This window comes from Columba livia, chromosome 12 (assembly GCF_036013475.1).
Source record: "Columba livia isolate bColLiv1 breed racing homer chromosome 12, bColLiv1.pat.W.v2, whole genome shotgun sequence".
Taxonomy (NCBI): Eukaryota; Metazoa; Chordata; class Aves; order Columbiformes; family Columbidae; genus Columba; species Columba livia.
The window spans coordinates 13,194,661-13,306,954 of NC_088613.1; the positions used below are offsets into that span (position 1 = coordinate 13,194,661).

The window sequence follows — 112,294 nt, forward strand, 5'->3', positions numbered from 1 at the left end:
GACCCAAAATACAGTATCTTTAAATGAAATCAGTAACCAGAATTTAATAATTATTAGTAGTTTTCATTTTCTGCATTCTACAGTATGATTTACACTTTTAAAAAGAAGTATCAGTGCACACTGTTGGTGGGTGTGCTTAAAAGGACCACGTAAAACTCTCTGTGTCCTCCCTTGTGTTTGCTAGAAGGAAGACAATAGGGAGGCCATGGGTAATGGGAACACACATTGCTATGTGCCCTTCTTCAAACTTACCTTAGGTTGAACTACATGTACCATTTTGTCACAATTGAAGATAAGGAATAACATCATTTTTATAGAAATTGAAAAAATAAAATAAATTAAAATTGTTATATTTTAACAAGATCACCACGGCGATTTAACTACCAGTGAACTGGATGTGCCACTTCAGAGTAATATTAATCGCCTCAATACACTGATCTTCCAACTGTCCTAACCTGTAAGGTCATCTGACACTAATCAGTCTTCACATGTGACTATTCCTTCTTTCCACCTCTTCTGGATGCTACTTAGCTATCAGTAATTGTCCTTTATTCTTCAAATGTTGACTTTAAAAGTAATCTGTTCCTCTTGGCATTTGCTCATTATTTGGTCGCTTTTTAATAGATTATTCTTTACACTTTTAAAATGTTTTGCATTGTGACTGATTTCTTTATCTAGGAAATTTGAAAACAAGACAAACTTTCAAAAAAATCATCCATGGTGGGTAATTTTCCAATAACAAGCAGTAACTCCTCCCACCTGCAACTGGATATAACTATTCAACATTATTAAGTACTTCTAGTTTCCCACAGCTAGACAAATCCCAGAGTACTTTCTTTATTGCATTTTTTTATTGATGAGGTTTGTCATTTTATGGTATGTGGTATAATAGAGGGCAATTTAGTCACTGATGCACACAAATGTTACCTTTTTGCAATGCGTCAGCAGCAATAATCTTCTTCCAAATATGCTGAGAAGCAGCTATAAACCTTCTCCTGCCAGAGGCGAGCTCTATTGAGTCAAACTCGGCTGTGCTAAGAGATCTTCACAGACTGTGTCTTTTAAGGTCTACATTCATCAAATATAGCAATAATTAAGGTGCGAAAGTAGTTCCATTCTTGCACGTCCCAAAGAAAAAAGCCACTGAATTATCCCTTAAGTTTTCAAACCAGTTTATCTGATCTCTTTGTAGTGGCCCAGTGTAAAAACCTGGAGGAAGACACGAGACACATATTATTTGCATGTCTCAATCATCAGGGATAATTAGATGGATCACAGGAATCTATGAAGCCCAGGAAAACCTGTTAACATTCCAGCTGATAATAGAACTCCTGTGAAACAGAAGGTGTCAGTAGACCCTTGATTTCTACAGATCAAAACCTTTTTCCCTTAACCTTCACTTTTAACTTCACCAGAAGCAGAAAGAAATGGAAGCCTAATTCTTTCTTGAACCTTTACAACTCAGCCAAATAAAAGGAATTACAGCATGCAATTGCATGAGGCAGTAATATTCATTGAAACGAAGATTTTTTTTCCCCAAGTACTACAAAACACTTGATAGTTGCCAACAGAGATGGAAATATTTCATGGAACAAGTTATAGAAGTGGCATTTTCACTAGAAACAATCTGAACTAAATCATTCAATCACAATTTATATCTAGAAGAGAAAAGTTGGACAGATTAAAAAGCAGGAACTTATACACCAAACTTGTTTCTGAATAAGCTGAAGCTGTAAACTATGATCGTCGTTCATGGAGAAATAGCTCCCAGGGCCAGTAATTCCAGGAGTGACAGACAGGCACAGGAGACCCTGTAAGTATTGTTACAGCCCAGGTATGGGGCTGGAATCACAAACTACTCAGTAATAATTTTGATTTCAACCGCAGCTTATGGCCCTGAGGAAATCATTTCTATCTCAGTTTTTTTCATTTATATAAGGAACAGGATGTACATTTTCCTACAAACTTATTTCAGAGAGTTAGTGGGCAATTGCTTATGACTTGTAAAGCTTTCTGAGGTAATAAATCTCTCTTTTGCTCAAGTCTTGTGTTTTAAAAAGCCTCAAATTTTCATAAATCTAGCTCTAAACACTTAATGGCACTAGAAAAACTAACTTAAGTTCTGATTATACTTCCAGATGGAAATAAAAGTGACCTAAGAAAGTATAAATGAAGTGTACGAATATCAAACATTCACCCCCAATGTGCCTGGGGAGAATTTTCTCAGCAATAATGATGGTGATGTATTGCATGACCATTGCAATTAGCACCACTGAAATCTCCTTACCCAGCAAGTTTTCCCACACCAGGCGAGTTTGTCAATGATCGTTTGGTTTATTTTTGGGACACATATATTTCCATTTCATGTTTTACGTTATATAAACACATAGATGGAAACTTAGCCATGTCAAAAGAGATTCCAAGCCAACAAGTCTGAGATACTGTTTTACATTTTATACTACCCTTTATTTTCATATTTTCTCCTAAAGCAATTAATGTAACACTTGTTTCATAAGCTGGCAGTAAGTAGGAATAATAGCGAAACACTGTTATCCATCAAACTTCAGGCATTTAACCGTGGAGTTAAAAGGAACTGCAGATTCTGTGCATAGCCATTGTCCTCTAAAAATACATTAATCTTGTGATTATTTCTTCACTGACTAAAAAGCAAAATGGAAACAAAGCTTATAATTTTTTCAGTATATTAGGCATATTTTAATATTTTTGGTCTTTCTGTTAGCATCTATCTATAGAAGGCTACTTCAGTCAACAGTGAATGACTTGAGAAACTGAAAAGCACTTACTTTGTCCCTTGAGACCAAAAGCTTCAGATCCTTACTTTTAACGTGCACTAGGCTTGAGACATGATTCCATTCTGCTAAATGGCAGCACTATACACTGCTGCAATTCCACTGGGTCATTCTTTATTTAAATTCTCATTAAGAGAGGCTTGGGTAACATTACATTTGCAATATACTTCTCCAGATTCTTGATTTTGAAATCCAGCTATAAAGCTACAGCAGCTCTTTCATTAACTCATAAATGCGAAGCAGAAACTTGGCTTGGCAACCACATACAAGGTTTTTTTTTGAACGTTTACAGACAAAAATCCTCTCACTTGACCAAAACAATAAAAAGAATTATACCCACAACTTTGGTTTGGAGATTTAAACACAATAGAGCTGGAACAAAAAGTTAATGATGAGTCAATGTTGTCTGATACAGTTTCATGCAACATTGCCATCCTATTGACCTTTTGAGGATAATTTGGAACGATTATTCATTCAAATTGTGGACATTTCAAGAGAGAAAAATGCAATGGTTATTTTTTTTAATGTTATTTTTTGTTCATTGTGATGCAAAACAAGGGACAGGAAGAGAATGCTTGTAGAAATGATGATAATAAATGGATTTAAAAAAAAAATCCAACAACAAACAAAAAAGCCTCCCACCACAGCCAGCCCAATACAAACAAACAAAACAAAAAACCAACACAGCTAGAAAACCATTAATAAATGCACTTTCTGCAGACTTTGAGGTAAATATTGAGCAGACTAGTTTCCACCAAATGATCTACTACTAGATTGCATAGTTCAGCTGTTTGTAAAACTGAGAACGAAATATACTATTCAAAAAGAACAAAACATAAATTTTCATTATTTTTTTTTATAATATGTATGTTTTAATTCTGATTACATAAGAGATCCTGTCATCTCCCTCTGTCGTTACATTTTCCAAAAGGAATAAGCATTAAAGAATGGACGTGAAGAAATTCAGCTGATCTGATACAGTATATTTTTTTGTTAAAAATTGCTTTGCACGTAAGTGTTTTCAAAAACTCCATTAGAGAGATTATGGGACCATCTGTAAATCAATACCCTCCATTGCAGTGCTGTTGGTTAACTGATAACCATGTTGTCTTTTGAGCTTCGCGGTACGGAGTCACATAGAGGAAACTGAGAATTCCTGAGAAAAAGGCTTATCCAAGTTCCCATCAGTCCCCCTGCCCTATTTCAGGTGAATGTGCCAAGTCCTGGATGCTCTCTCTTTCAAGGGAAGCTTTCAGTTTCTTCTTTCAGATTTGCTCTGCTTTGCAAGAGGTTGAAGCCAGGCCTCACACTCTAGGTAAATTAAGCTAATTAGCTCCGTATATCAGATTTCTTCCCATGAAGTGATGAATATTAGATTATTTAGAATATGGTTGACTGCCAGGAGGCAATAAGATGATCTGTTCCCAGAATGACCAGTACATGTCCAGTGGAAGAGCAGTTTCACCTCACATTCTGTTGTAAAGACATAACTATGTTATACTACAATGCTATGTTCAGTCTTTAAAATATAGCTTTTTGTAGTTAACCCATAAATACGTGTCCTACAAATTACACAGTGTATTTTCAGTTACAAGAGAGATCTAAATAGGAAAGTAAAAGTATATCTATAACATCCTAAATCACACTAACATATAAACCAGTCTGTTAAACTGAATCAAGATAAAAACAGTAAAGCCAGCTGTCACAAAAAGACACAAAACATGGTGCAGAATTAAAATCTGCAAACACAACTGAAATGATACTCATCTTACATTATACTTGAATTTTACTTATTACTTTGATATGTATGCATGCATTATGTGTGATTTTGGAAATTTATTATTTGGTCTAATTAGTATTAACCAAAATAATTTAAATTCCAAATAAAATGAAATTCCATTTTACAGTTTGCAACTTTATTTTCACATTGGACTAGCGATATTTATAATTTCAACCTCTCCTGTAAGGAAAAGGAAAATTCCTGCTCATTTACACAGTTAATTCATACCTGCTACAGTGTAGCTAGTGATTACCCCAAGCACAAAAAAGACAGATCTCCCATGATGAAATGTTCGTATTTACGTCATACTCACACACAACAGAACTGACTAATGGAAGCAGTTCAAGGTTTTGAGGTGTCTAGACAAATGAACTTCACATATGGTATTAAGACTGTTTTTTCCTAAAAAGGATATGCCATAATGCGATTAGAGCGATTATTTTAATACAAATACACTTTTCAGAAGGAAGGCAGTGTTTATGTTTTTAATATGGTGAAGATTCATTTCCTTTGTAAAGGAATAGTTGCAGATTTCATGTTTTTCAGTTTCCCGTCTTTGATTTAACTTACCAGCTAAAGTACAGACATTTTATGGTAAAGGGTGAGTTATTATTTTGAGTTCGCTAAGGAAGGATCCCAAGGTTAGAATGGAAAATCTATTTAGATTAAGAGTAAGAATACAGAATAACCATAGAAAAGGGATAATGGATATAAAATGTACATTGAACGCTATTCCTTGGAAAAAATTGCAAAGTAGTATCAGACTCAATCCTGTGGTATGTCTCTTTCCACAGTCAGCCTCTGTCTTTTGATAAGTCATTAGAAAAGATGACATGTGTATCCTGGCACAACTAGGTCCTAGGGAAAACTTGACAGATGTTACAGTATAAATCAGTTCTGATGCACATTGTGTTGCCTCCAGAGGAATCTTCTGGTCTTCTACAAAAGGTTACTGAACCATACATAATACAAAAATGCAGATACAATTGTAAAGAATAAATGTAAGGTTCTGCTCAACCCCACTTAGAAAGTCTAATGCATGAATAATGTTCCATCTGCACAATGGTCAAATGTGACTGAAATTGATTTTAGATGTACCGCATGGAGCAGCACAGACCTTAACAAGCTTAGTGACATAGGGGAACTTGTCAGGAATCTGTACAAAATTCATGATACAAGAAATTTGTATAAATGAGAATCTGGGACAATGAAGAAGGGGGGTTATATTACAGGAAAGTTTGTACCAAGTAATCAAAATGAATCACATACTGAAGACATTCCCAAGTACAATATAACAAAGTTTAGTCACATTAAATTCATAATAAACATGTGAAACATGTCAAATGTGCAGCTACATATCCCAGACATTAACTTTTCTGGATGAAAGAATGAAATGTGATGGGAACAAAACAGTCTTCTTCTAATGTGTTTAGCTGAAGTGATTTTTTATTTTTTTTGCCTGCAGCCTCAGTCTTTCCACAACCTACCTTTATGAACATCAGCGTAGTATATTCCACCTGCATCTGTGACAGTCTCGAGTTGCTATTGGTTTCCTCATATCACTCCTAAAATGCTAGATAATGAGCCAATGACATCTGTAAGCTCTGCAGAGGAAAGAAAGAAGATTCATAATAACAATATTTCACAATTTCTTTTCTCTTTTAATAGCAAATGCTCTGTGACACTGCAGTGCTGGAGGGAGCTGATGTATAGAGTATTGCTCTAGCCTCTTGGTTCTCCATCACGTTTTTGCTTGTGCAATTCTGTAATCATTCTGATTACAAAGCAACAGGAAGAACTTGTGTTTGATTCGTACTCAACACGAGAGGAATTACGTTAAAGCAGCGCTTTACTTCAGTAATTTTTTCCACACTGAAAAATGCCATTTTATTCTGCCTGTTCTGTGTGACTCACACTTGTTTACATATTGAGGGTCAGTTTAATTCTCATTACTGAGTTCATCTGGGTTCAGCATAACATGAAAAAACTGGTGAAAACTCTCTACAAGTATATCTGGGTAAAAAATTCAAAACTCATTTACAGTCTGTTATTTCTCAAAATACACAGTATGTTCTGTTCAGGAAGGCATTCAGGCACCAAAAATTCATGAAATAAAAAGGTCTGTCAGTCACCAATTTAGTACAGTGATTTATTCTTACATGTTGCAACAGCATTATGAGCCACATACTACTTTGCTTTGAAAGAAAACAAGAGCAGCATTTTTCAAATCAGGTTTAAATTTATACATTGATTAGATAATGTCTCAGGCTGCTTTCTCTAACTCACTTCAGGATTTTGGTTACGGAACTGTAGAATTTAAAGACAAGCAACTGAAATAAAAGTTAATACAATAAAACCAGTTAAGTGTTTCTTTCTGCTGCCAGTCAATTCAATTTTCACAGATAGGAAACAGAAATAATTCCAATAGTCATTCACCCAGTCTTTTTTGGATTTTGATGTACTTTGTTTTGCATTCTTTTAAATGCATCACACTTTAAAGTGTTTAGGGATCATATTCCCTGGCATGTAAAGATTCTTCAGTATAGATTTATACAGAGGAGACTGCAGCAGCTTGAATGATGGAAGCTAATAACATCAACACAGCATGCATATGATTTTGTGCAGAGAAACTTGGCAAGAGTAAGTGTTTTTAGTGGAATGTGGCTATGCTAATACTCCCTCCTGTGAATAGCTCCTTTTCACTGTATAATCAAGATCTCCATGCAGTGATCTGAGATGCCTTTTCACAGAGCTGCTTTCAAAAATGAAATTATCTTCATTATTATTAACTTTATGAAAATAAATTGCCTTGGAGTTTAGTGCTAATTACTGTCCCTGTCATATAGACCAATAAGGGGAGAGGTAGAATTTTGTGCAAGAGAATCTCAAAGATACAGGCTACAACCTTGCAAAGTAATAAAATGACTTCTAATAAGCATAATAGAAACATTGAGATAGAATGTATCTAGTCGCAATTACCTCACAACAGAACACAATATAGAGCATATTTCCCCTTGTATTTAAACTCTAACAATAAAAACTTCAGGATAAATAGTATTCTTTCTCTGCCATATTTTACAAGTTGTCAACAAGCATACATGCTTGGCAAGGAATCCACATACGAATTTTGGCATGTCTGGGGTTTTATTTCCTTGTTTTGCAAATATGGAGATTTTATTGAAACACTATTGAAATAAGTATTAAAAAGCACGTATGAAAACCCATTAAGACTCGGAAGCTTCTGCCCTGACTTCACCTATAGATGAAGGGTTCAGAAACACAGAAAAACTCACTAACCTTGATTCCTGTTATCACTTAAGAGCAGGTCAGATAAGCTCTTGGATCAAATTTTAGATACTTCAGTCTAAAATCACCTGCCAAGTGCTCAACCACAGGCTTAGGTTGAGCTTACGCTTTAAGAAAATATTGTCTTACAAGTCACAACTTGATGGCAGCAATATATGAAACAGGAGCTCTGACACAGCCTCATGCATCCACTCTTCAGAATGGCCTTTTCAGGATTCAGATATAAAATTGAGTCCCAAGACACTCTAAACTGTAACCTGAAGAGATCTGCTTGATGTGACAAGAAACCACACAACCTCTTAAGGAAAACTGCAATACTAATAACGGTTAATCTCCTTAAAAACTAGCAGTTTTGAAAATGGTTAGTTTTGTTCCTTGACCTTAAAATTAATGAGAAATGAAAAGTTAGAAACATCTGAAAAACACACCAGACCCCAGAAAATACTAATTCATGCTGTTTCATTCAAAGAGAAGTACCAAAAGGCTGTCTGAATGAGAAGTCAATGTGGAAACTCCTGCTGCTTTTAGTGCCTTTCTATAAAATACAGTCAGCAGAACTAAATAATATAATGCAATGTTTCCTACATAAAAATAGTTTAATAACTGCTGTGTAAGAGAAATATAAGTTAAAAAGCAAGAAATAGTTTTCTCCATTCTCTCTTCCTCTCTCCCCGATTCAATTAGAGATGTATTAGATGGAGCTGTTCAGGCAAAAAAATTACGAAGAAAGAAAGAAGCTAGGAAGAAATCACTGTTTGAGTACTGATGTAAACCTTACTTTATTTTAAAACCAAGACAAATGCAGCACAAATCACCAACTATAATAGCGTGGAAATTTAAAACATGGATTTTATATCAAAGATTACAAAAAAAATCCAACTTAGGTGAAATCTGGGGTAAAAAAGAAACAACCAACCATATAAATGCGGTGTTACTCTTTGATTAAAATTACTCTGTACTGTAGATTCTGTGCCACATACAGGCTAGTCTAGGAGTAAGTAATAAAATTTTAAAAATTATGTATTTTCCCATCTACACTGCTTAAATATATATATATATATATATATATATATATATATATATATAATTGAAAATTAAAAACTGCAAGGAACAGTTCGAGTAATAATTTCTAGAAAACAAGAAAGGAAAGGTTAACTGTGAATTGACCTACCAGAGTAGCCTGGTAGCCCAGCATTTCACATGCAAAAACTTGTATCTAGAGGACGTAGTTATAAGATAAAATTATTTCCTCCACATTATTCAGAATACACAGGTGACGAGGGATTTGCACTGTCAAACGAGAGTACATTTAGTGTTGCCACTTAGAGTAAACAGTACTGGAAGCAGACATGTTACACCATACACCCCTGAGACTTCTTGGATTGAAATCAAAGAACACATGGATCTGCAGTAACACCACCTTCCTCATTCTTTGTGTTTTTAAACCTAAAGGATTTATTTAAGGCACTGTATGCAGTGAATACTTCAGTTTTATGAAAAAACCCACCCTGTTTATTTGAAGTGCTTTTTGAGATATTTGATTAAATAAATAATTGAACACTTATTTTTCTCACGAGTTGAGAAAACAAATGTGAAGTTTCATTAGATATGAAATATCAGGCAAAATAATGTAAACATCACATCCATCACAACCTCACTCGGTTAATTAAATTCAGATGCTCAGTTGAGGAATTTTAATTAGTAGTACTGGACATATTTTCAAGTTGTTTGGAAGCAGGAGTTTTCAATAATTTATCCTCCTTTCTTGGAACTCATGTATTTTACTATTTGATTTTAAATGGCTATGCCCATACGTGTTTCCTATGAACCATGAATTATTCTCACAGTTTGTTCTCAATTAACAGGTGACTAAATACAAATGGAATGGGACCAGCCTTGTGCTAACTGCAGCTCATAATTGGAAGATGTTAGCTCGAGTTTTTTTTTTTTTTTTACTCAAATCTCAAATGCAGATCTCCCATAAAAGCACTTTTTATTTTCAGATGAGTTAAGGTTTCATTTCAACTCACAGTATTCCCAAGTGACTTTGTGAAATCCTGAAGTTGTTTTTTCACCTAGAGTGGTAGCTGTACTTTTGACCTCAGCAATTAAAAAAAAAAAATACTGACTGACTTTTTCTTTTTCTTAGAAGGAAGAACTGATAATGGATATTTCTCAACACTGTTAATTGAGAATTTGTCATACATACACACACATGTCCTATTCAGAATAATGGTGAACTAAGGGAATCCTTTCATACCTCCTGCCTTGAGCAGACTTTGTCTTCAATTATAAAGGTACCTACCCATGTTTTGATCTGGAAACTTCTCATTTTCAACAGTAAATTGTAATGACTTATCACAGGTATCTTAAATGACATATATCCTTTGTTCTTAGCTAGATTATTCCTAGCTCATAACCGCTTAATACATACCAATTCTTTTTCACAGCTGATAGTGTTGCTAAAATTGCTAATTCAAGTACTGAAGGCAAGGAAATATCCCCAAAGTTTCCTTTTCAACCTTGGTTTACCTTCTAGGCACCATTAAATACTTTAAATTTCTAATAGCATGCTAATATCCCTTTTTTTTGACAGACTACATTACTGGGGAGTCATTCACCCCCTGAAGGAGCAACACTCTGCAATCTGACTGCTCCATTTTGGGAGCAAGTGAATGATAGAGAGGATTGAAAAAAAACAGTGTACAGACTTTTGCTTAAGGCAGCAGAATACCTGCCTCAACCATAGTTTCCTAGTTGGTTTACCATTATTCTTATATTAGTCAAGCCTAAAACACAAAACATTTGCCAGAAATGTGTCAGCATGTGCAAAATTTTCCAGTCTAATACAGCTGATAAAACACTGTATTTATTGTTTACATGATCTGAAATGCTGGGCACTTGCTGTTGCTAAGATTTTCACACATAATTTTGTTTTAGCAGTCACTGTTGTTAATTTTTTTAATAGGATGAAAGTAAAGTGCCACTGCATTAGAATGCTTGCATGAGAGCTCAACCCGAAATCACAATGTTCCACTTTTTCCTGTAGAACATCTGTGAAGTATAACGATAATTAAGCACATCTTGAATATTAATTGTTCTAATGTCACTGATGTAATGTCCTAGGATACACTGAATCAGTTCTGTTGCAAAGTACTGTTTTATTTAAGAGCTTTGCCAGATGTTCTAATCATTTCACTTAGATTTTTCCACCAGGAAAACAGTTGCTGAGATTTGTGAATCTCGTGCCTTTGCCAACTGTCAAGGAAATAATTTCATCCCCAAAGAGGAGGTGAAATCTCCAAGTATCCTATTTTATTTAAAAAGGAAAATAAAAGAGAAGTAATGTTTCAGAAACATTTGTATTGCTGCCAGCCTACAGAAGATTTCGCTTAGAACAATGCAATTACTGTAATCTTGGGCAACAATAAGACCTTTTATTCATTCAAGTAGTCGACTTAGTTTTTTATTTGCATCTCATTTTCCCGTCAGGTCATGCAGCAGAAATTTAGTCCAGTCCGTTTGAGTGTTATAGAAATGACCATTTTAGAGGACCATATACTTAACTGACACATCACTGTATCTTTACTTACTTGAGGAGTCATATGCCAGAATAGAGCATCTGAGGATCTAATCTCTTCCTAAACAACTTTTGTAATAGTGGGGAGAGACTCTCAAGAACTGCTTAAACTGAAACGTATTTTGCAATGACTGATTCTGACAGTCCTAGACCACTTGATGTAAATTCACTTGGATTACTTCATAGGGGCACCACCTCAAATGTAATATTGTAGCTTGCTCATTGTAGCTTATTCAGAACAATGAAAGAAAGGCCTTTGCATCAAGGTCCAACAGAGACAAGGAAGGACTGAAACATCAGACTATGGCCGCAGGAAGAATCCTATTTGCTTGACATATTTGTTCAGAAATAGTTCTTTCAAAGTAACTATTTATAATAACATTGCTGAATACTACAGTAGTTAAGGAGATGATCCCATAATGTGTCGAGTAACTTTCAAGAAACAATGAGTTTCTTACTACAACTTTAAATCCACATGAGCTTAACATGCACTAGGCAGATTTTGGAATCTTGAGCAGGGGGTTGACTAAGACATCCCTTCCAACCTCAGCCATCTCAAGACTCTGTAAGTACTTCATTTATGTGAAGAGAGAGGTAGCAGCACATATTGCCAGGATTGTTTTCATGATTGTGACAAATCCAAGATGCAGTCCAGCATGAGCTCTTGGGTAAGCATGCTTAAAATTCATGCATAGCTAAGAACATTTTTGATTACGAAAGACAACAATGTGCATCTTTTTTTCATGTTCACTTTACACAATATTCAAGTGCACAGAAATAATTTTAATCAGCATGCAGTAACCAGGGTTAGTTTGGCTAGCTTCGTAAAAATCTGGATCACATTATCCTGCTAGTACTGTGCTGACTGTAAATAGAAAATTAATTGTGTCAACGTTTCTCTGTGCCAACCACGTACTCACCCGACAAACAAGTCATACAGGAATCCTGAAGTATCACACAACACAAATATTTTCATGCCCATATTCTGTTCTTAAGGGTAAGTTCTGTTTGGGGAGATGACCTCACTCAGAGTACAAGTTAAACAGTTACATTTTGCTGTAAGGAATTATTCTAAATTTAAGTTTTATATTTATTCAGAGTACAATAACACATTTTAAGTATGTTATACCTTATTCAAAATATTTTTCTTTCTTTTTACATACCTTGATCAAAATTTCATAACAAATTGGCCTGATACTGATAATATTTATCAAGGAATAAGTTCCTTAAAGCATCTTCAAAGGAAACCAAGATAGGAAGAGTAGAAGATGTAGCTTATCACCATACTCATTAACAGATGGTATTAGCATGTGTCTCATAAGTAATAAGGAAAAAATAGATGAAAAAAGTATTTTTTCAAAGGTGGCCAGAATTTCTAATATTAATTTACGTGATAAGAAAAAAGTGAAAAACGATATGCAGTAACAAATGTCACCGCAGTGAAAGCCTAAGAAAAAAGAAAGTTTAACCCATTTTTTTTCCCAAATGGTAACAATTATCCCTCTTTCACTTTCCTGTAACATATAGAAAAAAAATATCAAGATTTAAAAGTTTTAACTTTGCATGTAACTACAGCCTTTCATTATTTTAATCAAAATACAACTGAGAGTAAAGAAAGAAAAATAAAAGCTTGATATTCAGAGAAAAAATACCCACTGTGCTAGAAAGACTTATTTTTGTGTCAGAAAGGATAAGAGAATAAATTTCCTGTTCCAATACACTTTGAACTACTTAGACAAAGCAGAATTATTTTATTGGAAAACAGAGAAAAATGCCCTAGTTAATAGTCATCCATTCATTTTGAGTCAAATGGTAATCAGAAAATACTGTGGTACTATGACTTTTTCAATTGTCTTTGAAAGTTCCTGTGGTAACTACATATACTTTAAGTAAATGGACATGAGATTTTGAAAAAAAGGCAGTTTTAAAAATAAATGGTCAATACACTTTAGAAAGTATACAAGCAGCAAATAGCTAGTTCCAGCAAGAATAAGCACTGATTCCTCAATTTTAAATACATAGCTAAGAATGTGGCACTTTCCTAAAATATGCTATGGATCGTGTCTGCAAAAGTATGCTAAAGTAAAAAAAAATAAAGAAAACCTGAACTGAACCCATAGGTATTTTTAAAACTTCCATGTGAAAACCAGGCTATTTAGAAGTGCTAATTCTCCTGTCAGAACATGTTTTTGTTATAAAATTTCAAACAAAAATTATTTTTGCATTTCTGTAATAACTGGAACTAAAACTAAGTACCTTACTATGTGAAATACCTAATGTAAATGATACATATTTATTCATAGTGTGGTAATAGAACATTAAAATATTAACCAAACTTTCCCTAACAAAATACAAACTAGTCTTCTGACATATCTGTATCCCAGATTTTAATCACAAGAACTCGGCAGAATAAATCCTTTTCTAGGCCAATGAAGCATCAACTAAAATTAATGCAGAAATATCTGATCAAAGCTTTGAAAAGGCTACTGATCTAGCAAAACTGGTAATATTACTGAAGAAGAACAACATATGTTATGTGGCTTTTTTCACACTATGACTGATTAATTTTGACTTGGCTGGTTCTTTAACAAATACTGGTTTTGTTTCTGGAAGCTTTCATTTAACAATAGAATACTAGGTAGTGTTTCTCAACTCTTAACAGACCTCATTGTCTTCTTGCCAGTTGATGAAGAAAGAGAATTAATTCAATTTCCTCTACTAACAGAACATGTGTGCCAACTGGTAACTCCAAATGAATGTGAAGAAAGAAAAATAGGATTTATAGAGTTGTTATTTACAAAGTAGGCTTGTGTTCTATATCATTACCATAAATTTCGAGGGAGTCTGTGATCTTACAGTCTTACAAGGTGTATTATCAAAATCTGTTTTCCAATGGCAAATTTGCAGAAGTTCACAGAATTGCCAGCAAGGCTGGGCACCAAACCTGCAGATCCATGACTTAAGTTTGCTGTAACTGTTCTTTGGGGAACTTTACAGCTGTTCTCACATCAGCAAAACAGATGGGAATGTTTCTATTTTCAACAAAGAAAGTGAGTATATAGTGCACTCGCTTCCACAGAGAGCAAAGGTTCCCTTTAATTGGCTCACTATATTCTCATTTCCATAATTAATTCTGTTAATTGAGAGGCTGAAGTTTAATCTTACAAACCCTTTTTTTTTTTTGTCTAAACCAAAGAATGATGGCTTCAACAATTCATCAAGACAGGCATGGACACTGCTGAGCAAGCCAGAAGTTTCTACAAATGGTATAAGGTCTCCTTTCATCCAAGGCCTGGAATATAATGAATTAACTCTAATCCTCCACAAACTCCCTTATTTTAAACATTACCTTGCCATGAAATAGATTCATCATCAAACTTTATCATTCTAGTCGCCAACACCCGTGATTTGAAATGGGTCCTGCTCTTAAGTTGAACATCAAAGAGAGAATATCAAGTAATTTCTAACTATAAACAAATAGAAGGAGCAAACCTGCTTCTTTAAAATATATTTAATTTGAAAAGATCTTTTCCTTTTCAGGAGAATTCATATCCTGAAATTCTTCCCCTCACTCTCTAAGAAAGCTCCTTTGAAAGTGGCACTGTCCTTAAATGAGGTCACCGTGTAGTAGCAGAAAGAGGTCCTTGAGTAGCAGAAAAGAGGTCCTTGAGTAGCAGAAAAGCACAAAGATCAAAAAAATTACAAATAATTGCTCTAGGAATCCTAAAAAAATATCTATTTTTGTACATAAAGTGCTATTAATTTTTCTTTCCCTGTCAGGAATATATGCAAATTGAATATATTTTTTAAAAATTATGTAAATGTTAAATAACCATAAATAACACTGCATCCATCCTGTCTTGGGTGACACTTTATTCTCAGAAAGTGGCAATGTGTGTAATTTTTTTTAATCTCATGCTCTGTTAAGGGCTTCTGAGCCATAAAACACTCAAAGGGATTCCACTGACAAAATATGCCCCTGACCGAGAAAATACCTAGGTACATAACATAGCCATCAAAAATATAATTTAACATATGGATCAACACACTGTTCCTTACATGTATTGCTACCTATTTTATCTCTAAAGCTGTAGAATTTTATAACTTCTCTTTGTTTTATCCAAATTTCCCAAAGCATTGGTGCACTTCTTAACCACTAAAGTTGATAAATGACATCTATTTACTAAATAGTACTACTGACCTACTTTTACTTTAAAAAGCAATCCCTTACTTAATTTTATAACTCACATGAGGCAGGCTCCACTGAGAAATGTAAAGGAATCTAGCTTTGCCAGGCTGCCAATAAAGTATACTTGGTTTTGAACAATGAAAGCTGTAAACAAGATAATTTGTTTCTCATTACTTTTGTCCCACTCAATACACTATTTTTTGTTTGTTTTACCAATACACCCAGTGTTGAATATATCTTTTTTCAACTGAGAAGTAAAAAAACCAATATTGGGTAAAGCAGTAGGGCTGGGGAAAATTCAGCGAGGAAATTAACCTTGAGTACAGTTCAACGTTATCAAATTCTTATTGATTTCAAATTGTCAGAGGTTGACAAACACACAAAATCTCTTTCTCTTGCCTTCTGATTTCATTACTTAATGTACTAGGCTGAATGACAGTTTTCTAATGTACTTACCTGCTGCCATGATGCTGCTGGACACAAGTACGTTCTAGACTTTTTAAAAATGGAGCCATAGTGGAAAATGGCATGTGTGAATGATAATACTTGTTTATTAAATGAGATTTGTTATAATTATTTGAAAGAAGATATCTTAATCTGTGAGTCAACAAAAAATATGTTTTAAGTTTTGATGTGATCTTGCAACCACATTCTCTCTAATTCGAGACTAAAAGTGGTATTTTTCTTAGCGAAGGCAAAATATATCAGCTTCCACAAGCAGTTTGGTCACACTTTATGCAACATATTTCAGTGATGACTGCATCGAAGAAGTAGACATAGTTCCATGTGGCTTTGGTCCCCTATTGACAGTTTCATTGAGACTGCTTATCATTACAAGCAAAGAACTAAGTGCCATATATTTTTGTGTGCTAACATTAACTCAACACACACATCCAACATTCATTAGCAAACTTCATTGGATTTCAATGTATTTTCTATTAAAATCCACAGATGACATACTTTTATCATTCTTAGTTCAATACTGCAGAGCTTACTTTTTCATGCATGAATAGAAAAGTAACTATTACTTTAGTGATCCAGTTATGTTCTTTAAAGAATGATTGCTTCAGCAAATAGAAGTTTATATTGTGATACCAAGTGAAAAGATAAGCAAAACATAAGTACTAAGGATGACAAATTTAAAATGCTGATATGTTGGGCTGAATAAGCAACTGAACTGCACAGAGTAACAGCGTGGTGCACGCATGCGGTTTTCAGTTTCTGTAAACGAGACAGCTATTTTTGCTGAGCACATTCTTAACATTGTTAATATTCATACCTCAATGTGAAAATTCATAGGACTATAACCATGCTGAATTTTTGCTCATTATTTTTCTAAATGGAAAGAACATTCATAACAATTTATTACAGTTCACCAAAAAAGAAAAAGAAAAAAAATATTAGTCAATAGATGACCAATTTTAAGGAATGGAGTAACAGAGTAAAATACTTAGGAGTTTTTTTGTCTGTCTAGCATTGAAGAGGACAAATAAAAGAGATTGTTAATTTTTAATTTAATAAAAATAATAATAATTTAATAAAAAAGCAAAATAAAACACGTGGATTCTTTAAAGACAACATTAAACTAGAGTTTTCATCATGGTGAAAATAATCTAGAAAGTTCTTCATATTTAGTAAACACAGACCAGCATATTTCATGAAAATAAGGAAAACTGTTTCATGGAAAAATCAGCATAAATGAAGATACAAATGTCTCAGAAGTTTAAAAACATTGACAAATAACTGACATCTTAACATATAATCTGTGTCATGTGAGAACAAAGACCTTATGATACAACTTTAAAGAACAAATCTTAGACAAAAAGTGATAAATTCCCGAGATGGTAGGTTTGACAGTCTCTGCTGTCGAGTCTGACACTACATAAATTACTGTAATCCAAAATGAAAAGGGTATCATTCAATCTTCTATTACCTAAAAGACCTTGAGGTATTATTAGTTTCTTAACCATCTCTACAAGTTACTCCTACTGTCTCCTATAGGAAGCGATAACTGATCTCCCCTCTCTTGACTTTAAAAAAAACCAAACCCAACACGCCAGCTACTTCTGCTTGTATTTTATATTGGTAGTCTCAAAACTTCACCTGAAGTTTGCAGAACATTAAAGTCAAGGGCAAAGCAGCATGTTGCTTTCTCCAGCGACATCTAGGCAGGAGGCTCAGCCTTCTGTTTCTTGCCAAGAATTGAGAGGATTTGGCATTTATGAACCCTGCAGTGTAGAGTGAAAAAAATCTACACTCAGCTCTGTGGTATTGCTCACACATCTATCTGCTACACAGAGATAGGGATGTACACAAAGTATGCACTCCTCATTCAAATTATGATTTTTCTGTACAATGAGGTTTTCTGCGAATGAAGTGGAGAGCAGTGGCACCTACGTCCCGTAGCAACTAGTTTTCTCCCCTCTGCCCCTTAAAAGATCAATGCAAGCAGTACTGAAATCAGAGAGTTCAAGACCATTGATTCCTCTCTGGGAACATATTTTAAATGAATGAAGCCCTACTGCTGCTTAGCGGTAGTGGGCTTTAACTAGGGGATAATCCAGCCCTGTGGGTTCACCAGTGGGCAGTACAAACTAAGTACCTTACTCCAAACACATTCCACAGAGGCTAGTGATTTGTGTTCATTTTGTAGCACACCTCATAATAACTATCTCTCAGTACATAAATCTGTTACATGCGATCACGTGCAAGTCCCTTCAGTCCTAGATGATCCTTTGGGACTCTTCCATATGTTTCAACCAGTAAACCCTGAGCCTTCCTGGCCTAGGGATTGCTAGATGATTAAACTCAGCCTGAAATGGCTCTTAGATAAACAAAATTCTACTTAGACATTGAAGACTAGATCCTATACTTTTCTCAAGGTTTATTATTATATGCTTTTGTACAGATTCACTACCCTTTGAAGGTATTATTTCTTCACATTGCAGTCCACTTTTAAAAAGCAAAAAAAAAAGCAAAAAAATGTTATGCTTTCTTATATATCATCTATGGTTATATGGGACATCTGATCAGGGGAAAAAAGAAAAAAAAAATATATATATATATATATATATATATATGACTAGAGACCACAAGCAACTTTGGAAAAAACAGAGATCTTCAGCTAAAATTAAACAAAGAAAATTGTTAATTCACCACAACTAAAATTGTAACAAAAATGGAACAAGTAGACTACAGTAACTTTGACATAAATAATCTAAACACCTATCAGACAGACATAGAAGGGAGGAATATCTTGCTGAGATTAGCAACCTGGAAGTATTACTGGGCAAGGACCTCTAACAGAGGCAGTATGAGACACCTAGTAAAAATTTAAAGAAATTGCTCATTTTAAAATGAAAACACCATGTTAAAAAGAAAAGAAAGTTATACTTGACTATTTTCAAGTAGTTCTTAGCTCTTCTGTCTTTTGCAACAGTAGGAGCAAAGCCAGCAACAAAGAGTTTACACAGCATGGAAACTACCAGAAATGGGACAGGGTTATGTTCACAAGACAGATCATTTCTGAGTGAAATTTCATGTTACTACCCATTAACCTTTATCATTATTGCCAAGGGGAAGCTAGAAAATATTCCCCTAGGATTTTCCCTCGCTTAAAAAAAAAAAAAAAAATTAAAAACCCCAAGGTCTGTATGATTTGCAAACTGAATTTAAACCAGGCAGCTGCTGGTAGTTACAGACTTATTCTTAAAAGCATTTGACAGAAGTTCACTGAAGCACGTTGTAGAGAATTCACAAAGCCTTTGGAGTTACCCCAACGACTGTGTCCTCCTAGCAGAAAAGGACAGATAATTGGCGATTTGTTTAGAGGCATCTGGCTGGTAATCCCTAATGTGTCAAAGAAACAGGTGTTAAATGGTACGTGTAAGTAAATTAGACATTGGAAATACTATTAGAGCACTAAAAATATTTCTTACCAGCAAAAAAAGTGTTAAAATGATCACAATTTTTCCTCACAAATTGTCTTTAGTTCATTGCTATCTCGACAATATAGAATAATGCAATCAAAATGTCAATTATAAAGAAGTTCAGTACAGATTTTTTTAACAAATCTGAATCTTAACAAAACATTTAAAAACTATCCACCAACACCAAAACCACAGATTTTCCACAAAATCTTTTGTCATTTTCTGTTTTCTTGTGTTATATCAGACAGTATTATCCCACACTTTTCTCAAGCATTGTTGACCAAACCACAATTAACCATTAGGGAAACAAGAGGAAGGTCTTATTTTTAGCCTTTTTTTTTTCTATTCTTCTGGAGAAATTTGCTTTGAATTATTTTTGTTCTCCTTGTGCTCCTAACATCTGAGCTGCCTTCTTCAACCCCTTTCCCTTTGCTATGGAGTTGCTGTATTTTTGTGCTCCCTGCTACGGTCAGTGTTCTCTGCTCCACTCCTAGTGACTCCCCAGCACCTGATTTTCCCTAATCACCAGAACATCATCCATAAAAGCTCATTCTCTCCCAAAATAATTTCATAGACCATCTTGCAGAAAGGCACACTGAAGGGTCCTACAGCCACAGGTACATTGAAGCAAGAAACCTGACTGCAAGACAGAATTATTCATCTCCCATCTTTCTGCAACCTAGCATGACAGTTAATTCGCTTAAAGAAAAACAAAAAGACTATGTATGCAGTGTATTTTAGGTGAATAGACTGCAGTTAATATGACATAATATCTTTTGTAAAGTTCTAAGAAATAAAATCCTGATCCTGCTCTTAATCATGCAAGTAGCAGCATCAGAGCTAACCATATACTGAGCTAACCACTTGTATTAATGTCAATGAGAACACAATTAGTGCTCCGCAGAATGCGTCTAAAAATGTCAACTTACATTTCTAGAAGAAAAGCATTTAAACGATGGAGCATGTACATGTATAATACACATAAACAGAGCAAGCAGTCCAGAAATTAGGAACAAGCGAGTGAATATTTGTAACTGCCATGTAAGTTCTTTTAGAGATTCTTATGTTTATATTTAGATTTGTATATAGTTTTTAAAAAATCTTCATATCCAAGTCATAAGAGGCAAACAAGGATTAAATCTGATTCCCACTTACAGGACATCAGAAAAAGCACAAGGGTAGTTTCCAAATTCTGTTATTACTGGGGATGTTAAGAGGAAAAAAAAACACCTTCAATTTGTATTCACAGTACTGAGACTTGTCCATAGCGAGTAAAATTGAATGCAAATATGAAAGTGAATTTAAAGCATAAGATTGACTGTCAGGACTTAAACCCTTACTCTGACTGTGATTTTGGGTTGCAAAGGATGCATTTACTGGATCTAGACATAACTAAATCTACTGCCTAATTCAGTCTCAGCTTATATGAAAAACAACCTACATGTGCTACAGCACTTCATTTATGCAGAGCCTTGCAAGGGTACTAACAATACAAAAACGGTTTCTATGTTTTTCCTTTGAGGTATTTTTTTTTTTCCTTTCTTGAGTTGTTCTTTTTATTCTTTACTTGACTTAACATGAAGATGCCTGGAAGCAGTAAAATATTTTCTCTTCCTTATTCTACTGTCAGCAGCATTACTCTGACCTTATCAGACAAATTTATGTTGACAATTTTCTCAAACTGTATTCTCTCGTGAGCTACTATCATGTGCATCTTTATATTATCTAATGTAATTCAGACGTGTGAGGAATTTTTTAATTATTAATTTTGTCCTGTTTTAAAAGTATATATTAAAAATGGAAAGGAATCCCTGGACATATAAATCTGTGTTGCACTTTATGAATAATACCAATAAATAAATATTAATGCTCCTACTTCATTTATATTTCAAGATTAAAATTATGAAGCTTGGGATTCCAAATAATTAAGGCTACAATTGCCTAGTGCTTCACATTAAAATGTTATAGTACTTTTTCAGGTTGATAATATGATGATCTGCTGCTTACATCACCATAGCACAGTAAGAATGAAATAAAGACACAGCTGACTTCGTGAATCAATGAAAAAGGAATTATGTAATGACATTTCAGTCCTGTTCAAAGGGAGCTTCTGGTGGCACCAGAGATCCACAAAGCTTTCAGATGACGAACATTCACCAATTAGTTCAATAATATTTTATTATGCAACAAAAGGAGAAAAATATGAATGTGGTTAAAAATGTTCAATAAATTATAAAGCTGCACAAATTCAAGAAAATCCCATTTGCAAAAAAAGCTTAAAAGCTCTTCCTTAAAACAGCATTAACATAATTTAACTGATATTAGATAATTCATTTGAACCAACTTAATCTTGTTGCAAAGTCCAGTGGAAACTTGGAACAGTTAATTTCACACTTGCTGGCAGGCTGCACTTAGAAATAAAACCTTTGTTCTCACACAAAATATCTGCAATATATAACTGGCAATCTCCACTTCACAATGGTCTCTACCCAGCGATGCACTTCAGTTCAGACACGTCTGAGCACAGAAATAATCCACCTGTTGATAATAGATTGATTTAAATTCCAATTTAAATGAATACACACTCCATGGAAAAGAATCTAACTGAAAATTATCCAAGGAGATAAATGTGACCAATTCGGTATCCTCACTTCAGAGAGGTCTCTCAGGAGGAGCAGATGGCCAGGATCAGGAAACCCAGACTCTGAGGAAGCACTTGAAACATGACAGTTTCCAGACAACTCTGACATTACCCCCAGCCACACCCATGAGCACTATCCAAGTGCAATGCTCAATGGCAAGGTCATGTAGCAACTCCTTGGAAGACTATGAACAGATAATGACCCGTGGATTAGGGAAACACCACCATCCCTCAATACCTCCCCAGAAAAAAAGCCTTCTGCTAAAGAAACCTGATATAGATTTTACTTATGTCAAGTTTCAAGCACCCTCAGAGTGATATCTGAGTTGCTTATGGGGAAGTATGAGAAACAATTCAAGCCTTATTCTCAGGAAACAGACTGAAACATCCAGTTTCTGTCTTAGTGAACATCCTTTCTTGCCAACAGCCTACCAGTTCCCTGTTTCCTCATGGCAGGCTGCTGTAAACCAGGAGCACCAAAGAACTCACTTTCTAGCTCATAACTTGCCATGTTAGCTTAACTCTACTCATATGTATCAGTTCAGGAAGAGTGAGAATTCTGAAATTCAACTTTCTAAGGCTTTTTCTGGTGTTTCAGTTCAGAATACAAACATTTCCCTTTGGTGTTAGTTTTAGGAAAGTTGGTTGAGAATCTGGGATATGCCATGGCGAGTTCCCACTCCAGAGACAATTCTCTCGTGAGTATCTTTGTTTCAACTTTTTTTTTGTCATGTATTTTAAGTGTTTGTAAGGATAATCCCTAAAGAGAGCTTAAAGGGATGTTGTGAAGGGGAAACCAAAAGATAAAAATCAAGCTTCATAGTCCATAGCGTCTGTACTGTTTTTCATATGGAAATCTATGGCCAAAGGACAACCTTCTTTGTGACCCTTGAAAGAGCAATATGAGTGTAGGACTTCACAAGGAGGACCTGAATTGCTCTGTGCAGTTGGGTTTAGCTGACACAGTTACCTGTTTAGAAAGAGAGAGTCAGAACCGCTAGAGTAAAGTGACCTTTATGATAGATATTTTACTTTGCACATAAAACCTCTTGAGTGAAGGAAAACTCCTTTGCTGTGTCTCAGCATAGGTCTTGTCCCCTTGCTCTCTAGGTACTACTGGTAGAAAAGGACTTTGAGATTAAGGAGACAATAAAATTTCCTTCTCACTTTGAAAGCTAAGGGAATAGGTTTCTATGGCCAGGAAGCAATAGAGAGAATTCGGAAAAAAAAAAAATCCAGCCACATGGCATTTCTTGCAACTCCCTCAGCTGCTGTGGCGTGGACTCACCCATCTGTTATCAGATGACACTTCCACTACAGCTCCAAATTATTTAAGGTGGTTATGCATATGTCAGTGGGGACTTGGTTTCAGTGTAGCCTGCTCAGCCATCCTGGTAAAACATTTTTCATGAAACACTCAGGAGATGAGTTTCTATGGTCTGTCAATCATGATAAAAGAATAGGAAAGGGACTTGTTCTTCAAAATATTATTTTGCGGAGACTTTTCTTCCCCCCCCCTTTTTTTTTTTAATCTAATTCTGTGTAGTTTTGAAGATAAAAAAGCCAATGGAAAAATGAAAGTTATTTTACTTCTATAGAGCTTTTAAAAGTCCTGCATGAATTCTTCAAGACCATTTCCTGAATGTAACACTGAGGAAGGAATGCCAAGTGCTCTGCTGCAGAACTGGGGCCACCTAATGTTGGCAAAAAGACCATACCTGCCTCTCCCACTGTTACTGTGCTGCAGTAGCGTACACTGTGCTGCAGCAGCGGGTGTGGTAGCTTGTGCAGCAGGGTGCAGAGAGCACTTGTTGCTTGTCAGTCCCTCTAACTTATTGCCAGTGTCCCAGACTGCTGATGACCATGGTCGCCTCCAGGAGAGCTTGTCTCAAAAAGATCGTGGCAACACAGCCTGAGGTTCTGTCCTGAACGGTGGCTGTTCGGGTCTCCGGCTGCAGGGAGTGCCAGAGCCTGCTGCTGCTGAGGAAGGGAGGCCAGCACTCCACCTGTGTGAGGTGTGAGCAGGTGCAAGACCTGCTCGACATGGTTGTGAAACTTAAGGAGGAGGTTGAGATGCTGAGGCCCATCAGGGAGTGCGAAAGGGAGATTAACTGGTGGAGTAACACCCTGACGTGCCAGTTGGAAAGACCCCAGGAAGGTACCCCCCAAAAGAAGATGGGCCTCCTGCCCTCTCGGACAGAGGCGGAAGTCCTGAGACAGCCCCACCCTTGTTGCTGTCAGCCAGAGGTAGGGGACCTAAAAGACGACGAGGGTTGGAAGCATATTCCAGTTCGGCGTCACGGGCAGCCCCCCTCCCTGCTTGCTTTGCCTCCCCAGGTACCCCTCCCTAATAGGTTTGAGGCCCTGGATCTTGAAGAAGAAGTAGGTGAGGAGGTGGTACCAAGCCTGCCTACAAGATCACACAGGAATAGGTGGTTGACTTCACAACTTAAGACTGCCTCTGATAAGAAAGAAAGAAAGGTGATTGTAATAGGAAATTCCCTTCTGAAAGGAACAGAGGGCCCAATATGCAGGGTTGACCCTCATCTTAAGGAAGTTTGTAGTCTACCTGGAGCCCGGATCAAGGATATTGCTAGAGAGCTCCCCAAACTGGTGCACCCGACAGATTACTACCTGCTGCTGGTCTTCCAGACAAATGGGGAGGAAGCTGCTTCCCGTAGTCTGAGGGGAATGAAGAACGATTTCAAGGTCTTGGGAAGGATGGTGAAAGACTCAGGGGCTCAAGTGATCTTCTCTTCACTCCTTCCATCTTCAAGTGATGACGTGGGACGGAATAGGAAAATTCAATCTCTAAATGGTTGGCTCCAAGACTGGTGCTACAGGCAGGGCTTTGGATTTTTTGATAATGGCTGGTTTTATAAGACAGCAGTCCGGACAGTGTTATGAGGGAAAGGTTTATCTCTCAGGGGCAAAAGGATGCTGGGGCAGGAATTAGCTGGGCTCATTTGGAGAGCTTTAAACTAAGCTCGAAGGGGGATAGGGTTGTAGCTGGGCTTGTCCCAGTGGGGCAGCGTTCTAAAACTGATGAGGACTGGGTGGCCTCCTATGCCCCTAGGGAGAAATTGGTGTGCTCTGCTCGCTCCCTGAAATGCCTGTACACCAATGCACGCAGCATGGGGAATAAGCAGGAGGAGTTAGAATCCTGTGTTCGGTTGGGAGATTATGATGTGGTGGCAATTACAGAAACATGGTGGGACAGCTCACATGACTGGAATGTGGTCATGGGTGGCTACGCCCTTTTCAGGAAAGACAGGCCAGCCAGGCGTGGTGGTGGAGTTGCTCTCTATGTGAGAGAGCAACTACAATGTACTAAATTCTGCCCAGGAGTGGATGAGGAGCGAGTTGAGAGTGTATGGGTCAGAATTAAGGGTCAGGCTGGCAGGGGTGATACTGTTGTAGGTGTCTATTACAGGCCACCGGATCAGGCTGAGGAAGTTGATGAGGCCTTCTATGGGCAGCTGAGAGTGGCCTCACAGTCACAGGCCCTGGTTGTTCTGGGTGATTTTAACTTCCCTGATGTTTGCTGGAAGGACCATTCAGCCAGCCAGCCACAGTCCAGGAGGTTCCTCCAGTGCATTGATGATAACTTCCTCATGCAGATGGTGGAGGAGCAGACTAGGAGAGGTGCACTGCTGGATCTCATCCTCACTAACAAGGAGGGTCTGGTCGAAGCAGTAAAGGTTGAGGGCTGCCTGGGTTGCAGTGACCATGAGATGGTGGAGTTCAGCACCTTGTGTGGCAGGAACAGAATAGCAAGTTGAATTTCAACCCTGGACTTTAGCAGGGCTAACTTTGGCCTTTTCAAGCAATTGCTGGGGGAAATCCCATGGGCAAGACTGCTTGAAGAAAAAGGGGCCCAAGACAGCTGGATTGCATTCAGAGATTGCTTCTTCCACGCTCAGGATCAGAGCATCCCCACATGTAGGAAGTCAAGGAAGGGAGCCAGGAGGCCTGTGTGGTTGAATAGGGATCTGTTGGGTATGCTTAAACAGAAGAGGAGAGTTTACAGGTCATGGAAGCAGGGGCTGGCCACTTGGGAGGAATATAAGGCTGCTGTTAGAGGATGTAGGAAGGCAGCTAGGATAGCCAAGGCCTCCTTAGAATTACAGCTGGCGAGAGGGGTCAAGGACAGCAAAAAGAACTTTTTCAAATACATAGCAGATAAAACTAATACCAGAGGCAATGTAGGCCCACTGATGAATGGGGTGGGTGCCCTGGTGACAGAAGATACAGAGAAGGCAGAATTACTGAATGCCTTCTTTGTCTCTCTCTACTCTGCTGGAGGCTGTCCTGGGGAGCCCTGTACCCCTGAGACTCCGGATGAAGCCAGGTCAATGGAGGAGTTTGCTTTAGTTGATGAGGACTGGGTTAGGGAGCAATTAAATAGTCTGGACATCCATAAATCCATGGGTCCAGATGGGATGCATCCGCGGGTGCTGACGGAGCTGGCTGAAGTCATTGCTAGACCGCTCTCCATCATCTTTGCCAAGTCTTGGGAAACGGGAGAGGTGCCCGAGGATTGGAGGAAAGCAAATGTCACTCCAGTCTTCAAAAAAGGCAAGAAGGAGGACCTGGGTAATTATAGACCGGTCAGCCTCACCTCTGTCCCTGGGAAAGTAATGGAACAGCTTATCTTGGTGCCATCTCAAGGCATATCAAGGATAAGATGGTTATTAGGGGCAGTCAGCATGGCTTTACCAAGTGTAAGTCATGCTTGACCAACCTCATAGCCTTTTATGAGAATGTAAGAAGGTGGATGGATGATGGCAGAGTGGTGGATGTGGTCTACCTTGACTTCAGTAAAGCCTTTGACACAGTCTCCCACAGCATCCTCACAGCTAAGTTGAGGAGGTGTGGTCTAGACAATAGAGTAGTGAGGTGGGTTGCAAACTGGCTTAAGGAGAGAAGCCAGAGAGTGGTAGTCAATGGTGCAGAGTCTAGTCGGAGGCCAGTATCTAGTGGATTGCAGGAACAATCACAGGTTTCAGTATAGGTTGGGAAATTACGTATTAGAGAGCAGTGTAGAGTGGTAGTCAATGGTGCAGAGTCTAGTCGGAGGCCAGTATCTAGTGGATTGCAGGAACAATCACAGGTTTCAGTATAGGTTGGGAAATTACGTATTAGAGAGCAGTGTAGGGGAAAGGGACCTGGGGGTCCTGGTGGACAACAGGATGACCATGAGCCAGCACTGTGCCCTTGTGGCCAGGAAGGCCAATGGCATCCTGGGGTGTATTACAAGGGGGGGTGGTTAGTAGATCGAGAGAGGTCCTCCTTCCCCTCTATTCCGCCCTGGTGAGACCCCATCTAGAATATTGTGTCCAGTTCTGGGTCCCTCAGTACAAGAAGGACAGGGAACTGCTGGAGAGGGTCCAGTGCAGGGCAACAAAGATGATTAAGGGACTGGAGCATCTCCCTTATGAAAAAAGGCTGAGGGAGCTGGGTCTCTTTAGTTTGAGGAGACTGAGGGGTGACCTTATTAATGTTTATAAATATATAACGGGTGAGTGCCACGAGGATGGAGCCAGGCTCTTCTCGGTGGCCAACAATGATAGGACAAGGGGTAATGGGATCAAGCTGGAACACAAGCAGTTCCACTTAAATTTGAGAAGAAACTTCTTCTCAGTTAGGGTGACAGACACTGGAACAGGCTGCCCAGGGAGGCTGTGGAGTCTCTTTCGCTGGAGACATTCAAACCCGCCTGGACATGTTCCTGTGCAACCTCACCTAGGTGTTCCTGCTCCAGCAGGGGGATTGGACTAGATGATCTTTTGAGGTCCCTTCCAATCCCAAACATACTGTGATACTGGGTTATGCCCCACGAGCAAAAGGCAATTCGTGTTATGGACCAAATTGAACTTGATCATTTCTGTACTGGTAAATGAAGACGACATATGACTCCCACAAAAGATTTATTACTGTTATATCATTTTTTCTTTTACAAGCATTAGTCTTGCCAGTGTCCATTATTGATTTATATACAAAAGATGGTTAAATTAATCAGTTTCTTCAAATTATGCCCATAAGCAATGACTATGGGAAGAAAAGTCATTTAAATTTTAATGTAGAAACATGCAGAAAATATTTTAACAAGACAGCATCAAACTAAAGCAAGCAGAATTCTGAGATATTAAAGAAAAAAGTCTTTCTTGAAAGCAAAACCTCCCATTTGATCTGCTGAATGAATCTGAGTGCCCACAGTACTACATTTCTGCTTCCCAATTAATATTTTGGTTTTGCTGCTGGGCAAGCTGCCAGTGCATGTAGTCCACAGTGCATGTTTGTGTTGTTCTTCTGTGAAAGTGACCTAAAATGATTCTATGATTCTAAAATGACATTGAATAATACTTTCTCCGTAGCAGGAGATGTCAGAATAACCTATAGCAAGCACTAGAAGCAGCCATAAGAACGCAGGTAAATGCTGGACAGAGCAAATTTATAAGAGATTGTGCAACATTTGACCTCTGTAAAACAAAGTCTCTTCATAAATACATATATATGTATATTAGTCACTGTTCAGTACTCCAGTACTTCTTTTCAGGGGTGTACAACTGAAGACAAGGGATGTGCTTTGTACTCTGGAGCTTACTGCCTGCCCTTGGAGACCTTTGGATAATGGTGAGACAGGTTTATCACTGTTGTAGAGGTAGAGAGGAAAAAGTAAATGATACAGTAAGTCATTGTATATAAGCACACACAGATTACATATGGGGCCAGCAGCATTTACAATGTCAAACCTAAACGGTAGACATATATACAGTAGTAACTACTCAAGATGCTCCAGCTGGGCACAGTGGCCAAACAACTCGTTTATGCCTTTATAACACAATATGAATCCATAGAACAAACTTGCAATCCTACAGAAGTAAATGGCTTTTGATATTGCATCTTTCAAGGACTGAACACATTACTGATAGCAGGCCATTCCCCTGCAGTAATAGAAGATTATAAAGTCTGTGATAATGTCAGAGGGCTAGATGTGCAGCATTAACCAACACAGCAGCCAACAGTAATGTATGATGCTGTTCAACTCATTTTCAAGGCTTACTCACTTCACAACCGCCTCCGATAAACTGCAAATCCAGTTTAACAGCCGAGCCAAGCAATCAATCATTCAGAAACAAGATTCAGAGTAGTCCTGGTGAACACACAGAAGGCAATTAGATGCCACCGTTTGTGAAATAATATTGGTGGGAATTCTTCTCCCTCATCTGATTTATTTCTGTCAATCTGTGGTTTAGATTCTGTGTCATGATTAACTCCTTTGTCCTGAGATACCATATAAATGTAACACTGGCATTATTAAATGCTTCTGAAAGTAATTCTGAACCTCACAACTGCTAAGGAAATTGATTAAAGAGAGGCAGCTAGCACTGCTAATTTGCAACTGGCTATTTTTAATGACAGACTGATAAAATTAAATGCTAAGCTTGAGAATAAAACTCAGTATATATAATATGTTAACTTGTACAGAACACATCTGCATAAACATTTGTAGGATAAAATGAGTCCTTGGGCAGTTCAGAATATGCAAGCTGGCTGGTTTGGAAGAGAGGCTAGACAAAAATATAGCGACTGCACTACCAAATTGTAATGTCAAAAGAATCCATCAAAAGTCATAATCTGTTTAACTTGTTTGTCAGGTTTTACAGAGCAAGTTTTTAGCTTGTGCTCTGCATCAATACTGCATTTAAACTCATTGGAGAGAGTTTAAAGATGATATTCAAGGACAAAAGAAATGAACAAGTTTAGAGACATGTAATTCAAACAACTATAAAGAAAGAAGGTATGTGGCAGTTTCCAAACAATATTTGAAAGATGGAAAATCCAAGGTGAAGGATAATTGCCTTAAGAAAAACAGATGTATTTCAGGAATACCAGAATCATATTAAACAGAAAACTTATATAAACCAGGTTTGACTAAAGAGAGAGACAGCAATCAAAAGATAAAAATCTGCATGGATTGCTCTCCAGAAAGAAGGGTAAAACTGAATGCTTGTCCTTACAAATACATTAGACAGATTTCTAAAACCCTCTGAAAAGCAGGTTTAAGGCAGAGTGAGAGAAAAATACCCCTTATTTCTGTAGAGAATTGTATATACTCATTCCATTGTAGCTGTGTTAAGAGAAAGTTTAAGTGATCATTGTTTTAAAATAATTTAGAATACTATAATAACAGCGACATCTTTCATACAAACACTGCAAATATACTAGGTTTGCAAACAAACAATGTGTTAGAAGCGCATTTTCAGGTCCCTGAAAACTGATTATTTGCATTTTGAAACCTATGTAAATCAATTGACTACAGCTAAGCAAAAAGTGAAATTCAATTTTAGAACAATTTAGGAGTTTTCAAAACATGCTTACTTAACAGACTTTTGAGTGTTCACACAGGGACAAAACCAGATCTCTTGACCACTAGTTTGTGAGAATAGGAAACAGCATGGATACATCTGTATTCAGACCAGAGTTCAGGTTTTGAAAAGGATGTCTGAGCTGACAGTATATGCAATTCAAGTGGTATTTCTTTCCTGTTGCCAGACTTGACACTTGAATGCTTAATGAACTTCACACAAGGATCTATTCCCAGATAGCAGGGTATAGGTACTATAGTCCTAAAGAAAGAAAAAACTTTGGAGATTATGAGCTTCAGCATCTACTACAATTCTACAAAAAGTTGAGGTCTATCAGCTGAAAAATTCTAGTTTTCCAGTAAAAAATATAGAGATACCCATATCAGATATATGAACATTTTTTTTTGTCTCAGCAAGTTCTTACCCTGTGATAAGAAATTATATGAACCTCCTAAAATGAACATATTTACACAGAATAATTTGTTGTAAATCCAAACTTGATTTTACACAAAAAGTTATCTACATTTAAAAATAGTCTTTTAAAACATCTCAATTAGGATTGCAATGTCTCTATTATACTGTTTCATACATAAATATTTTGAGGCATTGTGTAAATGCATTTGTCAGTATTGGGGGGGGTCATGTTTTTTTTAGTTGGCTGATAAGAACTTAAAAAAGAATTCTATGTCAAGCAATTTTCAAATTATACATAGTTTAAGTCACTGCAAGATGGGATAACAGATAAATTACAGTCTATATTACATTGCATTGGGCTTCCATTACATTCCTTGTAGGGCCTTCACTGTTGCGAGATAAAATAATTTTCAACACAAATCTTACAGTCAAATAAATTCCTAATGTATCTTAAGGTACAGACATCTCCTGATGAAGTACAGTGTTTAAAGTCTAGTTAGAAAATGCCTTCCAAGTATTATTAGCTGCACTTTTTAAAGACTGATAACAGAGTTTTCTCCAGAATCCATCAACCTCATTAAGTGCCAGTAAAATCTGGGCTACAATTCAAGATCACGGTGTTTCATGCACTCCAAAAAAAAGTCAACTAAGCTATTTCATTATATAACTGCAGTAAATATAGTTCAACAAACCAACAATCACAGGGTAAAAGAAAAAAAAAAAAAAACAACAAAAAAACCCCCACCAAAACAACAAAACCAAACCAAACCAAACAAAACAAAATACACTAAAAAAAATACACAAAAAACACCCCACCAAAAACCCACACCTCCATGACTTAATGAAACAGGGAAATTAGTGGCTCTTTCCAAAGCATAATTAAGGTACATTGTCATTTTTATCCTACTGTCTAAATATGGTGCTTATTAGTTTTAGATACATATATGCTTCAGAACTGAAATAATAAAATACCTACTTGGCTGTAGTAACACAATAATAAAAAAAACACATAAGTACATATATATCAAACGTTGAACACTCCATCTGAAAATCTAACCATTATGAATAACAAGAGAGTCAGGGTACATCTCATCTATTATGATAATTCATTCTTCTTGGCCTCTTGATGCAATCCCTTACTTTTTTTTTTTTAATCCATTAGCCATTAGGGATTCACTCATGAATTGGCAAACTGAAAATACTTTGCAGAGTTATTGTCAACTAACTATAAATGGTGTGGCTAAAATTATATGCGCCATACATACCTGGTTATACAAAAACATAGAAAATTATTCTGGTTGATATCAAAGTAGGGGAACACATGTCACTGCCTTTGCCCATATATTTTTTTAACAGTACTATAAATACATCATTTATGAATAGGACAGAGGCTTTGTGGCCAGGGCTGGGAGTGCTGAACACAGAGCAGCTCCATACTCAGTAGAGCCGAACCAACATGGACTCATTATTCTCTTTCCATTCAGGTCCCTTACTTTGTCATGTGCCATAAAAAAAAGAGAACACCTGTATTAAGGAACACTGTGGCAGCCTCAGAAACAAAAATAAAATTAGTAAGTTATAAGACAAAGAGAGGGCTTAGCTGGTTTTGAATGGCCACACTAAAGATAGGGATAGTTCAACTTCTGGAAGTAAATTAAATAATGCTGTCAGTGCTATGTATGTGAACAGAGACTATTCCCACAAATAGTGTTGAAAAGTACCAGTGGCAGTTTTCAACGTACCTGGAATTTGAAATATATTTTTTCATAACAAAATTGGATTTTGTAGGGGGATAAACAATACCATAAAGAAAAAAAGAAGTTGGATTCAAAAAAGAAAGGAGTGCTGCTCAGGGTAATTTTCAAATTGAGTGGGGTAAAATTTATTAAAAACTCTTTAAAAATGAAGAGGTGTGCAATTAGGAAAACAAAAAAGGTAGCAAAGATGCTAGAATATCAGTATATGTATGGAAAATGAGCACTGCTTCCCAGAAACACACCTTGGGGAAAAGGCAAAGCCTTTCACAGTACCTGTATACAATAAAAAGGAGAACAAAAGACATGAATTCATTTGCAGAAAACAAAAAACTGCATAAGATTACATTTTTATTCATTAGTTCTGTTTGTCTTTTTTATTGTCACTGCATGACAGAGAAATTCTTTCTCCCATAAATGAGAGAGGGCGGCATCCACTCCCTTTTGTTTTGGGGAACAAAAGCCACCCTTTCTGTCTATAGATCAGTCTCTGTTCAATTGCTTCAAAAGACATTTACTAGCACAAAATCATCATCAGGTTTTGACAACAATATTTCTAATAGTTGTCACTGAAACACTCCCTATATAATCTTTGATCTTCCTTGTGGTTATACGTATTCTCACACAGAGTATTGACATGGACTAATCACTTTGTAATATACAAATCCTTTTTTTCCTTGCCATAGCAGACCACAGGCATTCTTCTCAGCACATTTCTGAGTATATTCTTAATGTATTTTCTGGTTCAGATAAAAGACATGAGCTTTGTGAGAATTTAATTTTGAAAATTTTACCCCTACTAATCAATCTACTACAACAAACATTTTCATGCAGTTCTGAGTCACGATGTATGACTTTTGTTTAGTTGATAGAAGTCCAAAAACTCATACCCACTAATCAGCATTTCTTTAGGGGGAAAAAAACCCTGAATACAGATTCTTTTAATACGGACAATTACATTAATAAGGCAGCAGCACTGAGAAACACATGGATGCATTGAAGTTCACGCACACACATGAGATTTGCAGGCCTTGTCAAATAGCTTGCTTCTGGCTATCTTTGGTCTTGTAACATTTTCACATTAATTTTGGGCAGCATGAGTTATCCCACTTTTCAACAAGAAATCCTTGGGGCGTTTTAAACATGCTTGAAAATAAATAATTAATGCATTGGACACTATTAATTAGCAAAACTCAGAAACAGCTACTGTTACAGATTCTGAAAAGTTTTTCTAAACTTGTCAAGCTGTTAATAATAAATAGGGTAGAAATGGCCAATTAACATACTTAAATAACAACCTTTATAAACAGTGAAAAATGCTACTTTCTGTTCTTTTGATACTAGAAAAAACATAACAGCTCTGCTACTTCACTAACAGAAATGTGGTTTTACATTTTAAGGGGCTCTCCAAGTGAAGTAGACCTATAAAACCAAACATAGTACCTAACTGTGACAATTTGTTTCAGATATTGAAAAGAATATATTTACACTTTTTTGTGTGGCAATAAAGTTTGTTGAAAATAAGATTTATGACCATGCTTACTTACACCTGCAATTTTTAAAATCACAGACCTATAGTCATACAGGTTATATTACAGCAAAGTATGACTTCCCTAAGGCATTAAGACAAAAAGTAACTGATTTGTTTTCTAGTCTCAACTTTTTCTAGCAACTTTTTCATTTCATTACTGGAAATAATGAAATAAAAACATTATGATGATTGGGAGTATCTGGCATGGATTTATAAAGGGGAAGTCATGCTTAATGAATCCTATAGCCCTCTCCTATGAGAAGATGGGCTCAGTGAAGAATGGCAGAACAGTGACAATGCATATTGTGACTTCAGCAAGGCTTTCAATGCTGTCTCCCATAATATCCTCATAGACAAACTGACAAGGCATCAACCAGAGATGTAGACAGTGAAGCAAACTGAAAATTTGCTGAATTGCTGGGCTCAAAGGTTTGTGATGAGCAGCACTCATTCCAGCTGGAGGCCCTACTATTATATTAATGGAAAATAACCCACAGTAGTGTGATGTCAACAGGAGGAAAATGTAAAATCAGGCAAGCAGTACTATTCCTTTTATTTTCTATCTTCTAAAAATTAATAGATCTGGTAAAAAAGAAAATTATTCAAAGCTGACTGCTATAGCATTTGAGGCTTATCAATATTCATCTTCAGGTGACCGGAACATTGATAGAGCTTATACACCACACTGGTATTGCATAAACCATCAGCTTGACAGTCTACAAAAACTGCAGTACACTGAGCTATAATATTGTTATTGCACTAACAGTTCATTTATTCATGAACTGCAGAGGAAAACAAGCACGTGGAAAGTATATAAATTTTCAGTTCAAAAGTTACTGCCATCAAGGGACAGCCTTAAGTTATGCACCACCTTTAAAAATTGGTGGTGGTTTGTGTGTGGTGTGTTGGTTTTTGGTCTTTTTTTTTTTCCTCCCCAGGAATGCATGCATTGCATCTAATGAGCACACCCCTTAGACTCTTTCTTTTGAAAGAAAATGTTCTTTTGTTGCTTGGGGCGCACACTCAGCCTGATATGTGCACCAGAAACAAAACTGGTCTAAAAGTTTTGAAAAAAGTATGTTCGATTTTCTTTTTTTGTTCCCCCAAGTAGCAAAACTCCAGCTCCTTATTTAATCTGCATTTGAGATATAGCTGTGCTGAACAACGTAGAGCAAACTATATTCTCTCCCTGAGGTGGCCAGTGCTCAGAGCAGCCTGGATCCTGATGCTGTCCTGAGATACAGCTGCCACACTGCCTCCTAAATGCAAATATCTGTGAGCTTTTGTTCACAAAAGCTTCAATATATAGTATGGAAACAGAGTATATTTTGGCCTTTTTTAAAGAGGCTAACCAAGGTTCAATGCCTTAATTTAACTCCGAGTTTTGACAAAAAATATTTTTAAGACTTTGTGATACTATCAATATTTTGTGCTTACTAATGAATAGTGCTGTATATCAACAAAAGCATACATCTCTGTTTTTATGACTGAGTTATTATTCAAAGGAACAACAAATACATATAGTTGGTGTATAAAACATTGGTTAACGAATAAACTTAATTGATAACTAAGAATTACAAGGCGAGATGTTTCTACCAAAGACCTAGTGAAACAAAAAAATCTATGACCTGTTAAACCACCAAATATTCCCAATCAAGGCACACTCATAGATTTTTAATAACTAGAAAGACTTGACACATATGAAATCTTCATGTTTAGTTATGATGAAATTAAAACTTATGTATTCCAAAAAGTAATGGTAGCTTCAGAAAAAAAACAAGGGTAAAGTAAATAACTATATACTTGTAACGAACAAGTATTATCAGTGATGGAAAAAGAGAGAGAAAATATACAATTTGCTGCTTCTCTATACAATTCAGAACAAGTTAATTTCATTTAAAATATTTTATACCTGCACCTTACTATTTTTCTAATTTTTCACTTTAGATTTCACAAGGTATTACTTATTAAAACAGGTTATTGAGTTGGTGCTTCAAACTAAGAAAATTCAAGTAAACTGATAAGAAATCTGAATCTCTTCTACTGTAGCTATCAAAGTGTTATCACACTCCTTTATGGTTTCCTCTGTCCATGTCATGCAAAAACATTCACAAAAATAGGGGTAAAGAGAGATGATGAAAACTTCTGGTATAGCTGACATCTGATCTGAATTCTGATTAGCACCTGCTGTATCATTTAACTAGAAACAAGACCTAAAATCTCTCTAGAGAATATACGACCGTGATTTAGCTAACTGACATCTGGATGCTCTACATAAATATAGCTGAAAGAACATTTTTGTGGCAGTTACAAGCCTGACTGATAAAGTAAGCAGTTTGAGCATTAAGGCTTCAGGTGGCTCATTACATCTCTATTGACAACTCAAGTATTTTCTCCCTAAACCTCAAACCAGTTCTACACAAACTCTTTGCACCACACACAGTTGAATTCGGTGACCAACTTGGGAGGGGAGGTCTTTGTCTTTTCTTTAAAAAAGCCCATGCCAAATCTGCACATTACACAGGTACAGATAACCAAGGAGGCAGGAAGGCTTCGTATACGTCCAGTCCAACTTATAAAAATTGTATTTTGCAACAGGGATTCTACAGTTCATCCTCTATTCCATATTTTGCAATGAAAACTACAATATACTAAAATAGGTATCTAAAAATATAGGTTCTAGGTTAATTTCATTTATACGTAGGTCAACAGAGTAGCACAAGCAGCAAATTCAAAGCTGTATAAAAGTGCAAATCACTGGAACAACCTATTTAAAATCTAAAACCTCCTTATGTTTTTATTGAAGGTCACTTGTCACTGTGATTGTCAAACATTGTGAACAGAATCAGGCAGAAGGAACACTATTGGGTCGACCCTGTGCACTTGACAAATAAATCCAGAACAACTTGTTTAGGCAATTCAGCATAGGAAAACAAACAAAACACAAACATTTTAATATCAACACCATAAGGTCTTACTAGGAAAAGAGAGTGGACAAAATAAAAGAATACCCAGGATAAAAGCTAGCTAATGAAAAACTTAAGACTTTAGAACAGATTTATAACAAACTCCTGCAAAAATTGATACACTGCTAAAAAGTAAAAATATTTAGCTTACGAAAAAAACACTCGGAGATAGAATTTTTGTGATAATACTGAACTTTTTTCTAAACAGATTAAAAGAGATTTAGCACAAACATTTTCATTTTCTAAATTAAATATATAAGAAATAAAATAAATTAATTCTACCCTCTTGAATAAAAAAAGAGGCCAGTTAAATGCATTTTAAAATCAGTAACAGCTGCAGAATCTGCACTCCATCAAGCTGTTATCCAGTTCTTATAAAATTAAGAGTTACATTCAGAAAACTTAATATGATAATGCATTAATATAATAGTGCATTGTGTCTCAATATCACTACAGGACAACTTTAAAAATGCAAACCAAAATCAAGTTGCAACATAACTTGATTTAATCCAATTTGTTAAATCCCATTTAGTCAAGTTTGCAAACTCTTTTCTGCCAACATCAGCTGTTTTGGTTGCCAGTTAGTAACAACATTACTACTACTGCGAGAAAGGTGAAGGCACGGGCACCACTATGACACATAGACCTCTTACTGCCTTCTGCAAATACGTGCTTTGCTGAAAGGGCTGCTTACATCGAATGAGGGTCTAATTGCAGGATAGAAGAAATCCTAATAAACTGGATATAAGTCAAATACTGAAATCCTCTAATTTACTCAAAAGCTTCCAAAATTTCAAAGATCACAGTTATTTATTACATTAATATGATCGATTAACTTGGTAGAACTGGTTGGTAAATCGTAAAAGCAGTAAATATGTTCTACGTGTAGACAGCAGTAGCTGGGAGTAGTTGGAAATTTTTCACTTAGTCAAGGGAGAGTATGCAGAGGTGCAAAAATAATGCAGATCTTTATTTTTTTAATAGTGCAGAATACACTAATTTAGGTAGATTTTCTCAGGTTTGTTTAAAATCATAATGGGTCAATTTAGCTGTCGAAGGTTAAGATTGCGGGGTGACAATAAAACCCTGGCAGATGTATTGTTAACCCCCTCTCCCCCCCCACACTTCCCCCTCCCTCTCCCCCCTTTTCACTAAGGAGAGGCGATTGGAAGGAAAAGAAGCACAGAGTGAAGAGAGTTGGAAAAAATTAAAGATGTTTTACTAATGCTACTAATAAGAATAGAGAAAATAATACAAAATATACAAAACCAATCTTGAAAGTCTCAGCAACTGCAGAGCCGGCACCCGAAGTCCTGGATTAGACTCTGCAGCCAACCAGAACTGGATTCAGTCTCTCACTAGGCCTCAGTTTGCAGGGACGACTAGCAAGGTCCTCTTCTAATGTTGGCCATAAGCAGAAGGGAAAAGGGAAAAGCACACGAGATCCTCGTGATCTCCTACTTTTATATGAAGTATTCACGTGAATGGAATGTTATACACAGTTGGTCAGTTTCTTGCTCACTTGCTTCTCGTCGCCCCTCTCGCGAGATGTCCATCCGTGCTTATCAATAAGTTTGCATTCCATTGCTAGGTTTACCAAAACATGTGGCTGGTTCTCCAGGAAAATGCAGTTAATATGAAGGCTTTAGCTGACAGACAAAATTCACTGAAAGAGAAACTTGTTTTTAACAAAACCAGGACATTAGCTTACTCTGTAGTTTGCTGAATTATTTTCTTCAGTTACAAAGCTGCTTAAGAATTTCTTGTCTCTAGGCTGCAGCTCACTAGTTGTCATGGTTATGGAAGATAACCGGAGTTGACTGGGTTAAAAAAATGTCAGATTTGTCTCTAAGTTTAAAAACCTGTCACTTTTTGGCGTTGATATTCCAGAATAGTTTCACAAACATCTACATCTGCAGAGCCAAGGTGGTAGTAATGAAAAAAATCTCATGTAACTGCCCCCCAGCAAAAAAAACCCAAGTACACCAAGAGCTGTGACACCAGAGTAACTATTTGTTGAGTCTTACAGAGAAATAGGTAGGAAAACTACTCCGGCAAAATTACCTTTTTTTTTTTTTTTAAACTCGTTAGTTAAGCCACATCGGTTCCTCGATTCAGATAAGAAGGTACCATACTAGGGCCTCCAGAACTGGAACTGCTGCCTGGGGCAGGAGGCAGCAGGACTGTTGTTGACAGTAGATTTTAGCATTGACAAAATACACCTTGCAGTGAACCCTGCGAGACACTTGTGAAGATCAAAGGGCTTGTTGATGTCAAAAGGGGCAGTCCCGCTGTTCCCAGCTCCTCTTGCACTGGCCAAGTGCTCATCTGCCCTCTCAGGGAAGTGGTTCAACTTTTTACCAGCAAAACAATAATTCAAAATATTAAAAAAAGAAAAAAAAAAATGACAAGCATTGGAGTTTGCACAAGAGAAGCAGGAGTGCCTGGACTACAGCATGAGAGAGGAAGCCCAGTAGGAAGCAGCAAGCTGTTAGATGAACTCCAAGGTGTCATGAAACTTCACACTTCAAGACCTAGGTTAAAATTGCTATTTGAACAATTAATTATTTCAGGCACACAAGCACTTCTAGGGAAATGAAACAAAAGAAGCGGACTTCATTTAAATACAGGTTGGGAACAACTGTCAAGAGGAGCGAGGCCAGCATTAATTCCCTTGGTCATATGCCTTATTGCTGTGAAGTACAAACTGCTTTTATCTTTTAACTGTTGAAGTGATTAATATGACTAATTAAAATTGCTAGCCTCAACGGGATGAAGAGAAACATATATGTGAACATATGTTGAGAATTACAGGGTGGCAAGAGTGTAAGAAATTAGTAGACAGTCCCCCCAAACTCTGCAGGAAGCACAACTCTTAGTAGCCAAGTTCTGAATTGTGATTCCCAGCCTCATTTCAGAATTTCCAGCTCTGTGTCAGGCATGAAGATGACCTCATTTCATTAAAGTGCACTGCCTCATGTTCAACAATACTTTTTGTTTGATGAAAGATAAGATAAAAGAACTTTCATCTTTAGCCAAAACAACACACCATCACCACACTCCATGGAGTGACAGTCAAAAATAAAACAAAAACAAACAAAACAAAAAAAGAAAGCTCTTGGCTGGCACTGCTCTGAGACAACTCAACCACTGGCTTTTTGTCTTTCAGTTTTCATAGTATAACCAAAAATACCTTGGTTTCATCCTGATTCTTGTCAAGAATACTGCTGAGAGCTCAGAACTTTTTATAAAATAGATTTACTGAGAAGCTGGGAGCAAATCCATTTAGATGAATTATAAAATAAGGGCTTAGCATTCAGTGGCACAAAATGACAGGGACACGGTGAAATGAATTAACCCCACTGGTTTGGATGTAATACCTAGTGTCTTTAAATGTATCATTCCTACATTTCTAAAACTATTTAAAAAGAAAAACTCCTAAAATGTCATGAGGGTAAAGGAAGAGACTGAAAGAAGAATTGAGCTCTTCATTCTGGTTTTGATTTCTTAGTGATCTTAGCAAATCACTACCTCATTCTTCACTTTCTGCCTCATAAAACTGAGAAAAAACTTGATATATATCTGACACTTTTAATATGAAAAGCACTTTAGAGAAGCTTTTTGACACAGGATGAAAGATTGTACTTTGCCATACAGAAAAGCTGTATTACCTGATGCGCTCATTATACACTGTCAGAGAGCAACAACTTTCAGCATATTTTCCTCTTATTATTCCTCACTCTTTGACCATGTTCAGTAATTACAGATGGAATTTTGTAGATTGCTTTAGTGACTTAAGAAAGTAATTCCTTTGGAAATCCAGGCAAACTTCTTTCTCAATTGTTCAGACATGTTTTAAAGGTATTTGGGCAGGGTTTTTTCTAATGCAGCCTTCTCAGTCCACACAGTTTCAAAAGCAGGAATCATCCTTATACAAAATCTTTGGCATTTCTTATTTCTGTAAATGGAAAATGAATTATTTTTCCTTTCTGGTGTCACTAAACACCAGACACATGGTGACAAAAGCAGAATTCACATCACAAACACAATTATTTGTGATTTCTATGCTTATGGGTTTGGGTCATATCTCAGAGCCAGTTCTGTTTCTCCCCATTTGTTGTATGGGCTGCACAGAGGCACAAAGATAAGATGACCACATTGTGAACATTACATGATCGTTTCTGCTGCACACATTAGTTGGGCTCCCGTGGCTGTGCTTACAGCTATTGGAATTTCTCTAACAAATCAGAATGATTTTTGGCACACTTCAGACTCACTCTCCTTCAGCAGAAATTGGCCTGCCTATTTTAGAAACAATCAGAAAGCACCAACCACACATTTATTTGACTACCTGACCTGCCCTTCAAAACAGTCATTACCATGCAGAATAATGACATTCTGCAAAGAGGAAAGTGCCATTCTCAAAAGCAGTGAGTGCTTTTGGGAATCATTTCAGCAAGCCAAACAATGCCGTTCAGCCAATGAACTGACATCAATCCTAAAAATACTTCTTTGTATGTCAGTGAAAATTATGCCCAGACACACTAAACAAGGAGGCTGTATGTTACTTGTGGGTGGCAGCCAGACAAGACCGCTATCTCACTATCCATCTGCTTCTTCCCCAGTGCCAAATCCTAGGACCTTTATTAAAAACAGGACTTGAATTATGCAATTTGCCAGACTCTGACCCTTTCCTACTACTGGGTCTAACATAGTGTCATACTCGTGTCTAGAGGAAGGGAAAAAAAAAACAACAACCTACTTCTCTTTGGTTCGTTTTCACAGGAGGTTCAGCCAAACTAAACAAGTTGTTGAAAATTATTAGAAAATTCATGGCTTCATGTATTTCCATTTCTTCAACTCCTCATGCCAGCAGATTTTTCCTGAGAATGAAAGTCATTGTAGAGAATAACTCAGCCAAGTGCAAAGGAATCCAAAATGATATCTCCTAATGCAAGTGTATCTCTTCACAAGCACTACACCATGGAGTACTGTGGGGAAACTGCTGCAGCAGAACGTGACAGAAATGTGGGCTGGAGAATGAGCTGGTGAAGGGTTCCAGGACTCCTCACAGCTGAGATCTCCACCTGAGGCTGCCGTGGGCTTGTGAACATACCCAAGGTATCATTTTGGTCACATGTATTGAATGTTGTCTGTGTCTAACAAGATGTTTCAGATTCCAGAACTATTTCAGGACACATTAATTTCCAAAGATTTACAGTAAAACAAACACCTGGGAGAAATTTTGAACATTACCGTCTGCCCTTTCAGTCAAAACTAAGGAGAGTGAATAAAAAAAAAAATAAAGTGAATAGCTTGAATCACGTATTGAACTACAGTATTGCCATATAGACCATTTACATGTAATAATATGAAATTTCCAAATTATATTTTTGGGATCAATTAATATTTTGAGATTTTTTTTTACCAGCTGGATGATACCATACTATATAGAATGAATACACATTTGGAAAACGAGCTATAGAGATGTGTAATTTCATTTCAATTGCCAACACGCAAATTTGGCAACTTAAGACATCACCGTATTGCTACAGGGCAACTAATGGGCACATTGCAGGACAGTCTACAACAGCATGTGTTACATTTCAGCTGAGATATTATCTAATGTTGTAAAGCAGAACTGAGTAAGAAAGATTAAACAAAAGCAAAACAATTCTCTCTCTCCCTCTTACAATTACTTTTTGTCTGCCCATTGCTCATTGTGGGAAACTTAACTCCAGTCAATAGATGAAACTTTGTGTTCTGTTTTTTGGCTTAAGTGTTTCAGGTACTTTCAGAAGTCCTACCAAAACCTTTTATCATTTACAAGTCCTACCAAAACCTTTTATCATTTACAAGTCCTTTGTAGGCCACAGCTGATCCTAATATACTTTGTGAACATTTCTATATTGAAAATCCTAAGATTTTACCTTTTAATGTTGCCTTGTCACTTCCTTTTAGATTTATACCAAATAGAGAATAATTTTCTTACTATAAATTATTCCACTTCAGGCAGTCAGAAAGGTGTATGCATGGGACAAGGACATGTGCAGTCTGAGTAGCAGAGGAAATTCCACTTTAAATTGAATATAACCAGAAAAGGAAAGCTTACGATAACAACAACAACAAAATCACATCTAACTCAAATGTGGCATGGCTGCTATGTTCTCAAATATATCAGTATTAGTGTATTGTTTCCATGCATTTGAAAATATTGCATGATTATGGAAAGAAACTGAAAACAGAACAGAGGAAGCTTTCTGAAGACTGCAGAAATGGACAGTAAAACTTTAAACATACTCAAAATATAGAAAGTTGCGGTGGGAATGTTGACTTTTAAAAATATATTTGACTGCTTTACAGAATACACAGTAGTGATTAAAACCAGTGTCTGTTATATTATGATAGAAGTTCCTCTTTTCTCAAAATTTCTGTTGGTTAGTACTTTAGGCTTATGGTTCAGCAGATCATTTTTTTTCTTTGTTTAATTTAGGAAGAGTAACTCCCTTTTATAAACAACATGCACTCTGGGGCCAAGATAGTTTTACTGTGCACTTGTTATTTAAATGAGTGTAGTGTCTCCATATGGCCATATGGATGCTAGATATATGTTATATACTCCAGGGGCATTGAAGGGTTTAAAATACATATGTTAGCAAATAACGCTATGTTGGCATCCATGCATTGCTGTCTTCACTACAGCATACAGTACTATATTCTATTTTTTCTTTTATTATTTTCCTTAGAAGTATTTTTAAGAGCTAAAAAGCACCTGGGGATTTCACAGAGACTTTACTTTATAATCAGATTATTTCAAGAATTACACTCCTTGAAGCGTCTTATGGCTTGCAGTCAGTTCTGGTATGGTAAATCATACTTCTATCTATGCTCTTCAAAGCAAAACTGAAACTAAAATCCATATGTATAACTATAAATATTGGTTAAATCTAGAATTCCTAGACAAGCTTCTTAGTATTAACACTTCTCATTTATTATGATACTATGTTAATTCATGCCAGATGGAGACTATTCAAATGTTCATGACTTGTACTTGTCATGAACATATGTTCCTGGAATAATGGAGTGGTTTCTTAGCAAACAACATCCCATATTTAAAGACCTATGATGAGGGTCATAAAAGAAAAAACATAATCAAAGAAAGGCACAGCTGGAAAAGGAAAAAATGAGGTTCTTCACTACCTGTATACTGGGCAGAGAACTTTAACCTATTCTACCCAGCTGAAGTGGAACACTTTGTGTTTTCTGGCTGCCCCACAAAGCAATTCTTCTTGTACATTAAGACAAATACTTACAGCACAGGTGAAAGCAAGCTAAAAATTAGGTCTTCAAATTCCTGCATTTCATTTCAAGGCCTACCTTGCAGAAATGTACAGGCTGAACGTGTGTATGCTTGGGAAGTGTCAATTAGAGTGCCTGAATATAGAGTTAGAATTTGGGTCTTGTTACTATAAACCAAGGAAAGGTATCATGAGGGATAATAAAGGCTTGCTCTTACAGTGCTCTCATTGATTAAGTCTTCAGAGATAGGTGCTGTAGAAGAAATTATAGACTATTTATTTTAAAAAATATTCTGCTTAGTTTGAAACATAGGTTTCTCAGCTTGTAGCTGTAATGTCCTGAAATTATGAGCAAAATTCCTCTTCCCCACCTATACGCCTCATTCCTAGTGCCAGAGTTACCTTTTATCTGAATGCTTAATTTCTAATTCAATGAAACAATTGCTTTTGTTTTCTGCCCCAAATTGCAAATTATCTCCAATTAACTTTCTTGCAGATGGGCTTGTTTCTGATGGTGAAAATATGATTTGACTAGTTAAGTGCTCTTTTTCTTCCCCTTTGAAACACACAGAGGTGCAATTATTATCGCTAACACAATGAAAGGTTTCAGAACACCTTCCTTAGATTTTGTCAAAGAGAGATACAAACTCCAAACCTAACTTGTGCCCTGACATAACTAGAACATGCAGGATTTCCAAACTCATTCTGCACACATTTAAATGTGAAGACTTGGAAAAAGACAATAGTAGAAAGTATATTAACATTGGGAAAAAAAGGCAGCAAAGTTCAAAATGGCACAGGATGGACTGGGAGTTGGGCAACAGGGATAGAAGTGGGACTACAGAGGAGAAATCCATACAAAAAAGGATCACACGCTCCAAACGGATGTAAAAGGAGTGGTACAAGCAGTTCTGAAAATACATTCACAGCAAATCAGCACTAAAGGAAACTCAAAAAATATGAACATTTCTTCCAAGACACAGAAGTTGCATACAAAGGAAAGAAATTGTAATAGGGGGGAAAAAAAAAGCACTGTTAAAAATGAAACGAACCAAAACCAACCAACCAACCAAAAAAAAAACAAGGGGAAAAAAAAAAAAAAAAACAAAAAAACAAAAAACAAACAAAAACCCCACAACCAACCACAAAACCAAAACAAAATAACACTAAGTGAACCGGACAGGTTGCACTGCATGTCACACCAATACTTTTAAGCCTTAAATTTCAGATATGTAGAGATGTTAATAACCACAGGAACAATTTTTATCCTTACACTAACCGAGTTACATCATCTCTAATAAATATATTAGAAGGAAATGTCTGTTTAAAATACTAAACAATGTCTATACAACAAACTTCCAAAGACACTGTCAGAGGAAGATTGCATGAGGGGAACTTACCTTTCTGGTAGGTAATTCTGCCAGAATACAGCTCGTTCTTGCTCAGTGGATGACGCAGTGGCCCATTTCCATCTCATGGCCTCAGGCTGCTCAGGAGAGACATGCACTCACACAGACAAAATTCTGCTAGAAAAATCTTGGTTTTGCCTTTTTTTCCTTCTGGGGAGGGAGAGAACAGGGCAAAGCCAAAGTGAAGAGAAAAAGATGTGAGTTGCTGTTGCCTGTTGGTATATAGCACCAGTTTAGGGTCACACTCTGTGTCCACGGGAGAAGCACAGATTTATACAAAGACTGTCCTACAGTCAACTTAATGTGGATATGGTGTCTGTGATGAGCTGATCTTGTCTCATCTCTTGTACTTTTCTCACAAATCCTGCCAGATTTTACTGTACTAGACAACTCAAAATAGAGATCCATACCAAATACAAGTAGATTATTAAACTACCATACTGATGTTCTTCAGGGTATTGGGAAACTAACGTAACTCATTGCTTTAAAAGGTATTTTAACTTAATGTGCCTGTCATCGTTCCCAAAAGGGGACGCTGGTTGCAGCTACATGTTTACATTTTAGAGGCTCAACAAAATAATTTGACCAATCAAACCATAGCCTATGTATAAGCACCATCTTTTAGGCTGCTCAGGGTCAGGATACCATCCATTTTGGATGGGCAGATGAGAGAAAGGAAGAGACAGGAAATAAGGACTATAAGAAATTTTTAGATTTTGTATTAGCATGACAGAATGAGCTTCTGCAGCATTGAAAAGACCATTATAATATTTATCGAGTTCTGCCAGTAGTAATGGCAGCATGTTTCCCCCTCAATACTGACTCAATGTGCATAGAAAATGAAAACCTGTTGGATGAGATAATAAAATGTGCATGTGTCCTGCCTGATAGCAGTAGCCCTGGTGATAATCCCATGAATTCCCAAAACATGTCCCAGCATGATTCAGAGAACAAATATTGCATCCTGCATAGAAAGAAAAAGGAGAGGAAGGGGTGATAGTAGGCATGACCAAAACCTCAAGACTAACAAACAGATTAAAAAACCTTCACACAACTGTTTAATTCAGAAAACAAACAAACAAACAACAACAAAACAAAAACAAACAAAAACCCCCACTAAAATCAAGTATTCAGTCTTCAGTCAGATACAACATAAAAGTCCCCATCACTCAATAAAATGCACAAGAGAGTTATTTTGTCTCTGCCATATATGCTTTGTTTGCAAGCACTGAGAAAATATTTCTAAACCATACGCCTTCCTGTGGCTGTGAAATATCATGTGTGCTCTTAAATGTAAAGGCTAATACTGTTACAATCCCTAAATATATTTCCCCCTTATGATAAGAGCTGCTGTACAGAAAATAATTGAGAGACGTAATAATTTTTTTTATGTGTATTAATCCATTACTTTAGAAAAATGGCAGTTTTCTGTTTTCAGTCCTCTGAGTGGAAGAACGAAGGAAGAGATGAAAAATTCTGTATACTTTTCAGAAACGGTGAGGTGATGCTACTTACACCTAGAATGTGTGTTTGCACATAACCCAAATATATACAGGCATACATATATAAACATAAATATGAACAACTTTTTAAATAGTGTTACTTTATTTTGGGTACAAACAAAAAATTTTTGAAAATACACAAAAGCTACTGTTAATAACCAAGGGGAAAGAAGAAATACATTCTTGTGCCTTTTTAAAAACTACTGTTTGTTCCATCACTTTTTACTACAGACCATTTAACTTGCTCTCTTCCTTCAGTGACAGAAGAGAAATAAAAAAATGTCAGGTATTTTAAACTGTGATCTGCACTACACTTGAAGTTTGAACCACAGTTCAAAATCCTTGGACTCAGAATTGTTGCTATTCCTAGATACGTCACAAAATTCAGCTCTGCTAGAAGTACCTGGATTCTACCTAATTAAAAAAATAGGACAAAATGTTGTTCAAGACAAAGAAGTCGTGCGAAGCCAAAAAGCCTATGAACAATTCAGATCGCAATGTATTCTCTTCTCTTCATCATGCCAGCACAGCTCAGAGCTGTTCTGATTCACCTACTAAACCTCATTCCCAAGTAAATGCTTGTTTTACCTGTGCAGCTTTTAATATTTTCCCTTAAAATAACAATGCATAACTTGTCTATAGGAAGTTCCATTACTATATCTAAGCATAAATATTTTTCTATTGTCATCTCTGAAGATGATGGCACTCTCTTTGAACACATGCACGTATACATCTAGAGTAATGATTTCCTTCTTTACATTAAGATGAAGATCTCCTGGAAAGTCTTTAAGAAAAGGATAAATTACTCTGAGCCATATGTGTTACAGTAATCTTTATCCTAGGTCAGTGGTTCAGCTTGACTCTCTTGAAAAGTGACAGCTTAGGCATAAAGGATGAGGAAAGAAAAGATACCATGTGTCTGCAAATATTTTTCTACCTAGTACGTGAAAAGTAGGAACTTCTAGAAGTAGCAGGAGATACTGCCTGCAATACTGAGTCTGCTGGAGTAGTATCCCGTAAAGGATGTTCCAGAGCATCTAACATATGTGAGGAAGAAACTTGCAAATAGTTCTTCCGGAATGACTTTTTTCTATTGACCCCTCAAAAAGATTCTGCATGACTTTTCTTGTCATTGCTGAACATCGAGATCTCACCAAAGAAAAAAATATTCCAAAGGACAAACCCATCAGAAGTCTAAATTCTTTACAGAGTGCAATAAAACAAATCCTATACTCCAAGTCTAAAATAGTCTTCTATTCAGTGAATAAATCAGTGTTACTAAGCACAATGAAAATGAGAGAAAGGACACCCTGCACTTTATTTGAAATACACTGCCCATATTTGATTTTGTATTCTTTTTGTTATTCAGTGAGTAACGTACTACTGCACCACTTGCCTAGATTAAGAAAGTCTCAATCTACATGCTTATCATTTAAAACCACAATTCACCCTAAGGGAACACAATGGGAGTACACGATGTTAATTAGACTTACGGCATTATATCCCAAATCTGCATTGAGTACAGCACTGTTGCTGCATTCCCAATGCCTGTTCCTTCAACCTCTTCTGAAAAGAATCTGCACTTAGTCAACTTGGAGCATATTACTTTCCCATAAGGGGAAGAGACTCATGTAAAATGTACCATCCTGAAGTGAACACCACTTAAACATTAATGCCCTGTTCTTTAAATAGGCTTTCCTTTTATGTTCATTTTATCCTAGTGTCATGTGAAACCGCTTGACATGTTTTGTTTGGCTGTTTTTTCAAAGACTGCAGATTTTACTCAGTCCAACTTTTAGGCCCCTGCAGCCCATTCATTCAATTAAAGCACCGCGGAATGAAAACAGAAAAAGCGCTTTGCGGAGCTTCAGAAATATTGTCTCTCAGGAAGGCTGCCTGCGAAAAGCGAACAAATCCATTGTGCAAACTGGTGCATTCCAATAGAATAAAATTGCTCCTCAAAGCCTCTTTATCCAACATGGATTACTGACTCCTGATAGCTGTAGGTTAGCTGAAGGTAGAGTCTATCAGAGGCAGGAAAGCTCTTATTACCTTTTATTATAACACATCCTCCCCCCATAATCTATAAAAAAGCCTCTAGGAGCTCATTCATTTCTACACCTCTTCACCGCCTTTCAGTTTCAATAATTCCAAGTACAATTCAATACTCTTTTCAGCCCACCGTAGTTTTCATATGTGTTCACATGCTAAATATTCCTAAAATGCCCCTGAGAAAGATAAGACTGCCATTTATTATTTCAGATTCTTGGGAACCGCAGTTCTTGCAGCTACCTGGGAATATTGTTTCAGAGAGTTTTGCTAAAACCTCCAACCATACCACCCAACCACACTAAGTGAAATTAATTTTCATGCAAAGTACCATGTGATACCCTTATATATATATATATATATCAGTAACATAAATAAATAGCAGAGGAAGATATTTAAAACTAGGCTGTCAAGCAAATGTTAAACTTTTTTATGAATCCTGAACTAAGATTTGAGGAAGGTCACAGCAATAACTGCAGAAGACTAATTATGCACTGCTTCATTCTGATTAAAAACTCAGGTATACTGCCTGATTGTCCAGATTTCAGACACACACACATATATACACACACACACACACACTCTTCCTCTTCAAAAAGAAAAGAACGAGGTAGCTGCACAAAATCCTTCTCCTTTTTCTTAAGAAAGAGCAGAAAAACACAAAAATTGAGCAACTATTCATATATCCCACCCTCCAATACCTTCACACAGTTTTGGTAACACGGACATTAATTAATTCGCTTTGCTCTCTAGCACCGCAGGATGCCCCCTTTTACCAAGCCCACAAATTCAATCAGGGACCACTCCAAAAAGAAGTTCACATTTAGACTGGTTTGAATGAATCTTGAATTTCCAATGAATGTGATATAAAGCTGAAGAATTTTGCAGGTGAATCAGCTGTAAAAATTGGTTGTTCCAACCCGCTGCATGGTACTTGCATCTCTTGGATAATAATGGGGCAGTTTGGATGTTGCTTTTCCACTGTGGTTAGAAAGTGTTTCTAAGAAATATGTTCACACTGCCTTTTTTTTTTCCTGCTTTTTATTTTTCCTCTATTTAGAAAGCAAATCTCACATGAGAATGATGTATCACCATACTCAGTGATATATCTTGAGATCTGGGATTTGCCAAAATAAACCATTTCTCCATATTCTGATATGAAAACCACTTCCTGCAGGCTTTAAATTTACTAATTATTAATGAAAATGTTGATCAGGAGCCTGGACTTCTAATTCATATTTAACAAACAAGATTCTTGGCAGAGCTTATTGCAAAACTAATGTGAGAGGAAGGAAACCCCAGTGGTACTGTCTGTATTCTTCACAAATTTGTTCATAGAGCTGTCACACACTGGCAAGGAATACCTCTTTTTTTTTTTTTTTTGTACCAGTAAATTGGTACAAGTTTTAACATTTTATTCAAGAGTGTTTTGTAGCTTCTCAGAGACCATTTTTTCATATGTAAAAGTGAAACGTAGCATTGAAAATATATTTTCTCATGCTTTCTTTCCATGCAGTATATTATGACCATTTCAATATCAGACAATGCTTTTTCATTAATTTTCTAATTGGCAATTATAACCTAAAAACAGTTATTGAGGGAAAGATTAAGCTAAGAACTAGCTTAATTGAATTATTATTATTACAGATTTGCTTAAGTTGAAATTTGACATTATTTTCTATTAGCAGAAATTAACTTTCTTGCCAACATATCATAACTACTGATTTTACACACACATCTATGTTATTCCACAATTTCACCTGAATATATACGAAAACATTTGGATTATTTACCTGAAATTTGTCCTGACAGTTTATGAAAAATTATTGAAAAAATTCAGAAGTTAATCTTATATCCCTATTTTCTGTATGCTAGTGCAGTATCAATAATTAATCACTCAAAACTCTTTGTTAATTTATGAATTCTAAATGCCCTTGTAATACATATGAAAGAACACATATACATACACATAAATATTTGATTTATATCATTTTCCTTCTTATTTGATGAAGTCCTTGTTTGTCCACGCACTACTGACAACCAGTATAAACTTAGAATAACAGTACCTAACAAGAGGCACTTTAAATAGATGTGGTCGAGTGAGAGTCTATTTTTCTCATCAATGAGTATTGTTAAACATGTTCTTTCTACACAGTTATAAAGGAGAGAAGCCAATTAATCTTCATCTTCAAATGAGATAAACCAGATGAAAATGGGCAGCTTACAAATTAAATGCTTATTTACTTGTTTAGTGTATAGCAACTTAAAAAAGATTTTTTTTTCCTTAAATGAGGCAAATTATGGTTAAATTAACTCCATTAATATCTTTGATGACAAGAGAGTCAAGAAAACATCATGAATTATAAAAAAAAGGAATTAAAAATTCAAACAAAGCATTCATTAAAATAATATTTGCTGTCAAAGGATTTGGACTGGCAAATCAAACACCTGCCCGAGCTAATAGTGGCTAAAAAACATGTTCCATAAGCATGTAGTTGGTGGAAAGTACTGAAATAAACTCTTAAAATAGTTTCTTCTGGGGTGGGGCAGAGGGGAGGGAAAACCACAAACAAGCAAACAAAGCAACTTATGTGCAGAATATTTCAGCTTGGTAAGATTAAAATATTACAGTGGTATCGCAGTAATTGGTACAGGATTAGAATAGATTCTATCACAACGTATCACTTTCCCACTTGTGATACCCATTCCTATTGCAGGTTCCCTCCTCCTCATTTTCCCTTTTCAGCTTCCCAAAGCTCCCCATGCAGCTTGTGCAAGTCACTCATTCATCAACCTCTGCACCAGCCATCACTGTTTTTCAAGGTTATCTATAAAGTGAACTTAAAAGCAAATGTAATAACTATGAAACTGTTAAACTGCAAGCCTAAAGACTAAACTCTATAATTCCAAACATATTTGCTTGGGAATTCCTGGAGCATCAGGTCCTAAGTTAAAAAAAAAAAATAAAAAAAAAAAAAAATATACATATATATATATATATATACACACATAGGTGCTTTTCTCTTATTTTGCAGCTTATGTTCTTCTTGAATGTAGGGTGATATCGATATCACTTTCTTGGGGATGGGATCAAAAATGTTGTCCAGAACCCATTGTTAAGTGCATAAGAATTACAACTTCCTCTGAACTCCTAAAAAATTATTTGTATGTCTTGCAGTAACATTAATGACCTGAACAATTTAATTTGTTAATGTTTTGGCATCCTCAAAGCCAGAGCTTTTATTGTCTTCAACCAGACCTGTAGGACAAGAACACTTCCTAAAAAAGCATGGCTATAAATATAAACTTTGGATGTCAGCTACCAACTGGCATTATAAAATAATGACCTTTTTCAGCTAGGAAGACCTTATGACCTCTTAGACTTTAGGGCTGCATGCTGAGTACATAGGGTCTTCAGAGATGACAGTGAAACAGAAACAAGATGATATACTTAATCATATTCAAAAAAGCATGATCACCTCCAGCACCTCACAGCAAGTGTTTTACAGTATAAATTCAGGCAAGACAAAAGGGGATATTTCTACTCTTACTTTGGCTCACAGTTTGAACTCGCACTGAAAATCAAAATTTTTGACAGCCCCCTTGTTCAAGTTCAGCCCAAGTTAGGAATGAGACAAGCGGATCATCGACTGTGGAAACTTTTACATGCTAAGGGGAAAAAAAAGTGGTGTGACATTACTGCTGCCACAGAAATGGTACGGACGCAGTCACTGGCCTGGCTCGTTCCAAACTAAGCCACTCAGCTTGGCCATCTTGTTCTTATTCTCAGCTCTCACTCATGCCAATCCTGCCTTAATCATAGAATCATGGAATAGTTCGGGTTGGAAAGGACCTTCAAAGGTCATCTAGTCTACCATGTAGCACCACAGTAGGGTTTCATGCAGCAAAGATAACCTGTTACCACTTCCACACTGCCCAGGGTTTACTGTTGGTGAGAGCAAAATACGTATGAGATGACGTGTTGGAGTTTTGCCAACCACGAGTGGCTCAGACACAGCTGGGCCAGTGGCTCATGTGGAAAACTGAGGCCAAAGGCCAGGGGATCAAGCACCACAGCATACATAAGCCATGTGCAGTCTTAGCTATTAAGAGCCAAAGAAACATGTGGTCTGTATCATCACTTACTTTTCTATTGTAATGTATGACTTTTTTTTTTCCTTATCTACTAACTAAAAAACTTAGAGCCAATGTTTTCCAATGAGGATATGCACATCAGTATTCTCTCAGTGTGTTCTCTCTTCTCCAAGCACTGCATCGAGCTAATGGATGTAGCAACATCCCAGTCCCTGTGCTCCTGTCAGTCTGGAGTGCTGATTACAGGAGAAACACTGATATGGACCACTGAAGTATGTTTTTAGTTAGAACATAACCAAATTGCTTTGGGTACTGGATTTTATGCATTACTTTTAAATCAGTGTAGCTAGATTAAATTAGTTTAGGAATAGAAGACATAATGAATACCACGCAAGTGTGGATTTCTAAATTATTATGAGAATTACAGTTGATCCACAGTAATTTCTCAGTCCTTTATTGTGAGAAGCATGTGGGACATGTACTCAATCCCCTTTCTTCGATATTATTTCTATTCCAAACTTATGTTTTCAGCCCCATAATGGAGCTCTCTGCAAATAGATGAATTGGGAATATAACGAAGAAACAGGATCATGTGCAGAAAGTGCTAAAACTACTCAAAAACCAAACCTAAATATGACAGATACTTTAATGTATAGAAATATGATGATTAAAGACAAAAACTCATTGAAAAGATATTCCCCCCTCATAAATTTATAATCTGATAGAAGAAGAGAAAAAGTATCTCCTATGTTGTTAGATGAGAGGGAACTTCTAGATTTTTTTTTTTTTCTTTTTTTTTCTTTCTGAAAAAGGGTCTTGGAATTTGGGCCTGTAATATAAAGGATGTTAAATGATGGTGAGTAAAAAAAAAAACTGTATGTATGTTCTTATGACATATCTTTCCTCTCTTTCAGCTTAATCCTGATTAGTGTTTTCATTAGCTTTCCTGGGCTCAGCACAGCTGACTTGTTCTATTTCTCAGCCTGCTGAAAAGGGGATTCTTCTGCTATGCACAAGCCCTGTTTCTCCATCAGAATGTGCAGCGAGACCTCTCCTGGCATCTTACACTTTTTCTATTCTGAAAAGGGCTTGTCAGGCTACGAGATGACATGCACCAAGTCATTACATTTCCTTTTTCTGTGCCTCCAGCTTGGAAGGAGGTTTATGCAGCAACAACAGTCTGTTTTCCCTTGCATTGTTTTTCCTCTTTATTTGTGTTGTGTTTCTGCCACAGTGACTTAATTTCTGCTACTGACAGTATTGTCTCACCCACCTTCCTGCTGCCAGCAGGAATGGAATTAATGCTTGGCACTTATGGCTGCTGGTGAGTTTGTAAGGCTAAACACTTTGGTTTTATTTAACTCAATTTTATTCTTTCTATTCTGTCCTCTAGGATTGGCATTAATGCCCCACAGGCAAATGAAATGCAGTGTTCCAAAACTACTTGTTTGCTAAGTGATTTATTTGCTACACAAATGTTTTTCATTCTTCTCTACCTCTCAGCAACCTATTTACCATATATTTTGTTGTTGTTGAGAAACAAAAATGTTTTGTACTACGTAGCATCAAAAATCTCTTTTTTAAGTGCATAGAGGAGGAAAGGGCATGTGGAGAGAGGGGAAATGGAGGATTTCACCCATTGCAAATTCCTTAGACCACTCTGATCTCATCTGGAAAGTGAAGGAACCAAAGTTTTCTTCTCCATGGGCAATTCAGTCAGGCTGCCTGCTGCCATTTCCTAGGTGAATACTCTCACCACCAATTCCTTGTTTAGTCCAAGCAGATGTTTGTTGATTTCAAACCACTGTTTTTTGTATAAATAATTAGAAATTCAGTGGGGGACACAGAGAGAAAAGATGCTGTCTTGCTGGTAAAGACTGTCAAGATGGGTCTTGGGAGTCCCAGATTAAAAGCTCTAAATCAACAAATATTTAATTACTTCATATGTAGTGGAACAATGATTATAAGAAAGTATGAAAAGGACCAACTTCAGAGTAGAAATTCAGCATTATAATAGCTGCTGGGATGTGAGAGACTTCTCATCTAATTCATATCAGAGACTTTAGGGTTGAGATAATCAAAACCTTCTGAGAAAAAACACAAAATAATCCAAAGAGCTTTATCCCTTTTGCCTCTAGTGTAGGACAGGATAAGATGCTTGCTAGAACCAGACAGTACACATGAAGTCAGCTAATAATGAACAAAAACAAACAGATGATTTTGATCTCTTCTCTGCTTAATCCCTTTACCCAATTCCCTTTCTTCATTGACTGGAATACTAACAACGTTAACTCAGATGTGTTTTATAACCCATTTCCACTCAGTGTGTTCCCATCTTATTGTGTTTTTTTTTGTTGTCCATGAAGTTCAGATTTTGGCAAAGCAGTGCCAACTCACCCATGCTGAGTCCTCAGAGACACCAAGGAGCACTTTGCAATGCGCAGGTGGCACCACGATGTGGGAGCTTAAGTGGTGGTGCCATTTTCAGCTGAGTCAGAGCAGGAGAAGAGGAGACCGTCCACAGTACTTCTGCTGATCTCCCAGCCAAGGGGCTCTGTCCTGCCAAGGGCATTGATATGACCGTCTGAAACTTGATTTGACAAGAGAAGATGATAGGGATATAGAACTTGTTTCGAGTTTAAGGTCTTTTATGTTTGTAGCTGACAGGCTGAAGAGAACTGCACCACAGGCAGCAGAAATGGGTCAAGCACTGGTGATGGGACATCACACTGTGAAGAGAAGCAATGAAGGGGAGAATCTTTAATACCATTTCAAAAAAAAAAAAAAAAGGGTGTCTTTTTTTTAAAATTCAGAGATGTGATTAGAGATTGAACAGTTGCTTCTAAGGTGACACAGTGAAAAGACCTGCCAAGGACTAGGCAAGAGACACACACACAAAAAAGACAAAGGTTAAGAAAGAAAGAAAACCTTTTTCTGGAGCAGCTAAGTAAAGTTGAATAAACATAAGAAAACAGTAAGCATAAATAATTATAATTTATAACATAAGACAATGAATTGAAAAGAAGCAATTCTTCAGTAGCTATGTGATAAATAACCCTGGAAACAAGTAAAAATTAAGGTAAAGTGAAAAAAGGTGCAGTTAGTATGTATTAAGAATTAAAAATATCCCCTAGAAGCTACATGTGAGCACAAAACATAATTTATTGTGATGAATAGATAGATTCCCTTCTAACACAAAGGGCTACTTTTATTACCAGAGAGAGGAAACATTTGGAATACTTTGAAGAGCTCAGAGTACTTTTTTTAAGCTACAAATCCTGACAGCCCAGCAGAGGGTGACCAGAAATTCAGGACTTTTAATTATTCAAAAAAATTAAAGATGAGAAGCCTGTCGTCTTTCACAAGGAGAAGGTGAGGGAAAATTAGCAAGACAAAATGTTCCAAAGGGAATAGAAAGGCAAACTGTTAAAACTGTGTTGCAGCTAGTGTAAAAGATAAAGACAACTAAAGAAAACACTGAAAAAATAAGACAAAAACCTAGAAAATAAATAGCTAGGATAACACAGGAATAGAAACAAGATGCATGGTCAGTACAATAAATCCCCAAATCTACTCAGTACAGGCCCTAATCCCAGCTGCTGGGCTTTAAGGGTTATACCACTGCCCGGCCTCACACTGGGGCAGCTGTTTTTTGCCACTGCTGTGTATTCATCTCTGTTCCCCACCACTTATCCTGCCAGTATCCATCACTAATTGCTGTTGTTACGCTATTACCGTAACTGCTGTTTTATGAGAGGTTTTTTACCTCTGCAGTTTCACAATTCCTTTTGTCCACCAGAGAAATTTTTGCACAGGGGACAGTCAGTCTGAGGGAGTCCCTCACAAAACCAGAAAGAATGATGAACCACCTTTAGGTACTAATGCAAGGAAAGAACTTCTATCCTTTTGCTTTCTGAAGACAATGTAAAAGGAAGTACTTGCCAAGAAAACTGTCAAATTAACAGGTTTGGAATAAGAAAAAAATTTTGGAAAAGCTAATGGAGAAAAAGTAGTATCTTATCTAAAAATGAGCCACCTGATATTAAAATTCTATCACCATGATTTGCTCATAGATGGTTTGGGACGAATACAATTTTAAAGTTAATTTCCTTTGGAAAAAAGTTTGAAAGTTTAAGTAAAAGGAAAATAACTTCTCAGTTACAAATAATGATGGTTTTAGTTAATAAGATGTTAACTACAACTTTTTTTTTTTCCCTCTGCTTCTAAACTGAAGATTACTTTGTTCAAATGCACTGTGTTATTTAAGATCAGTGATGACAAGACCAGTGCTCCAAACTCACTTAAGCATTGCAGAACAGACTTGTGTCTGATGTTGCTGTATTTCTTCAAGGTGTATTCCTCCCCACTTCACTTTTAAGAGCGAAAAAAATGTTTCATTTTCTTAAATGTATATATTATAAAAACTTCCATAATATTAATGGCATCACCAGAGAGGAAAGAGAAAAAGCTGAAAAAAGCTTACGTGGTTAAAAACACTAAACTAATTTCTGAATGGCATCAATAGGAGTTTTATTGGGTGGACTGATTTCTTCTAATTGAAATAAGCTGACCAGCTTTCACCCTTACTTCATAGGACAGCCCAGAAGGCTTGAGGAGGCCAAGGTCGTATATAGATCCTTCTTCCCTGTCTTTTCAGTTTCTTCGGATATACCTTTACATGACAGGCTGACCAATCAACCATTTTCCAGAATATTGCTTCTTTTCAGTTATCTGAACCTACAGAAAATCCCCTTTCATGGTGATTTTCCCCTTTCAAGTTCATGCAGAGGGAGTCAAACAAACTTTCCACTGCTTACGTGACCGAGTAATTTACAAAAAGGAATCTAGGTTTTAATAACTTTGAAAAAACTTGCTGAGCAATTTATATTCTTTTGTTAGCCTATACCATAAATAAAAAATGCCTCCCCAATAATTATTTTAAAAAATAATTTCTTAGGGCTTGATTTCCAATTCAATCCAACAATAAATCTAGTAAGAAATTTATATGACTTAATTTAAAGCATCTAATTGAATGATTTAGCTTTGTGTAAATGTAATGAGCCATTTAATAAAATCAATAACATTGTAAAGTATAAACTAAATTATTATAAATGAAGGCAATAAAAAAGGAACTCCTCTGTATTAGGAAGGGTGACACTTGATTAATGGGTTATTATTGAAAGTTGCAATAGAGCAGGCAGAAGATACTGGGATTAAATTTTCAGAGGAACAAAGGTTTGCTGCCCAGCATACATACAGCATGTAAGCTAGGAGTCTGACTTCCATAAACAAAGCGGACATATTCTCAAAAACATGAGAGGGTAATTATGAAGTTCCTGCAGAAGTTCCTCTGTCTAAATACTCCTGTGTAAGTAATGTTTATCCTTAAAAACATAGTCTCTAATATATGAGTTTGACGGGAAAGCTGTGTTCACACAAACACTGGTAAAACTTACAGGTCTATATTTTCCATTAATAAGATCTTGATAAATTCCAATACCTGCTTACCAAATACATTTTAATTTCCTTCTCTGAATGAGTAACACATTAGAATACTGTTATTTAGGCATATTACTACTTTTAAACAAAAAGGAAGGATGAAAAACCGCTTACAAAAATGAACGTTAAAGTGTGACAGGGATAGTTTACTTTGCATACGATAAATTCCTCATTTCTGCCCACATTGCCACATATCTCTGAATATCTCCAAGAAAGACACGAGAGGAACCATATCATTTTCACCACATAAGAGAAGAAACAGGAACATTTCCCTTGGTTTCTGCCAGTGATTCCACACCCACAGAAACAATCGGAGGACACACTAAATAAAGATAACAAAAGAAAAACAAGAGGAAGCATTAACAAGAAGAAATATCTACTAAAATAAAACCCCACAGATTCCATTGTACGGCAAAAGTGCCAGACCCTCCCCTCTCTCAAAATACCGACTTCAGATATTCCACTCAACTTCACTAAACCCAGCAGCATCGTGGTCCTGCAGAGCAAACTGTGGTTTATGTGAAAGGAATCGGTCTCCAGAACCACATAGACAATCCACTGCTTACGCCAAAGATTTTGTTTCTTGCATCAGGACAGTATTTTTGACTTAGAACATATTGCAAAATGCAAATTACTACATGAGGTGGAAAACAGCTGTGATTAAGAGAAAAGAAGAATGCCACAGGCAGAAAAAGTGTCTCAATCTACAATCCTGCATTGAAAGCACAGAGGAACACGAAAAGCAAAAACATAGGTCAGCCTCTGGCCAGAACAGATTAATAGAGGGAAACAATCAATGATCTGAAAAAGCTATGTGCAAAATCAAGTCACATGCTCACTGAGTTACAGATTTATAGCCAAATCCAGACCTTAAATTTGCCTTTAAAATGGACAAATGATGGAGGGCAACAAGTCCTTTCCAAAGGCAAAAGCATCTCACCTACTATTATTTCTTAATAACGGAGGAAAGAGAGACATCTAGCTGCTAAAATGAAATTAGCAGGGTACACTGTAAACGAGATCACAGTTTTAACAGCAGCACCCTGCTGTGTCCTTGAACCTTCATCCATGCTGGTGGGACAGTCTGTCTGTGTTGCAAACTGGGTGGGCACCACATCATCCGCAAAAGTGACAGCTTATGCAAAAGTGCCTGCATCAAAAGCCAATGGATTTTCACCGAGGAAGATAAATAAATGTGAGGGATTGCCTGTCTCTGAACTGGAACACAGTGGCTTTCAGTCCAAAAACTAAAAGAAAGATTGCCTTCATTCACATGAATGATGATAGTCAGAAATCTAGCTAGAGGGAGCATGAAGAAAACGTGTTTTTTTTTTTCACCTTGCAGAGAATTTGACTGGACTGCAGAGAGAGATAAGAACCATCCGGTCAGCAGAGTACCTGAACACCAAGCAACATGGTCAGTTTTGCTCAGTTTGAGATACAGAAGTTAGGCAGGGAACAATAGGAAATTATTAATCATGTCCCTGACAATTAAACTCAATATTTAAAGTGCTCAGAAATAGGTTCCAATGAGATTTCCTGCCTGAGCTGAGGTTTTCTTGTTTTGTGTAAAGAAGTATTTCTTCCTGTCTCCATAAATGTGACGATCAATGGATGCATTTTCACTTGGGTATCTCTCAACAAAACACTAAAGAGGAGGCAGGGAGGGCATTTTCAACAACATCCAGCCGAGTGTGTGCAGAAGGAAGGAGGAGAGTGCATTACTTTCTTTCATACAAAAATACCCTTCCATTTCACACCTGATAAATCAAATACACGCACTGCATGTCTAGCTAAACTGTACTATTTTTCACATAAACTATACAAGAGCTTTGTTTAGTGTTGGCTGATGCTATGGTTTAGTCAATCTGATTTCCATCAGAGTGTCCTTGTCCCTGCCACTGGTGTGGTCTGCTCCATGACCTTGTTTCAGGATGTTTCCTAGGCATACACAGTTTTTGAGAAGAAATGATCCAGATTTTCATGTGAGGATTCAGGTCAAAAATTTACTGTTACACAGAATATAAGTTAGCATTCTCCAAAGAAATAAATATGCATAATAGATAGAACATTTCCTACTTCTACATATTTAAGGGATAGAATAGATAAATGAATATACTATTACAGAAAAGCACTGAGCATCTTAGTAGAATAGCTTTTTTCCTAAAGCTGAAACGGTGCATTTTTGTTGTCTACTTTAAAATCAACACATTGACAAATTAACAGGTGCAACACAGAAAATCATACTAATCAACAATGTCGTAGACAATATCTCAGATTTGCATATGCAACGGAAGTCAGTGTAGAACTTCTTTAGTGTTTCCAGCCACAAAACTAATAAAATTTATCCTAAATTTCCACATATGGAGAGATGTTACCAGCTGAACACTGCATACCATCAATAAAACTTTGGATTAAATTGGTTAATTTGTAAACTCTACAATCCTTTCACCACATCTGAAATGGTTGCTGTAAAGCCTACCACCCACATGTTCAGCAAGGACTACAGAAAAAGGCTGAAGTTACCTTCTGCTGCTCAGTTTTGCCCTTAATATCTACTTATCTAATGAGATGCTTATCAGTGAAATGACCTGGCTCGGTGAGGCCTGTTCAGCACTGAAGCTGCGATGTGCCAGCCAAAACTGCCTTAAAAACCCTCAGAAGTGCCATCACTATCATCCATTGCTTGCAGTATCAAATGCCACGAGTGTCAATTCAATAACCAGGGCATGCAAAATGATGCTCTTCACAAGCAAGTCACGGAAAGTGTCACATGGATATCTTGTGGAAAAATCTCAGTTCGCACAATACTGGGAGAAAGTATTCTCTGATTAGCAATATTTGTAAAGCTTGTCAGCTTTGATTAAATGATGGAAGCGTGTTTAGATCAGTTACCCAATGAGAAAGATCCTAACAATGGACTTTGAAGATCTAAAGATTGTATTAACTATTTTGTCTTTAATAAAAATTGTCTCTCTGCAGTAGTGGATATTCCAAAGCCCCAGGCTCCAAATTGCTTTTCAAAGATCTGAAGCTCCCTCTGAGGTAAGGAAATCAGTTTTAGTGCTTCACAGGTTTAGTACTGCTTTAAGCACTTCACAGATTTACTATCCTACCCACCTGTTCAACAAGCCTCTGGAAGCATGTAGATGTTTGTGACCTTTTCCAAAGTTCAGAATATCTGTTGTTTACAATGTCTCTATTCAATAATGACTTCAAAGGATTTTCCACATATGATGTATATTGGTATTGGGACAAGCATCAGCACTGCAGTCTTAATCCACATCTTGGTTTCATAATTTATTTTCCGTTAGAAGACTTAAAATACTTATATCTTGCTAACTATTGGAGTTTTGAACATTTGGCACTTCTAGGGTACATTGTGCTGGGTACACGTAAGCACTCATAACTGTTATGTTTGTCCCACTTAATAAACTCTTATCTTCCAAGTCTTACATATATATATACACACAGGTTTCTAAAAAACAGTTTGGCTGTCTCTAGTATATCAGTAGCTTGAGAGGAAGGATTTTCAAGGATCAAAACTTCAGAAATTATCTGTTTGTGTTCCCAGGTAGTCCCCATCGCACACTTGAGCCTGAGCTGCCTCTCAGTCTGAGATGTTTGAAGGGAATGAGACTGTGTGCCTGAGTACACGGGAAGAGGAGAGAAGAAGCCACCAAGCTGCCCTGATGCCACAAGCATCAACCAACTTCCCAGACTTTGAACCAGCACTGTAAAGGAGAGTCTGCCACAAAACACAGCGTTCACAAACAAACAAAAAAACCACCAACAACAACACATGAAATGAAATATCAAAAGTTCATTGAAAGAAGAGGGCACTGCAGATTTAGTTGTTTCAACTGAAATCCGTATCAGCAAAATAATATAAAACGATTAATAGATTTAACCTTGTAATTGCCTTCTGGATAAGGCTGAACGTTGGCTTCAAATGGCTTGTAATTTAAGGATGAGCATAATTCAGATTTGTCAAATAAAGCCCAGGCAAATTATTAGGAGATGCAGAAAGCATTTTGTCCATACCTTATTCATGGTGGATCACAATTCTCTCTCGTTTTTAAGGTTATGGTCAAATGTAGAGCAGAGTATACGTTAAGAAACAAATAACAGAGCTCAGAAATAATTAAATGCCAAAGACTATGAAAAATTTCAATGAAAGAGCAAAACTAGAACTCAAGAACTCTTCATTCCCCAATCCAGTGGCTCATCACAGCTCATTGTGTCTCCAGCCATAAGCTGTATTTCCTTATGTCAAGCAGAAAATAAGAATAAATAGGAGTCGGGGGGAAAAAAGATTGAGAGAAGTAACTTGCCTAAGAGAGCTAAATGAGATGACTCTGGTCTATTTTCCTTTGTTATTCCATGCCTAATGAAGTGTCTGGGTAGTTGGAACAGCTCCTGCAGCATGATCTGATTGTTGTAGTTGCCTGTTTGTTTGCCGTGAGTTATTGTTTTATTTGGCTTTCGTTTCTGAGCTGCTTCTCTGGTCTGTTGGGCAGACGGATGCTGCTGGATTGTGTTTATGAGCCTGTAAATGATTGGGGAGCTGCTGCTCTAACATAAGAGATTATGAGAGAAAGAAAGGGGCTGTGTTGTGCTAGGAAGAGCACAGACTGTGGCAGCATATGATGGTCTTTCCATGTCCAAAACCCAAGGCAACATATGAATGCACAACAAAGTGTGGATTTTTTTCCAAAAGCAAACTAGTCGGTTTGTGAATTGAACTATTACGTATTACTCAGTGTCCTTCATATCAAATAGTATGTTGAAGGATTCAGCACAGTGAGTGTCAATACCTCCAGTAAGGGTTTCTTGCAACCTCTTGTGTCTGCCTGTGAACAGGATGACAAAGGGATCTCATCTTCACAACTGTAGCTTTTGGCTTCCTATTTAAGTTTTAATCAATATTTTTGTTTATGCCAGAATATGACATCAATCACCTAACACCACGCTAAATAAATCAAATATTTTGAAATGAAATTCTCATGCTCCATTGCAAGTAAAAAAAGAACGTTTCATCAGGGTCCAGTACAAATGAGTCAAATACTTTCTGGGCTGCAGAAGACATGAATTATTTTGGAAGAATTACTTGCCACTTCTGGAATAATTTGGACTTATTATTTTCAGTTTCTTATTTTTTCAATCATTTTAAAGGCAGATAGCATATAGCATTATAGATAAAAACAAAACATTCTCAAAGCGAAGGAAGGGGGTAGGGGAAAACTGAAGGGGAGGAAAAAGGTTGCGTGTCTTTACAAAATAGGAATTGCAAATGCCAGATCAAAAATTTGGCACATAAACCTTGAAATCTCGGTGCTCGCCCAGGCTCTCCATTAGAAGGCAGCTTCTGCCCATTGCTAAGGGAATTCAAAATCTGTAATAATACTGAGGGCTAAAAGATTGGCCTTTTAGTTCTCCTAACATTAGATACTACTAATGAGTGTTTTTTGTGCCTCTTTTGCACATGGGCACTACAATAAATTCCAGTTCATTACTCGAAGGGTTTTCACATCAATTAAAGAATCCCGAGAGCTCAAAAATTCTCCTGAGAAATCTCTCTCCCAGGAAACAACTCATCCCAACAGTCTTTTGAATAGGAAGGCAATATATGAAGTGTGTTTGCCCTCAATGGAAGTGCTTATGCTACTATGCTTTGTAGGTAAAACACAGCACAGGAGAGCAAACAGATCACCAGCAGAAACCATGTGATAAAGAAATGAATGCCATTATACAAAAGTCTTTAGGTACCACAACCCAGAACATCTAGTCATCACCTGCTATACTGGAGGTAGCTGTGCTGTTTCTCAGGAGGTTTACAATTTAACATTCAAGTTCCTCGAGAGCCTAGGCTTTCACTTTTTTGTAGGCTAGGTCAAAGTAATTGAAAATATGAAGTAATAAATAGTGACCAGGTTTATATCATATCTTCCATCCCCAGTTTCTATGAATAAACCATTACTGTTTCAAGATGTAAAGGCAGGTAGAGATTCTTAAATACACACCTCAGCAACCCTCTGGTCAAATCCTTCACTTCCCACACTGGTAATCTCACACAGCATCACTCAGAGTCATTTGGAGAGTCAGTTATTCCTCGCTCCTGTCAGCTAAGCACTGGGAAAAGAAAAAAACTATTCACGAGCAACAAAGAACATCAATATACTGTTAGCCAGCTGACTCAGTCTCTCCGCAAAAGCTTCCCAACGCTGCTTGTAGGCATGGCAATAGAAGAAATTCCAGCTCTCATCTCTACTGGAGAACCTCTGAGGTTTTAAACATAATTGCTCCGCTCTGCTGCCTCCCAGAATAAAACACTTCATTTAGTATTCCTGTTTAAGTCTGCAGCCATACTAGCTGCATCGCATTGTAAAATACTGAATCCAGCTGCAAGGTCTAAATGAATGAACCCATGTTATACTTGGTCTTAGTCCATTCCCTCTCACAGAACCCTTGGTCTAGGGAACACTTCAATATCCTCTGCAGGGCTAAGGGACATTAAGAGTTAAGACTATAATGCACCTGCAAATTTGGTTGGATCGGTTAGCTGTAGTATGAGCCCCTTCTATCAATAAACTCTGCTTCTGCAAGTGATATTTCAGGCAGTCACTGGGAGACGGGTGACACAGTTGGTTGCACTGGCATAGCACACAAGGTTTTATTTGTCAACAAATGGGTTTCATGATCCATCATTAACACTTGATTCATTGGCCCAGCACTTTGGCAGAGTAATTTTTTATCACACTTTTCTACAGCATCATGTATTTCAGGAACTATCTTACTCACTGATTCGCTGGCAGAGGCTTCACTGGCAGAAGGCAGAATGTTTCCTTGCAGTCTCTGCTGGTCAGTGTGAGAGTGTGTAGTAGATAACATGCGGGACTATGTTATGGCTTTGCACATTACATCTGTTTTTGTTATGATCAGATCTGTCCCTCCTCTTATCACAATAAAAACAAGACTCACATCATTTTCTAATTCACCTAACATGATCCAGATCCTCAGAAGTAAAACAAAAACAAAACTAGAACAAACGCCCAACCCAACAAACCATTCTATATCCCTAATTTTGAATAGTCACCTTCACAAGTTTTCTGTATTTCTTTGTGCAATAAATAAATTCAATCAAAAGAAAAATACACTAACTCACTGTGGCAGATTGGACTCCATCTGTCAAGATTTCATGTTTGATACAGACTGGAAATTGCAGATAAAGGGGAAATATTCAGGTACTGTTCTTTCAATGAAAGTCCTGGAGGGAGATGAAGAGAATGATAAATTGGTTATGGTTACACCCTGAGCCAAGCCATTGGAAGTCTAATTAGAATCCAGAAGGACTGCAGCCAGGAAAGACAGATGCCGGAGAGAAGAGTAGTGGAGGGAAAAAGATATTAGTTTCAACTGGGACAGAATAAATATACAAATGACCTTAACTGTTAGCCAGAAAAAAATACACTTTGTCAGCTTGGATACAGAAGAGTTTCCTGTATATGCAATAGAGTATTCTTTGGAAATAGCTTAAAAAAGAATAAGAGGAGATTTGCTTAGAAAATATACATGAGAGGGGAGGAACATGCACCAACTCAGAACAAAGCGTGAAAATCAGATATTTGGAAGACTTGCTCTATGACAGCTTCCTGCATGACTTTAGCTAATTAATTTAATTTCCCTGAGTTTCCACATGTGTGCTAAGAGGCTGCAATGTGGTCTTCTGTGAGAAGACAAGTATATTAGAATGGGAAATATCCAAATACTAACTGGGACTACAAACAGAGATATGCAGTGTCTTTTGCACTAAGAAGAAGAAAGTATCTTCAGGTGAGAGCACAGGAAAAAACATTTAATCAAGACAAAACAAAGGACCCGACAAAGAATATTTATGCAAATTCACTCCAACTTACTACAAAGAGTCCAGTGACTAAACTGACAGGCCAGCAGAGCTAACAGAGGGCACTTTGCTCCTTGGGGACCAGGAGGTGACCCGCTGACAGACGGCACTGCTGACAAGAGGGAGAGGGCAAAACCAACTGATGGGCTGAGATGACCGCTTGCACTTTGAGCTGTACAGTGAATGAATACAAGATTGGATTTTACTCACATGAAACTGTTTGTCAGTTAAAAGCTCAGTAAGTGCCAGGGCTGAACAGGGGATCAAACGTGAGAGAGAACGACATTCAGAGAAGCTCTGGAATATCTTGATGCTGATTTTCTTAGAGCTAGGATGGTGTTACTCTGGCCCACACAAGAAAACCTGCATCACAGGCAACATCTCAACATCTAGCTTTCCCCTTATGTTATAACAATAGGTAAAAAACCAAAAGCAAACAACAACAACAAAACCAACCAACCCCCAGAAGAAAACAACAAAAACACACCACCACCACTGAAAAAACCAACAGCAACAGGAAAAAAAAGAAATCATTTTCGCTGAGGCTTGAAGAGAGAAGCTGTGAAATAGATTCTGCTCTCTCAGAACAAAGACTAATTATACAGAGTCAGCAGAAAGACCCTGAGTCCATGTTATTGAGTTCAGGAGAAGAAAAGCTGCCTGCAGGAAAGGTCACAAATATCTCTGACTACACCTCTGCAGTTTGATGTTTGGTCACACTTTGCCTTTGGCTCCATACGCCTGTTCAAAACTCAATCTTCAGTCACTAAATCAGACCAGGAGCACAGGATTAAGTAAATGATCTTCCCGTGGTGAAGCAGTACTCCATCTCTGCAACTATATCCTTCCCCAGTCATTAACAAGTTCTAGTGCTTTTGCTACAAACATTCTTGCTAAGTTTTCTGCTTTATTAATCTTTGAAAACAAACATGTAAACCACAACTTCCAAAAGAAAAAAGAAATATTTATTTTGGATTTACAAAAGACCTGTTGGTAACAGCAAAAATCTCCAAGTAATGCAGCGCTGTAAATGAAATAAATTAGAAAAAAACAGTGTGGGTTTCAGAAGAAAGAAATGCAGATATTTTCCTTGACAGACATGAAAAGAGATACAGATATAATACAAAATATTATTCATTTCTAGAAATATTATGTCAGAGAAAGACAAATGCTAGAGTGATTATAATGTTGCATGCAGGAAGTTCAGCTATTAAGACTTCCAGTTAAACTACGGCCAGTCTAGTCCTGGCCATAGCAAGACAAATTCATTTCAGAACTGAATATAATGTATGAGGTTGACAGATCATCTGTCAAAAAGGACAATTAGTATAATTTCATCAGTAGATCACAGGCATGTTATAATAGGTTGCTTAAAGATGCCTGATAAATGTGCTTGAAAATACTAGAACAAAGAAATCTTCCAAGCTGTAATATATGTTTGCTTGCCAGCAAATTACAACAGTTGAAATGTCTGTGCATTTATAGCATGTGAGGACTGGTTAAATAGAAGTTTTTTGTTCTGTTATTATTTAGCATTTCTGTTGCAGAAACAAACTGGTTTAATGTAGTACCACTAACTGCCTAGAAAAGGAAACACAGAAGATGATGCTGCATGTCCACATTTATGTTAATAGTGCCTTCTCCCTAATTTAGGATCTCTTCCTACTTAATTTGTTTTCTTGTTTCTGACTGATCAAGCTAACAAATGCACTATGACAGTTATAAAACTAATTATTACTTTTTTTTCTTTCTTTTCACTCTCTCGGAGGCTAAGAAACTAAACATCGCAACAAGAACTCCAACAGTAATTGGTCTTCAGTGTCACTATGTCCCAACCAGCTTCAAGCTGAAATACAAACCGAATTTTCCTATCTCATTACAGGTAGCAGTAGAAATGTAAATCAAATTTTCCTCCTGTCACGGGTATGTTACATGCCAATATGAAGTCTTCACTAGTAGTCTGATTAACTTCAAATTAATGCCACTTAAGTGGTATCATGGGGGAAGAAAAAGTTAAGCACTGTAAATGAAAAATACAGTAAATAAGCTAGCATTACATGCTAACCATTGCTCAAGGACAAAATGCTAAACATGTTGAAATAACTGCTGTATTCAGTAACCTGCACCTCCCAGCATCAGAACTCTGAATGAAAATTGAACAGAAAGTTTACATTTTTCTTTCTTTTATAAAATACTTTGCTGCTGCAGACCAGAGACTGCTAAAAAAAAAAAAAAAAAAAACAAACAAAACACCACAAACCACAAAACAACCAACCTGCTAGTTTATACATCAAAGAAATGTTCAAAAAACAATGTAGATACATACAAGTGACTATCCCTCCTGTGCTCCACTGTATGACACATAGTTTACAACATTCTAAGGCACAAATTCATCTTCAACTTGGCTAGACATATCCCAAATGTTTTAATTTGCAGTCTTCCTTAATTATGACAAAATTACTTTTCTTTAGTTCTTTATTCTTTTTTAATATACATTATATTTGCTATGTTGCTACTTTATTCTGTTTTAGGGACAAAGGAACAGAAGGTTTATGTCTGAGAGTGTCACCTAACTTGTGACATTGGTAAGATTTAAGAATGACAATTCGGAGATCAAGGGGACTTTACTGCTGGCAGTAGAGGTATACAATTTTGGGATTTAGGTAGCTAAAGCAGCAGTCAGACCACAAGACTTGTCTCCTTGATTTTTAACACTGTATTTGAGAAGAAAAAACATTAATACAGATCTCTCCGGGGTTTTAGATCATAGAGGTGTATAGGGCATTCTCATACATTTCAATTTTTTGTGTCTTTTTAATGTTCCAAGCAGGATATCTTCCAAACATAGATGAAAATATTGGGGTTTTTTATCTATCTCTTACTACATATAGAATAAAACCAAGTACAGGAGAGCTTGGCCTTGGCTCTGAATTCGATTTTTTTTTCCCTACATGGTTCAATGTTCATAAAGAGACTCTTGCAATCCTTAGTCAGGGATTACTTCTTCTCCTTTCCAACATGTGCAGAATACTGCTGGCTGCTTTCCAGACACAATGATATAATTTCATCATTTTATAAAAATGCTTGAATTTGCATCCAGTGCTTTACACTGTAACTATGGGCTTGGTTCTTTTGAATTTGCTTAAGCTTATCTTTCTAGCTCAGCTTAACTATTTGTCTTGCATATTTAGGCTCCACTGTCTGCTCTTGTCAGACACCAAACAATGATTTCCTTTTGTTTCTCCTCAATCTTGTCTGTATTACAGGCAGTTTTATTCAAGTTACAGCACTTAATGCATTAATCACTCTTAATTTCTGTTTTAAAAGGGGAATGTCGAAGGCAATGATAAATAAATGCATAGCTGAGATGACCCAGTAGTCATCCTGGCATATGAAAACATGGTAGTCTGGTGTCCTGATAGATCACTGCATTTGTTTCCATTGAATTGCAGCAACATCTTGAGAAATATTATGACTATCTTAAGCTCTGTCAGCCTTCTGCATTAACAAATAAGGTAAGTCACCAACTGTACAAATGCACAGTGAAAAACAAGAGCTCAATTTGGGAAGCAGAGTGGGAGTTTGAGTGGTGTGTTTGAGTTCCCTAGTTACAGATGACATTTAGGACTCAGTCACTACTGATATCAAGGAACAAATCGAGGAAACCTAAAACTATCGGTGAAACCTGCTAATTAAAGTGCAATTTAAAGAGAACAATTAATGATTAGGTGTATAATTGTTCACAGTAACCATTCAGAGGAAGAGAATATTGCCACACTAAGATATGCTCTGTGTGATCAGCAAAAGAAAGCGTAAAATAAAGAGGGTTTTTGCTCCCTTCTAAAAACAAGGTAAGTATAAAACATTTTTGCTAGCCATTGTTAACACGGAAGGGAGAAAAGTGAATAAAAAGAGAGCCTGTGATTAACTCTGGCAGGAAAATACGGTATCAATCTACCAGCATTGATCTGGACTACTTTATCCCTTTCTATGGCTATGGGATGTTTGAGGAGGCCAGATTTGTCACACATTATGTCATCTGGACTACTTAATACACCAGCAAACATTTGCTGGACAAAGAATGTTAAATGCTTTCTTTACCAATGCCAATGTTTTTGATTGCTTGTTGTTTGCTTCTCTGTCTTCTCCACTTTTGTCTTCCATCACAACAAACTCTTCTAATTCCCTTTTTATTTCCTTTTTCCTCACTCTAATTTTTCCTAGTTTATTATGCCTTATTCTCAGCTGACTTTCTTGGCTGCTCAGCACTCTGCTTTTCTTGTCTCTAACTCCATCTTACACAATTTCAATCCCTATTACTGAACTTGCATAAACACAGTAGCATAGGAAAATTAAACAACTGAACTACCAATCTGAAGAAAATGTCTCAATTTTTGGAAGCTATTATACTGCAAAATTAAATTAAAATATTACTTAAAGAAGGGGACAGAAGCTGAAAAAGAAAACAAAGAATTTCCTAACAGATAGAAAAAAAAAGACAAAGCATCAGTGAGGTACAAAGTGCCTACTTTTAGACCAGCTGGCATATGTTACTTTTAAAGATACCAGACCTTGAAAGAACATTTGGAACTGGACATATTACTGTTATTTGGAGTAGTAACAAGGAGGGTTTTTTCTGTATTGTTTTTTTTCCTAAGCTCAGTAGCACAAGACTACCATGCACAAACACTGCAGTGGGCCTCTATAATACATTTTACTTCTGTGACACCACGCAACAGCAGATATCTCCAAGAAAAGCTCAGATTGTTCCAAGTTGAACTGCTCCATTTACATGTTCCTTCCAGACAACACTGGTGAGATGTTGTTTTTTGAAGCACAGTGTTCATATATCTCCAAAATCAATGGAGAAAATACCAGATTAGATCTCAGGGCCTGGGGTTAATATCAAGTCAGGTAAAAACAGAACTGGTGAAGAGAAGTCTCTATACTTCTCTTTGTCTCAGTTTTTCTTTGCTTAAGCAGTGATAAAATACATTCCTGTAAGATATTTTCTGTAACAGGATTAATTGTACTGTGGAAGTACTGGATATTATGTGAGATTAGAAATTCAGATGTTATAATTACCCTGTGTCCATTCCCTTTCTTGAATCTTGAGAAACAGACTCTGTTTTATTTTGAGTAGACTGAATTCAACACATTATTTTGGAATGTAAAGAAATTACTTTGATTCATATACTTCAAATTGATTTGACGCTTTATTTTGTTAGAATGAGTGAGCCCTGAACAAATAAACTCACCTACCTAGGCACACAATTACTTACTTGTATTTATTTTATTGTGACCCCTCTTATGTATTCTTTCTGTAACATAAACAGTCCCAGTCTTCTCATCTCACTGCATATGAGATTTTTTCAAAGGCCCTAGTTACCCATTCTTGGTTAGAACAGTCTAGCTTACTCTATTGGTTTATATAATATTAACACTGCCAAAAATATTGACTTGCTTAAAATTAGTAATCTTCAACTCTTTGAAGAAAATAAGTGAAATATTACTTATTCCAAAACAGAGTTTATAGTTGATGTTTTTTTAATCAACAAAAAAATGGTACAGATATCAACATAATTGAATTTTACTTTAAAGTTAATTGTAGGGCCCTGAACTATTCTTGGACTGACAGCTTACTAGGCTTCTCAGTAGCATCAGTTATCAGATATTTAAAGACTCCTTTTCACAATTTCTATCATATACTGTCCTGGGGAAACAGGCAGAGTCAAATATGTTCAAAGGGTTTTTTTAATAGAACTTACCTGATTATTATTTTCAACAGAAAATGTAGACTTTTCCCAAAGACATCTGAAGTCCTTTGAGAAAATCAAAGTTCTAGTTTTGAAGCCTTTATAGACAGAAAGTGGAGCTGACATGAGCTGCCCAAGCAAGCAGCAAGGCAACTGACAATAAACCTCTCAAAAATAATTTCATTCATTAAATGAGATTTTTTAGAACATTCCTGAACTGTAAATAATATAAAGGTTAGTGCTCAAAGATTAGAATAAGTTAGAGGATAATTTATTTTCTGTGTGTTTTGCAAAATACAGAAATCCAATTTCCAGCTACTTTTTCCATTACCTGAAATAAATATTAGGGTCTGATCACACATTTAATAAGAATATGCATAACTTTCTGGAAATTTTTATCAGGAGAAAGGAGAATATAGGCAGTACAGACAAACAGTCCATAGAAATGAGGGACTTTGGCTTTGGGGAAAAAAAGTTTATCTTATTATAATAAAAAACGTTTCAGAGTGTTAAGGGAGAATAATCTTCTGTAGTTTCTTGGACTTTATTCTTTGTTCTGAATTGACAGAATTACTTAGTTGGTAACAAAATTTATTTCAGCAGTACTGTTCCCTTGAATAAGTGTTTTGAAATCTATAATCAATTAGTAAGCTCAGTTATTGAAACACAGCCTTGCAATAAATACAAACCATTATTTCCCAAAAATTGGAAGTGGTTGTTATGAAAACTACTGATGCTTTCTGGAACTACAGACACCTAACATGACATATACAATATTGCAGAAGTGTGAAAGTCCACCTCGGGCTGTAGCAGGATTCTTCTGCTGTTGGGTAAGGAAGCGGATCCCCAACAGACACGGTTAGTGACAACTCTGATTTAACAATTTGCTATTTTTGTCCTTCTTCATGGATTGCATTCTTTTTGCTTTACACTGTAAGGCCTTGTTGTCACCCAGATCAGGTTCTAAATGCAACACAGCAAATCCCCAATGCAGTTTAGAACACGATTCTGCAGAGATTGTTCCAGCCCAAAGGAGGGAATATCACACCACAGTGTGAGCACAGATACAGCACAAAGGCAGGACAAGGGATTCTTAAGCCAGTGCAAAGGTTCAGTGTTCTGTCTTGTGGTGTGTCTTTAGAGTCAAGCTCCAAATCCCAGTAATAAAACTGAGAAAGTTATTTTATTATGAAAGTATTTTTATATTTGTTTGCAATTAATTGAACTTCCACATACTTGGCAGTGCAAAGCTGGATCAATTATAAATCCTAAGAAAACTGAATGTGTACAAACCCACTGAACAGAAAGTCTTCTAGCTGTTTAGACCAATACACAAAAATCGTGACGATACAAAGGAAAATACTTCAGCTCTTAAAGCGTTTGCCTTGACAGAATTATTCTGCTCTGCTTCAGTTAATACTGCCATTTCTTAATATAGCACATAATTTGATTTAAAAGTGAGACCCATTCAGAGATCTCATGTCTTGTTATCTGTGTGTTTTCTTTACATAGTTACTGAATAACTTATAACTCCTTGGAAATGCACATTGCAGTGAAATATAATATTAAGTCAGTTTATTACCATTACTAAATGTACTGTTACATTATAAATCTTTAAAAGCATGTCAGGACCTACCTAAGCTTTGTGACAGATTGAACATTAAGGCTTGCAGTGGCCTATGAAAAAAAATCTAATTTTCCAATATTATGACAGCTATACAATGTGTAAATGCTGAAGTCACTGATTACATTTGAGTCAAATATTTATTTACCAACTGACAAAATGTTAGTCCTGGCAAGATATACAAAACTTGATGCTAATTAAGGAGACAGTTTCTCCTGATAGCATTCAACATTTTGTAATGTAGTTTTTCCAGAAAAAGGCCACAGTAATTTCACGCCCCCCTATCCCCCACATAGTATAATTTCCATTTCATGCACCTAAAATTTTATGGTACTAGTAAGAACAACATTCTCCACCTTACTTACCTCTTACTTTTCCTTACTACTGTTAAAAATGGTGTTAACTAGCTAACATAATTGCAATAATCTGGAAATATTGAAGTATGAAATATAATTACATTATATTACCACTCCGGTCTACCAGAAAACATCTCTCACCTCAGTTGATGAAGATGCAATCACAAAAGCAAATAGGAGAACGCATGCTGAAAAAAACAGACAGGAAGATGACAAAAAGAAACAAAGATGAGGAAATATATCAGGTCAAAAAAACAGGGAATGTACAAAGTAAAGAAAATCAGAACACAGGGAAAGGTTAGGATATGGAATAATTAATAGTGAGATGCACCCATCACAAGATAGCTAGAAATTTTGCAGTTACTGTTTTCACTCTGTTTCATTAAGGAATTAATACACACAATATGATTTGAGTTTCATAATGTATCTCATGGTATAAAATGCTGATATACTGTTTTTGTGATGTTTTCACTCTTGAACACTCATCTCCTTTCACCTAAAATAGACTGATTAAACTTTAAACAGAGAAGACATGAGTTAGGATGAGTTTATTTGCTGTTCACATATGGTTTCTGTCATTGTTGCACAAGACATTAGAACAGAAAGAAAGGGCAACTGTCTAGACCCCGCTGAATCACTTGGAGTCCTACATATGGTTTCTATTAATCTTTCCTTTTCTCAGAAACCTGTTCCTTTTTCTACCTTCCCCTCAATCTATAAAACTCTGTCTCTCTGCCTGTCTCTTAAACCACACCACAAAACTCATTTGTGAAATTAGAATCTGATTCTGCAAACATTTGCCTGCATATGCGTATAAAACTTTAGGCTACATCTTCTTAATGACTTCAATATGACTGAAATAATTAAAGCTCAAAGCATACACAAGCTGTCTTAATTCAGATTAGAAAGTAACTTCTTTCCATGTCACAGTAGATGAGGACTCTGTGATCTGAAGCATGGTAATGCTGAAATTCAAAGGCAACCTCAACATCTGACGTTCACCTGAGGTAGAATAGCCTCCGGCGACTCACAGAGATGGGAAATCAGCCAGAAAGGCAGACAAGGCATGTGATCAGAGGCATGCTTGCCCCCTAAACTAACAAAGCATGAAATAATCCCAGTTACAAAACCAAACTGTAAACACTTTTCTTTTGAGAATGTCTCAGATACTTGGGCTTAACTGGCTAAACAAGTGCAGACACAACTATGTGGCTTAGGGGATACCTGCTCTCAGTAACTCCCTTCCTAAGCACTGGGGCACTAACCACTGCATTGTATTTATAATCCTTGTTAAAATACAAACATACATACATGCATAAATATATACACACTCACCAGTGTGATCTCATATGCAAATAATAAAATAAACTGGCTACCCTGGCTTACTGTGAAATGTATATCTGTGGATTTCCTTCAGAAAAATCCCCAGCCTTTTATTTTTTATTGTTTTCTACTTTTTCCCTCAGAGAAAACAATAGGGAAAAAAAAGCAGGAAGGAAGACAAATTCTTCGCATGAAGGTACTCACCAGTACAAGACGCTAATGGCACAAAACCACAGAATCTATTAAACAAGTATTTTTTCTTATCAATGAAATAGCTGTATATCTAGAATAGGCATTTTTCTAAGTATACACTAAATTCACTAATGCAGAGAAGTTTATCATAATACAAAAAAGTATCCGTCATAGTTAAGCTTATTTCATTCTACAAACATTGTACCAATAGAAAGCTGCCTGAAAGTAATGAATATTTTCACATGCTGCTTCTGTTTGTTTAAGGTGAGATGACTAAAACAAAGATTATATAGAAGAAATATCAGTTTCACAAGTTAGAAAGCAAGTTTCTCAAAGCAATTCAATTGGAATCATTATTCAGTTTCTAATCTGCTACCCATTAGGAAAAGAGTTTCCCCTCCAGGTCACTTATATGGGAAGAAAAATACACAGTTGTTATTAAAACAAGGTAATAGATAAGTAGCAGGTATCAGTGGGTTGGGCCACCCTTTATGTTGTCTGTGTGACACCTGGAGCTCATAATTTTTTTTTTCCATATTCTCCATCTAGTGCATATTACTTCTATTGTTAGCAAAAACAAGCACACAATTAATCTATTGAGCAAGATTTACTAGCGATAAGGAATGCTTTTTGTACCTACATAATACTGTGTTTTCCAAGTATGGTGAAAAGAGACTGCAAGGAGGTATCCTTCCTCCTTCATAAGAACTTACATACTGAATTATGATGCAAAATACCTGAACTGTGCACGTCAGGACTTCTAGTCCTCTCTGAAAATTGGAGTTAAAAAGCCACTGACCTTTCCTTTACAGACAACATTTGTATCTCAAAGTCCTTGCTTATAAATACACAGTATCTGATGTGCACTGTTTTTCTTCACACTTTCTTATGGAAACAATCCCTCCATCAGACCCTATGATCACTAGTATTATGTATTGATACTAATAATACGATTAATAATCTCTTGTAAGTTTCTTGTGGGAGGGTTCTCTTTTTTTTTAATTAGGTTGTTTTCAGAAAGAATATGCATGAGTTTCATCAAATACAGAAGATAGGTTTGCATTTGGAAAACCAGAAGCATTGATTTTTTTGTGCGTAAATATATAACAAGGTGCTATATAAAGGAATAAAGACTTAAGAGTAGTTTAGGAGAGCGCCTTTCTAAATGAACAAGAGCTACATTGTACTCCAGAACTCAGCTGAATTCCTTATTGTAAGAAAAATCACTCTGTATCCATAACCAAATACAAAGACTTTCAATTAATTTCTGCTAGTTCATTAGCCAAACAATACAATATCCATGGAGGATACTTGGCTGATACTATAGCCAATGTAAAATTAAATTCACAGTAAAATACTAAGCATTGGACCAGTGATTCTTCGAGCTTAGTTGTGCTGGTGTGGGCATTCAATGCATACGTCAGATAAATACTGCTCCGAGCTATCTCTATATGGCCATTTAAAACACAGAGAATGACTGAGAGAGAGGCCAGTCAAATATTACAAGGACATGCTCAAGGCAAATTTTCGAGCTGTGTGGTATTAATTCCACCATGTGGACAGCAGAGTTGAAGACCGTCTGTGGGGGCAGAGATTATATACTAAATCTGTCAAAGTTTATGAGCAAAATGGTATCGACAGCGCACATCACTACAGATGCCAGAGAAAAGCAGGTGTTGTGGATGAAGGAAATGCAACTTCGGCACCTACTATGCTGCTATAAAAATCAGAGTAGTTTTTCAATCAAAGAAACATCAAAGGCAGAGTTTTTTTAAACCAGATTGATATAAGGCTCTATTCTTCCCTACTTCCATGCTCTTCAAAATATAATTATAAAATGAACTGGACCACATTCATTCATTATGCAATTCCACTGAAGTTATTTCTGGGAGAAAATCTAATCCACTAACATAAGTTAGCAGCATTTTGATACCTTTTAATTAAACAAACTGGATTTCCCCTCATCTTATCTGTACTGCTTGAAAAATACCAGGTTTTAAAAAATAAGATTACTACTATTACATGTGGACTAGTAATGATTAAATGTGTCAGGGAAAGAAATTCAAATTGTTGATCCTGGGTAGAAATATATTCACTTTTTCGTAAACTAGAAGCTTCCTTGAAATTTCACAGAACAGGTCTTAGCAAAATGTTTATGCTGTTGGCCTGTTTCAGATATCAAAACACATGAAAGTGAAATGTGGATGTTCATTTGCTTTCTCTTCTAGATACCTGTATAAAGAGACTAATCTGCTCAGGATCTGCCAGCAGAGCACAGGGCAGAATGGTATCATTTAACCCCAGCCAACCACCAGGACCACACAGCCACTCACTCGTTCACTCCCCACCCAATGGGAGGGGGGAGAGAATTTAAAGGTAAAAAAACCCTCATGTTTGTCCTGGCTTTGCTCCCTCCCAGGTTCTTGTGCACCCAACAGAGCATGAGAATCTGAAAAGTTCTTGACTATCCAGCAACAATCAAAATATCAGTGTATTATCAACATTCATCTTCTACTAAATCCAAAACACAGCACTACAGCAGCTACTAGAAAAAAGAAAACAACAACTCTATCCCAGCCAAACCAGGACACAGGAAAGCAAATGTTTGTATCTTGCCAAATAGCTCATTGGCATCTGAGTCATTCAGATTGCTTCTTTTAATTCTCTTTAAGGTAAAAATCTGTATGAGTTACTAATTTTTTGTGAAACACCAGCCATTCTTGTGCAGCCGCTGGTGACTTGCCACTCTGGCACAGACACACAAGTATTAACATAAACCTGTTTCCACCTTCACTGAGCAAGTAGAGCCAGAGCCAAAGCTTTAACATCTCTTTCAATTGACTTTGCTCACATATCCTCTATGCACACATTCCTAATTCCATTTACTACACTTCTCCTTGCATATGTTTTTGCATTATTCAGCAACAAATTCAGTCCTCGGGCATAAACAAACAAATCACATATGTTTCATTAGCTGCAGAAAGGTCTAATTGCAATAAGCACAGATACAGAAGTAGGGAATTCCAAAATATAAAGATCTGTCAGAATAGTTACTATAGTCACACCACAAATTGCATGTATTTAATACAAATCTTATAATATAAATAATTTAATAGATACAAACCTGATGAAAAACTGAAAGGAAAACCAAAAAGGAATACATATTAGAGCAATAACACCCCATGGCAAGATACATTTAAGTATAAATTGGCCAAACACAACTCCAATTTCAATTTCTCAATGAAGATTGTGGATTTAAACACCTTCTCCCATGCAGAGACAGTTGAGATTTTACATTAATGAAGGAACAAATAAAACCCACGCAATATAAAACTGAATTCCACAGAATTCTGGGTTTTCCAGAAGGGGAGCAGATTACAACAAATTGACCATCAACATTGCTTTTCTCTTCCCTGTATAATGTAATTATTCTAGATGTTCATCAAAACTACACTTATATTTTAAAAATACCCGCGTACCTAACACTACCTCCAGGTTCTCACACTTATTTCAAACTGCTTGAATTTTCTCAGTGTGGCTATGACTTACAGGTAGTAATACCAAGACATTAATAACCCTAGAAAATATCCAAGATTTTAATAAGCTTACAGGATGGTATAGGAAAAAGAAATTATATATATATATATATATATAAATATCTGTTTATGTAATGAAACTGCATATCTGCAAATAGCATTAATTCAGAGAATTTCAGTGAATAGCTTAAAGTCATATTTCCTGTTTCAATTCTGAAACTTTAGCTTGCTAAGTTAAGAAATTACCCAGGAAGAACAAAAAACCCAACCAGCTTTTAAGGAAAACAACGTTATTCCTACCTGCTCAAAAGAAGACAAGTACAGGCACCAAATATTCGTAATTTTGACTGTCTCTGAAAGAAGATACTTACATAAAAAACAATGGCCCAATTCCAGTCTTGATTTTTTTTTTTTTTTTTTAAGAAAAAAGGCTTTATTACAGTACAGTCTCTGGTATTAAAAAGAGGTAGATGCACCTCCTGCAAAATCAGGAAGAGAAACTTCTGTCTGTGTGCGTGTACACACACGTACATAGTATGTCTGCTTACATGTACATTAATACAGGTAGAGAGATATAAATATAAGCCTGCATCGAAACACATGGCAAGGCTAGCTTAAACAGAAGTAAAACGTCAAAATTTACTACCATTTATCGCAATTAATAACTGTAACTTTTGGACAATGCCTTGCATCCATTGTAGGAATAGACAGATATTAAGTCCAATACCAGTAGTTCCCATAGATTACAAAGGTAAGATCAACCATTTTTTTTCTTCTATATTGGTAGGAAATGGCTAAGAAATGTAGAAAATGCCGTGATTTTTCAATCAACTTAAACTGCAATGCCTTCAATTCTTTAATTATCAGAAAGCCCTATTGTGAGCAGCACTGCAGAGGTATTTTCACAGCTGCAGACTATATTCACATCCCTGGACAATGATGTGCACTGACTCATTACAATGACTCATTCTTGCATTTTCAAAGCCATGTGCATATATTGAAGTCATCTTGTACAATTCATGCCTCTGTTACACAGTCCTTAACTTTGCCTGAGAGCATCACATAGATAAGCGGTAAGCCACTTTGAACTCACTTCTTTACCTAACTACATTCCTATGAATAAATTACTGAAGTATAGCACCTTATGTGATCTTACATATGCTATTTACAGATGACTTTACAAACATTTAGTGGCTTACAAGTACAAGTTGCAGAAAAGGTAGAAAGATTGCACTTCTATGACACCAAACACCACTAAAGATCCCACCTTCCTGTGTCTTAACTTCATATAACTACAAAACAAATTCTAAAAGGCATTTCATAAGAGATGAACGTTGATCCAATTTACCATGTCTTATTAAACCTGAAGTTGAGAGGGAGTCTGATAGAACTATGAAGAGCAAAAAGGTAAATTGAGATGAAGACAAATGGGAGCCAAGCACTTTATCACATATCTTCTTATAATTACGAAAGTGTCAGAAACTCTGTCCTAAATTTGTTCTGTTGAGGTTAATAAAACAGATCATTGTTTCCAAGGCTAAGTCATGTTAGAATTTTTATTAGGAACTGCCTTCTAACAAATGAGAAATACAAGAGCAAAACTGTTATTTGAATGTCACTGGTTCTTCATATTTAATACATCTAATTTCCTCTTTCTCTTAGCAATGCTGCTGGTTGAGCTGTCTGCAGAATTATACAGTGCTCAGGCACAAACACAGAAGAGCCAGTGGTTTGCAATTGAAATGAGATTTCATAAATCAAGAGAATACAACATTCTCTGTTAGCAGAAAGCTGGCTCTGCACTATTTTAGAGCAATATTTTAAAGAACATTTTCATCCAAGCACAAAATGATTTTATCAGTAGTGTTAGTACCAGTTATTCTTTTATATATTACTGGTGTCTTTTCATATCTTGCACATAAAAATACATAGTCCTTCCTTCTTTCAACGTCCTTTATATATGTATTAAAGGTTTTATTTAACAATCTACTTCCTAAAAATCTTATCTCTTCTTTGATTGTGAAACTTGGCTGTTAAGTATTTTTTCACTCACTGTTCATTTCATTCATGCAAAGACTCCAGCTTTATTTTTAGTGTCTTATATAATTGTTCACTAATGCCTTATTAAAGCTGAACACCTGTAGCTTCAGTTATCTTATAAACGAGTTAACAAGGAAAAATACCCACCTAGGGAATCTTTTTTTTTATATCTCAACCAGAAGAATTAAAACATTTTATGCTTCCTCAAAGTTATCTGTTCTTTGGTCCCAGCATTTCCAGCTGTTATTCATGCTTTTTGGCAGTGAGGAAAGCATCATATTTACACCAAAAAGAATGAACAAGGCAAAGTGGATTCTTCTGTAGGAAGCCTTCGAAAAAGCTCATCACTTTGGATATGTTACTATTTAGGAGATGTGATGAAACTGTCCATTTCAGAAGCCTGGCATTCTGCTCTGCAAATAGACAAGAAGTGATTTAATCTGAGAAGCATTCCAGGTTACAATGAGATTATTTGCTCACAGTTGTTTATTCTATCTCATTTAAAATATTGATGCAGGCACTAGCAACAGGTTGCTTTGCTGCCTCCAAACAGCCTATATTAGGAAGAAGTGACTAAGCTCCATAGCTAGCAGCAATCAGCTAGCGGGTTGTGTGTACAGCGCAGTTTCGGACTGGGTTGGATAAGCAGTCTTACTTGCAGCTGAGCCTACTACTACCCACCCCAAGTGTCTCATTGCTCTCACTCCTCCCCCAAGGCAGAACTGCCACTCCTGCAGGTTTACTTGTGCAGCTGTGCATGTCCCAGACAGGGAACAGCCACACATGCTGCTACACCAACAGAGCTGAATGGGAGAAGAGAGAGGGGACTCACTTCCAGGGCAGAGACAGAGCAGTGACAAACAGCTGTACACAGCAATATTTTCTCCCAGATCAGAACCTCACGCTGACCCCAGTCGTAGTGTAGGTAATGAAGTTTGCTGCCTGTACTGGCACAAAAACCACATAAGTTAGAGGACAGACTATGGTAATGGGACACCCTACACAGACTGGCATTTACAACAGATTAGCTATTCTGACAGCAGTTTGTCCTTGACTGAAATGCAAGCAAATCCTCAGTATAAACAAGATCTCAAAGAATATATGTGGACAGAAGCCAAAGAGCAAGGACAATTTTGCATCAACCTAGAATCTATTGCTTTAATTTGTCTATATAGCTATATAAAACTAGCAATTTATCTTGTCTTTTTCTTTTTCTGAACAGCCTTTTGTAAGGAAATCAAATATTCTCACAAGTGTGATTCTTAGTATCATTTCTGAATAGGAAGAGCAGGTCTTCTTAGTATCATTTGATAGTGTGCAATGTAATTGGCTCCTGGCTGATGTCTTCATTTATTTCATTCATTTTCAACTTCACATCAATACTGAAATCTGGTGCAAGCCCCGTCCTCTTAACAGAAGAAGACTGTGACATAATCCTGGAGGAAGAAAAAGTAAATGATCCAAGGCAAGGTTGACCTGAATCCAAAGTTCCCAGTAACGTCATCTATCTCTTCCCATACTCCACACTGCTGGATGCACCTTCTGTGGTGTGGCACTATTTAAAATTCTGAAAGAGGAAGGAAATATAGGTTTGGATCTGTAATACATAGTTCACAATAATAATAAAATAAAATAATTCACCAGGTTAGTACTATTGTAATTAATGCCTACCAAACTGATCCTTATTGCACTTACATTACTGCTAGGATAATCCTTTTAGAGAGGGCTCTGTTGAATTCCCGTTACCTTAACTGAAAGCATAATAATGCAGACACACAGCCTGTTCTAAAAATGGTTCTCTAAGCTTTTTAATGACTGATCATAAAATAGACTTATTGGAATACTGTAAAACAATTCCTTGTTTATTTACAGGTATGAAAAGAAAGCCGCCATTCACAATCTGTCAGATTTTACAGAGTATCACAAAACTTAGAATATATGCCCAGTTTAGACACTGCAAAATAAAGATGACTCACTTGAAATGATGGCCTGAGGGCCTGCATGTTGTAAAGTTGACATATTTGAGTTATAGGAAAACCGAAGTGTCCTGAGCTAATGAAATCCATTGATTCCTGGACTTTAAAAGTTTCAGACAGATCTGTACTGAAAATTTATTTAAATTTATTTCTATTACTTCTGTTTTTTTCTCTATATGGCCCTGCTGAATGACCTGACGTTTGGAAAATCCTGGATCTGGTAACTGGAAAGAGTTTTATGTTGCTGAGAGCTCTGCGTTTCAACAAAAAGAACCACAGTCCTCCAATAGATTATGTGTTAAGGAGACATGGATCCCACATGTATCTCACAAAAAGCATCTCTATAAAATTATGCTGGTAAGATTCAGTGCAGACTCCTAACTCAACCATATCAGAGCATACACAGCCTCCCGTACCTGCCCAATGCCCCAGTTTTGGGTTGCAAGGGAGAAACTGTAGCACACACCAGATATAGGACTGGTCAAGATCTTACAGGGACCTAGTCTTAGGCAACCAGTCTGTTACATAACACCCCTGCCATGAGACCAAATATAAACCACTGGAGCACAGATCTACAGAAGGTTTTAGGCATCTGGAGTGGAACTGAATTCAGAGAAGAGATATTCAGTACTCTCACCTGATAGCAAGGTTTTCACTATCGACATGGGATCAGATCAGTCTTGTGAGGGCTAATGGGTGTCCCACAGCTATACCCATCTAAGGTCCTCCTGTGCTGCGCTCCCTTCAACTAGTTGTGGTTCCTCAAATTCCTTACTCTGGAACCAGAAAGCCAAGAGCCTGGGGATTTGTTGCTCCATTTATTTCTTCATTGGCGTTAATAAAAAAACATTGGTAAACTTTGAAACTATGGGTTGAATCCAGGATTCTTGGGGCTCCCCTGCTGCAAGGTTGGAAGCCCAAAAGTTCTGGGCTGGATTCCCAGGTACCCTGTAACATTTAGGCAGTCTGCATGGCAGAGCAGCCACAAGGCACAGCTCCTGACCATCCTGCATCTGCTCAGGGAAATTGATATTCAGGTAGAAACAGCGAAACTGAAGTACACAGAATACAATTTTACAGAGCAGCTGGGATATGGAGAAAGCACATGTTGTTTGGAAGTGTTATATTTTATTTCCTGAGTTTGGGGGTTAGGGACAATTTTCTTGTTAAATACATCAAAATGTTTTAGGTTGTCCTCTGAGCAAAATCTTCCAATTTCTTAAAATACCCAAAACACAACAAAAGTGGAAACAACAGTCACCAGTTCAGGGAAAAACTCTCAAAAAAAACTGTGACGTGAGATCCGCGCTCTCTAAAGTTACAGAACAGCTAAGTAGACAAGAAGACATTGATACTACCTAGCAAAAATAGCATAGGAAAATGCATCTCTGACTGGATTCTATGACCTACAGTTATTAATCATCAATTTGTCTAGGCTTCTGCCACTGCCACTGCACTTGGATGCAGGTCAAAGCTCCTGCAGAACATTAAGAAAGCCCACAGATGTATCTACCTAAGTACTGGTGACAGTTTCTTTCCTAAGTCACTTTTCCTTCTAATTCAGGTACACCAGGAATGATGTCAATTGCATTCTATCCATCACTCATCACATTTAATTTGATGTCTGATGCCTCCTTCCTACAAAACAAACAAAGTAGGTAGGCATATTTAAGCAAGAATGCATGTTATTCCCGGACCTATCTCTATTTTTAATCTGTTTTTGTCATGATTGAGTCATAGTCACTATTTGGGACGGCATTCTTAATCATTTTCCCCTATTATGTAAATGATGAATTACAAAGAGGTACCCGACTGAAAAGTAGATCAAATCTGCTGAACTCTCTTCAATAATGTCAGATGGGGATTGTCTTTTGTGCTGTTGTGACACATGAATTTTACAGCTGTGACTCTGACTATTATCATCTACTTAATCAATCAGTGAAATTTCAGGCAAATGAAGCGCCGACTAAAAGGTCAGAAGTGGTTATCACTAGTGTACTTTGGGCTGCACAGCATTTTTAATTAGTTAAATGGCTCCGTAATACATGTGTGTCTTTTATTTGTAATTTATTCTTGGTTTTACATTAATCACTGACATCCTGACACCTAATTAGTAAAGAGGACAAACACTCACAAGTAACGTGGGGTGAGAGCTACCATACATATTTTAATAATCAAAGTTGAGAGAGCAAGGTAAAAAAAAAAAAAAATCAGGTCTTCAAAATGAAGAGTGACAACTGGTATTTAATTAGTTTCATCTGCACACATTCTGCTCCATTTCACTATAGACAGTTCAGGCTCACTTAAAGTCAAACAGAAATTCAAGCAAAAAAAACTTTCAAAAATACTTTATGGCAATGTTATGAAATTCCATTAATACATGAATACTGTAATTTGTTACCTATGCCTTGGAAAATACTATGGAATTCTGTCCTCAAGTTCTCTTGAGAAATCACTGACATCATTTTTGGTTCACACTAAGCCACAGTCCAAGGATTTGAGTGTGAGCATTCAAAAGATCTCCAACAACTAGGTCCTCTCCCTTATTCAAAAGATCACTCAGGGTAGAACTTACTAGAAATTCTTTTCATGAAAAGCAATATTTTTCTTAGCTAATTAATGACAACTCTGACAAGGATATTTACCTGAAAAAAATGTATTACCTATATTTTCATGATGTGCTCATTTATTTTTGTGATATTTTGACATGAAGTTTTTCTTTTAACTTCGACCAAAAAAATCAAAACATAAAACTTAAGCCAAAATATTTTTCCTTTTCAAGGGTCAGGTCATATTGGAGCATTCTTGTTTTCTATTGCTTCAGCAATTCTTTCACCAAAAGAATCAGTTTTTCACAGAGTTCTACTGTTCAGTAACGTATACAAGGCTTCATTTCCACAGCAGACAGCTATAAGCTCTTTAAAGAGTATCATGGGCTTTTTGGCTAGAGGGATCATTCAAATACATTGAGCTGTGACCTTCTTCCAAACACTCAACATGATGGACTTCATCTATTGTTATATCAAGAACATATAAATTGAAAGCTAACTATCTGATTGGTGTATTTCATGAAATCAAAATCCTGATATATGCAGATAACTCCTCTTTTTTGATAGTGAATTTAACAGGAATTTGTTCTTTTATTTGGATCCCTTATAATAGCACTGTTTCTTAGCAACAGCATGCGGTAGAAGACTTAGACATACAAGAAGCAACAAATACTGCATTCACTAGAACAGTGAAAACTGGTGAGAAATAGCAAAATCAGATTTAATTAATTTGACCGTTTCTCTGCCAGGCAGACACACATATCAGTACTGTTTAGAAAAGCATTAACTCAGGATCTAAGTCTTTCCTCTTTTGACTGAGACATAGTACAGTGTGTAAAACATTTCATTTTAAGTCAGGATACAGAAGTTCAGTTTCAAGTAGCTGAAGGGAAGGCGAAGGGAGACGATTAAAAAAGCACATCCCGTAATGGCAGAGGGAATGGTGTTGTATTTTCAAGTACTGGTTGTATTTTCAAGTAATTCAAATGTTTCCCTTACATACATGTTGATGCAGTTCATTTTGATCAAGATTTAATCCTTGGACTGAATTGGTGAATTATACAGTAATGTTCACAACAATCTCTTATCAGCAGAGTAACAAACACTCTAATAACAGAGTAAAAATTATTGCTCCTTTCCTCCTACTCTGCCACTAACAACTTCAGCCACAGGAAACAGATACAGTTTCTCACAGGTCGCTTATAAAATCATGGCTAGAGCCAGAAAATACAGATTACAGCCTGATATAACACTGCATTTTTTTTCCCCAAACAAGCCTCCCGCATCCTCAGAACTTTCTCCACAAGAATCACGAAAGATGGGAAAAGTTGTGCTGCCCTGGAATTTAAATGTGTATATTTACAGCAACAACTAACCCAAAGTAATTTAACAGCAGTACTTAACATACGGTCACAAATGAGCACTCTCCAAACAGTGAAAAAGCCCATAGTGAGAAGAGAACAAACCATTACATACCTTGAGACTGCTATGACTGAATTGCTTCAATATGTAAAGGGTTTGAGGAAAACAAAATATTTGTCAGTTGTGCAAAATTATTCATAATGGCTATTTAAAACAAGGTTAAGTCCCTAAGTTGTACCACTTTTAGGTTGGCATTTTGTGCATTTTAGCCACCTGTTTTACGAAGATTCTACATTGGAAAGCACCCTCACCTCTGCCTTTTTTTCTGATGGCATTTATCCTCCTTTTTCTCAGCAGTTCATGCCAGACTCCACTGGTGCAGAATGATTGGAAATTTTTTCTCCTCCTGTGAACAACAAGTGAACCATCCATCTTAAACAGCAAAGACTATTCACCACTCCCAGCAACCTGAAACTGATAAGTAGCAATTTAACATATTTTGATCAAGACATTTAGTTGCAGATGAAGGGGAGCATGCAAATGGCTGGGTATGTCTGCTTGTGGATCTACATTTACACAATATTGTGTAAACTAAGGCTAATCTGGATAGCTGTATGACCTAGCTTTTCCTGTGGACAGATCAAAAATCCACAAAATATTATTTTTGCTTCAGCAAAGATGTTCTCTGAAAGTGCAGGTTAGAATGACAGCATGACCTAACTGTGCTGATAACATGGAAAGATTACAAGTTACGTTTTTTGGAAACTCTTAAAGAGTTCATAGAGATTTCAGGTGCCACAATCTACATCCACCCTGAAATTCCAGCACTCCAGTAGATGGTAGCCCTCCATCCATGATCCATTACAGAAATATATGTATTTTAAAGCATGCAAATTATATATACATGTATTAACACATAAATATATTTAGGGAAATTTTAATATATTATTATATTGTTAGTTTATACTATAGACTACTAGGGGACATAAAATACTCTGAAAAAAACTGAAATACATAAACACTTGTATTAGAGAACTCATGCCTGAAACAAAAGAGGTAAAGGAAACACAAAGGATGGAAGAATTAAAAACAACTACAGGATATAGCAAAGAACACTCATTGTTTTTAATTAAGATTATTTTAATTAAAATTATTTTTAATATCTCCTGAGGCACTTTAGGACCTTTAGTTTGATAATTTATTTATGATTTCTTTTCTGAAATCTCGGTATTAAACGAAAATCCTGCTGTGATCTTTCTTTGCCATTTAAAAAAAAAAAAAAAAAAAAAAGAAAAGAAAAAGAAAAACAAAGCAAAACCAAAAACACACAACAAGGCAAAAACCCTAAAACATCCACCAAAACCCACAGAAACCACACTGCAGGAGCTATAATTAATTTGACATAGAGGCTATAACTCTATAAGCTTTTGATACTTCCAGACTGGCAACCACCACTATGGTTCCAGATTAGCCCTGTAAGAGAGGTTGGTTTCCAGAATCTTTGTGAAACGCAAAATAGAAACACAAATCAAATAAAATTTTTAAGGGGACAAAAGTAAAAGATTCCCATGTGGCTCATTACTATGAGCTAACTTTAAGGTGACCATAAGTTACCAGTGGTGTTTAACTACCATTTCATGTTCGTAAAACGTGCTTTATTCCAAAAGATACCAAAGCACTTTTTCAGTATCGGTATCACTTCAGAAACTGAAATGCAATTCCCTTGGGAAGGAAATACAGCAGATATTTCATAAAAACAGTTTGAAACGAGTGTTCCACATTGCATAAAGTAGGAAATAAATGTAGTTGAGCATGAAGTTCTGACAAAATGATGGAATGAGACCTCTGCGAGCTTATACATATGCTTCAGGTAATACACAAGATACATTTAATTAGCAACTCTTCATATATAACTAGTTTCTCTTATGTGTGTAAACTGGGCACTTAAGCTGGATAATACAGATGAAAACTACATTCAAAATGCTTTACTTTAAGCTAATATGAATAATGAAGCATTTTTACTTCTCATTGTAAGTCAGGTTAAACTCCAGGGTTAAAGCCAGTTATTTCTATGCAACTAGATTGAACAGTAATTGCCCTGAGGCAAATTCCTATGCTAAACCTGTGATTATATTATCTTTACAGCATCCCACTGCAATTGGCTTTCTCTGCTTAGTCTTGTCGCTTTAGATAAAGATTATTTTTTCTCTTAATTTCCCTATACCGTTGCATCTACCCACCTCACTTTCTTAAAAGCTCTTCATAGCAAACCTATCATTCTATTAGTAGCCATAATGAATTATTGCTAGGCAACCCCAGGCAACACACATCTTACTGTGTGCCAGTGTTTCATAGTTCAGACATTTACTTCTGTGCTTGGATGCCACAAAGTGGATTTACTACTTTCTTCGCTATCCATGGCTAACACTAGCATAGCACTTTGATCTACACACAGTACTTTGTTTATAACCTTGTGATGTGACAAGTAGTAAATGGAATTATTCTTCATTATGACTTTTACTACTGTTTTACATGACTTGTTCAAATATGGACAGTCTTCTCTCTCTACCATCTCATGAAGGTCAAGATACTGACCACCAGATCCACACGTGCATTTTGAATATCATCTGCCCCATCCCAAGAGTAGACCTGAGGTACCATTCAGATTCCTCAGTAATTCACAGTTCTGAAACTGTAGTAAGGACAAGAGATATATCTGATGGAATTATTGAGACAAATAAGCACTTTTCTTTCACAGACTGTTAATAAATATTCCAATCCTATTGAGTTGCAGGCACTTACCTGGCATGTTGAGGTGGGTGTGTAATGCAGCTGCAGCCAGAAGAAGAAATTCCGGTGCTTCAAGTAGAAGTATGGCTAGGGTAACAGGCTGTTGTTCTGAAAACTTCACATATAGATAGCAAAGTACTTTCTCTCTAAGAAACTACAAATGGTGGAGTTATATGCCATGGATTGAGTTCTAGTAATATAAATAAATAAATAAAGATGAAAAACCATTAGAAATGAGTGATAACTAATTTGAAAGCCTTTACACTGAAATACCTTGAATGATAATCTCTTCTCAAGTCTGTAAATAATATCAAAGTAGTTTTTTTTAATAGGTTCCTTATGCAAAAACCTCAGCTTAATACCCTGATAGTATCCTTACGTCTTCATGATTATATTTTTTGTTGGTGTTACTGTAGCTTTTAAACAGAGACAAATACAGAGAAGAGCAAGTAATGAACAAATCATCAAAAGAGTCACACTGTGCAAGACCAAGATCAATCCTGCTTCTTGTGGGGCCAATAGTAGATTCTTCTATAGGATTAGAGGAAGCAGCAGATAATTCACTAATCACTATTTTACACCAATCTTGATGCTATTATTGTCTCCATATCCCTCTTAGTTATCTCTTTTCCAGACTTCCAAATTCTGGTTTAGGTAGCATTTTCTAAAGTGTGTTTGGTGTTTTTTTTTTTCTATTTTGGCCTTTTCTGTCCCTCCTCTGTTTCAAGGATTCTTTCTTTTCCTATCCAATTCCCTTTTGATCAGTCAGGTCTCACAGTTTGCTGTTGTTTCAATGTTTAGAGATGAACCACATCTTTACAAAACATGGGAATAATGTGTGTGGGGCTGGGGACGAGGAAATAAAACTGTACTAAGGGCAATAGGTCTGACCCAAAAGGCAGCTGTATGGACAGAGGCTGTTGAATCACCCTGGGAAGTGGAGTGAGGGCAGACAAAACCACAAGCATCCACCAGGCTCTATCCCCAGACGCATCACGAAGTTATCCTGAGGTTTCACGAGCTCTGATTTTTATAAAAAGCTGAGAGTGTTAGAAGTATTCTATTATATAGAAACACTATTTTACAACTTATTCCCCATGATGTTCCAGTTAAGTAATGGAAAAAGCTAGTTATTCAAAGGAGTAAAACTTTATACTTCTTTCTCTCTACTGACCACCTGACCTACTTGCTACACTTACTACATTGGGTAACTTCTGAACACAGATTATATTTGAAGTTTATATTTATGATGTATGAAAAAGTCTTATTTTTCCAATGTACTGAGTTATACCTCAACAACTTAAATGTTTACTGGAAATATCTTCCCTTTTTTCTCCTATGCACAGAAACAAGTTTACTGTGCTACCATCTATATGGCATTTTATTCAAAAACATAAAAAGTACATGAACTCTTTCTTGCTTTAGAGTTGCAACATCATTGTGACTTCTGGATGTTTTCATTCTTTACTAGGTTTTTCTTTTTCTTTTTTTTCTTAAATTACTTGTATTCTTGGCAGGAGTCATGAATTCATATCTGATGGTAGAAACTCAGAAACTGTATATTCTGTAGCACAGGGTATAGGGGTTCTCTTTCAAGAACAAGCCATTGTGAAGCTTCACTTCACAGGCTGGGACTATTGTCCCTTATGCTCAATAGACAACGTAGTATGTTGCTCTTTGCTTCTTCTTCAAACAGACAGGGAAGAAAGTGAGATATTTTATTACTGTCCCACAGATTATTTTCTATTTCTGCCTCCTAATCACAAAATATCCTGTGGATCTGGTTTCTACTAATATATGAATGCAAGAACCTGAAAATACTTACTAAAATTTTACAATATGAGCTAAGCATAACATTTCTAAAAAGGATCTGGTTTCTAAGAAAGAAACTAAAACTAAATGAAAAGAATGGACAGAGCAAGAAAGAAAACTGAAAAATGGATAAAAAAACCTTAACACAGTGTCTGAACAGTTGGGGAAAAGAGAATCTCCAAGCTTCCTAGGTTAGATGGTGGAGAAAAAGTGTGGGGGATGCTAACTTCAGAGAGCATAGGAAGAAACTCTATTGTATGTAGGCTTTAAAGCTGGTAGATCACTAATTTTCTAGCTTACAATGCTTGAATGTATTGTTAAATTGGGAAAACAAAGAACAAAGTTCTGCTGGGCAACAGGGAGGGCAGCTTTTTACTTTTTTCTTCCTTTTTAAAAATCTGTTCACTTAGTATCAACATTTCAGACAGAATGCCTTCCTAAGAATTAAATAGTGATGAGGGGTTGAAATTTGATAAAATGGGATTTTGTTTGCTGATTCTGTTCCAAGTCTCAGGTACATTGAACACAGTACAAGTTAGCTAGTGCATCACACTGTGAGAAGTTAACCTAGCAGACCTTGAAAATCAGCATCAGCGTCTCAGCAACAGAATGACAATGCTAGAAATGGTGCTATGAAAAGGTAACATCACTTGTTTTATTGGTAGATGTAATAAAATCTGTGGCCAGAGAAGCTGAGTGTAAAAAAGTGCTCAAGAAACTATGGCGAGCTTTTAATAAAATGTATTTGAGCTGAATGGAGAAAATCTTTCAGAAAAAGCCAAGCAGCACATAACTCAGTGAAAACTGATGTTTTGGTAGACTTATTGGTTTATGGACAAATGCAGGAAGGGAAAGAAAACACTGTTGCAATTAGTAATGAAATGTAAGTTTGAGATTTCTAAATTACTAATTATGAAAAGAAAGACTCCTTTTTTAAAACTTCAAGTGGCTAACTAAATGTTGCATTTTCTGCTCTCAGTATATTAATATTACTTTCTACCCAGCTCACTAGTTTTGCCATATGAAAACTGTATTGCTAATAAAATTCAATGTTGTGTAATGTGTATGTACAGAAATCTTTACACAAGCTGGTTCTCCTCTTAAACAAAGGCAATAGGAGTGTTGAACAAATAACATGGAATTTTGGACAAACTCAGTTGATTAAATTGATTTGAAAAGAATGCGCCATGCTACCTGCATAGGCTGCCCTGGTACATTTCCTTCTTGATGCAGAAAAGATAATTATATTTGTAACTTGGAAAAAATACAGCCATATTAGAAACTACTCTTTCTATTTGGAACTTCATTTAATTCCCATGAGCACTGATACAAGCTGGTCTCAGAAACCTCTGAGCATTGAGTGCAGAGTGATCTAGTGATGTATAAAAATGCATTGATTTACACTAGGTAACTAATTCCATTCAGAGAGGTTGATATTTTGATATTTTTAGTGAAAAATGTCAAAGTGATTTCAAATACATCAAGGATTGATTCCACAAATTCTGTAACTCATTTTTTATAAATATTTTTATAGGTCTTAAAGAGCCAAGTCTTTTTAATTTTGAGGATTACATTTTACAAAGATGTGGTCTACTTATCTACAGTTTTTTTTCACAGAAAACTACACAGTCTTTTCTGCCTCCTTCTTACTGAATTTACTTTAAATGCAAAAAATACAGGGGGTCTTCAATTTGGTCTGTTGGATCAACAGCAGGAGACCAATACTATGATAGAAACATTTTAAAAATGACAAATGGCTCCAGCCACTACAAGACAGAAAATAAATAGTCACCCCGGTGAACAAAATTATTGGAAGTGTGGTCCTCCATGATTAGTAGAGATCATCTCCCATTGTGCTATAAATCTTTCAAACCAGATTGCTACCACTTATTCCTGTTCAAAACCTACTATCGCTGTCACATTATATGACTCTTAAAGAGGGTGCATACACTAAAGAATATCAAATAGCAACCTGCAAATACTGACCGAAAATCAGAGAACAGAAATTATTAATTGGTACGCAAAAGCAACACAATGGGTTTGAAAATGAGCCAAGGATAATCATCTAGTTTCTTTAAAAAGGCAAGATAAACATAAAAAAAACAAACAAAAACAACCACACTCAAAGTAAAACCTGAAAAAGAAATTATCTTTGGTGCACACATAATCATTAGCAACTGTATCAAGATACTATATAGGTAAATGGAGGAGAAAAATAAAACAAACAAACAAAAAACAACTACAGCGCCACCAACAAACAAAACAAAACAAAACAAAACCCCACACTATTGCTTCTGGAGTTATTGCAGCTTCCCTGAAAATCCTCATGGAAAAATAAGTTTCAACAAGACTTCAACCTACTAATTCTATTTTAGATCATGTCCACAAAGGAATCAGTTTTTTCTAAACATGAAATCAAGGGAGTACTCATGTAGACTCAAACACTACTGTCCACAAGGTTGTCTGGAAAATAAAATTACTTAATCAGCAAAGACAGAAGGAGAATATTGAAAACAAAATAAAACACATTTCATATTATTTGGGCTAAAAACACCATTGGCAAAATAAGGTTTCTTTGATACAAGAAAGTCTCCTTCTTTAGCTTTCCTCTTAGCTTGATTATTTATACAAGCATCTGACGTCTTCAGATTTTGACAAGAAATTTCACGAGAAATAGCCATTGTTGAAATACCAAAAAATATGCAGTTTAGAGTAACTGTAACATTTTAGAGTAACTGTATACACAACTGCTTGATATCCCAGAAATCCTAAACTTTACCTCCATATAAGCACCTTCTACTAAAAAGAGAACACATCTAAGTGTTCCTTAAAAACCTGACTAGTTCAGCAAGGCTGTTATTCTATTTGCATCTATAGAGTGTATTTCTTAATTTATAACGTGAAAATGTCACAAGCTCAAATTTTGCTTGAAAAGAAATCTTGGAGACCAAGCAATCACTACCATAATCATACCATGCCCTTCTTATTACTAGACCTTTGTAGTTTTAATGGTGGACAAAAGCCTTTCTTACAATGTTTTTAAATTGCTCACTTATTCAGATAAATAAATAAATGTACTGGAAAATAATAGAAAACTATCAAACCATCAGAGACCACTAGTTTCACGTTATATGCAGGACTCTCCCTAAAGCTCTCAAGCCCTGTAATGTATTAAATTCTGAACTAAGATTTGACAACAAAGTTTTGCTATTACATCAAACAATTTCAGCCAAGCAAATAGGTTAATTGACCAATAAAATAATGCTACTTTTAAGATTCTCCCTTCCAAAATAACTAATTGGACTACTGGAGAGAAAAATTCCCTTCAGACTCCCCACCACTGCCACGTGCATAATTTTTACCATTATTCTGCCTCCTATTGTATTAATTCTAACATTATATTCAACATTTTCACCTGAACAGCAAAGCTGAGGTACAAATTGCAAGATCTTCCAGCATTTTTTCTATAAAAGATTACAAAGATAGGAATCCAGATGCCTGATTGCTCTGAGTACTCCTCACAACCAGGTTCTAACCTAGAAATTTCCTCAACCACTCTTGGAAATCTGAATTAAAACGTAGCTTCGTTAGCTGAGATACAATTGATCTGTGATCTATCCCAAACAGCCCACCTTGATAACTTCTATATTCCCGCAGTCAATTCTCTTTGGTTATGCTGCTTCTTTGTCCAGTTCCTGGCAAATATAACAAAATGGCATGTACTGTAAATAGAATCAGGTTTTTGTGCACACTCTAGACATCCATCAAATTCTTTTCAACCAGACTGTTAGAAGCCACAACCGATGATTAATTAGAGTATCAAATACAAAGACTCAGAACTCAGCAAACTGGCCGCTGTCTTCCCGACAAGATAAAATCACAGACATTTAATTATGTTACAAATAGGAAAAAGAAAAGTGCTCTTTCTGTCCTGAATGCCTTTCCAGAATTTTGTGTTGGGTTTCAGCAGAATAAGTATTTGAAAATCTTAAGGTATTTGTTATCTTGTAATGAAGAGACTTTCTTACTCTATTCAGACAGTGTGAAAACTGAACTGCTAACACCTGTAAACTGAAAGCCCATTTTCTTTTATATGTCTCTAATTCACTAGTTTGGATTGCATTTATGTGAAAGAAGGTTTTACAAGACAAAACTATTTGTTAGAGAAAACTACATTGCATTCCTGACTTTCAAGGGAAATTGGCCATGTATGAAGAAAATACTGACATTAATCACAGGTTGAATCACATCCAAATCACATATGTGTTTATTGTTAAAAAGAACACATAGAAGTTTACAAACAGGGCATAAGATATTCTGCTTTTTCTTCCCATCTTCTTTAACATGTTTTATATAATCAGTTTCCTGACTATTAGGGTCATTTAAACAGCAAAGCTTGCTTATAAGTTCTACATTATAAACAAGGTTCACAGCAGAAGTTGATACTGAACATGAAAGATGTGAAGGAAATGTACTGGAAAATACAACATGCTTCAATGACACAATCGGGAACTGAATTTTAATTTTTGTCAAGTAACATCTTTATACACTTTTCATCAGGAGCCTCTTTGAGTCACTTCTTAAAAATAGCACCGTTTTATATATATATATATATATATATATATATATATACAGTAAATTACACAGAAAGATATATCACATTTTTATAAACTTTTAAATGCATTTTCATTTTCAAGTTGTTTTATTGTCCTCCAATTATAATTTATTCTGCAAAAGAACTGAGACAGAAACACTACTGCCCGTAACTGCTTATTTGCACTTCCTCAAATCCCTATCAGGTCTTAGCTCTATTCAGTGTTACCACTTTACTGTTCATCTGTGGGTGCCCTCACCTTTATCTGTTCAAGAAATCAACTTTGAAAGGTGAAAAAAAAGACAAATCAGCAACTGAGCCTTACTTGTCAACAGTAACCACTGACTTGATGTCTCCCATTAATACAACTGGTTATAACACATTGTCCTCCATTTGTCTTCAATCCATATTTCAAACTTACTGTTTGCTTTGTTCATTTAGACTGAAGGCAATGAAGAAAATAATGAAATTACAATCCTGAATCCACTGTTCATTTTGTTCCTTGACTAGGTAACTGCTTAGACATCATTTAAAAAACAGTTCTAATACGCCTGGCAAAACTATCTTCTAAAATGTCATTGTTTAACATGAGTAGAGTAGAGAATAATGAAAATCAGGTATATTTTTTGCTAATACATCCTTGGATTGTACTTTTTCACTATGGAAAGAACATTCAGATACAAACTATTCTTGTAGCATGAACTTTTATCCCAAGGAAAGCAGAGGACATGCCAAGACACTCATGAAGTTTATGCCTTGACCGGCTGCGATTTTGGTCACATAACTATACAGGTCAGGGATCAGGACAGACTGAGTGACTACTTCCTACCACCTTGCACACTCAAATCTTCTTAAATGAGATGGAGTTCTGACACAGACAAAGGCAAACTCAGATGTGCATAAAGAACTTGAATAGGTCACAATTTATTTATAGCCTACAGACAGTTCCCAAAAGGACTCTTAAATGTAGTAAGCCTCAATTATTTTTATGTTCTCAAAACAATTATAACTTAATATTATCCATTTATGTATTTATAAAATATTCTCTAATTGCCAATTTAAATTCTTGGGTCAAAGTGAAGACATACACACAGTCACCTTAACCAAGTTCATTTAAATCTACAGTGTGGATGGTGCTGAATACAATACTTCAAATAACTGAAGACTGTATTTTTTTTTCCTATTTTAACATTTTAATTGATACTTTTAATTAAGTTCTATAAATCAAAATATTTTCTATTGTTGCTTTAAATAATATCTATGCCCAGCCAGTTTATACACAGACACACAAAGTATTGATTAAAAAAAAATCCCACTCTTTATTTTCTGTTAGTGTCCACGCTTAAAATTAAAATATCATTTCTGGAAGCTCTGCTCACTAAACCAGGCAGACGCTCCATGGAAAAATGCCATTAACGATTAACGCATAATGAAGAATCAACCCGCTGGGGCACCTGGGATAAATTTAGTTTTTTCAAAGCATTATTATTCCACTTGAGTGAGATAATAGATTATAATTTTAGAGAAAGTGACATATGGAACATTTATAAGACTTTGCAAAAACCATTTGAAACCCTTTACTTCAAACATCTGTCTTGGTAGGGGAGGGGAAGGACTTCCACAGTGAGACTTTGGTGGGCCAAGTTTCTTAAAAGATTGAAAGACTTTTATCTCAAAGCAACCTCAGCTGTAAAGTCAAAATTCAGTTTCCAGCACATGCCTGGAAAAACTGTTAAAGCTATTCTTTCTTCAACTGCAGCCCAGTCTCACATTGCTGGTTTAACCACTTGTTTCAGAATCTGTACCTGAATCTCTCTTCCAGCCTTGTAAAGCGAAAGACGCACAACTGCAGTTCTTGTGAAAACCCTGCAAAAGCAGCAGTCACCAGCTGAAGTCAGACACAGAAATGTTATGTATCACAAGGAACTGTCATCTCTGTCTCGGAGAGGTTCATATCAGGAGCAACTTAGATTTGACTCATTGACAACACGTGAGGATTTTTTAATATTGGAAACACAAATTCTTCAAATGCAATATCTTCATATCCACAATGTCCCTGCAAAGAGCTGCTTGTCTCCTACCTGCTCTGCCTCAGCCACTCTCTCCTCCAAGGAATGAACCTCTTCTATTAATATTAGTACCTACACCACATACGCCCTCTGTGCAGATAATTACACATGTTGCAACAGACTGAGAATCCCATTCTGCTACTGGACATTTTCCAGCACCTTAAACTTGAATGTCTTACTTTTTGAAAGGGTATGCTAGTCTACTTTCTCCTTAGATCAAGTGGGTACGATGATCTTCCTATTTTCTGTTCTCTACTCTTATGATCACCACACAAGTATGTTTAAAGAAACAATGAAGTAAGGTGCCCCAAGGTCTCTGTTTTCACCTGTGCTGATTCCTGACACAAACTCCTGTACACTTTGTGTCTTCTCTTCTTCAGGATTGGACTCAAAGTAATGTGCAATGGTGACATTATCCTACTTTTGAAGTACACAAGTATTCTACTTTCAAAGTAACACAATTTCTGAAGTATTTATTTTTTAAAAGACCTTTCTCCTTCTGTTGCAAAAATTTCCACCTGTAGTTGTCACGCATTGCCTTATGCTGACAGGTCATATATATTTATATTATTACCTTTAATGATCTGCAGTGATCACCATAGACTTGTGTTCAGAGAGTGAGTCAGATGGTCTCCTGCAGGGGAACCTTTGTAGTATGGAGGGGCCCTGAGGCCAGTCAGTATTCAGTGTGGTACCTTTGCTTTAGCTCCAGTCTGAACGACTGCTCACCTTGATTTCTGCTTCCATCAAAGATGACTCCTCCTGTTTTGCTTCCTGCCTGGTCAATTCTGAATCCCAGTTCTTGCTCCTGCCTCCAGGTATAGCAGCCCAATATCTTTTCATGCCATCCTTAAATGAACAGATAGAACAGCTCAAGAAATGTGAGTAGAAAAGACAAGCCTATTAAACAATATTTAAACTGCGTGACTACAACAGCCTTGTTGCAAAATGGAGGGTGTTTTAATATAATCCAACTTTTAGATGCTGTAGTTACAATGGTTAAATATATTTCCATCATTCTTTTTCTACCACATTCGTAGGCAGTTATAGAAAGGTCTTCAATTCCATTAGGGCACAATACTTATTTCTAGAGTAGGGAGTCTTCCAGCTTTACAGGTTTTTAAATATTTCTTAATGAACTAGTTGTAAAATATCAAAACAAGAATACAGTCCCATCCCACCAAGGCAAATAAGATACCGAATCAAAAATGAACTAATTATTTCACAAACCAAACTGTTTCTACAGCCCTTCTGGAAATTCACCCACACTCAATAATTTCCAGAGTTTTAGAAAAGTTTGTAAAACATAAAAGACTCAGCCTCTCCTAAAGAAGGATGGACCCACATGGACTCCCCTCTTACCAAACAGAAGTTGGCAGCTTTTAAATACAGTTTGCAGAGTTTATTTGGAAAGAAAGTGAATTATGCATCCAATATAAATAGTTTTACAGAATATAGACTATAGAATATGACTGTGTCTCTACCAACATATTGGTCAAGAGTAGTATGGAAATTTTACGAGAATTCTTGATGGTTCTGACTCACCATGTGTTAGCTCAGGTCCCATGGTGGCTTTGGCAGATGTAAACTACCATGCAAAGGCAGCTGAACTGAACTCTCCAATTCATGGGCTCTGTGGGTGAAATGAGTCCACATCAGTAACCGGCCTGTCACAGCTCTGAACATGGGCATGATGGGGCTGTTGCACCAAGGGAACAAAGTGAAACCCCAAACTGCATTTAGAGTTTCCATAGAGGTCTCAGTACCTACTGCTTCTACTTGATGATCTGATCCTTTTGCAAGGTAACAGTTGTGAGGGTATGGCTAAGGCTGTATCAAAGACCATGAATGCCCTGAATCTATGGCAAAGAGAAATTACTGTTCCAAACACCAATTGCAATTATTTTGAAAAATACTAGAAAAAAACAAATTAATTTCTAAGGACACAGAACTTCATACACCAACTTTTGTAAATATTTTCCTCATCCTTCCTTCTGCTTCAGAAATAAGTTCTAACCATGTCTTTGTTTGCTACGAGATAAGGAAATCGTGGCCACACAGATATCTGCATAATGGTTCCAGGTACAACTAGTTTGACCTATTGCAATCTATTCAGAGTTTTTCCATTTTCAGATTTCTTACTTGTTACTTTTAATGGGAGATGGAGCTATTCCAAATTTGGCTGTAGTACAAAAAAGCTTTCAGACATACTTGGAAAAGGACCTGAAAGGAAACTGTAAACCACACTTTTAATTCTTTAATTGTTAACCTATATTTTTAGACTTCAGTATTTATTTGTAAGAAGTACAGCAGTCTATATAATAATTTGTAAAAACAACAACAAAACACACCCCACAGAGCATGGTAAGGCTTTGAAGGAAAAAAAAAAACCAAACAAACCTTTATTAATGAAATAACAACTGTGAGACTGAAAAGTACAAACAGGCAATGAAAGCTCCATGAGTTCACTGCATGAGCAAGTGAAATCCAAGCACAGATACTTATGTTCCTGCTCTTACCTTTCCGGCTCTGTATCCTTATTCACCTTAAGGTGCAAATGCACATCTGCTGGGTATTTAGTTATATTACTAGGACACTAAAAGACAGAAAAACAAGTCAAAGACAATTCTACATACCCGATAGACTTACAGGCTTTAAAGTGACAGAAGCAGTGATAAAAAAAAAAAAAAAAAAATCTCGAAAATACTCTCACTAAGATATAACTAGAAATGTATACACTTCTTGTATCTAATGAAAACGTCAATATAGAAGAAAAATACAATAGCAACATTTCAATTTAAGTCTAGATATACTTAACTGAAATCCTTAAAAGTATTTGAACATGTGTATTTTTAATTAAAGAGAAGAAATGATCCAACATATCTAATTTTTTTTTAGTTCTCACATAAAAAATGTCAAGAATTACTTGGAGATATGCAGGCAGGCCAGTAAAGCCCTAGTTTAAGGTATGGCTCTTTCCATTTCCCTGAAGCAAAAATGTTGTTCAGTGATCCACTTAGACATTTGGTGATCAGGTTTTTTGGAGTAAATAAGTAACATCATTTAAGCTAAAAGTAACTTTCTGTATCAAAGAAAAAGAAAAATGGAATCCCCGCCTACCAGACATGTATTTGCTTGTCAAACTGTGAGCCCAGTGTTTTGGGAATATTATTATATTTCCAAAACTCTAACTTAATATTATGAGCAGCAGAGGGATCGTTACATACATTTGCTAGGACAGAAATTGACACATTGGCAAGATTATGCCAGATTTGTGAGAATGCCACTGAGGATTACCAGAGCTGGCTACTTCCCATACATAGGTAGGTTTTATATCTAATACTAACTTAAGATAAATCTGTACAGAAATGAAGCTGGTGCTACAAGAGCAGGGAGTGGTACAGTCTACAGCTCCTTCAGCTAATCACTTCCAATAAAACAGGCCAATTCAAGCTGCTTTTTCTCTTTTTTCTGTTGGGGATGGGTACGGATTACTTCGCTTTACTTCTTAATAAAACACAGCTTTTTGACTCCTCTTCATATATCAGACCATGTAGAAGATTGGGTTAAAAAACACGTAGGGTCTGTTGAGAGAATGCTAACAAAGGCAGCAAGAGTGGCTTTATGAAGAACATTTTTCAAAGCACATTCCATCACAAACTGACATGTTCTCTGTGTTGAAGAGCTCTTGTTGCTAAGTCTGTATTCATGATCACCTTGTCATGTTGCCCTAGTCCTGAGAACAAGGTGAAATTTGGAAAACAAACAAACCAAAGCAAACCAAACAGGAAAAAAAACACACACGCACAAAAAAAAACCCCAGGCCTGGCAATAGCTACAGTGCTCAAAAAACTTAGTCTGAGGAACCAACCACCCAAGAAAAGTGTCTGTCTCCAGGAATATCCACAAGGCAGTCAGAAATCAGAGCTACAGTCAAGCACCACCGAAATCCATACTAAGAGTAAAAGTGGACAAAGAAAACTAGTTGCATCTTTCATTGGTTAGAAAGATGCAAAATTGGCCCAGCAAAATTTAACTCATTTGTCAATTTGACAGAATTCACTTAATAGAAAAATCACACCACACAAAAGAGTCAGGGTTATTCTTTTTCAGAACAGTGAAATTAAGATAGAAGACAGTTCAAATATGTTATGGAGTGCAATATCTACATTTTTCCACTTTGAAACTATATCTTCCTTTGAATTTTATCTGTACCTTTTATTTTTTTGTGTAAAATAATTAACCTCTAAGTATCTGTATTTTTTTTAAGTGAAAAATGTGTTTTGTTTTGTTTTTTTACAATAAACCGGAAAATCAGTAGGTTACATTTCTCCAACATAGCTGGTTTCACAAAAGAGCACATATACAGCAGGGAGAATGGACTCAAGTTGTCACAAAAATTTAGAGAAAAATGTCACTTTACACATTTAAAAAAAAATTAAAAAATGATGACTGTTCTGTACCTCCTGGCTCAGAAACTCTCTACAAGTTCCAAGATGCCCAGAGCCTTGAGGTGGAACTGTTCCGTTTCTCAGAGATCTTCCAGTTAGGTTGCCCAATTCTTAAGTTCAGTTTACTCTCTGTCTCCTTGCCCATTATACAATGTGCTCCAGGAAAATTCTTCAATCTGAATCTGGTTGTCTGTTTTCAGGAAAGAACCAGTTTCTCTTCTGAACACACCTTCCTTGACTCAAAACCCAGCAGCTTGGACAAGATAAATGAGATCTTCGCAAACTTTTAAAAAACTACATAAATATATAGATAATTGTAAGGAATCAGCTCTACTGCCTTTTACATAGCACATAAGCTCTCCAGATGCTGGGTATTTGGAAATGAACATATGTTTATAGACATTTTTCCACATGTAAATACCTTGTACATTTTGCATGAATGCTTGAGACTTGATTCGTCCTTTAATACGTCCTACAGTAACAAAATTCAATAAAGTAACAATCCAAACACATTTTTCATTCCAGGAAATCTCTGCTGCGGATGCTGTTTCTTTCCTTTCCTGCTTATTCTATTGATTGCCCCTTCCACAGTAACTAGAAGCCACATATCTCTTGATACGATGCTTTTTTCTCATTTTTAATAGGATAATTTCCTTTCTCAAATAGTTTTTTTAAAGTTCTACAACATCTAAGGAGGCTAAGAACAAACAGCTTGTAGATTTTCTGTCTATTAGGCATAGGGAGTTTGCTAAATGAGCTTGGCATTCTCCCTTCATTTTTCTCCCTATAATCTCTCTTACTCACATGTAATTCACATATGAAAATGCCTAACAAAAGAAAAAATTGTTAAATCATTGTTCTGCTTTAGATTCTCAATCCCTTGAGTGGTTTCCAGCCCACAAGCACTTCTTTATTCCTTTCATTCCAATTACTATTTAACCATCAAATGAAATAACCAGCAAAGGAAATAAGTTATGCAATATATGGCATTCCCCTGGAAATATTAAATAGCTTTTACAATAGGTTATTTGACAATGCTGAGAAACAGATAGAAGCAATTAGCATCAAATTGTTACTTTTCTCCAAAGGAAAATATTTGTTTAATTCCACCATTCAAATGAAAAGAAAAATTTAATTACAACAGTGTTTTATAACTGCCTGTCTGGATTAACAAAAAGCACAGATGCATCTCTCTGGAGTCTTATTCAATATTAATGTGGAATGTAGGTAAGTTGGTTGAAGAACATGGCACATGATGCTAACCCTTACCTTCCTCACATTCCATAAAGATACTATCTCACAAGCTTTTAAGCTCTACAAACCATAAACACAATTATTTTTAAATAAACACATAACCATCTGAAGATAAGGAAATAAAAATATTAATTTTCTCATCTTTTATATTTAGGTTGCAAATTTAGAATATGCTCGGTCTGCAACAGGCCACATTGCGGTTTTCTGCACTCTATTTCCAATTGTGAATTAAGATTGTATCAAATAAGATATTCACTAAGGCAAGGCCAGTAAATCAGGACTATTACCAAAAGTCCCTGAAAAACATGGTAGCAAGAACAGTAGAATCTTATCTTGGTCTGCAATGAACAAGACAGCTCCATCAAATTCTGTTTCTCTCACAAACAGTCATCCCTGATCACAGAGGGAGCGTTGGCATTTGCCTAACATTGAACAAAAACTGTCATATTGGCAAAGAATTATGAACATGCACATTAACTGGCACCTTATTTCTTCACTCGTGAGCAGGCCAAGTTACATTCAACACAATCTCAGAAGTGCTGAGGGTAATTTGAGGTCTACTGATAATTTTGCTCATCTGTGATGAGTCAGTCATATTCTATTAGTCATATTAGCTAAATAGGTTTTTGCAATCCTTCAAACATGACCTGATACTTAAAGGAGACCATTCTTTTGCTTTAGGTTCAGTGCAAATCTCAGAGACAACTCTGGGGGTGGACCTTGCCACATGAAGAGCAGTGTTATTGACAATGGTCAGTACAGGAACTATAGTACCTTTTAAAATGTCTTTTATAATTAGAAACATTGACGCTATAGGTGTGGCAGTAGCTAGTCCTCCCCTTTTTACTTTTAATTTCAATCTTGCTGTCATTTGTTTGTATTTACAGAAAATCGTTGATTAATTCAGTGTGAATGTTCATTGTGCGGCTGCATTTTCTTACAGAGTGAATAAGAAAATAGAGACAGGTGAGAAAACTACAAAGGGAGAAAAAACAAACAGAAATAGGTTATGAATCTTAAAATTCCTGTGTACAGAGAGAACAAAGAATGAACATTGATTTAATTTAAGGAATGGGATTTCTATAGACAATTCAGAACCTTCAAATACACAAAGGTCTCTTTCAGTGAGAGTACTGGAGTATTCATCCCAGGGCACGATAAATTCAACTCTTACTGTATTTGAAAATTTGATTGAAGCCGGCAGCTTATCGCCATTAGATAATGTAATACAGGAAAAAAACAGGAACACATTAAAAGAGCTGGTTCAGTTACAACTGCAGCTGCTTCCTGTAAACTCCATCTTTTGAATAATAAAATTACTGGGCAATTAAAAGCAATTGCCACTTCTGTTTTCCTACTGATAAACATTATAAAAACCCTCAGAACCACTGCTTTTTCCTGTTTATAACAAAGCTTATGATCATCCAGCAAACTGTTTTGCGTAGGTCACACTGGATTTGCAATGTAAGCTTAAAACCAGAGCTGCAATAGAACTGGCTGTTTTTTGATTACTTCTAAAGACCAAATAATCCATACTGCTAAACCATGCTATTACAAATACAGTACCTTATTGAGCAAGTTTGCAATACACTGCATGGCATATGTTTTTAGTGAAATCTGTTGTCAAATCACGGTGCCAAATTCAGTACATATTGGAATATGTTTAACCCACAGCTAAGCTGAATGGTACGCTTCTCGGCAAAATTTTCCATTTCCAACAGAACAGGTATTGTTTTACAATCTTAAAGTCTATTGCTGAACTTACCTTGCCTGTACATACTGTACCATGCAATGCTGCAGCCCAGTTAGTATAGTATTGCCATTGCTAGTTACAGGTCACAGGCTTTGTGCTGACTTTGTAAGGTCTCTGGTATCAGCCTTGTCAACCTTTGTTTAACTTCTCTTGGCCAGTTTGAAATTCTCTTTTAGCTTGCTCAGTTGTACAGGAATTTTTCCCTTGTGACCTGTTGGCTTTGTATGAGCAACTGGAGCAGGGCTGGAGGCCCTGGGGGGCCATGGCCCAGCCTGATTAATGCCAGCCATCAAAGAGATGCACATTGTATACATACATGTGTACATATAATATCCATATTCCTAGTAACAGACTTTCAACCTTATCAACCAGAGAAGGAAACAAGATGAGTCTTTTGATCCTGTTTGGGTCTGCATGAGTGCTGGATGTTTCTGTCTGTGTTCACCTGCTCAGAGAACTCTATATGCACCTACCGCAAACAAACACCCAGCCTTGCTAATGGCTGGACTTGGAAGCAGAGTTGTGCCCACCTCATCTCCATTGGGCTACCATATCCAGTGACCTTGAAAAGTATCTAAAGAATAAATTTCAGTGCTTTTTTTTTTTTTTAATACATATATATCTACTTGTTCACTAACACTTTCTGCACTTAAGCAGATATATTTTGCAGGAAGTTCTGAAGTTCTGCCTTCTACACATAAATTATTTGCTGCTATGCTGGTTCAAAATGTTTGTGCTGAAATGGAATAGGGCAGTATTTCCACAGGCCAGCTAGTAATTGTGTCACTTACCTGACAGAACACATGCAAGGTAACGGTGATCAGCTATCATCAGTTCAGTAACAAGACCACTTCATCAGCCACAGGCTCCGTCAGAGCATATGTGATAAATTTTGTCACCTACAGTGGGATGAAAGGTAATGTAAAATTTATTAGCACTAGATAAAAATAGAAAATCTTTGGATAAAGGTTTCAGCATGTATGGCATAGAAAAGACTTGCTTTCCCCTTCCATTCCACACTGTAACACATATTTAAAATTTTCAACAGCATTTTCACCTCCTTAGTCTAAAGACTGCAATTTTTCAAACATAAAAAGTGATCCAAAATACAGAGTAGTTGCAGTGCAGATCGATAGGTTTCTACTTCTGATCACAGTACATTTTGTTTACCGACCAACTGACTGATTGAGATAAATAGGGAGCAAAAACAACCTGAAAAGTTTGAGGTGATAGTTAACTGATCACAATAAATAAAAATAAACAGGACTATTTAGGGAAACTGCTACATTGGCAGCTGTTTATATGAGGAGACCCACTGTGAAAATTTCAAAGATCTTTACCCTCCGCTCTGGCTAATATACAACATCAAACTTGGTTGTTCAATATACACAAATATAAATGAAATGAAAATTCGGACCTTAAAACAAAAGAAGATATAGGATTTTCCCTAACAGCCTTAACAGTTAGAAATCTGTAGAACACCATGTGTACTAAAAGAAAAAGGATATATAAGAAAAGCTGCATCTAATTGATGTTATGAGGCAGATCCTTGTTCTATACCTCAGCAGATCTTATCAGGAACTAATGTTGTGAGTGGGAAGCACACGACACCCATCACATGTTACTGGCAGCTGTTTCTTTACCATAGCATCATAGTAAAAAGCGAGTCTGAAAAATCTGTGTTTTCACCAAACTCCAAGGTTACTTCTGCTTCACGTTTCTGACATACTTATGCAGCGAACTGTACATTTCTGGGTCAGTGTAGGACTAAGGTATATATGTGTATTTTTTTAAATACAAAAGATACTCTGCATCACCAGTCCCAGACTTTAAGCTTCAGGTCAGATGGTCACAGAGAGACTAATCTGACTAACATTAGGAAATAAGAAAAATAATAACGTTGGAGTGTGAGGTGCATACTGTAGGATGACCGTGACCACAGAAGTGACTGATTTCTGTACACTGCAAAGAAATGTGCTTTCTATATTGCCCATTTCAAATCAGCAGCTCTCGTCTTCATTTACAGCTAATCTGCCAAAACAGACCACAAAGAAGTGCTGTAAAAGTGAAAACCACTGAATGTTACAGTCATTTTTACAAGCAATATTTAATTTACTATGTTAACATGTTAACAATGGAAGGAAACCCAATCAAATACTCATTGTATTTAAAGAGCTTCAAAAAGATCAATTATCTTTATATGGATAAGAAACTACTATTGATTTCAACAGTGTTATTCAAATTCCATTTAAGCGATGAAATGCACTGCTTTTTTCACCAGAAAGAGTAATGCATTATACTGATGCAACCCAATACTTAACACTATTCAAGGGCACACAGCAAGCAGAGACTAGTGGCTTCTCTATGACAGGGAAATCTGTCCAACATTGATCTTTCTAACTGAATGGAGCTGAAAAGATTTCTTTTTCAGCACTCCTACAAAGAGACTGGGCAGAAATAGTGCATCTCTAAAAGATGCAAGGTAAAACCTACTTACAGCATGTCAGCGATTCTGTATATGGGCCAGACTGTATCCGGCTGTACAGATGTGTTTTCAAAGACAAAGGAAAGTCACTTTCATAGATTCATATGCAACAGTGACTATCTTCTAAAGGAAATTCACTGGTGTCCAAAATATGTCAAAGAAGAAAAAACCCTTGCTGGGCTCCTAATCAAGCCAAACAAGTCTTTACGTAACACCAAAATTGTTTTCTTCCATATTGTAGTGAATTGAAACAGGTGATTTTATGTAAAACCTGGCTTTAAAACCATTCCAAACCTCTCCACATTTGATAAGAACTTAAAGCAAGAGAAAAGAAGCTATTCACGTTTTAAAAGAACAGAGCTAAGCCTAGAAAGAAAATCTGACACAAATACAGGACTGTTTGCAGCATTTCTTTAGTGTCCGCTGACAGCTTGCTTGATTACAGCCCTTTTCTTCAGTCAGAACACAACTACACTCCCAAATGGTTGTGTGACTCTAATCAATCCACCTTGTGTTTACCAATAGAAAAAAATGGGTACAAAATTGGGCTGTAGATTTTTATCAACCTCTACTATATAGAAGGGAAAAAAAATAAAAGTATTGAAACTGATGATAACTAACTCTGTGTAGACCGCAGCATCAGAGATAAGACCACAGAGAGAATCTGAGATTACTAAGATTACCTTGTAAACTTTGATAAACAGTTACCACAAGAGAAAAGTTACCCATTTTGAATAGAATACTGCTGTCTGGGGGAAGAGCAACTAGAACGCACAATTTAAAACAGGGTATTTAAAACTTGTTATATTAAATTTAGACACAAGGGTAGTTTTCAAGTCTGGGCACTTTCAAAATGTAGGCAAAAGCTCATCTCCCCCAAAAGCTCCGTTCAGATGGCCAACTGACACCTAAATCCATAATTTCTGAAGGAAAAATATAGGTAAAACATTCCATGACACAGTGCTCTAGGGGATAGAGATACAGTGAATGATGACAGGATTACATTCTATATCAGGATTGTCTACACATTGCATCTGCCTTTTCAGGTTTACCTCTTTCACCTTTCCTCAGAGTTAAGATGACTTGCCAGAATTTTTTGTGTATGAGGTGAAAATGCTCTATTGAATTTTAAATTACAATTAGTATGCCTATACATTTTCTCTATCTACCTCCAAAGTCCCTTATCTTTGGAATGTAACTGTTTTTACAAATTTTATAAAATTTTCAACATGAAGGCTATGTTGACCTGCAGTTTGACAACATTAAATACTCTCCTGCATAAGAATACTCGTAATAGGGAGGCAGCATTGTACCTCGCTCATCACCACAGTTTCTTGGCAGACATTCACCTTCAGCTGGAGAACTCTTATACAGATGCCAGGTGCTTTTCCCAAGCTCTCAATGCCATCAGAATCCTTCCTCTTGGATTCTTCCTCATTTGCTGTCTAATAAACCTACACTATGGAGTTTGTAATTGTCCTGATATATGTTGCATTTTGATGGAGTGCCCGTAGATAACCCTGTTGTCAATAACAAACACAGCAACAACTCTATGTATGCAGTTAGTTTGATGTGAAAAATGAAAAATCAATATAATATGCCCTTACCGTAGGCACCTGCAGATAGCATCCAATAGAATTGATTAAGTCCTACACAACAGATAATAAAGCCAATTAAAAAACAAATGGAACATCACAGTAAAGCTCCACATTTAAATGCAGTGGTAAAAACAATGGAAGAAGAAATTAAAATAAAAGCTTAGATATGACTAACAGAGAGTAATAATCTGTATCTAGATAAAGGTTATTATTACCCCATAAGAGCAGATTTAAAAAGACATACACAGTGTACACATTTTACTTATCCTAAACACCAAAAGTATAACCTTATATATTGCAGCATATCTTTGATACTTTCTAATTAAATAGCGGTCCATGTATTCATGTAATTCTACTGAGATAGAATAATTTCCTATTGTTCTACTCCTAGCTAATACTCATTTTAGATTAAAGATTTAATGATTTTATAACCTTCAAGCAACATATCTAAAATAATATCAGAAACAAAATGAAAATACAATAAAATTAGCACAAGACAATCTTTAGTGTGACATTTTCTGCATTCTCTCTGATTCTGGGACTCTGGTTTGGTACAAGTTTCCATATTCACAGACACCCCTATAATTATAACTGCCACTTTAAAAGGAAGAATGTGATGAAGAAACAAAAGGAAGAAAGCAAGGGTGGGGCTGGGGAAAGAAATAATATTTTAATTGAGTCTTGCAGAAGAAACATTATCCTGAATGTATCTCTAAAAAACAGCTAATTCTCAGTTTCATTTCTCTTGTCTGTTCCCAGAAGCTCATTCCTTAAAAGCATAAACTGAACAGAATCCCATCAGAATAATCTAGTTTGCATAGGAGATAAGACTGGTAACAACAAATGCCTCTCATTAGCAAGGAACATTTCCAAAAGAATAAAAAGGTCACAGTTGTTTATGAGCAAGACAATGTTATGAGATGCACAAAATTATGAGATGTACAAAAAAAGTCCAGAAACAATATTTTTCATTTTGCTATTATCAAGGAACACTTCAGTCAGGAAAAAAGTTCTGTGTACTTCAAAATAAACTTCAAAACAACAGGAGCAGAAGAAACGCTTGTGTATTTTGTAATTCTCACAGCAACTGTGTAAATCTGTGATGCCACATAATCCTGAGCAAACACAACATGCCCTCACTCATCTATGCAGCAATTTCATGAACAAAGTGCTTCTGAATTAGAAATGTCTATATCTAGCTTTGTTTTATCTCTTTTATACCTGGGTTCTCTTGGTTGTTCTCTTCAAGATGTACCCATTCCTTTGGCCACACATGACACTCTTCCAGTGACATTTCTTGATTCAGATTCTTTATCTGAGCTACACAGAAAGGGCAAGCACAAGACTAGTACTGTTGATCAATGCTCATGGTGGAGTCCTGATACCAAAAAACACGGCAGAGACTGATGGTTTCAAGTCATAACCACAGACATCTTTCTTTTATGTACTTGATATCTTTTATTACACATCTATTATGCTTATTTAATTGGGCAAGTATTTTAGCCATGGTTTAATGATGGGCCAGAAGACAATCAATTTTGTATATCCTTATTTTGAAGCACTCACATTTGATTTCTGTATTCTAAGTGTTTCCTGCTTTGACCATCTATGTTCTACAACAGGGTTTTAGAGGTCAGAACAAAAGGAAGATGACCTGTAGTCCTGAGTAGACTGGACATAAAATTTCTGTCTGGCCAGCTGCTAGTTCTGTTGTTCTTCTCAACAATCAAGTAATTAATTGCACAGA

At 36.4% G+C, this 112,294-nt stretch overlaps 1 long non-coding RNA gene across 1 annotated transcript; it reads right to left on the minus strand.

Annotated features, from left to right (window-relative positions):
- Positions 1-2,333: 2,333 nt before the first annotated feature.
- Positions 2,334-110,688, minus strand: LOC110357208 (uncharacterized). Its single transcript, XR_010475691.1, has 16 exons — positions 110,557-110,688; positions 107,256-107,363; positions 101,526-101,602; positions 100,552-100,639; positions 99,736-99,855; positions 90,544-90,721; positions 88,053-88,147; positions 83,331-83,421; positions 82,687-82,796; positions 67,041-82,267; positions 66,290-66,391; positions 65,148-65,256; positions 45,971-46,129; positions 42,035-42,155; positions 6,078-6,194; positions 2,334-4,283 (listed from the first exon to the last, which is right to left on the minus strand). It is a non-coding gene; the product is annotated as an uncharacterized LOC110357208 (long non-coding RNA).
- Positions 110,689-112,294: the final 1,606 nt, after the last annotated feature.